The 144,179-nt window shown below is 42.4% G+C and overlaps 6 protein-coding genes and 2 pseudogenes across 7 annotated transcripts; 4 read left to right on the top strand and 4 right to left on the bottom strand.

The window, feature by feature from the left end:
• Positions 1 to 643: 643 nt before the first annotated feature.
• Positions 644 to 6,081, bottom strand: LOC4335013 (probable pectate lyase 8). 2 transcript variants are annotated; one of them, XM_015778627.3, is made up of 7 exons: positions 5,870 to 6,081; positions 5,607 to 5,696; positions 4,482 to 4,580; positions 2,386 to 3,028; positions 1,909 to 2,012; positions 1,594 to 1,732; positions 644 to 1,478 (listed from the first exon to the last, which is right to left on the bottom strand). In XM_015778627.3, the coding sequence occupies exons 1-7, from the start codon at positions 5,992 to 5,994 to the stop codon at positions 1,257 to 1,259; spliced, it is 1,422 nt and encodes a 473-aa protein (XP_015634113.1). In that variant the 5' UTR covers positions 5,995 to 6,081; the 3' UTR covers positions 644 to 1,256. The 2 variants fall into 2 exon arrangements, with proteins under 2 accessions (XP_015634113.1, XP_025880877.1); XM_026025092.2 differs by having other exon boundaries at positions 4,482 to 4,577.
• Positions 6,082 to 38,721: 32,640 nt separating this feature from the next.
• LOC4335012 (uncharacterized) lies at positions 38,722 to 45,057 on the bottom strand. Its single transcript, XM_015778176.3, has 4 exons — positions 44,785 to 45,057; positions 39,995 to 40,946; positions 39,831 to 39,914; positions 38,722 to 39,092 (listed from the first exon to the last, which is right to left on the bottom strand). The coding sequence occupies exons 2-4, from the start codon at positions 40,890 to 40,892 to the stop codon at positions 39,010 to 39,012; spliced, it is 1,065 nt and encodes a 354-aa protein (XP_015633662.2). The 5' UTR covers positions 40,893 to 40,946; positions 44,785 to 45,057; the 3' UTR covers positions 38,722 to 39,009.
• An 11,973-nt stretch (positions 45,058 to 57,030) lies between these two features.
• LOC4335011 (uncharacterized) lies at positions 57,031 to 59,548 on the top strand. Its single transcript, XM_015778379.3, has 5 exons — positions 57,031 to 57,378; positions 57,458 to 57,640; positions 58,522 to 58,591; positions 58,695 to 58,766; positions 59,269 to 59,548. The coding sequence occupies exons 1-5, from the start codon at positions 57,094 to 57,096 to the stop codon at positions 59,319 to 59,321; spliced, it is 663 nt and encodes a 220-aa protein (XP_015633865.1). The 5' UTR covers positions 57,031 to 57,093; the 3' UTR covers positions 59,322 to 59,548.
• Positions 59,549 to 62,737: 3,189 nt separating this feature from the next.
• On the top strand, positions 62,738 to 63,736 carry LOC107280581 (uncharacterized; annotated as a pseudogene).
• A 7,614-nt stretch (positions 63,737 to 71,350) lies between these two features.
• Positions 71,351 to 72,691, bottom strand: LOC4335010 (ornithine decarboxylase 1A, chloroplastic-like). The gene has a single exon (XM_066310206.1). The coding sequence runs from the start codon at positions 72,689 to 72,691 to the stop codon at positions 71,459 to 71,461; it is 1,233 nt and encodes a 410-aa protein (XP_066166303.1). The 3' UTR covers positions 71,351 to 71,458.
• A 6,277-nt stretch (positions 72,692 to 78,968) lies between these two features.
• Positions 78,969 to 99,887, top strand: LOC107276105 (amine oxidase [copper-containing] zeta, peroxisomal). Its single transcript, XM_066309458.1, has 14 exons — positions 78,969 to 79,238; positions 81,907 to 81,994; positions 89,794 to 89,903; positions 90,014 to 90,328; positions 90,662 to 90,774; positions 90,897 to 91,227; positions 91,324 to 91,539; positions 91,851 to 92,087; positions 92,540 to 92,725; positions 93,828 to 93,968; positions 95,342 to 95,610; positions 95,886 to 95,967; positions 96,124 to 96,177; positions 99,870 to 99,887. Exons 1-14 carry the CDS (start codon positions 78,969 to 78,971, stop codon positions 99,885 to 99,887), a joined length of 2,430 nt encoding a protein of 809 aa, XP_066165555.1.
• Positions 99,888 to 106,501: 6,614 nt separating this feature from the next.
• Positions 106,502 to 107,023, top strand: LOC136356045 (uncharacterized). Its single transcript, XM_066309457.1, has one exon. It carries the CDS (start codon positions 106,502 to 106,504, stop codon positions 107,021 to 107,023), a length of 522 nt encoding a protein of 173 aa, XP_066165554.1.
• A 6,908-nt stretch (positions 107,024 to 113,931) lies between these two features.
• On the bottom strand, positions 113,932 to 115,930 carry LOC107277635 (L-type lectin-domain containing receptor kinase IX.1-like; annotated as a pseudogene).
• Positions 115,931 to 144,179: the final 28,249 nt, after the last annotated feature.

Below are 144,179 nucleotides of genomic sequence, written 5' to 3'. Positions count from 1 at the left end.
AACCAGTAGAAGCAGGCAGGAAGGCACTACTGGATGTCGTTTTGGATCTGATCCGGGACCAGATGCTGCACTGCACCGCAGCAATGGTCACTGGCTCACTGCATTCGGGGTCTGTTTGGAGAGTTTTAGATTCTGAGAAATCTAGCTAGTGAGAATCTGAAGAAGTTAGAGAAGTAGGGACGTATTTTTTTTAAGATTCTGCAACTTCTTCAGATTCTGCAACTTCTTCAGATTCTCACTAGCTTTTCAGAATCTAGATAAAAAGTTAGATTGTTTGGAAGAGTTTCTAATTTTAGGAGAAGCTGCAAGTAACAGAAATTCCCCCAAACGGGCCCTTCCTACCTTGAGCTTGTAGAGGACATGTTTCCTTCATCTCTTGAGCTTGTAGAGGGTACATGTTACAGCATCTATTCTATTCCAAGAGGACCATGAGCATCCATGTATCCACTACTTGTTTCCAAGTACCAATTGCATCATCCAATGGTTACACATCTCATGAATGTTTCAGTAGCATTTACCAGAGAAGATACAGGAAACAGCAGCAGCAAGAACCAGGATTCAGGACAGCACAGGGTATTCCATAATTTCAACTCAGACACAGCAGAAGAGATAAAAAGAACATCTGAAAATTGACAGGTGGGAGTAGTATAACATAAATATTAAGCCTGCTCTTTAACTTTCAGTGAAGAAGAGGAAAGGAGGGTAAACTATGCATATTTTCGTCTTTTACAGCAGTAGCACTCACTCCACGCACGGCAAACACATCTGCAACCCAAGGCACAAAACAAAACATTGTGGTAGACTCTTCCTTTTGACAACCAAAGGTATTGTGAGACGTCGAGCGCCCCCTGATCTCGCATTACACTTGCTATGATCAGGGGGGCAGACATCATCATCGATCCGACACAAAACATACACACACTCAACACACTCAGATGTCTAATAGGAGACCGAGCGAACGACGAAATCTCAATCAGCAACGCTTCTCGCCTGCTGCCATTGACAGTGTTCACAGTTGGGAGCAGGGGGAGGTTGAGGAAATGGTGAATCTTCTTGGAGAGGGTCATATATAACCATTGTCAAAAGCTGCAAAAAAGAGAGAGAGAGAGGGAGAAGGGGAGAGAAAAGAAAAGGCTGTAACCCGCGATGTTCCGGTAGTAGCTTTTAGCTTCTTCTATAATTCTTGTGTTTCTTTTGTGTTGTCGTGGCGCGATTGCGGTGTTGCGCAACTCTCTCTTTCTCTTCTCCGGTGTGCACTAGCAGGCTGAGCCCCCGCGGCACGACAAGGCGCCCGCACCGGATGTGATGGTGCCAACCATGGATGATGACTTGGCACCGAGGCTTGAGGCGCGCGAGTAGCTGGCCGAGGCGCCTGCACCTGATGGGGTGAAGAAGGCGCCGTTCAGGAGGAGATCCCCCTCTGATCTCCAGTTCCAGCCCTTCCAGATGGTCTGAGCAGTCTCAACCCTCTTTGTAACCTGCATCAGTTTGTTCATACCAAATGCTAGTTAGTTATTAAGAGACTGAAACGGTTGCTGAATGTGAATCCAGGAACTTGGTGATGGACAGACAATCAGAGAAAGCAAAATGTACCTCCTTGGCAAAGGGATTTGTCGGAGCAAGGTAGCGGTTGCCCTGGCTGTTGATGGTTGGCTCAGCACTTCCACCAATTGCGTACATCTCCCAGTGGGTGTAGTCATTGTTCACCACATGGAAGTAACCATGCCTGCACCTGAATAAAGAGCAATTTTTTTGATGACAACAGTTAGTAAACTGTCAGAAATAAACTGCAGGTTCGCCTATGCAATGCTGAATACAGACAAGCATGTATGTACAATTGCAGAGTTTTAAGTGTCTTGAGGAACATAAGACAAGATTTGGTTCAGTTCATCAGTTTTTAGTTTTTACCTTGGCATTCTCTGAATAAGACCTTCTCCGAAATGGTTGAATGCTATCGTGACCTGCATTGCCTTGTCCTTGACATAGGAATCGCTGTGACCCAGGAGCATCACCTGCATCATGCGTTTATCATCAGTGAAAAATCCAAGCAGGCTGCTTTCATATGACAACAAACGAATCCACGTGAGATGCAAAAAGCAACATACTACACAGCAGCAGTACGGCCAGGCCAACCGACAATCTTGAGGTTAATTAGATTAGATAGATTTGCAAGAATATTTGCCACTGAAAGTTAGACTAAACTACAGTGCTGCTGGTATAAAAACAAACAAGTACTTCACATACGCCAAAACACTAGTGAGTGAGTGATTCCAATGGATTATAAGTTACATGTGTAGAAAACAAAAGATGAATGATCATTGCAAGACAGAAAAATGAAATGGAAGGATCCAACTAGGATGCACAAAAACATGGAAAGATGGATACCTCATTGTGGTGGGTGAAGTAGTTGTTGGACACTGTGATTGCAGTGGAACCCATGATGGCGTCGATGAGGCCGTCGGCGCAGTTGGAGAGCGAGCAATGGTCAACCCAGATGTGGCTGGCGCCGAAGATGGAGACGGCGTCGCCGTCGGCCATGGTGCGCCACCCGTAGTGGCTGGGCGAGCTCCGGACCATGGCATTGCCGGTGGGCCTGCAGTCATGGATGTGCAGGCCATGGATGATGACGTTGGTGACGTACTGGATGGTGATGCAGGCGCCATTGGCGATGTGCACGTTGGCGCCACGGCCGTCGATGGTCTTGAAGCTGTTCATGATCAGCTCCTGCTTGAGCGTGATCACCATGTCGCGCTTGAAGACGATCCACAGCGGCTCGTCGCGGATGACGGCGTACCGGAGCGTGCCCTTCTTGGGGTTCACCGCGTCGTCGTCGCTGGGGTCGGTGACCACGTAGATCTTGCCGTCGCGGCCGCCGATGGCGTTGCGGCCGAAGCCGATGCCGCAGTCGGCGAGCCGCTGGCGATTCTTGTGCCAGTCCGGGTCGCACCTCCAGCAGTCGTCGATCGGATTGCCGGTGCCGCACGACAGGTAGCCCAGCTTCCTCCTCGCCGTGCTGTTCCTGATCGACCTGATGATGAATTCCATTGTTAAAAAAAACTCCATTATCTTTTAATCACATCATGAATCAATCAACCAAGATCGTGTTCAGTTTTCAGTTTTAATTACGAAATGAAGCAATCTGGCATGTTATCTTGTTTCATGAGTGACAAGCTGGGATTTCAATGCAGGCACAGTACAGAGAGTGTGATCATCAATGCGCACAACTCAACAAACGAATTCCATCCATGTCCACTCGTTTTAAGCTCTTCTGGGTGGAGCTGACCTGTCGGCGAGTACTAACTACTAACAAACTGGACTACCAACTAATAAGCTGAATCGGTTCTTGCCACCAAACGAATCCTACTGCTACCTCAAATGTCAGTCACCAGTCGGTTCTTTCTACCAGCAGCAGCTAGATGAAGATGCTACTAGCCTACTAGTATGTATGTTTGCAATGTGAAACAAACCATCGGATTGATTAGTGGTTGGGGATGGGGAATTTTTCTGGTGCGCGCGCCATGAATGCGTCCACGGTGGCGCGTCGCAAATGCAGGAGGTAGGCAGAGACAGGTCCACATGAGTGGGCAGCCACAGAACGTGGTGTGTCACACATATACACTGCTACTCACCTCACTCCACTTCACTATCCCAGTGGGAAGAGCATATGAAGCCTCGTTCTTTTCTGGCTAAGATAACGATCGCGCTTTTAAAACGGTTAAACAGTCTATTTTTCCGCTAAACCATTTTCAACAGAAGTTATTTAAAAAATATCTGATAAATTTACTTTTTTTCAAGTTTAAAATAGTTAAAACCTAATTTATAGAGGACTAGTGGTTTTTCTTCATTTTGTTTGTCCGTACGGGGCCGGAGTTTGGTTGCCGCGGCTTGGCCGGAGTTAATACGCTCCGGCCACATATCCCTCCGAGTTAGTACGTCGCAATAAAGCGTCCTCCCACCCTCCATGCCAGGTGGGGCCCACATGTCAGTGGGTTGAACTAAAGTACAGCACACTGCTGCACCGGCTTCGTCTCGCCGGATCAGATCTGCATGCTCCGGTCAGGTAGGAGTACTCAGCAGAGTCAGGTTCCATTTCTTCACTTTTTCTTTCTCGCCTTTTGTTTCGGAGATCAGTGGTGTGAGTGTGTGTGTCACTGTGCGGGTGGGCCCGGCTTGTCCGGCGGTGGCTGTGCTGCTGTGTGAGTGGGACGGACGATAAAAGTGCGGACAAAAAAAAAGGCCATTACTGATGCTACTAGTGATAGTAGCTTACTTAACTTACTGCTGCTACTCTATCACTACTGCAATTAAACAAGCAGATCTATGCAATGATCCAGTGACAATTGCAAATTAATCTGCAGCGACAGTCACACTAAAGCAAACGATGACGGTAATTAATGCTTAACAACAACAGCTTACGATTAATTAGGATATTAGATGAGAGAGAGGGAACAAGGTCTCTGGAATGGAGGAAAAGGACGTACATGTGCACTTGCGAGACCACCTCCTCCGGGTCGTCCACCGCGCCGGGCACCGTCATCGCCGCCGACGACGCCTCATCGCCATCACCGTCATCTCCTCTGCTGCAAAATCATTTCATTTCATATTTTCATTTTCAGGTGAGAGTGGGATCGACCAACCTAATGGACGTACTGCAATGCACATGCAGCTGATAGCAGCAGTACAAAATGAAATTAACACGGATAAACTAAAAAAGGTTGCGATTTTAATCAGCACAAGAATTTAATTACCTACTCCACCAAAATAGTACTAGTACCAACATTTTGTAAGGCATGAATTGTTTTGAATTAAAAAAAGAACTTTTGCAGTGGGTGGGAAGAGTGGATGGATCCGTGCACCGTGGTGATGATTCGAGCATGCAAAAATGCAATGGATCATTCATGGTCGGTCGGTCTCCAAAACAAAAGGTAAAAATGTTTAAACAAACAGTAACCTACTCCTGCGGTTTGGCTACGCGCACTCGAGGCTGCACCCCAAAAGCAATACCAACGCAATCTAGTATAGTAAATCTTCTCTTTTTTGTTGGGTGCGGTTTCGGGGGACGCGAAGCAGCGTAGGCTAGGGATTTTGCTTCGCTTCTTTTGGGCAGCTTTTGTGTGTTTCCAAAGTCTTTTCACCGCTTGACCATGGCCGGTGCAGCCGCAGGACAACCCGGAGTACACCAAAAAAAAATTAAAATAAAATAATTTCTCCCTTAGGGCGAAATTGGATGGATTATCTATTTACGATATTGCCCCTGACAGCTCTGCCACCGTAACGAACTCGCAACGGAAGCATCTCCCATTTCACACGCTCGCACGCCTCTGATCCCGAATCGAGAGTTCACGGATTTTTCACCGCGCCGGAATCCCCCCAAATTTACGAATTTTCACGAACCGCGAAACCGAAAAGTTTTTGAGGAATCTTTTCGGAATTAAATGAAAATGTTTCCGTTAAAAAAAGGAAAAAGAAACCCACCGCCGCCGCAACGGCAACCTCCCGGATCTGCTTTTCGTTGGCCAACGGCCCAGATCACGCGAGGGTGACGAACCGACGGTCCAGATGCGTCCATCGGGAGAGGAGAGGTGAATTGGACATGAGGAGCTCACCTCGCCGCCGCCGCGGCCGCCGCCGTCGCCGGCCAGGACGAGTCGCGCAGCCACCGCCGCGTGCCGCTCGCCGCCGCCGTGCTCCCGGCCCTGGAACGGGACGGATCAAAAAGGGCTCAAAAATCACAGCAAAAAAAAAAATCAAGCAACTCGAACTCCCAAGACGCAAGCACGAACACGAGCACAAATTTCCATCAAACCAAGAACACACGATCAGAGCATCCCAAGAGAGACGCAGGAGAGGCATTAGAGGATGAGCTCACCGGAGGCCAGCGAGAAGCCGCCGCCCGCCGCTCCCGCCTCCGCCGCCGATGAGCTCGACGGTGCCGGTGAGAAGCACCAGCAGCACCAGCGCCGCCGCCCACCTCCTCGCCGCCGCCTCCGCCATTGCTCCCGCGCCTCGACGCAGCTAGGGCTCGGAAGCAAACACTTGGTGGAGTCGAGAATGGAAGCAGAGGAGGAGGAGATCGAGGTTGAGGAGGAGGGCGTCGAGCGCCGCGCCGATTTATACTAAGCTCGCCTTCTTCATCGGGACACCTCCTCACCGCATTCCCCCTCGAGAACAACTTATTCACAGATAGGCCCTCCGTGTCGCGTGCTCGAGGACCTGGATGTAATTATGTGAAAGTCGAGGGGTGGGTGGGTGTCTGAAATCTCAATGCGTCTCGTACTAAACCTCCCGCCAACTAATTGCGGTGATTAGAGGACGCTAATCGCTGGAAGTAAGTACGATTATAGTAATCAGGTTGAGTGTGCTGCTGCAGTAGTGTAGTGCAAAAAAAAAAGGTCAAACTGTACCGGTGCTTTGCTTTGCAATCCGAATGGTGGGCGTCACAAAGGCTATGCAAACCAAATCTCCCCAAATGTACCATGTCATTTGGTCCTAGTACTTGCATATAAGATTGGAATTTTATAGCACTGTTTTAGTTTGTTCTTCAACGGTGGGGTTATCCGAGTAGCCATACCCAAGTTCAATCCTTTTAGACAAATTTGTTACATTACATTTAAAGTTTACGATCTTTGCTACAAGATACTCAAACAATATGTCTTTGTTAGAGAATACTTGTGAAAACATATTAATTAGCTACGGGATACGGGACACATTATTTTATTATATCCAGTGTCAAATAAACAAGTTTGCTCATTAGAAATGTTTCATTTTAACCCGTATAGATCTAGTTTAAACTGGACCTAGATGAAGGGAGTGAGAATGGACTGAACCAGGGAGAATGACTGAATCACGGAAGTGAGAATGGTCGCTAGACCCAATCGCCTTCCAAGCCGATGAATATAAGGATAAATTGGTATTTTCCATGCTTCTCTCATCGTTTGCACTGAATATAATAAAATATTATATTCGGTGTCCTGCAACTAATTACTGTATTTTTATGGTGTCTTACAACAAATATATGTTTTAGGTGTCCTGTAGCAAAGATAATGAATTTGAGTTCCTTTAGCAAATTTTGCCATCACTTTATTATTGTCTCAAACCATTGAACTATTACCTCCGTTATCAAATGAATGGTAAATATTGTCATAAAACACTTTTATATTGTTATAAAAATTAGTCGATATAGCGGAACGACAACTAACCTTCCCGATCGCTTCAGTCATCGATCACCCAAGACATGCCAGATGACGACACAGGAACACACGATATTCGTTAACGAGGTTCAGCCGAAGCCTACATCCCCAGGGCTCTGATTATGGGCGCTCCTCCCCAACCAATATAGCTCCTAGCCGCTACGAGTCCATGGCATCGCCGCCATCCTCTCCATACGTGTCTACGCTATATTGTAGTTGTCATGGTTACATTGTGGTGCCCCCCTCTCTATTTAAGAGAGATGCCGGGTTACAGAGTCCGACTCTAACTCCACCCCCTAACACCTATTACAACTCTAAGTCCAACTGTAACCAAATAGGACTAGTATATTCGACACCTATTCTAACACATATGGTTATACTTTTTATAGTTTTTATCAATATGTAACTCAGAAACATACATGTGTCGATGTCCAATACGATAAGTAGTTGTTCTGCGCTTGTTCTTCTCCAACAATTCTTTAGATAAGAAATGCAACATCCATTTCAAAATTAAAATGAATAGTAAGATACACAGGCAATACCATAATACCATAATTTAACCATTTATCTTGCATTTTGCTTAAACAAATCACTGCCATCCTGTTTAGGCAGGAGGGGGGGGGGGCGCATATTATTAAACACGTGCCATGTTGGTCTTCACTGCTAAGTTGGACACCATGCTAGTATAACACCACACACTTGTGAGCTACATGGACAAGATAAGCTCAGATGCTTATGTGATTAGATAAGTTACATGTGCAAGCAACAAGATGCAAACTAGTACCGTATTTATATTTATGTGTGACGCTAAATATCATATTTCGATCAACACAACTATTTCAATGCTTAGCAATAAACAACGAGGTTGAAGGCTCCTTTAGAACAAAGGTTTTTCTTTTTGAAATTTTGTAGGAATTCAATCTTGTGGTGTACGGTCCTATTTTATCAAAGGAATAGCTGCTAAAAGTCCTATAAAATTTTCTTGGATTGGCTCAAAACATAAAAAATTTAGAGGAATTTTGACATAAGGTCCAACCTCTCTTTTTTTGGAGGGGGAGGTGTGTGGGGGGGGGGGGGTATTTATATCTATCTCTTTTTTCTAATTCCTGTGTTTTCTTGTACGTTGCATTTAAATGATCATTCCTATAACTTTCTTGTATTTTCTTCAATCCATATGATTTGAGGTATAATCGAATTTTGTTTTTTTAGTCATGTACTTTTCATAATTTCGCATTCCGAAGGAGCCCCCTCACTTTTTTTTTAGATTTACTAGCAAGATGGGATGCTTTATTAAAATGGACTGATATAAAAAGAACTCATCACCATATATAGTTGTAGGCACATAATTATGAGCCATAGGAATTAATCATTATAGATTTTCATCTGTTGGGATGGAAAACAATTAATGGATTGATCTTGTGAGTGCCCCCGCCATCTGCAGAGACTTACAAGATCATGTGCTGATGTGCATGCTGCCAATTGCGATTCCCTTACTGAGTTACACATTGGTCCCACTTTCGACTTCTTTCGAGTTAAAAGACACCACTTATTTAGAGGAATTACATAGAAATTTTGGATGATTTCAATTCTATAGGAAGAAATCCTATTACCTTTGAAACAAATGATTGAATCCTATCTTATCCTTTGAAAATCCTATGTAATGGACAATCCTATATTGATTTTGGAGGAAATTTAGCAAGAGCTTCAACCTCTTAGAAAATTTCCTTTGAGTCTATCTCTTTCATTCGATTCCTGTGTTTTTCCTACGATCCAATCAAACGGTCATTCTTGTCAGAATTATTTGTCTTTTCTATTCCTATATTTTTTTCATTTCTACGATTCAAAGGGGCCCTAATCGTTTTGTGCTATAGCGTACGTACGAGACTTAACCGACCAAATAGACTAATACATGCGCTCGTTTGAAGCATAAGGCGAAGAAAAGTTCCTCATTTTTTTACGCATGCTTCTAAACTTTCCAAACTTCTATACGATATTTTTTTTGAAAAAAAAATCTATTGAAAAGTTGATTTAAAAAATCATATCAACTATTTTTAAAATTTAAATTAATTAATACTTAATTAATCATACACAATGACTCAATTGATTTTACGTATTTTCTCTATCTTCGCTTTTTTTTCCTTTCTCTTAAATACACCCTAAAACAACTTTGTGAAGGCTTTGTTGAAAAGATGTTTTACAAAGAAACGTAGTAGTGTTCAGTGGATAACGAGGTTGCTAGTCAACTTCTACTATTTCTTTAAGACAACTATTATTTTAGAACTATTTACACATGAAACGAAAAAACTCATTAGTATATTATTAATTAAATGTAAAAATGTCATAAATTTGGAATAGATTTATTTTTAAAAAACACTTCTATATAAAAAGTATTTTTCACAAACCACAACATACGTTAGCAGTTCGGAAAGCATGCTAAATGTAAAATCACCGATTGATTTAAAGAGTAGTAAATCTGGATAGGTTACTAGTTAGTTTTGCCTTTCCTTTCTTTACGAAACGCAACACAAACACAGATGTTCATATACACGTGAGTACAAAACATCTCATTAAAATTGAGCACATCAGACAATAAAATTGATTTTTTTAGAATTAATGAAGTAACGACTTATTATTGACGGGTACATCATTTACCACGGAAATAATAATTAGTTGTAAAACGAGAGAGCTATTAACGTACAATTAATTAATTTTAATTATTACAAACTTATAAAATATATTTATTTGATATTTTACAGCAACTTATATATAAAAAGAAAGTTTTCACATGTGAAAAACGCGCTTAGCAGCTTAAAAAGTGTGCTAACGGAAACCACATTATAATCTGATCAAACGAACATGGCCATAAATCATTACAAGAAAATAAACTGTTGTTCGGACCCTCAAAACTCTAGATGACACCGAATTATGCTCGAACAAAATTCGCTAAGCTCAGGAGCAGTATTGTAGTAATTCGAATTCCGAGGAGGTGGCCGGCCGGCCGGGCGGTTGGCTCAAAACCTCGCACAAACGAAAAGCTCGCAGCTGTCCCAAAAAGAAAAAAAGAAAACCCGAGAGAACACAAAATTTGTACAAAATGGAGGGGGCTAAGTGGTTAAACTCCACCGCCGTCTCGTGACGTGCGTGCTGCCGGTGTCGGTCCTCACGTGCCACCCGCTCCGTCTCAATTCTCACCTCTTCTCCTGGGCCCCCACCTCCCTTCACTGCACGCGTACCCGCCTACCACCCGGTGGGCCCCACATGTCAGCGACGGAACCAGGGTAACCCGGGTGGGTTTGTCGGTGCGGCACGTTTTTCACTTTAACCGCGTCGCCGTTGCGCGGTGGGGCCCCCGCCGAAGCATCCCAAGGACCATCGAAGCATCGCTGACAGGTAGGCCCGGATGGGGTGGGGACCACCTGCAAGGTGGCGCTCTCTCGTTTTGTTGTCAGATGGTTGGGACCCACGGTGACGCGAGCCCGTTTCTTTGCGTTCTTTTTTTTTCTTGCTGCAGTTTGGTTTTGTAGGAAGGTTGCGGTTTTGATGCTAGTACCATTTATTTACCATGGCAAATTAAAGGCTTTTCTGGGGCTTATAAGAGCAGGTATAAACATATTTTAAATAGATAAAATAAAAGAGAAAAAAGCAGCGGACTACAGATTTGTAGCCAGCTGTGTATGACAAGTGGGACCAGATAGTAATAGTATAGTAAACAACTATTGTATGAGTTTGCTATTAAATTGGCTCTACATGATTTGGAGCTAGTAGCTGGCTATATTATTAAACTTGCTCTAAGGATGGGAGCCTCATTGCTGCGCTTATGCTTACGCTTGTAAACCAAATTTGAATTTTAAAACGTAGTTTCAAAATTGATTTCACAAATTAATAAATTATTAAAGATACATATATAAAAGTTTTATTCATAAATTATTTTTTTTAAGAAATAAACAGAAGTATAAGTGTAAAGTTAGGGTTGTTCATATGATAGATGCAGAAAAACTAGACAAATCTAACCACATTGAAATTTTCTATAAAAGTTTTATTTTAATTCCTATAATAATATCAAAATTATATGTGTTCGCCAACAAGCATCACTAGTTTCAATTTCCATACGTTTTTTTAACTCGCTGAAAAAAAAGACTAGTTCTTTTTTTTTAAAAAAAATAATCATGCATTCCAAAGAATTTCTGCATTTGGTAAGTCGTAAAAACGAAAATGGAAACCCCAAAAAAAAGGGGATCACATGAAGCCGTAATATGGATGGCCATCTGCACATGGTGACAGCAGACAAGGAAAAGGGATGGAACAAATTATGATCGCTTGCTTACATTACATTGAGAGCTCCACTCAACTTCACCCGGAAGTTATGCAAGCCAGGAGCATAATACTAGCTTAATTAGGCATCTCTCGATCGAGACGAACCAATTTAATTTAACCATCTTCTATGTAATGTAATGTACTCCTGTCCGTACTGGTAATTGTTAAGGTTATCTAATCTCCTAAAGGTAGGGCAATTTCTGTAGCTAGCGATGGACTGTAGTGTACACACCCCAGTGGGAGACAAGAGGAGATTCAGGGGCTTAATTACCCTGCTGCATGAGTACTCTGACGCTGCTGCTGTGTGAGACAGGGACGTAATGATTCCAGTGGAAAAAGGCCGTGGCATTAGCAAGGAACAAACTCAATGATGCTTGTCTCCACTCTCCATTGGCCGTATGCCACTCCATCTCCACCCCAGGTAAAAGTAACATAATAAAAGAAAGATTTAGAGAGAGACGTACCTCCAAACATTAATATATTTTTTTAATTAAAAAGAAATAATGAACATATTGGGGATTGAACACGGGACTTCAGGGTTTAAACCATACACCCCTTTATCACTGCACAGTGCATTAAAAACAAAAGTAAAAAGTATGATTTACCCTCATAAGCTATCGCGGTCGACCGAATTACCCTCTGTACCCAAAAACCAGACATTGCTCACCCTAAACTTTCAATACCGGACGAATTACCCCCGCCGACCTAATCCAAAGCGGTTTTATCCTACGTGGTGTACGCGTGACAATCCAGTCAGCATTTTCCTTTAAAAAAATTGGTGGAACCCACCTGTCATACCTCCTCTTCACCTCTTCCTATTATCTCTCTCTAGCAGGCGCAGGTGCGCATGGCCCACAGCGGCGAGTGCGGCTGAGTGGGCGAGGCGACCGCGCTAGGCGGTGGGGCGTGGCACTGTGGAAGGCAGCGACCGTAGCAACGGTTGCGAGCGTCTTGAGCTCTGCCGCCTCCTCCACAGCCCTAAGCGCTGGCGGCTGCAAGTCCTCCCACCGCCCAGAGATCCGCCCACTGCTGTCCTCGGCTCGCTCCACAGCCCCCTCCACTGACTCAAGCTCTGGCAGCGTGTAAGGGCGGGCTAGCAGTCGGCGCGCACGGTGGCGCGCAGTGCATCCGCCGGTCCTCTAGCCGTCCTCCACTGACGCCTCCAGTTGCCGCCCGTCTCTTCGCCACACCCCCGCCTTGTCAGAATCTCTACCCCTATCTCTCTTCTCCCTCCCATTTTGAAGAACGCGGTGGTGGGGAAGAGGAGGCGACATGGCGGGGCACCTATAGAGGCCGGTGGCGGAGGCGCAATGAGCTCGGGTGGCCAACGACGTAGGCGGAAAGGGCTCGAACAGTCGAGCTTGCTTGGATAAGGCAACAAGCTATGGCATCACCCTATCTTTCTTTCTCGATCTCTCTCGATCTGTCGATGCTCAATGACGGGGGTGGATCCGGTCGTCGGTGGAGGGAGCAGAGGATAGATGAGGTCCAATGACCGGTGGCAACCTGGTGCCGGCGGCGCTGCGCGTGGGCTTCCCCTGCGTAGCCACACGTCATTGATGCAGAAGATGAGGAAGGAGAAGATAGAGCCATAGAGGCTGTCAGGTGGTCCCTACTATCAAGTAGGATTAAATCATGTCAAGTAGGATTAAAACAGAATTTCATTATCATGTTGGATGTCATGTAGGATCAAATCCAGGTGGTATTGAGATAGAGGGTTATTTGTCCGGTTTGAAGAATTAAGGGTGTTAAATGTTCGGTTTTATAGTTTAGGGGGGAGGGGGTAAATCGGACGACCATAATATTTCAGGGGGTAATTCGTACTTTTTCCACAAAGAAATAACATAATGACAGTAGTCGTATCAATTAGCTGCCTATTTGTACATGCGTTGGTGCTATAGTATTTTTATACGAAGATTAACGTCCCCTTTGGAACACAAAATTGCAAAACATGTATTCCCTCCATATCCTTTAACTAAAGGAAAAAGTCAAACGACTTATAATATGAAACGGATAAAGTACCAATTACTAAAGAACCATATATTGAACCAAGATTATGTGTCTAAATAATGTGCATTTAACAAGATCATAGATGGACCGTTTATATATTTACTATATGTTAGTTTTTTTTAAAAAAATGCATTGCACTTCAAAAAAACTCAAAAACAGTTCCAAAAGTAATTTAAAAGTTTAAATTTACGCTATGAGACACGACAACCTTCTTCGTTTAATGAGAACTAGTAAATACAAGAAATAAAATACATGGTTAGTTCTTAAATTCGAGCTGTGGTATAACTTAAATACGTAAACTTAAAAAATTACACATTTACCACACTAATCCAAACCTCGTTTGACCGGAGATAATTGCCAACGTGGGGCTCTACGTAGACAACAATTTCAAATATAATCCTTGTGCAGCATGGTACATCTGTACTTAACCCCTTCAAGCTGCAGTACTATCCAAAATCCCCAAATCCCTCTTCCCCCCCTTCAAGCTGTAGTACTATCCAAAATCCCCAAATCCCTCTTCCCGCTCATTATTTGAATAAAGGCAACCCGATCAACAACCAACTAAACTCTAGATTAAACATATACTATTTCACCAATATCATGTCGCATTGCATAAAGAACCAAACTTTACCGATAAAACTCAGCTAGATGAAAGCTTTAGCTCAAGAAAGAGAGGGCGGTACTCACTATACACATGAGCTGGTTCACCTTCTTTCCTGAAGCTAAGGTTCATCGCCGTCATTGCACCAAAGATAGAACCACGTCCCGCGTCGCCTCTCGTGCAGCACTTGAAGCAAAATGAGAGGGTTGATGATCACCACCGTCGCCCTACTCACTACTCTCCTGAAAAGTATCAAAGTTAGGGGAAAATGCGAGGGGGGGGGGGAGGCTAAGTGTAATTTTACTACCACACTGTTCTGTGGAGGAGGTAGGATATGTGCTGTGGAGGAGGTAGGATACAAACCTGTTCTCTACGTTGGAATGTCACGTCGGCGGTCAGCTTCGGTCAAACAAATTTTGAACCTATTGTGAGGACATTACTTCTTTGGAATAATACTACTCCTCAAGTTATTTTGCAAGGTCCAATCACTAGAGCTTGCGTCCGACAATTAAATTTACAGGTGAGCTCGTTCCTAATTAGCACATCTTTATATGTTCTTAAGGATAGATTGCTACCTATTGATTTAATTATGATTATCAGTTATAATTCATTAAACCAAGATCACGGATCTAAAGGTGTTAATCTACGGAATGTAGGTAACACCATTGCTTAAACTTGGCCATGCATGTATTTCACTCTAAGTACATGTGTGTGTCAACACTCAAACAGTAATACCGGTAGGTAGTGCAGGGTGTGTAAACAGTGAAGAGGATGGCCTTCTACCCCATAATAAAAGGAGTGAGTGAACGAGAGGGAAGAAGCGTGTGAAACACTAATTTACTGATCTGCAACCATCTGGTAGCTTAGCTAAGCCCCTGTTTAGCGTGTAGGTAGGCATGCAAAAGGCTGAAGGACAGACGCAGGATGAAGTCGAGTGCAGCGCACGCGGGGGCAGATTTAACGGCGCAGCACCCGGCCTAGCTTAGCTTGTTCTGGCCTTTGGTTTGGTCCTCTCTCTTAATTAGCTCAACTCTGTTTTTTGGCTATTGCACGCCATCCATGGCCGACCCAGACGCTGCTTCAGACAAAAGAAAGGCTCTGACAATCCAATGCATAAGGCCAGCAACTTGTACTTACCTTATGGAGGAGTATAAGTACTCTTTGCAGAGCCTGCCCGACCTTAACTAACTTTTGATTGAATCTTTTAACCTCGTGAAATCAATTTCTACTGAAATAGTATTCCTCTGCATCTATATCAATCATATATGTGTCTCATTCTTTTCTCCAACAAGAGTTGAATGAAGATTAAGATTTTCGTGGCACGCTTTTCAAACTGTTAAACGGTGCATTTCGTGCGAAAATTTTCTATATGAAAGTTGCTCTAAAATATCATATTAATCTATTTTTTTAAGTTTTAATAATTAAAACTCAATTTATCATACATTAATACCACCTCGTTTTACGTAAAAAACTTAATCTTCATCTTCAGGAGAAAAGAACACCACCATAGTTACAGTATTAATATGGATAAAATCATCAATCCACGACTCTAAAAGCACATGAACCATCGAGTTTACACTGGTTTAATTACTTGCCATCGACTTTCACCCTTTGTGTAATTATTTTATTTTATGATTCCAGAGAAGCCAGATCATGATAGGTATTACATTTCCAGCATTACTCCAAATTTGTACTATATGTAAACTAAAAGGATAGTCTAACGGCTTACACATTCCTTGTCGTCAACTCCCTCCGTCCCGCAATATAAGGGATTTTGAGTTTTTACTTGTAACGTTTGACCACTAGTCTTATTCAAATTTTCTTTAAATATAAAAAATGAAAAATTATGCTTAAATTATTATAGATAATAAAGTAAGTCATGAATAAAATAATTAATAATTTTTTAAAAAATTGAATAAGACGAGTGATCAAACGTTGCAAGCAAAAACTCAAAATCCCTTAGTATTATGTGACGGAGGGAGTACTATATGTATACCCGTTACAAATATGAAATATATTCTCTCTTTTCAGATTAAGAGATCTGAGAAGCAAAGAATGCCCGTACATACCTAACAATACCAGGAGTATTGTCCTCTTTGCAGCTTCTAAAAACCTACTTGATCAAGTGGCCAATTGATAATCAAGCAATATATTCACTACTAATCAAAGAATTATTTGTTGTTAGACTAATATAATTAGGATCCAGCTAGCTTATGGGAGAACAGAGTCAAGTAGCAGTTGGAACCAAACAAAGCAAAGCAGAGCAAAACATAGCAAAAGCTAGTAACGGCATGCAGCAGAAGGTTAGCGATGATGATGAGACAGTTAAAGTCAACATAAGAACAAGCAAGCTCATGCATGTCTCATGGCCAAAGGAATCTCTGACACATGCTCTCAAATCTCTTATCCGGAACACACATGCATTAACGATTTGTTTTGTCACTAGTTTATCTAATCTGAATCGGTGACTCATCATCATTAGTCAGACGGACAGTCACACTGGATGCAGGAGTAATAGATTAATTAATTAATTAGTTAAGTGTATACTACTAGTATAGTACACTACTGCTAATAAAACAAAGACAAGAGTGCGAAAAAGAGAGTGAGGTACGAGGTCATGGCCACTGCCAGCATCATCTGGATCTTAATTGGGGATGGACCTGTGTGTTAGTAATTTGATGCCATGCCCCAGGACAACAGAATCATCTCACATGCATGCTTGCATTGCTTTGCCATTTAATTCCTTCCTTGTCACTGACACTAATCTCCATTTAAGCTGGTCGCTTTTCTCTTTCGTTCCTTGATCTGGATAGCATGTCTTTTGCTAGCTGATGTTTTGCTGTTGTGCATTATGGTTTGATACTCTGATTTATTTTTTTATTTTGCCCCTTTTCTTGAACTAAGTTTTTTTTTCTTCCTCTTTATTGCTTTGGGGTAAGAAAGTGTATTTTTTGGCTATAATTATCGCTCGTGCCTAGTTATGAACAATTAAACTAAAATAAAAGGATCTGTACATAACTAGCTAAGAACTCTCGTGAAACTGAAAATTTAATAATTTACGACTTTCACATAAGTCCGAAACAAAAGAGGTCGAATCCAGAGACGCCATTCAGACCTAAATTACCGGTGATAGCTCGTGTAACATGAAAAACATAATAATTCCTCAGTACAAAATCTCTTGCATTTGTGATTTGTGAATATATAGAGACAGTACTCTGCATGTAGAAATTTCACGACCTCTCTTAATCTGTGAAATGGACCGAAGAAGTTTCTAAAAAGAGTGTCATAATGTTGTAGTATCTGATCTAAAATTAGGTCAAACATTAGTGCTCTTGCAATGGGAACAAGAACAAATTAACCACATACATACAAGATAGAGGTACCCGTATCCAATCCTAGGCTTAGCTAGAGACCCAGAAGTAACAAAATAAGAGAAAAAGGGGTACTTTTAGCTAGCGCATGTAGAGACAGTTGCAGATAATATGATCATGTTGCTGTTCATGCGCAAACAACTTGATTACACATTAATTAATTTGGACTGCAAAATACTACTACTAACTACCGGGAACCTAGGACGCATATATGTACAGTATGCTCCATATGAACAAACAAAGATATTGTAGCAGTTGCAGGTGTACTCACTCTACAAACAAGAGAGAGATTAGATTTTGTGAGCAAATAAACAGCCTGCACTATGTACATATGCCTTTGATATGATTATGTCCCAACACAACATATTATCTCCATGATGCATGTGAGCCCGAGTCATCTGACCGGCCAGCTGATTCAACCATGCTTGTCTCCTTCCTTTTTGCTCTCCTTATCCTGTTATTTTTCTCCTTGATTACAAAAGGCTTGTAGTAGTACTACTTAGGTTGTGTTCATAGGCGAGGGTTCCCAATCCTCACATCGACACGAAAAACAAAGCAATTGATTAATTAATTATTAGCTTTAAAAAGATTTAAAAATAAATTAATATAATTTTTAAAGCAACTTTTCTACAGAAAATTTTTACAAATCATACACCATTTAACAATTTAGGAAGCATGCGTGCGTTTAAACGAGAGAGTGAGGAATTTAAACTGAAGAATGCAGCCTTATATGTCGTAGTTTCGAAGCTTTCTTCGACAACCAAGGTTAATATTATTTGTCTAATTGGTGTGAAGGATAAACATATTGTTCATTAAGTCTTATAAAATTCCTGTAAAGTTCCTATAGTCACAATAGAGATAAGAATATCCCATAAAAATGGTATTTCCTTGATCCCATAAAGGCTGTGTTCGGAGGTGGGTGTTGGGAACCCGTCTCCCATGCACGAAAAACGGAGCGGTTCATTAGCGTGTGATTATTTAAGTATTAGTTAATTTCTTTTTCAAAAATAGATCAATATAATTTTTTAAAGCAACTTTCGTATAGAATCTTTTTGCAAAAAATACACCGTTTAGCAGTTTGAAAAGCGTGCGCGCGGAAAAAAGGGGGAGAGTTGGGAAAACATACTGAACACAGCCAAAGTCTTCATTTGAACGAGGTTATAACTTACTCCCTCCATCTACTTTTGATAGTAATATTTCTAATTCTGAAAAATTTATTTTTGATAGGCATAATTCAATACAACAACCTATCCTCTTAATGAATTTCTCGGATTTAATGCACGAGTCTCCATTCTTCCATGATTAGTTACATGGGCATTGAGAAATGTAAATATTAAAGAATCATTTGTTTACGAGGAATGACTAGTAGCATGTTTAAATGGATGATAAGTAGAATTACTTATCATTGGTCTATGTGACAAGATGAAATATGACTATCAAAAGTAGATGGAGGGTGTATAACCAATTAGGCAAAGTTATGAATATTTAATTAGAGCCTAGGAAAAATAGCCAAGAGTATTAATAAGAGGTGCCATAGTCATTTATTCATAGTAGTAATTTGTCCGAGTGCTTTTAGAAATGAAGTCTCCGTGGGATGGAGGGGGTAATAACTAATGTTATCTAATCAAGACAATTTTTAATAAACTTTATCTGAATTTTATTGGTTTCGGTCGATACATGCTTGGTACTCTTTCTGTCCCAAAAAGAATCAACCTAGTTAGGAGGGAATGTGATCCCTTCTAAAACAATGTATGTGAACATATCCAACAAAATGAATCGGTTTTTGTGATTAATATCAGCTATTTGGTCAATAAAACGACCGGTTAAACTATCAGCGGTGGTTTGTGAAAACTTATTGGTTTTAGCCGTTTTTCGTACAAGATTTTAGAGAGATACCATTTTTTACCATTTTCTCATTGCGAAGCCGTTTTCACTTTGAAAACGGGAAGGCAATGAAATGAAACCGCCGTCCATAGTACCAGCAGGGGGCAGCAGATGCATCGAGGAGAGCGGAGATGGAGGAGTAAATTGCGCGGGGATCGAGAAAACTACCGTGGATGGTGAAGGTGAAGGTGATCGGCAGGTGAAAAGCGGATCCTATGTAGTGTACCGAACCCTACTACGCAACAAACGCAGGAGTGGTAATAGTAGGCATGTGTGGTTGCAGTACACTGCAGAGGAAGAACTAGCTCTAGCCTGCCTCTAGCTGAGCTCAAGCTGCGACTTTGCCACCGACATGTACTGCTCACTCCTCTGCTACTGTTTCTGTTCTGCTGCTGCTGCTGCTCACAAAGGTTCGGAGACTATGCCCTTGGTTAATTAAGGGCAGGTGTGTTATTTATCACATCACTTGCATGTTTCACAAACTATTAAATGGTATATTTTTTAAATAATAGTAAAATAGTTACTTTAAAAACTATACTAATCTATTTTTAAATTTACCTTAATTAATGTTTAATTAATGAATCATTTCATTTTACGTGTGAGAAGGTGAAGTTTCCAAACTCCATAGTTCGTTTCCCCTTGGTCCCAACTCACCATCCTCGTTTTCACGCGCACGTTTTTTAAACTGCTGAACGGTGTATTTTTTTTTTAAAAAAATATATACGAAAGTTGCTTAAAAAAATCACATTGATCCATTTTTGAAATAAAAAAATTAGCTAATACTCCTAATAGACTGCTCCGTTTTTCGTGCGGAGGAGTTTGGTTCCCAGTAATCCAAAACAAACACAGCCGAATGTAGCTAGGTTTACCGAGCTCTTGTCTTAAAACCTTGGCAATTTTAGAGCATGCAAGTTTGGTTTATCAACATGGCATGGTTGATGTTGCAAAAACCACAAAGTAGGGAAGGTGCGGTTTTGTTACACATAGTGCTATGAAAAGAAGTGATTTTCTTTTTGAAACATTCTTTCCTTTCCCCTTTTGGATGAACAAATTAAATTGATGGAAGTTTTTTTTCTTAAAAAGTATACCCGTGTTGCCCCTTTGGGTAAACGACATGTAAAATTAAACAACTAAGGCTTACGGGTCTTGGTTTGCCTAAATCGGCATTACTCGATGAAAAGTGTTGTATATTTTTGAGAAGAGAGGTGCTCATGGTATATTCTCGTAAACAGAATAAAAAAAAGATGTTTTTTTTTCAAAATTAAATTGGAAGAAAAATAGTGTTGCCCATATTTCTCATGCAAATTAGTTAATTAAGACCATATTCTTTTATGCTAATTTACTAAATTATTGAAACATATTATTTACTTCATATTTTAAAAAATACATTCTCTCAAAAGTATTTTTCTTCTACTGCACCGCTTGGACCAATCATTTATAATTATTTGTTAACTTTATTTCTTAAAATATTTAATTTCTTTTATAATTAAATTGATAATCCTCTATAATAATCCATCTATAATAAAAGGGTCTAAAAGGAGTCGAAGTGATTAAGGGTTTGTTCACTTTGCTACCATTTTCAACCTTACCAGGTTTTGACATTGCCAAATTTTGGCAAAGTTGATAAATTTTGGCAAGATTTCATATGTAATTACTAAAATTTGACAATAAACTAAACGTAGCTAAAATTTTAACAACTTTACTTAAAAAATGATATGGTTAAAAATGGCATCAAAGTGCCTTATGCATCTCTAAGAATCTATAAGTACTAGAGATTTCTGACATGATTGATGGCGGGAAATAAACGGGCGGGACGAAAAGTGACGATGATTCATGCATGGCGCGAGTGGAGTCAAACCCATCGATCGGTTTGGACTTTGGTCGGTGCGGTCAAGGAGTTTCACTTTTACTGTTCGACTTTTTTTCTTTTTTTTTTAAGAGAAGAGATCGAGGAGTTGAACGAAAAAAAGAAAAAAGTCGACGTCGTCGTGATGCCTCAATATAGTTTTCGCACAACGTTTGACTGGCCACGTGATGGAGCTCGTCTCATCTCAGATCAGATCAGGCCATGAATTTAATCCAAACTAACAATTAAACTCCTGCGTGCTGAATTTAATCCAAACCAACAATTAAACTCCTGCGCGCTGAATTTAATCCAAACTAACGAACTCTGCAAGATGGATCGATGATGCGATGCGACCTCTCACCGTCCGATAGATCGAATTAAATCGCCTCCATGCATGCATGCCACCCTCGCTCACAGCTGCATGCTTCTGTCTGACAATCTGCTTGCTTACACTGTCAATCTGTCATTGTCATTAGCCTAGCTACTAAGCTGATATGCAGTATATCTCTGCCCCACTGAGTAAGATACGATTATACTTGCATGGTTTTTAAAACTCATATTTCTAATGTATTATAATATTTGTAAGTAATAAATTCAGAATTTCCATAGTAAATTAAAAATCTAAATATCAATTCAATGATATTATTTTCATAAAAAAATAATTTATATTAGAATAGTTGTTGACAAATATTTTTTCCCAGCTTTGCTATTTATCGTGGCCTGTTCTTTTCTTATCTGTCAATCAACTCATTGCACAAATCCTTTATTACCAAACTAGCACAAGTCACCTGCTAAACTTGTACAATTATTAATAAACTGCAACTTTAATAATAATTAAGTGCAACTTTTTGTTTGCTTTTGTCTTTTACCAATTTCTAGATTAAGCTACATGCATTATTATACTTATATAAATTATAATTTCTAGCTAGTTTCATACTGCTATTAAGTTTTACACCCAAGCATACTTTTCTGTAACTTATAGGTTAGAACATTATATACTTGACCACAAGAAAAACAATTTATTGACCTAGCTTTTCAAAAAGTAATTGATGGATAAAAAGAATTCAATCACTTGACATAAAAAAAATTCAATCACTTGACATAAAAAAAAATTCAATCACTTGACAAATAAATAGCCTCTTTTTTTTGCAATAGTAGGATTACTACTATCTAATACTTTAATTTACACTAATGATCTGATATAATTTGATGTCATTACATACACCATATATAGCACAAGCTAGCTACTAGCCGGCATTTAACTATTTGCCACTTTTAATATGTGGCAATTAAGAATTTGTCACTCGCAGTATATGATATATGGGTTCAATGATAAATCATTTAGTACTATCACTTATAAGAGTGGTAAATAGTTAATTATCTCCCAAAATTATTAGGTTAATTACATGCAGCCTTGCTTGCTTAAAACAGTGTGATCCATGCATATATGCACAATGATATGGGGTATAGCTAGCTATCAGAGACGAATCACTTACAAGAGTGGTAAATAGTTAATTATCTCCCAAAATTATTAGGTTAATTACATGCAGCCTTGCTTGCTTACAACAGTGTGATCCATGCATATATGCACAATGATATGGGGTATAGCTAGCTATCAGAGACGATCAGGTTAATTGTTCGATAATTAATTAATTATGCAGCCGACTACTATAGCTAGGACGACTAGTATAATAAAGATGATCTGCAGCAACGGACAAACTGAACCACCGAGAAATTGAAGAAAGCCAAACACGATTGATGTGTATCCTGCACCAGTAGCATTGCATCCGCTACCTCCTCATCGATCGATCGATCTCATTGGTAACTTCAAATTCCTTAATACTCCAGTCGTTATTAGTTGTCGAGCCTGACGACGTTGCAACCGCTACTTGTACTCGATCACACCTTTTTCATAAATTGGTGGCGGTCAAACATGCGACAATATATGTACTACTCGTGTCTATCGACCCAATCGTAATCTTTAAAAATACAATCGCTAATTTTAGGAAAAAAAATTGAAAACAACATGCTTGCTTATTCTTTTTTTCCCCGAACATTAGACGCTCACATAAATACGCAGACACTCACATCTATAAATTAATACGCACACGTATACCCTACCATTACGAGCATCTCTGAAAATTGGGAGGATATATCTTATTCTTTGATCATAAGCCATAACAAATTTTGAATTCTAGAATTAATTTAGGTTATTTTCTTCGTTTCCGTTACTCAGCTTTAGCTTTTCGATCTTATCTCTACTATTATAAAAATTGAAGATGTTTTTGCTGGTTCTTTCGTTCGTCATCCGTGTATGAGTCGGATTTTAAATTCGTTCGCTTTTGAAAATACATATCCGTACTTGAGTCAGGTTTTAAGTTTGTTCGCTTTTGGAAATACAGAAGGAGTCGAATAAGAAATCTCTTTAAAAAAATTTGCATGCTAACTTGATATGATTTTCTAAAAAATATATATCCGAGCGAATTCTCACAGTGAATTGTACATTGAACAATAATAAGAATAAAATAGCATTCACCCGTCGTAACGCACGGATATTTTTCTAGTTAACTATAAATATGTAAAAGTAATATCCTGAAGTTATCTTTCATTATATCGGTCACATTTCTTTAGATAATACTTTTGAAGCCATAGTATGAAAAACACCTTCCACGCATGGCCCAACAAGGTAATACTAACTAATAAATTCATACATATGATTTTCATACATTCAGTCTAAATATTTGAAAATATATTTATGTCCAAAGCTGACTTAAAATAATATCTAAAATAACTTATATATATATAAAGATGGCATTTATGTGCAATCAAAAATTAGATAATACTTTTGAAGGCTTCTACTACATTGTCAATGCATGGGAAAGATCGCAATCAGAATCCTTGATTTAGATAGCTAAAAACCTTAATGATGTGAAATAATAGACGAGAGGTTGTTAAATATTGTGCGGCCGACTAATAGGATAATATTGCATGTAACGATGACGGGCAAACCACTGAGGCACGGCGTGTAGGTCCATAAAAAGCTAGCTCAATTGGGGATGTATATCTGCCACCAAATGCATAACACTGTTTGATTGTCAAAAATCGTTAAAGCAGTTAGTTGATCACTAATTAATTAATTAATTAATTATTAGTGGCGTACTTTGTCATTCTCTGGACATCAAAGTATATTTTTTTTATACAACTTCAAGTTTCTTTAGATTTGAGTACATGAAATTCGGCCACTTATATTTGTCTCAGAATACATGATCTTTGTACTTATATTACAACAGAAATTATTGATCAAATTTGTCTAAAACAATGTCTGTTTAATTTGTTACCAAAGAGGGAGCATGAGAGATGATCAGACTGGTAAGACAAGCACATGCATGGATATACATATAATTGGATCAACAAGATTGAATTAAAACTTTCTCAATTATAATTAATTTATACTAGTAGCTAGCTAGATTATGCTTGATCACTACATGCCAGTAGTGTGGATGCAATCACTACTATTTCAGCTCCGATTTTCTGTTGGGTGCCCTAAGTCCGCGATCATCCAACGGCAGGTAGTAGCTGCTCTCTCTTGTCGTGTGTTGCATGCATATGTAGTACTACGTGTGCTTGGAGTTTGGCATAAAGTCGCTCTCCATGCATATATTGATCTTACCATCCAATATATGCAATGTGAGACCAACAACTAGAGCTAGCTTACATATGCATATATGCATCAAACTTTTGCCTCTCCCATTATTTCAACTTGCATGTCACCATCCATCACTTGCTGCAATGATGTTTTGCTGTGTGCCACTCATTTTCTGCAGCTCTTAATTTGACAACATAAAGTCCAAACTGCCACCAAACAGAGATTCTGATCACTAGCTAGAAAGAAATCTCTGACTTTTTGTGTTCATCAACGGTTAGAGTAACTACTTGTTTAACTATAGATATGCATGGAGCCTTAGAGAAGCAGCAAAGTGACACTAGCTAGTCTTTTTCCAATGCTTGACTATATATGTTAATTAGGGTGTGCTCCTTTTTTTTTTCCTTATTTCATTTTCACCTTCATGCATGTACTACCTAGTAGCTAGGCTTTAGAAAAAAAATGCCATCCTCAATCATAAGGCATATGCATGATCAGCAAAAGGGGGTACTAGTAGATATAGGCATGTTTAGGGGAGTTCTAGATTCTGAGAAACAACCGGTGGAAATCTGACTTGTGAGAATTTGAAGAAGTTGGAAAAGCCAACTTCTGGCTCTTCTAGTTTATTTTCTGGATTCCACAGCTATAATTTCTTAATACTTAGATAAAAAGATAAATTGTTTGGGGAGTTTTTGATTCTGAGAGAAACACGTACCAAACATGCCAATATAGCTAGTACAATGTTATTTAGACCAATTTCTGCCAAAGTGATCCATGCCTTCCTTTTACTGTTTGCTTAGAGGTACTTTCTTGTAGTTGACAGAAAGTTTAAGTCGAGATTGATAGCTACTTGGCTAGCTAGTATACTTTTTTAAAAAGACTTTCAGCATTACTAAATTGGTTAACTTGTCTTCTCACTCCGTACATAGGTACGTATAGTACATACCAACTGCTGGTTGAGCAAGCTAGGATTCATGCAAACATGGATGGAGGTACCCTACCTTGTCTTTGCCTGCATGTTTGCAAGCGTGTACTTTGATCATATTCATATACTGGTCCAAAGTACTGTTTAGTTGTTGGAGTGGGTTTCTAATAAAAATACCACATATATTTCTCACATCTCTATCAACATATTTTCTGTGCTAAAAGAAAGGAGTTGTGATGATGAGTCGTCTGTCACTCTTACCGCCATCTGATCGATCCCCTAAGCTGACATGTGGGACTGGCTTGATAGACATTTTTCATTCAAATATCTTATACCTATAAGGCTAACCTCTCCCTTTAATTCTCCAACAACAATGCTGAAAAGTAAAAACAGAAAAAAAGAGGAAAAAAAGGGATTAAGTCCCTATTAATTTTAAAACTAAAATTATTTTCTTTTCTCCGCCCTAAAATAAGTGCTAATTGCTGTACTTATTTTAGTATGGAGGGAATATTTGTATGTAATTTGTAATAGTGTACGGATATTTTGCTAGTCTTAAAGAATATATAGTTGCCCGTGATTATTTTGTTTTATGAATTTTTTTGGTGGGTTAATTGGACAAAGCCTCAAATTAGTAACATTTCGCATTGACAACAACGAATTTTGCAGCCACACGCTACCTTCGTTTGCGTACGCCTTGTAATCCATGCTTCGATATTTTCGAAGTTTTCGCAATTAATATGTTTTGGACAGTGCAAAATTATTTAAAAAACATATATCACTACATAGAAATATTTTCAAAATTGTTTCCATAATATCATAACACTACTACTCCCACCATTCAAGAATAAGTTTATTTTTAGCTTTTCCCGTCAGTCTCAAAATAAGTTTATTTTTAAGTAATTGCTGCATCTGCATTTGTATAAAAGTAGTGAATAAATACATTGAGACTTTGAGAGCAGATAAAGAGAGGAATAATTGAGATTTGATAAAGTGAGAGTATTCTAGCCTTTTTTTTATTGATATGTGTGGGATGAATGAAAAATAAATTTATTTTGTGACGGATGGAGTATTATATATAAATACAAATTTTTAAAAAAATAACAGTGAAAGCCACATGTTATATGATCATGTATGGCAGAGCTTCCGGCATCTGTAATTTCTTCTACAATCAGAAGCTCAGTTTAGCTTTTTGCTCAGAAGCTTTTCATCCAGCATTGTAGAATCCAGAAAATAAACTAGTAGCCAAAAAACTGAGAAACCTAGTTTTTTCAAACTCTCAGAAATTAGTTACCAATCATTTGCTTCTTAGAATCTTTTTCTAGTAGCTTTTGACAGTTACAGCTATTTTTATAATCTCCCCCTCCCTTCCCCATGAGGCTCTGAAATTTTTTTCATGAGGGGTAGTTATAAAATCTAAAAGATAAATTTAAAAACTGAAGCTATTTCTCAGAATATTAAGCTCTCGCTCTCCAAATATAACCTAAATATCATCATGGAAAATAATTCATACCCCTCGCAATCATTAAATGGAAAAATGGTCAATATAGTACTGTAGGGATCATATCCTACCAAGCTGCATGCGCCATACTACAGAATGGTAGACTTGGTAGTACAAGCCAGTAGCAAAGGTTGAAGCTAGCTCTAGCCAGTATATTATATAGCTTGATTGGTAGTTCAGTACTCCTACCAACTGGTTGGCATCCATGGACGCATGCATGCTCTCCAACTGCATGCATCTACGCTTGATCTGATGGAATGTTCGAAACCACTTTTGACTGAATCTCGTCGTATCGTTGTGTGTACACTCTGCATGCAAACAAACGCATTCAGCTCGATCGATATGTCTGAAGAAATAAAATAATTGGGGGACAGAAGAATTGCTTCTGAAAGGGAGGCTTGAGCTTACATTTTGTTTTTAGATAATGGCTTTACACACTTTGTTACTACTACATGATATATAGCAGATTGTTAAGTTTGCTAATGTAGATATCATATATCCATGCAACTAATTATATAGCGACCGATGTCAAGCTTTCTCTCTTGCCTTTTGTTTTATTAATTGTCTAGTAACTAGAGGATGGTTATGTATGATAGATCAGTTGATGGACCGTACCGTTTGGTGTTGTTGGTTACATGTGTGTGTGTTTTTCAATAATTGCATGTCTTGTCACCTTTGAACTTTTTCGTTTATTTTCCACGAGCTAGTGATGGGCATTGGTCCATATATTTGCAAAATTATAAGTTACAGTTGATATATTTTATTTTATGTTATTAATAAAAGAAACCTAGGTACATGGCTAAGGGTGGATAAAAAAAGGGAATTGCTAAAAAACTATCGCAAGTTTTTTGGCAAAAAACTTTCAAATATAACTATAGTATAGTTACCGTGTAACTACAATGTATTTACACTATAGTTATATTGTAACTACAGTGTAACTGCAATGTAACTACATTCTAATCTCTATATAAGTTAGATATAAAGTTGCATATATTATTTCAATACTTATATACAATTATATTATAGTTGGAATTATATTATAGTTAGATTTGAAAGTTTTTCCCTTAAAAAACTTATGGCAGATTTTTAATAATACCTAAAACAATTTATAGGCGTGACTTGTCTCCTTCTTCCTTCTTCAGCCCCCCTTCTTCTCTTCCTCCCTCTTTTTCCCTTCTCTCATTCTATCAATGGTGATCCAATGAGATAGCGGGGACTTGAGTTCCTCTAGCACCCATGCTGGATCCATCCCGTGTACAATTGTACATTGCTGTTTATGCAGAAAAGTTCTCTCAAACACTATGAATTAGCAGGATGGTTAAAAAAACACCCTCAAACGTCATGAACTGATTGAGATGGTTAATACCTACTGGTTCACGCCAAACCGACAATGATAGTCCGACAGGGATTTCACTTACTGTGGCGCCACTGATTTTATTTTGCGAAGGAGATGTAAATCCGTTTAATTCTTCCATAGTAACCCGAGCAGAGTAAATCATTTCTACCACGGAACAAATTAGAAATTTTTTCTTGTAAAGAACAATCGAGTGGTTTATGGTGACATAAGATCATTTTTTTTCCTCGATCACGTTTGTTCTAAACTAAGTTTGGGCATGTTCAGCTGTCATTTTTGCGGCAGCGCTGCGGCTGCGAAAAATGGCAGCCGAACAGGCTCTTTATTTTTAAATAATCATTGCATTGGAATCTATGAAACTAAAAGATAAATGAATCAAGAGTAGATAAAGAAAGGAATAATTGTATTAAAATTTAATAAAGTTAGTTTTGTATTGATATTTGTGAGATGATTGAAAATAAATTTATTTTAGGACAGATGGAGTATACATTAGCGCATGATCTTTAACTGAAAACATGTAGTGCGCGTGCGGTGCCTGTTGGATTCAGAATAAATTCTGAACTGAATCCTTAACCTGCAGGGCTGCTTGTCTAGTAGATCCTTATGTAAACTGCAGCGGCAGACTCACAGCCATCCAAACGAGAGAGGCAGCATGATGACATTACGCCGCAGCAAGACGAAGAAGCAAAGTTCACCAGCTGCTTTCAGGCGGTGAAATGATGCATGCAGCAGAATGAATGACCGGCAGAATCAAATTAACGACCAATGGACCGAAGCAAAGTCAAGAACCGGAGCACCATGACCAGCCATATGATGCATCATCTCAGAATATGTCTGCAGTAAAATCCATCTTATCTTGCCGTGCATTCCATCCATGTCTGTCCTCCTGTTCTCGCCTTGCATTGCATCAAACAGAGCAGGGCTGTAATTGTCACTGTTCATTTTCCTTTTGTCAGAATAAATAATTTCATAATATTTCACTTTTACAGATTCATGCAAGAGATTTTTTTTTTGGTGAACAAAGATAATTTACAAGGTATAGAACGACACCCCTTTTATGACCAGAGGACAGAATACTACGGTAGCAAGTGCATCTTGAACTTGACAAATTGTATTGTACACCATAATACGTGCATAGTACCATATAAGTAGCGGCAAAAAAGTCATCCAAAGGGTGCACATAAATTTGAGTATGAGTCTATGAGATGAGGGGGTCCATGTATTATAGTGTACACTGTAGTGTTACATAGTGCTTCCTTGTTTCAAAATATAAGGCGTTTATACCAAAAAAAGGTATAAAAGACGTATTCTGTTTTGTTAGGATAAAAGTTTGATCGACATTTACTCTATTGGAACATAATTATTGACACAAAATTGATTTATTTGTTTCGTATTCAAAAGAACTTATGATTATGCTTGTGCTTTTGTTTGATCATACAAATGATATCTTAATAGAACAATTATTGATAAAAGCATTGTTCTAACGAAACAAATTAAATACGACTTATCCTTCAAAGCAGAGGGAGTATTATAGAATTAGTAGCAAATTCATCCAAAGAGCACACAGAATTTTGAGTATGAGATGAGGGGGCCGGTCCAAATCAGGGGGAGCACATTCAGTACTACAATGTGAGACAGGGCATGAGATGCACCTCATAGTGCATTGACAAGGGGGTGTGTGGTTTCAATACTGAGATCCTATTTTTAGTCCTCAACACGCTCACAATTTCTCTCCCTTAAAATCTCGTTTTTTTTTATGAGACAGTTCAGGCTCCATGATCCAGTGCCCCCAGACATGGACGACAATTGAGTTACTGATCCTTACATCTAAGTGAAATTCAAGAGGTGTCTTCAATTATATGTCTAGTTCACTGTCCATTGTGGTTCGTCCAAAATTAAAGGCTAGATGTATAGGAGGCATGGGCTGTTGTCTGCCCGGATTGATCCTTACCGGCCGGATCGGATCTGCTTTTTAATTGATCGATCAGAAGAATGAATGAAGCCTCTACAAGTCATATGCCACTGTACATTTGTAGCATGCTGTTCCACTGCTTAACTTGTCTTTTGACCCACTGTCGTTTCTTCTCCTCTCATATCTTTGGTGAACTCTAGATCTAACTGTACATAGAAATCAGTAGGGATTATCTGCTTGATTAAATGGATAAATTAAATAGTTTAAGAAATAAACTAAACAAATAGCTTCAAACAAGTAATCTGAATAATAAGATAGAAGATTTTTTTTATGCAAAAAACCACTGGAAGCAGAGCAAATAATTCGTTGTAATAATCTGGTGAATAATTTTTTTTAAAAAGTGTTTAATTAAGACAGGAGGTTCACTCTCACCATTTCATCATTTCATCCATATGTGTTGTGTGTGGAGTACAAGTATTTTCTTGCATATGTTGAGGCTAACTGAAGTAGTATACTACTGTTGCAACTATTAGGGAATGTAAAAAAACTCCATAGTCCGAAGAGTAAGACCGCACTGCTTCTTGCATGCAGGATTTATTAGAGACAGAGCACCCTGAGAAACAGAGTCTTTTAAGGGATATGTGCTTCGATAAGATTATTTCTTAATTAATGAACCTCTTCTTATAACAAACGCATAGTAAATCCGAATGACTTAAAAGCTGCGTTCCAATGTCCCTTTTCCGATCTTCCACTTTATCCTTTTTCTAAAACATTTTACAAATATATTAATTTATTTAATATTTTATAGATATATTCCCTCCATAAAAAAACATAGATAAAGATGAGATATAGCCTAATACAACGAATCTGGACATGAGTATGAGTATGTTTAGTTGATTTTTTTTAACGGAAGGAGTACTTGATTAGTCAAGTGTTAATTTGGTCGCTTTATGTGCAAACGGACATGTCTGTTTCAGCTTTGACTTATGGTTGAGTTGGTTTATATATACAGGTAGTACGGCGCCTGTAGCTAGCTGCACGGTGATGTGTAGTCATCACTGTATTGGAATGTGCAGTTCATTAATTAGTTAACAACCCTATAACTAATTGTCAAGTGATAGTCCTCCTCCAAGTCAAATCCATGCACGTGTAGTAGTATATACTTTCAACTCTCCTTTTGACCACTACGAGAAATTCTTTCACACATTATGCTTTTCTTGTTCTAACAAAAATTCAATTGCATATGCTATACTCTATCTCAGTTTCGACTCCATGATCATTTATTTGGAGCTTAGCGCCCACCAATCACGGCATATGTCTTCCATGTTAATCATATATATGTGCAGACTTGCTAATAAAATGCATTTGTGAGCACTAGATTCTTAATTAGATAGCCCCCTGACTTGGCATGATCCAAATCCCATGTGGTTCCCACCTAAATTGGATTCTATGCAACTACTGTCTCCATTATATATTTTTTTTTGCTAATTTATTTTTAGGACGATTGACACACAATCTGCACTTGAGCATTATATTACTTTTCACAACTTTCTATATACTTTATATTTATAAAACTACTAAACTATAACTACATTAATTTTTTTACTGAAAATATATTAATGTTATTTTCAATTAAATCTTAATATTTTCTCATATATTTAGCAATTCAAGATTTTGAGGTTTGACTGCATGCATCTATTCTAAAATGTCATCTAATTTACTTATTTATGAACGAAGAGAATACAATTTTCTTTTTAGATTTTTCTCATAATTATTGGTTCTGGAATAAAGATGTCAGGATCGACTAAATCATTTTCGATGTACCAGTGAGGCCTTTACTAGTGCATGTTTGATAGAGTTTCATTCTCATTAAATGAGATGCCATATAGGTTAAAGTGATGTCATGTTAAAAGAAGATGCCATATAGGTATAATAATAAGTTATCTATGCATTGGGAAAAAAAATGGAACTCCAAGATCAAACTGTTTCATCCTATGCCTTGAAAATGGAAATGAAATCCGACTGCGACGAAATCATTTCACAACATAATTCAACAATTTAAATGTTATGGCTAGCATATGGAACCGTTAAATAAAACTGTGTATTGGATCAGGTACACTTTGTTTCATTCATCAACCCAAATATGTTTGATATGGCATTCTTGAAAACCGCGAAGTGAAAACAACCTGATAAACTGATAACCTTCGGCATGTTTCAATTAGGTTCGCAATTTCCGGCATGTGGATTGCTATATGTGCAAGCTACATCGATCAATCCCAAATGTGCAAGCAATTCGATAAAGTTAAGTTTTTCCAATGTTCTTCCATGTGATGGGATGTGTCCGTTCAAAGGCAATCCATGTGCATAAAACCGGAAGGTAACATGCATCGATATGTCATGTGTATGGATTTCGAACCAACTAATCCGATGAACTACATGCTCACTCGATCGCCAGCTAAAATGTTGGAGAAATTCGATCCGTGCAAGTTTGGTTTTGGTCCATGAAGTGAATGAATTACTCTTTATAGTTTTTTCTTAAAAGAAATATAGTTTAGCAGTTTGGGAGCATGCACATGAGAAATGAGGGAGTTTTCATGTCTTTGTGCTGCTGCCGAACGCAATATACTTTTTCTTGTTAAACTCAGCCAAAATTCAGATTTTCAGATGTGCCCTCTGACCTCTGCCTCTTCGATTCTCTTTCTGGATAATTTGCATTTAGTTGTATTCTTATACGCATACAAACAAATTATGAAAAAGATTGGAAAATAAATACATCATCCCGACCGGATAGAGCTGGTCTGTTAGTCACTGTTTGTGCAAAAAGTAGTAGTTTGGTTCTGATTGGTTAGGAGTTGCTATCTCTTTTGATATCTTAATATTTGTGATATTGAGAAACCATATGTACTACTATAGCAAAAACAAGAATTTTAGCAAAAAACAGTAGAAGTTTAAATTCATAAAGGAAAAAAAAAATCTGAAGCTTTCCGGCGTTCTCGGTTCTCCAGCTATAGGTGGTTCAATTCCCCTATCAACAAAATAAAAATATAGAATACTGTAGTAGATTTTCTTCTTCTTTTTTTTTTCTTTGATTGGTTAGGAGTAGATATCTCATGATTTTGTTTGTTATTATTTTCTTTATATTTCTGATCTCTTGAGAATATCTTTCATGTCATGTATATCCAACAAGCAGCTTCTTCATTGAGTTGCAACCAATGGGGTGCTATCTCTAGATATATTTATTTTTCTTTTTTTCAGCACTTGTTTGAAACGAATTTAGGTTTCGGCACATAGTGTAGTGTGCTATGCCCAAAGATTATTATGGCTTTATGTTCAGAAACGCCATACATAAGCAACTGCTTCAAGCTGTGTGGGATAATATGGCTGCTGCACAACTTGTCAAATAATTCAGGAAAATGATGGTTGATTGTTTTGCATGGCCATTACAACATTAGACACAGAAAGAAGCAAAATGGAGTGCATCTTATTGGTTTCGTCAACTATCTAGTCACTTTCGCCATAAGTTTCATCCCTTGTACAGATTCATCATTGTGCATGTTCTCCATGGACTGTGCATGTTCTTGATGTTTGAGACAACTTCTGCCTTACACCATGAACAAATTAAACTCTGAATCTATGTTCATACAGTATACACACCATGTAAGTAACCAGATTAATTAATATATAATTATAAGGTTGTGATGACTTGCAAGACAAAACTCAGATGGCTTGTCTGACCCATGAAGTCAATGAATTTCTCAACCTATGGGTATATGCTGTTCATATCTATGTGTGTGTGTGTTTGTGGCTTTAATTCCGATCCTTCTGCAACTAGCCCATCTGCCCATGTGGCTGCAATTCACCAGCCTTATCCTGCTATACAAATCTAGGTCAGCAGACATACATGCATGCAATCTGAGTTTGGGATGCCATGCATGTCTACATCCGTTTTTTTGACAAATTGACCCTTTTCAAAAACTTATTTCGAAACTAACCCCTGCCAAAAACTTCAACCAAAACTAGGCTGTCGGCTCAGCGCCAAGCGCATTGGCGCTGAGGTTGGCCGTGTCAGCGCCAACGGGACTGGCGCTGACATTGTGCCACCGTGGCGGCCGGGCCGATCCCCTAGCTGACGTGGCAGCTACCTCAGCGCCAACCGCTTCGGCGCGGAGGTGCCCAACCTTAGCGCCAAGTAAGTTGGCGCTGACCTTGGCTACTTAGAGCCCGGCCGAGGCCGCCCCAGCCAGTTCTTCCTCCGTTTTTTCCCCAGCCGCCGCCTAGGGTTCGGTCGCCACCGAGTTCTCCTCGCCCAATCTCCCCCAAAAACCTCTCTAATCGAAGGTGATTTGTGCGGCATTGAGTTTGGGATCGGAAGAGAAGGTAAACCCCTCTATAAACCCTAAGTTACCCAAAGTTTTATTGGATATTTTGCATTGTTTTGGTTGTAGACGTGGTTTGATAATAGTTGGCTAAGGATGGATTATTAGATGGATAATATGGGTGGGGATGAAGTGTGGAGGTGGCATATCTTTATCCATTTGGTTGTTATTGATACATTTGACAAAATATATTTGGGATGGATGTTTGGTGATGCACTAGGGTTTGATGGGAGATGGATGTGTGGTGATGGCCTAGGATGTGGGATGGATTTGTGGTGATTGAGAGGGTTTGAAAGGGGTTGATGTGTGGTGAAGGGTAGGTAATTTGTAGGAGTAGAGTTTTTTTTTATCAATAATGTGTAGTATTTGAGTAATGTACTTATTTATTGGAAAAATTAGACATGTTGTTAGCTTTTGAAGTATTGGTATTGCAATGGTAATTACATATTATTTTCAAGTAATTAATGTTTATGCATGGGTTAAAAATTGTAGATGGATAGATTGGTCCGGCTTCATTATGGTGGTTGTGTGGTAGATGAAAGTACACATGGAAGCCAATTTGAGGGAATGACAGTTAGACAATTAGTGTTTTTTGCGAAGCCTACCTTTGAGGAGTTAATGTCTCGCATCAAGCATGAATTGAATTGGAATGATGAGTCGGTTGGTATGCAAGGGAGATACGATGTGGGCGGCGGTGTCATGTCACATAAATTTATGTTAGACTTGAATGGAGAGATCGAATGGCAAACATATATAGATATAGTATTGGGGTCACATTTCAAATCTCTTGAGGTGTTTGCATGGAAGAAAGATGGTAGGATAGGGAAGAAAGAACTTATAGACCCTAATGAAAGTCCACTCATAGAATCACCCATTAGCTGTCACGAACTGTCGGAGAGGTGTAGTAGGAAGGAAGAATTGATTGAGGAAGACGTGGAGGGGGGCGAGGGAGTAAATGATATGGCGGATGTGGAGGTCAGGGAAGAGAATGACCCGGTAAGGGAGGAAGTACATGCAGAGGAGAATGTGCCGTTAAGGGAAGAAGTACATGCAGAGGACAATGTGCCGTTAAGGGAGGAAGTCAATGTGGAGGAGAATGTGCCGGTAAGAGAGGAAGGAGATGTTGAGGATGGTCGGGAGGTAGGAGATGATGTGGAGTTGCCTGAGGAAGAAGCGAATGCTAAGAATGTAAGTATGGGCCTAAGGGAGTTGGCTAGGCTGAAATTCTATACCCGAGAGGAGTGTGAGGAGGCTATGATACGCAGTGGATTGAACCCAGGCTGGTTGGAGTATGATACAGAGGATGAATTGGATGAGTCCGCTTCCGACTCCGATGATGATCGTCCAGTGCGTAAGATGTCAGAGCATGAAAGGACTGTGTTTGCGAAACTGGTGGGTAGAAACCCGGAAATAACTCAATTCGAGGATCTTACCAGATCTGGGCTAGCAATTGCTGATGGGGATCCACAATATGACGGTGCCTTCGAACCAATGTGTGATGAACCAAGGAAGGGGTTGGAGTTTCGATCGATGGATGATCTGAAAATATGGCTACAGAGTTATTCTATCCGTGTCCACCGGCCGTACCATGTGAAGGAATCTAACGCGTCAGTAAAGTATACTGTGGCTTGTCTCGATCGCCATTGCAAATGGCAGATTAATGCAAGGAAAAGTGGAGGAGATAGGTGGCGGGTGACTAGGGTGGGCGAAGACCACACATGCTGTAGTGCGGAAGTAACCGGCAAGCATTTGCAACTTACTTCAAGGTTTATTGGAAACAGGTTACAGGCATTTGTGCGAGCTGAACCAACTTTATCTCCAGCAGCGATTGTCGAGGCAGTTGAGCAAATATGGCACTATCGGCCTACGTATGGCAAAGCATGGCGTGCTAAGCAAGTTGCTATGAAGGTCATTTGGGGAGATTGGGACGAGGCGTATGTTCGCTTGCCTACACTGATGCGTGCCATCAAAGCAAAGAACCCTACCATGCATTTCCGTGTTGAGGCTCATCCCGAGAAGTCCAGGATGGTGGATGGAGTACAGAGGCGAGTATTTGGACGTGCATATTGGATATTTGGCCAGTCCATAGAAGCATTCAAGCACTTGAGGCCGGTGCTAGCAATTGATGGCACTTTCTTAACCGGTAAATACCAAGGTACATTGCTCACGGCAATAGGGGTCGACGGCCAAGTCCCACCTCAGCGCCAGATTGGCTGGCGCTGAGTTTCCCACAGTCAGCGCCATTATGGCTGGCGCTGAGGTCCCAGCCCGCAAGCCATCCAGAAGGCTTGCTGGTCTGGGCCTGGGGGTTGCGGCCAAGTCCCACCTCAGCGCCAGTCCGGTTGGCGCTGAGGTTGGGCACCTCCGCGCCGAAGCGGTTGGCGCTGAGGTAGCTGCCACGTCAGCTAGGGGATCGGCCCGGCCGCCACGGTGGCACAATGTCAGCGCCAGTCCCGTTGGCGCTGACACGGCCAACGTCAGCGCCAATGTGTTTGGCGCTGAGGCGACGGCCTATTTTTGGTTGAAGTTTTTGGCAGGGGTTAGTTTCGAAATAAGTTTTCCAAAAGGGTCAATTTGTCAAAAAAACGGTGTCTACATTGCAGAAGCATTTCACATGAAAAAGGAGGGGGGATTAATCATTGATGCTCTTTCTTGTCACAAAATCTAACCAGGTGTGAAGAAGACTGAAGAGCTGGATGGAAGGATGGGCAATTCATTTCTTGAATTTAAGGCAATGTAGCTGCACATGATGGACAATGACAATTGACAAGCGCAGTGGAATGCAAGAGATTATTGTATTTTAGGGGCAGAGGTTTTAGGCTTCACCCAAAAAAAAAAAACTAAGATGGATATTGCACAATCCTTGTCTCCTAAGGGCATGTTTGAACCTCCATATTAGTAGCATGCAAAACGAGACACCTCATTACCATATAATTAATCGAGTATTAATTATTATAAATTTGCAAAATTAATTTATTTGGTTTTAAGAAACTTTTATATTATTTTTTCCCATAAAACACACCATTTAACAATTCGGGAAGCGTGATAATAGAAAGCGAGAAAGTTGTAGTTTGAAGTTGTGGAAAAGAATGCAGCATAATTTCTATAGCAATATATGGTATTCTGATTCCAATGTAATGAAGGACAAAATTAACTTTATTGAATTGAGTTTATTTTTTAGTGCATACTACAAACTTAGCGCTTCCTCCATTCCTAAATACATGTCAACGACACTATTCATGTTTATATATTTACTTCATCTCCCTTTTGCAAAAGAATGTAAATATCTAGAAAGATGCTAAATTATTAAAGTGATTTGCATCATAAACATATGCATTAAAAGCATTAAATTATCATAGCAGACTATCCATTCAAAAATTATTAATGGTCGAAGTTCAAACACTGCCGATTAACTGTGACAATTATAAGGGACCGGCGGGAGTAAAAGCCGTATTTTATATATAAACATGAATAGTGTCGGTGACAATTATAAGTCAGAATAGCCTAATTGGCCTTTCTATTGAACTGAATGGGCCTGTGATATAACCTGCATCAAATCCCATCCAAGTGCACATTTGGCCCATCAAGGTGGCTTGCAGCCTTGCAGATGGTCCATGATTAATTCTTTTACTACTATGCTTTCTTTATAATTTTCATGCCTAATATTGACAAGAATGAAAAGGAGGAAGAACCAAATAAAAAAATAAAGGGAAAATTGTACTGAGTTATATAAGTAAAGAAAAGAAACTATACCAATCTGGTGAGCTAACTCATGTTAATATCATGGAAAACATAAATAAATAAAATAAAAATAACACTGATTGAAATTGTCACGCTTGGCCATTAAGCATGGCAGGTTTATCCATACAAGTTAATTACACCACATTACAGCAATCTCACAGCACATGAGGTTGGTAAGTCGTCGAGAGGTAAAAGCAGAAAGAAATGAAGGAAAATGAGTTACATGGCAAAGGAGGCCCAAGGAAAAATGGAGCTACATGAGTAGACCATAGTCTTTGCTGCGATGGACCTGGAACATTTCAGCTCTTCGAATTACACCATCCATCTCGTTCTTGGTCCTGTCGCTACAAAGGGGCCTGTTTTGAAGGACCGTTTGGCGAAACTTTTCCCAGAACATTCAAAGCCTTCATCCGTTGCAGCTCTTTCCCTGCGAAATGATATTATTGTGTGCTTCATAATGCACATTCTTGATAATGGAAACAAGAAGAAATTATGCCGAATTACTTGACACGTTCTAGTAATGATTACAGATTGAGCAACAATGAAATGAATTAATGGCACGAGCGTCTGTAGCAAAAGTTAACATGCACGCCTCTCAGCATTTCATAGCATTGATATTGACATTTCTAATGTCCATTGCAGTAAATGTTATTGGGATTGAGTGATTATATCATCAGCTATATGTTGATGGGTCTCAAATTCATAACTAGTATTGCAAAGGAAACTAAGGGATCGGGTCAACTTTCAAGGGCAAATAAGGATTTTACCATAGTTCAAATGCATGGGCATCACATAGATGTTAGTTGGATGGCACCATGCATTGTAACTTCGCATCAACTACATAATCCTATGATGATGATGTGTTCCAGCTCAATATGCACTAATTTTGTTTCATAATATAAATACTGTCTTACTAAATGCAACGATTAAGTGTTTCAAGTTCATATGAGATTAGCAGCAAACTCTGTATGATATACTACCATAGATAAAAACTATATAAGAAACAGGGATGCAAGAGATGCAATATATAGCATTAGGGTTCCTTTCCTTCAGATCATCAGATGTGGCAGCAGAGGTATGCTACGCTACAGAACAGTCTAATGATATGATGCAGCCCTAATATTTAAAAGTTACGGGAAACAGGAAATGGCAGGTAGTTTATTACCTTCCTCCACTAATAAGTGAATTGCCCTTTTCTCCAGATCAATTGCATGCATGCTTCGATCAGCCGCCGAGAGGGACCTAAGCACTGGAGATAGGTGAAATGAAGTAAGTACTATATGTGGAAAAAAATCTATGGATTATCACAAGGTTATCCAGATATCTTACTTCGCATATAACCCTCCTGAGTTGACCGATCACAGCTCTCCAAATATGTCTGTAACCGATTAAATCTCGCATTCCAGTATTGATTGCTTGACTTATGGGTATCATCTTGAACGGTAGTACCAGGAGCTACAGGAGGCTCATTTTTCTTGTTCACAATTTGTTCATTTGTTTTTTCAGGAGATTTAGGAGACACTATGCCTCCAGATTCAGCAACAGAAGATGGCAATTCTGGCTTATTGGTCTGATCATGTTGCACAGCAACAGAAGATGGCAATTCTGGCTTATTGGTCTGATCATGTTGCACAGCAACAGAAGATGGCAATTCTGGCTTATTGGTCTGATCATGTTGCACAGCAACAGAAGATGGCAATTCTGGCTTATTGGTCTGATCATGTTGCACAGCAACAGAAGATGACAAATCTGGCTTATTGGACTGATCATGTTGCACAGCAACAGAAGATGACAATTCTGGTTTATTGGTCTGATCATGTTGCACAGCAACAGAAGATGACAAATCTGGCTTATTGGACTGATCATGTTGCACAGCAACAGAAGATGACACTTCTGGTTTATTGGTCTGATCATGTTGCACATTTTGCTGTGTCTCCTGCTCTTTTGTTTTGTCTCTTCCATTACCCTTCACCTCCTGAGAAGAACTCACTTTACTATGGTCATTTTCCACTTTTCTTCGTACATAAACATTATGATACCCAGGACTTGAAGGAGCATCAGACCGTTTGGTGCCCACGGTCTTTCCAGGCTCTGTCGCAGTACCTTTATCCTTTGGCAGCGGTGAAGTGCCCTGAGACATATTTACAATGTCTGCACCTTTCTTTGGCAGCTCACGCGATGTTACTTTCTTCACTGTGGATGCTAGTTGCTTGTCACTAGCTGGCATGGCTATTGGCTCCTGCTACACTTTTCTACATTATATAATCGAAGTTAATGGAACCTGCAATACACAAGATGCTGTCCTCAATAAGATGAACAACCATCACAAAAGATAATTAACTAGAAAGACCCCATCTGCTCAAATATAGCTCCCCCCCCCCCCCCCAAAAAAAAAAAAAAAAGGTGATAGCGAAGCAATGTAGTTTTCTATTGAAGATCGTTGTTTTCTGTTTGATGCAAGTTCATGAATTTGACACAGGCATTACAACTGAGACTCTTCAAAATAAAATTGAAGAGAATGCAACAAATGGTGCAATATTCTAATATTTGTTCTAAAAAGGAAAACATACAATAGAAAATTATTACAGGAAATAATTTAAACGGTAACTAGTGATAAGCTTCATGTGCAACTTAAAGTCTTTGATTTCTGCAGTTTGGTTTTACCAACTGCTAGATATATCCCTGATTACACTAGCCACATAGTCGCACTTTGCGCGACTTAGATCCAGTTTAAGAACTTGTGTATATGGTTTATTAGTTTAGCTTAGCTTTTAAGAAGGTTTTGACATCAGTTAATTTATTTACAAAATATATTGGCCTAACCAACTATAGATTTAGCTAACTTATACTATATGTTTACAAAAGGAATCATTGGAAGCCTCCTGTGTTTTTTTTCCCTTCATAGTCTTTGCCCCCTCTCTATTTGTTTCATGTGTCTAAGAGGAGGCACTAGAAACCTCTGGAAATCCCCATATGTTTAGCCATTTTGTGTTCTTTTATTAATGTGGCCATTCTTTATCCAAACTCTTTATCCGATGGTCAATATGTTTTTTATGGTATGGCATATCCTTATGCAAGAAAGCTTGCTGCTTTCACTATATATATAAGATAAGATGCTTAGAATTCACCCAATGAATTAGGAGAACAGTTTGATTTTTTTAAAAAAAAGCAATGCAAAACTAGATATTTTCATGGCAATAATTTATATAGATCTTGGCTGAGTTCTCTTCTGTTAAGGAAGAGTTAATTAGATATTGAAAGAGGCAGCAAACCATCAATTCCAGAATACTTTCACAAATAAAAAAATGGACTGAATAATCCACGTTTAAAAATGTTTAAACTTGAATACTGTCATAGAGATGAACATATGTTACATATACAGAAAAGGGGTATAATCTACCTATAAACAATGGCCATATGCTAAAAAAAGAATGCACAAGAAAAGGGAGCAACGGTGCATTATTTTTCACAATATCATAAGATCCCATGTCAAGATGGTTTGACATAATTTTTATCTGTGCATCTCTAGTGTCATATGGAAATAATTTGCTAATACAAGGGGAGGCATACTCTTGAATGATCTTCCCATGAAAGGCAAACACTTTTATAAAAAGAATATATTCATTTGGATGGGTAAATGCACATATGCCTCTCAGGTAGATGCCCATGGTTGGGCATGCAATGAACTTCATGCGCCAAGTTCTAACAAATGTTAGTGGAAGCATAATTTTTGGTCACACACAAAACAAGTGTTTTACTTTTATTCATATGTTTGACATGGCTAACTATACTATAAAACTTGGACCACCAATAATCTATTTTTGAAATTGTTCAGATAGGATGAATGGATGTCGTATTATTAGATTTGCCATTCAACTTACTCCAATAATATTGTATAGTTTTAGGTATTTACAAATTTATCAATAAAATAGTAGTGGTCAAAATTTGCATAATTGAGCCAATTGTGTCGAGTATTTGTACACAGAGATAGTATCCCTTTCAGCACAAGTAGAATAGTAAAGAGAATATTCCATTAGGCAAAAGGAGAAGTGGAAAATCAACGAGACTAGCACAGTGAATAGAATTAGTTCTAGTAAAAGTGAACAAACATCCATATGTATCTAGCACAGTGAACCATGCAAGATTGATTATCGTGATTTTAGTAAGCCTGAAAAAATTAACATGTGAAGGTTGATGTTTACGTTGAGATTCCATGGCATATGACAGTAAAATATCAAGCATAGAGCTTATTAATCAAGATATAAGTGAACATCATAACTTCAATCATGGCCTAAGCTATCTTTTATTTCCTAGTTATATCAGGAACAGCAAATAAGGAACAAATGCACCTTTTTTTATTATTATCGTACTGTCATTCAGGATCATGCTACTGTGGAATTCAAAGTCTTTCCATGATCATGCTATTGTCAAATTTTTGGTCCAGAAAATACAAGGCTATCTGGCTATATTGCCATCAATGCATGGACATTGCTTTATGTAAAACAGAAAAATAACATAGCCACAAAAAGAAAGAAAAAATAGTTCTTAAAAAATTGAGCAATTCACGGGCAGATAAGTTTACCCTCTCACTATAAACCACAAAGAAATTGGTCTTGACCAGGAAAAGAGACCTTTGTAAATTCAAATTGTTCATATCTTATCCCTGTCATCCTACAGCAGTTGCAACCAAAGTGGCATATGCATTCACATTCAGATGAAACCAAATTGGACAATCAAAGGGGTTAAAACCGTTGCTGTGGAGTGCAATGACTAGATAAAATTTAAACTGAAGTGGAGGGCACTGTATTTTACAAGAAAACCTGAGATTGCATGTCTAAAATTAAGCCTCCCACAAGACTCGGACACAATTGAATAACTGCATTAACTTTACTTAGAGAAGAAGTAAATGCATGTAATTAAGCTTAGTCCATTATTACAGGGCTTTCATACCATAGGCTCAAAATTTAAACATTAGCTTTGTCCATCTACTGTTCTTTAGTAGCCGATGAGAATCAGCACTTCAGCAGTAATAAATAAGATTCGATCATTTCCTTGTTTTTCACATCTCAAGATTGCATAACTTGCAATATAAACCTAACAAAACTAATTGTTCAGAGCAACCTGGAATTCACAGAACCAGCATAAAATGGCAAGCTAAAAAAAGAATAAAGACTTTGGCGATTGTCTTTTTCTTAATGAAAATTGGCAGAGCTTTCATTTGGGTGAAAAAAAATAATAGCACTAATTGGCCATCTCGACATATACATTATTTGTAAGCAATAAAACGAAAATGTAAGTAAGAGAAAGTAATTCTGCTGCTAATAAAATTTAAATGATTCGAGCACAGGTAAATAACCTCTCACCCCCACCATAGACCACAAATCAAACGGTGATGGGTAGGAACTTGCCATCATTTTTACTATTCAAAATGATGAGATCTCGTCTCATATCATCACAGCTGCTACCTAAAATGGCTTATTCTCACCCTCACACAGAAACAACAGGCTAATCCCAAACGAGGAAAAACATCGCAGTGAAGTCACAAAATCAAATCAGCATGGGGTTCCCTATAAAAAAAAACCAGCTCACTAATAACTATATAAAGCTCACAGCATGTATCACATCGTGATTTAATAGGCAACTAATAACTAAAGCTAAATTCCTCTCTTGCTAATGACACCCCCATATGTCATCATTAGCACAAAATAAACCAAACAAGAAGTAATTGAATTGAACACACAGGGCTAACAGGAATTGATTACAGGCCAAAAAAAACAGCATAATAAACTAAAGATTTTAATTGCTTTCCCTGTTCTGAAGAAGAAGGGCTAAAGCATGAACCTAATCCTAATGCTAGGTCATATCAACGGGATCGAGCGGGGGGGCATTCACAAATCGAAATGCTGAAAGCTGATTTGTTTCCACAAATGGGGGGCAAAGAAAGAAAGAAGCCGCTCCCAATTCCAGGAACAAACTAAAAATCCAATTCCACACTAGGAAAACGGAACGCGTACAATACAAATCGCGTGGGGGGGGGGGAGCTGGTCGGTAGCCTCGAATACAGCTGCTTCGCGACACACGGGTGGGTGGGTGGGTGGGAGGAGGAGGGGAGGACTCACCTGAGATCGGCGGTGGAGGCGCGGGGGTGGTGCCCACGGTGGGGTGGGCGGAGGAGGAGGCGACCCGGCGGTGCGGCGAGGCGAGGCAGGGAGGCGGGACGAGGTAGATGAGGAGGGGGAGATGGTGGAGAGGCGGCGGTGGAGGGGGACGCCGGCGACGAGCGGCGGCGAGAGGCAGAGAAGAGAAGAGAAGAGAGGAGGGAGAGAAAATGGGGATTTGGTGGGGATGGCATCGAATCGAATCCAACGGAAAAAAAACTCTGCAGCAACACTGACCGTCCGATTGCCTTGGTTGTGTCTTGCTGTATTCGTTTGTCACTTTTGGAGTATTTATATTCTCAACTCGCTTCCCAAACAGATTTTTTTATTAAAAAAAATCTGTAGAAAAATTGTTTAAAAATCATATTAATTTATTTTTCAAAAAAAGTTAAACTTAATTAATCATGCGTTAATAAGTCGTTCTTTTTTTCAACTATAACACTTGAACACAGCTTAACAGGGAGACAATCAATCGGTGAAAACGGAAGTCTTTCTTTTTTTTTTCTAATGAGTAATCTGATAATGTTTTTTTCTTAAAAAAAAGTCTTGATTTGATTCTCTTATTGTTGTGTTTTTTTAATTATGGTTATACTTACAAAGCTAGAGATTAGGAGAAACAGCCGACGAAAATATAGAGAATCTAAATTACATATGTATAGACACTTTAGAATATGGTTGAATATAGGTTTATTTTTGGGAGTTGGAGATACTGGGAGTAGTTTATCATAAAACTCTCCTCAATTATGCCCAACTGTTCTTTTATATTGAAACAAATTTCATAAAAAATAAAACCGTAGGAGTTAAAGTACGAAGTTTGTGCCTTACATTTCTATTAGTAATGTCTTTGTGTTTAGAAAGAGTAATGCATTCTAGATTTTTTTTATTAATCTTTACAAACAAACATTTCAATATTTTTTAGCTGACATATAGTAAGGGGATTCAATGCTCCACCTTAGCGAGTGTCTATCTCTACTCTTATAAAAGCGTGGTCATCCTCCTCTCATCTTCACCACATGTAGTGCACCATTTCCATGCCTCCGGGAAAAACCAACACAATTCAAGAGAAAAAAGGGCTCAATTTAATTGCACTTTTTTTTAACAGAAAATGACATCAACATAAAAGCACAAGTTTCATTGGAAACCGTTGGAAGAAAAACAACCTCACATAAAACTGTATAGTTTGATGAAAACCATGTGAATCCACATAAAAACCAATTCACGAGAAAAACTGGATAGAAAACATTGTGAATCAGGATGAACAATCCTAACATTACTTGAACGACAGGTTGTTTTTTTTTTCAAGATAGCTTTAGAACACTTGCAAATGCTCCACCATGGAGGGTGACCCTGCTAGAGTCACACCGCTCATTCATGCATATATGACATATGATGGAGAGGTGATATGGATCGACTCGATGGAGTGTAATGTGGGTGAATTGGATAAAACTACTCTTGGTGATCACTCAACAATATCAACTAGCAGGGAAGATTATTGTACATGTTTCTCAACTAGGATAACTCGGAAATTACTTGATGAGATCAACTAGCATCGGAGGTTACTCTAAGGATTTATCATGACATGTCTATTCATCAACCAATCTCATCACATTAGATATCACCCCCTTTATTTAGAGAGGGAGAGAGACACTTAATACTTGGACTTTTAGGATTACTACAACGATAATGACACCCTAATTAATAACCTTATACTTTAAGATACACATGACTTGAAAACAATCGCATAAATAAAGAAGAAGCTAAAGATCCTTTGAGTTTCGTCCACCTTTCAAACCATAGATAATTTAGCAATGGAAGGTGTTCATACCAACACAGATTTAAAAGCCAATGAGATGGTTTTGGGCTATATGAAGAGGTGAGGCAAGATGGATGTTGGTTTCAAATGGTGTCAGAGTGACTTCTGTAGGAGGCAATAGCTCATGAAAAGGTGTGGTCCAAGAGGGAAAATAAAGAAGGGATGAACTCACCCAGGGGCGGACACAGCTATTGGCAGGGTGGGTCGGCTGACCCATCTACGGTCCCGTATTGCCTCACAACCTTATAACTCATTTCTAGTCTCATGTCTAACACATTAGCCGTCAATCCACTTTCAAACCATTAGATAAATCAAGTACTTCAAGCAGGGTAAAAAATATTTATGGAAATTCACGACCGAATAAATATTATTTCCGTATAAGTGGTATCATTGATCGTTCCCCATTTTTGCCATACATAAAATTCAAGTTTTTTTTCTATTTCTTTAGCACCTAGTCTATACTAAATAGTTAAATTGGTAAATATATTAAAAAAGGTTCATTTTACTTCCCGAACTATTTTGGTGGAGCACTGGTTACCCTAAAAAAATTTTCGGCTTATTTTACACCTGAAATTATTGAAGGTGGTTCACCTTACTCCCTAACAATATTTCTCATTTTTTATATCTTTATATAAGTCATATTTGCACTGAATTTGATAGGATTGGTAGATCCATTATAACCTAATTCTTAAATTTTTTTTATCATTTTTTTGCATAGGTTGGAAGCACTAATTTTGAAAATATTTTAAAACTTTGGTATAAAGAGAAACAAAGAAGAAAAATACAATTAAGCATAAAGCCAACCATTTTTAATAGTTTAAGGGTACAATAAGAAAAAAAATATTTTAGGGGTTAAGTGATCCAATGAAATAGTTTGGTAGAGTAAAATGGACTTTTTTACATATGAAAATTTTGTAAATCGTTTTTAAATTAATAATTTTGGGTTCGACCATTTTCATCCTGAATTTCCAACATGAGGTCTCCATCACTGTCTCATCTTCATGACTGTGGAGATTATGGGTACCCCATACCCACACGGCATGGTTATCCGACTAGTTATAGGGGATAACTTATATATATAAAATATGTAACGGATCATGACTTGGGTATTACGTTTCCCTGTATATTATGGAACGGCCTAAAGTCCTGGTTTGATAAGATTGCAAAGTAGATTTAGGAAACCGATACCGTATTGGTTAAGGTTTCTATCTTGTAATCCTGCCCCCCATCCTATATAAGGTGGGCAGGAGGCCCTCTAGGGGGCATGAGACAACCTGATCGTCAGATCAATACACACCCGGCAGATTCAAATCCCCAAACAGGAGTAGGGTATTACCTCTCATTGAGAGGGCCTGAACCTGTCTAAATCCTTTGTCTCCACATCCATCCACTTTTAGGTCTCGTGCGCTACCCCGTTTTATTATTGCCGAATTCATGTTTCGACAGTTGGCGCGCCAGGTAGGGGCTGCGTCGAATTACCCATCGAAAAGTGTGATGGAATCAACTACAGAAGAAACGGCGAGATTAATCTCGATGGCTCAAATCTTCAGTCGGGTTCGGCGTTTTGATCTAACTGTTATTAGATTAATTTCTAATTGTGATTTGCTCTTCTGGTGTTTTCCTTGCTTTCTATGGGCTGGTCGGCTGAGGTTAAAACGGAGCTGTTGACGGCGATCGCCAGGAGCAGCGCCGACGGATGCGTTGCGGCCACCACGCCACCACGGGCACATGGGAGCAGCCGCCTATAGCTTGCTCGGAGAAATTTCACGCATGCATGAGTTGATTTAGCAGATTAACATACATGCACGATCTACCTAATCATGCATGCATATACTTCTAATTAATCTTCTAGTGTGTACTAACTAGATTAGATTAGATTAATTTTCTAATCTCAGTTTGATCTGTGATTCCTTATTTTGCAAGCGCCATGGTCACCTGAGTCTGATTCCCATCACGTAAAGCCTCCAAGTTGGATTTGATCCGGACTCGGACCCGTGATCTGTACGCACGGATGGCAGCCTGCAATCTGTCTGGTGACGTGCATGTGTGGATGCGTGTACTGTTCATGCTACAGGAGATCAATCGGCCAATCAAAAAATATATGCATGCTTCATATATGCAGACATACGTACACAAGATTAATTTTCTTGATGCTAATTAGAGATTGCTTTTCTCTTTACATGTACTGCTGGAGCCACCGTCACCGACCGGTTAGCCTTCGCCGCCGCCGACTGGTGTTTCCGCCTGCATGGCTGGCCTATTATGCCGCCGCTGTTGGGCGTCTACGACTTCACCACCGGCCTGCCTCCGTCGCCGCCGACTGGTGTCCCCGCCTATACGGTCGGTTGGTCACACCACCGTTCATGGGCGTCCACGTCTTCACCGACCGGCTGGCCTTCGCCGACTGGTGTTTTCGCCTGCACGGCTGGCCTATTATGCCGCCGTTGTTGGACGTCTACATCTTCACCGTTGGCTCACCTTCGTTGCCGTCGACTGGTGTTTCCGCTTACACGGCTGGCCTATTATGCCGCCATTAGTGGGCATCTTCACTTTCACCGTCGACCGCCTTCGTCGCCGCCGACTGGTGTCTTCATTGTTATTGATGGACGACTTTGTTCCCACATTGGCCACTTCTGCCATCACCAAGGGGAATATTACAAAGCTATGTCATCATTTGTTTTATTCTTTATATGATATTTTGCCTTTTCCTCTGCCTCACTACACCAATTGGTCTTCCATTGAGTAGTGAGTCGGGGGCTACAGATGTTATATCATATTTTTTAAACAATTTTCATAATATTTATCTTGATTGCTTGCGACATATTCTGAGTACAAAAGTGCCTATCGAGTTATGGAGTTCCATCTTCCTATGCTTTCCGTTTGGTTTGCCAATGGATAGTTGCCTTTAGGCCGATTCCTAGCACCTGGGGGCTCGTTGGATGGACCGAGTAACGCAAGGTGCTAAGTATTATTCGGAATAAATCAAAAGCATAGAGATAAGATAATTTATTTTCTGCTCTTAATAATTGCAAAAGTACCCGAGTAGTAAACTCCGATCCGTGAAACTTTGTTCCATTAATGATGAACTCATGTCACTCATATGCATGTTTGGGAAGTGCTTAGGCCGACTCCCAGTGCTTGGTGGCTATGACTAGTCGGGCAGAGTGTTTAAACGTAATGAGTCATCTGCTCGGGGAAATCAAAATTAACAAGAGAAGAAATAAATATTTTAAAATACTTGATTTTTTCTCGAGTATTATATTTATATCAGATACTACTCATCCTATATGTTTGTTCTGCAGGATCCAGATCCAGATATGCATAAAAGGGATTCATGGCTTTAAGCTTATCTCTTACGCTCCAGGAATGGATCAGTCAGAACATCACCACCGGCTCGCCTCGACCGCCGCCGACTGGTGTTTCCGCCTGCACGGCTGGCCTATTATGCCGCCGTTGTTGGGCGTCTACGTCTTCACCGACCGGCTTGCCTTCGCCGCCGCCGACTGGTGTTTCCGCCTGCACGGCTGGCCTATTATGCCGCCGTTGTTGGGCGTCTACGTCTTCACCGACCGGCTTGCCTTCGCCGCCGCCGACTGGTGTTTCCGCCTGCACGGCTGGCCTTTATGCCGCCGTTGTTGGGCGTCTACGTCTTCACCGACCGGCTTGCCTTCGCCGCTGCCGACTGGTGTTTCCGCCTGCACGGCTGGCCTTTATGCCGCCGTTGTTGGGCGTCTACGTCTTCACCGACCGGCCGCCTCGTCCGCCGCCGACTGGTGCTTCCGCCTGCACGGCAGACTTATTATGCCGCCGTTGTTGGGCGTCTACGTCTTCACCGACCGGCCGCCTCGACCGCCGCCGACTGGTGTTTCCGCCTGCACGGCTGGCCTATTATGCTGCCGTTGTTGGGCGTCTACGTCTTCACCGACCGGCCGCCTCGTCCGCTGCCGACTGGTGTTTCCGCCTGCACGGCTGGCCTTTATGCCGCCGTTGTTGGGCGTCTACGTCTTCACCGACCGGCCGCCTCGACCGCCGCCGACTGGTGTTTCCGCCTGCACGGCTGGCCTATTATGCTGCCGTTGTTGGGCGTCTACGTCTTCACCGACCGGCCGCCTCGTCCGCTGCCGACTGGTGTTTCCGCCTGCACGGCTGGCCTTTATGCCGCCGTTGTTGGGCGTCTACGTCTTCACCGACCGGCCGCCTCGACCGCCGCCGACTGGTGTTTCCGCCTGCACGGCTGGCCTATTATGCTGCCGTTGTTGGGCGTCTACGTCTTCACCGACCGGCCGCCGCATCCGCCGCTGACTGGTGTCACTGCCTGCACGGCTGGCCTGTTATAACGCCAACTGATGCTACCTTCTTCACGGCTGGCTACATCGCTGTCACTACTAATAGGCATCAGTATCTTCAACACAAGCTGCCTACGTTTGCCATGGCTGCCGACTGGTTTCTTCACTTCCATGGCTGCATGATTCTGCCAGTGTTGATTGGCCTTATCTTCTTCACCGCCGGTCGTCTCGTCTGCTGCTGACTAGTGCCCTCACCTCTACGTCTGGTTTATACAGCTACCACTACTGATGGACATCATCGTCTTCCGTTGCCGACTGGTTATGCCGCCGCCGACTAGTGCTTTTATCTTCACAACTGCGCGTCTTCGCTACCAGTTTGCTTCTGTTGCCGCCGACTCGTGTTCACTTCATCACGGCGATGCAACTTCGTCATCATGGTGGAGCGACTTCATCTTTATTATCTTCGGCACTGGCAAACTCTATTGCTGCTACTTCGCAAGTTTTACTACTTCACCAACCACGACGTCTTTGTGAACCTCGACATCTCGGCATGCAATGCCATGATATTTTACTACAACAAGTGACTCTCCAATATTCAGGATTTCTACTTGGACACCTTCAACACATATCTTCAATCAAGCAATGACTACTCGACGACAAGAAGCTATAATTCTCGACTCTATGTTCAGTTGTTTCCCAACTAACCAAAGAGTCGGGGGCTACACAAATATAAGGCTCAAAATTTGACAAATTTTATGTCAAGCTGAAGAAATCAATTAATCAGCCAATGAGTCAACTCCAGGAGTCATTATCTTCATCTTTGCTTCGGAACGGACATTCTACTTCAACAACTTCAAATATTTCGGTTTAGACGAGTTGGGCAACAACATCAACTCTCCTCCAATTATTTGTCTTCACGGTTGGCCTACTACGCAACTGCCGATAGAGGATCTCATCGTTATCATCGGCTGCTACATCGCTATTGACTGGATCACCGACATCGTCATCTTCATCAACATCTTGTCAAGCCTCATCAACATAGCCTACTCTGCTGCCGTTGATGGGAAACTTCATCATCATAGTCGGCTATCTCTGTTGCCGCTAATCATCATTACCGTCGGATGCGTTTGTCGCCGCCGATTATTTTCTTCATCTTCATGATTGGTGGATTTCGCCATCACCGTTGATGCGCGTCTACGTCTTCATCGTCGGTTTGCTTTTGTCACCACCGACTGTTCTTTCGTTGTTGTTAGGCGCCTACATCTTCACTGCTAGCTGACCTGACTGTTGCCGACTGGTTTCTTCGCCTCCATGGTTATGCAACTTCATTACATTTGATTGGTGGCATCTTTACTACCACTGACATCTTCCGTTACTTCTGATGAGCAATTTCGTCTTCATGTTGGTCATTTCATCTCCATGCCGACTGCGTCAGCTATTGCCAATAGACAATTTTGACTATGACAGAAGGACAAGCTATATGCTCAGGGGCTCATCAACTCAAGCGTGAGGATTATATCTCCAATTTGGACTTGTTCCGGATACATTCCACATGGATTCATAGTCATGAGTCTATTTTCTATGCTCAAAGACTGGACTATTTATTATTCCCCGTAAAGGTTATCAACCGAATACTTGCGCCAGTCGGGATTCAATTTTTATATCTATTTTGGAGTATCCCATAAGGGATAATCACTCAGATCACATGGTCTATATCACCCGGGAGCATGTTACATGCGTCATCCTTTAAAGGGTATCGAAGACATATTTTTTGGCCTAGGCCTAATATGTCTGCAGCCCATATTTTCAGGTGTGGCCTGTCACGTTCTTTTAGGGACTTAGGCACTTTTTGCTTAGGCCAAAGTGCGCGTGATCAAGTGCTCAATACCTTAAAATCCTTTTATACCGCAGTTACTCAACTTTTTAGGAGTTGGTACAATGCATCTTAAAAGGTGTCAAACAGTAAAGCTTTATATAGCTGCCCCGCTGACTTTTTAATATAGTCATGGTGCTGTTTGGGTTTTTAAGCAATTGATTGGATACAATATCGTTGCTTTTTGCCACGTAAGTGTGTATTTTTATTGACCAATATTATGGCTTAGGCTGATTATATATTGTGGTCATTTTTCAGGCGGTTGGTAAATCCTTTATGAGTTTATTTACTCGGATTTTATACCACATATGCCATATATTTCCAGGTGTGGTGGAACCATGTGTCTTCTAGGGACTTAAGCACATCTGTTAAAGCAGTGTGCGCATGGCGTATGCCCAATACTTTGGAAATTTCTTTATTCACAACATACAAGCTTCTTTATAGCTATTTTGCTATGTGAATTTTCAATAATGTAGCCAACTTTAGGTTACACTCATCATATTTTACAAAGCAGTCGGTATATCACTTGGATCATATTATTCAGGGATTCACACCGCATATGCTACATATTAATATTAAGTCGCTTGGTTGACTACAATTATCGAAACCACTCGGTGCATCTAGTCGATGCACCTGACTTTATTTTTTCAGCCCTCCACAGTCTTCTGATTTGGAAAAAGTACTCGGGAGATCATGGCGAAGATGATTGAAGCACTCGGCTTTGGAGTAATCTAGTTCGAGAGAAGATTATCTTTCCGACTGTGAAGGTCTTAGGGGCTACTGTGGAGATTATGGGTACCCCATACCCACACGGCATGGTTATCCGACTAGTTATAGGGGATAACTTATATATATAAAATATGTAACGGATCATGACTTGGGTATTACGTTTCCCTGTATATTATGGAACGGCCTAAAGTCCTAGTTTGATAAGATTGCAAAGTAGATTTAGGAAACCGATACCGTATTGGTTAAGGTTTCTATCTTGTAATCCTGCCCCCCATCCTATATAAGGTGGGCAGGAGGCCCTCTAGGGGGCATGAGACAACCTGATCGTCAGATCAATACACACTCGGCGGATTCAAATCCCCAAACAGGAGTAGGGTATTACCTCTCATTGAGAGGGCCTGAACCTGTCTAAATCCTTTGTCTCCACATCCATCCACTTTTAGGTCTCGTGCGCTACCCCGTTTTATTATTGCCGAATTCATGTTTCGACAATGACTATGCTCACTGTCTCACCTATCTAACTCCGACGTTTGTTCGCCGGTTAATTTCGTTGTTAACTTGCTTGATGTTCATGCGGTGCGCCACCGTGATGGTGCCATGAGCCGGTGATTATAGTTTATGTCATTATGTGCAATGTGCCATCATCAAATCAGGGCTAGCCTTTTACTTAATGTCGTTCTATCTATATTTTAAAAGTTGCACCTGTCACTTAACTCACCTCTCTCACACATGGTCTTTCACACATCTTCTAGGGCATTGTTGGCTGATTGGTGGAGAGGCAGACATCCAAGCCATCGCAATCAGCAGAGAACGTGAGCTTCCAAGCAATGGCATTGATGACAAAAACAAGTGCTAACAAATTGCTGAACCCCAACATGATTATTATTTATTTATTTTCAGCCTACTGATGGGAGGCCTGAATGTGAGAGAATTGATGCATGGTGTCGTTTCGTAGATGCAATTGGCAATGCATATGTAGTTTTATTATGTTTTCTTTCCTATTTCTCTATCATCCGATTAAAATAATTAGTATGCCAGTGGTGCTCCTGAAGAATAAGGATGATCAACATGGTTTTGACACCAAAATAGCATGTCCAGATGTTGTTATCCATCAGGACCACAACAAGCCATCTGATGGTTTTTGATTATACCTTGGTTCCATCCATTAAGGCCACAAGCTTCTCATGCCACCATTCTAAATTGTCTAGTGTGAGGAAGCAACCATTCTAAATTGATGCACCATCCTACTGTGGTGATGACCAAACCATTATATTTCTTATCTAGAAACATTTGGTTATGTTTAATGTTAGAGGCAAATAGGCTGTAGAAAGGAAATTACCTTAGTGATGTCAAACATTTTTAACGTTTAACCTTCTTTCTCCTGTTAGCACACCTGAACGAGAGCCAATTGATACACCTTGGTCATTCATGAATGCAATTGACAGTGGATATTTTGCCTTGATGTCCTTTCCCAATTACATAAAATAAATTAATATACCATAGATGAATATAAAGAAGAGCTCAGGAAACAGTAACGGCAAAGTATGAAGATGATTGGAATGGTTTTGGCATTAACATGCCCAAATGTTGGGCATGTTTGGATTGATGCCCTACTAAAATTTTGGTTGTGCCAAATTTTAGGCAAGTTTTGGTACTACCAAAATTTTGGTAGGGTAGAATTGTAAATGTTTATTTGGATTGAAGCCAAAATTTGTCCATAGGAGACAAGTTCATAGACAAAACTAAATTTATGGCATAGGTACAGTTTTAGTAGAGGTGTTTGGTTTGCTACAAAGTCACTGGGTAGCTTGGTTCTACTCTCATTCCTTGCCCTCGTGTTACAAGTATTTTTTCTATTCTACAGGAACTAAGTGGCCGCTGCATAATCTTTTTTTCTTCATAAAGATTGTTTTCCTATTATCATGTCTAAAGAGTAGAAATTTACTCATGAGAAATAGCAATTTATCATTAAGTTCTCATGCATGATAGAAATAATTTTCTTTAAAATGCCTATGGGTCGGAAAATTAAAACGCATGCACAAGGAAACTATATATAGTTTTTAAAAAGGATTATATAGGTCGAAAACATCAATCACCGAAGACAGTTTACGGAATACATTGTAATATTGAGCATAACCCTAGGTTTGGACATATAGTAGTAATTTTTATTTGTTTTGCTCGGGGCATACCAGTTGCTGACACCTATGAACTTCAACATAAATTTAGGGACGGTTTAGATCCCACCCCAAATTTTTACACCCTGTCACATCGAACGTTTGAACAATTGTATGAAGTATTAAATAGAGGCTTAAAAAAAACTAATTGCACAGATTGCGACTACTTTGCGAAACGAATCTTTTAAACCTAATTGCTTCATGATTTGACACAGTAAATATGTTCGAATGACGGATTAATTAGGCTTAATAAATTTGTGTTTACCGAAGGAAACTGTAATTAGTTTTTTTATTAGTGCCCGAACACCCCACGCGACACCTTATATAATATCCGATGTGACACGCCAAACCTTTACACCCCTGGATCTAAACACCCCCTTAAACTATAACTTATAATCTAATGGGAACTGATTTAAAGATTGAGAATGTTACTACAATGCATTAAGACAATATGTTCATCATTTTTCATTTACAAAGACATTTCTTGTTTTTCTCTGTAAAAATATCATCTGATTTCACTGTAGATGACAAGATGTATATGTAATTTTATGAAAAACACTAGACAAGTGGGAACTAGTTGCTTTCAAACTTATTTCCTGATATCTATGTCATAAAAACTAGTTATAGATGTCAAGATAAACTTGTGTTGTTACACAAAAGTATCATATGCAAATATGGGTACCACTCATTTCGGTTGTTCTTGAACATAGTTTCTTGCATTGTTTTTCTAAGATCATCTTCTACAATTTATAGGGTAATGGTGAGTTTCACACAACATAATTATACTATTAAACCCGTAAAAAACAATAATAAAAGTTATCAGAAGGTATATTTTAAAGCTTACCTACAATTATTAATAGAACTATACTATTTGAGTTAAGCATGCCACCCTCCTGTATTCTCAGCGTCTTTATAAGATAATGATGAGTTTCACACAATCTATTTCTACTATTAAACCCGTAGAAAAACTTATCAGAAGGTATATTTTAAAACTTAACTGAAATTATTAATGAAACTTTACAAGAGAAAAACTCGGGGAAAACAAGAAGCGGCAGTGTTTATACAGCAAGAGAACAGAAACATCAAAAACCTCTCGCTGCCACGCCCCATGACATGAGAAAGGAGCAGCGTCTGCCTGTATGCCCACCAACAACCAACCCCCCACTAAACGCCACGCAGGACAGCGACCCAACCGCACGCCGTCCGTCCGTCCCTCTGCAGGTGGGCCCCACCCTCCCCACACCCTTCCAGAAATTTCCACACCACTCTCCACGCTCCCACTCCCACTCCACTCCAACGCTCTTCTAGTGGGCGCCGCGAGCGAGAACGAACGACGAACAGACGCTACCCACGCCAGCGTCGAGTCGAGTCGTGCACCTCGTCTCGTGCTGCTCCATGGCGTCCTCGCCTTTCGCCGCCGCCGTCCAGGGCGGCCTCGCGCTCCGGCCCGTCGCGCCGCGGCGGTTGTCGTCGACGTCGAGCGACGTGGCGCGGAGCGGCGGCGTGGCGGCGTGGCGTGCTCCGCGGCGGCGGAGGGTGGCGGCGGTGGGTGACCTGCGCCCGGCCATCGACGAGTACCCGGAGGGGATCCTCTCCGGCGAGTGGCCGGAGAACTTCTCCCTCCTCAGCTACGCCGACCTCCGCGCCTACCTCGAGTCGCAGATCGTCACCACCGACCAGGTTTCGTTTGATCTGCGCGCGCGCCACCTCGATCGCTTCTTGAGGAGTTCTTGTTGGATCTGATGGTTTTCTTGAGCAGATGAGCCCGACGGCGAAGCTCGGGGAGGTCATGTCGCGGCTCGTGCAGGTGGCCATGGCGGACCAGAGGCTGGCGGACATCGACGCCTTCTTCGCCGCGCAGTCCGGCCTGCCGGTGCTCGACGAGGAGGGGAGGTGCATCGGCGTCATCTCCAAGAAGGACAAGGCCAAGGCATCCAATGGGGTCGGTGCTCTTCTTCCTCCTTGCAATTGTTAATTTGTTAAACTGCTAATTGTGGAATTAAATCATATCTTATTATACATATATTGGGAAAATATGTAGTGAAAGCCACATATATTATGGAACGAATTGAATTTGCTATATATTTGTTGACAAATTTTACTGCAAAAATTTGACAGATGTAATTATAGTATAATCGTAGTGTAATTACACTGTAACTACAATGTAACATGTTTGTAACTTTCAAAAATCTCTCCATAACATTTATTTCGGTAAAATGGAGGTTGTGAGAATAAATTCTTTCACATATGTGTATGATGTGATTTTTTTTTCTTCCTCACTAGAACAAATTTTGTAATAGATCTAACGATTTAAAATTACGTGAAACTTATATACAAGTTACACTGTAGTTACATGCAAGTTACAGTGTAATTACATACAAGTTACAGTATAATTACACTACGATTATACTATAATTACATCTGTCAAATTTTTAGAAGAAAATTTGTCGACAAATGTATAGGTGGTCCCGGCACACACTTCTTCAGAGAGTGGATCTTTCTCGATTTGATTCGCTAAACTACAAACTGGATTTTTCCTAAAATAACAAAGACAATTGTTTCACACTGTTATTCCCAAGGCCTTGGAAAAAAAAGAAATGTTATCAGAACTTGTTAAATGCAATATGGTTGTTTGGTAGGTATAATAAATAGTGAACGTTTAGTGACCCAAGATCTTCAGCATTAAACGTCGTTCAAAACTTCAAGATTGCATTGGCTTCTTAAGGATTCCTGATAATTATGATCATTATTCCCCATTCCTATTCTGTAAGGATTCCTGATGATTCTGATCATTATTCCCCATGCTTTCTGCTCATGATGCAGTTGGACTCAACTGTTGGAGAAGTCATGTCATCTCCTGCTATAACTCTGACACCCGAGAAGACTGTATTGGGTAACTTATGACTCCCTTTGTTTACAGTTACTAGAGAAATATCAATATGAACTGGTTCTGACCCTTTGCTAATTTTCTTCCTGTTGACTGACTATATGAGCAGAAGCTGCTGCTCTTATGCTCAAGGAGAAGGTTCACAGGATACCAGTCGTGAATGAACAACAGCAAGTGATCGGTACGACGACCTTTCTCTTTTTGGTATTGCTATGATATTTTAGTAAAAATGGGTAGCCATTTACCTGTACTTTTTTTATTTGACGTAATTGATACATGCTGCAATTTAGCTTTGCTAAGATTATATCTCTACCATGAGTCCCTACTGCCACTGTGAAGCAGTCTTCTCTCCCTGGTGGGGTGATTTGAGTTTGATCATCCTCAACGGCCTTCTGAAATGCGTTTAAGTCCATTTTCTTGACCTTTGTGGTTCTCAAACATTCTACAACCAGAAAATTTTAGGTCCCCTCATCATGATTCCGCCGAAAGACAGCGATAAACTGGTCGTACGGCCCATAACTGTTGCCATCACTAATAATGCCAGATTTTCGTATGTTTTCACTTTTCAGAATCCTGGTTTTCGTTATGGTGCGAATGCATGAATTCCAAATGATTCCTGCCCTTCATTATAAATGTAAAAACATGACTTACCTGGACCTTTTTTTTTACTCACTTACAAGCAGGGATCGTCACTCGCACGGACGTATTCAAGGCTTTGGAGGCCAGCAAGGTGTAGTAAGATCCCAGTTAATAATAATCAGTAAATAAACATGCTCCTTGTGTAGATATCGATGCCTTCGTAGGCTGTCGGGGCGTTGCTCTTGTACATTAATTCTAGCTGTAAAATCTGGAAGTGCTCAAGCCTTTCTATGTACTACTCATGTGTCATGTTTCTGAACAAGTACCTTAGGGTGCTGGGGTTTGTGATCTTCGTTAGTTGGTTGCTGAACGCTCAATTTGTCACTCTTTTGTCTGCACTTCTGTTCTGGGCCTTCGGGAGTAGAGGATATCTTCAGAGTTCTGAAGTCTGAACAGATCCGTCAGGCTTTAGCCGAAGGCACAGTAGTGCAAAAGTTCAGGGAACAAGTTCACAATAGGGTCCCTCAATTTGTTGTCGATTTTCTTCCTTTCAGATACAACCGTCCCTTAAGTTATAAAATCAGTGCAAACGAGGTCGCTCAGTACTCAATTTGTTGTCGATTTTCGTCCTTTCAGATACAACCGTCCCTTAAGTTATAAAATCAGTGCAAACGAGGTCGCTCAGTAGTATTGTCGTTGGTTTTGGCTAACGTGGGCCCTTTGAGTAGGTCTTTGTTTAACGTGGTGTTGACGTGACGCTTGCATGGTAGTTTGATAAAAAAAGGGAGTAAAATTGAAAGCTAAAAAACTAAAACAAAATGTGGGACCCACATGTAAGTGCGCCACCCGAAACTCCAAATCGTGCCCCCTCCTAGATTGATGCTGACTACGGCCATCTCCACCACCTTGCTGCCGGGGGGATTGGACCATCGTCCTTGTCGCTGGTGGCCCCGCATACTCCACCGTCTCTGCCCCCAAGCTGCTTCACCAGGTGAGCGGGGCGGCTAAAGACACGTCCTCATTGTTGGTGGCCCCGCGCTCTTCGGGTGCTCCGGCCACCGTCGCCACCCGTCGAGCCGGTGTTGCAAGGCTGCTATATCGTCTCTCGCCCCTGCTTCAACGCCAGTCCCCCAGCCCCCTCTTTGATACCAGTGGCTACCTCTACCGCTCTACCCAACACCATCACCCTTCCGCCGCCACACTGCCACTGAGAGGAAATATAAGGGTGGGAGTAGAGGAAGGATTCACTTACATGCAGGCCCCACAAGATCATTCAGTAGGTTGGACCAAGCCAAAACATCACATCAGCGAAACCAGTAGATAGTTGGGGGATCGAGATATCCGGTATTGCGATTTAAAAATATGAATCAGATTTGAGCAATACTTGAGGGAGTCAAAGTGGACTTATTCCCTAGATGGGAACACAAGAGGTGACAATACTTCCCGATGGCTTGTTTGGATGGGCCTATCCATGTGGTCACCGCCTACACGGGGATGGGCCAAAATTGAGTCCATCCAAACAGGCCGTCGACACGTTTTAGTATAAGATGAGTGGAATAGGTATTGACTAGGAGTGAGGGCTGGTTGTTATAGTAGAAAAAAAAAACCCGGACCGACAAGTGAACCAGTCGGCCTCCTGGTCACCGATCTTATTGGTGAGCTGGCAGGTTGAACCACGGTTCATTATGTGTAGTTATGCTATATGGGTGTGTTTGGTTGCTGGCCTGGAGAAGAGTTGCCTAGCCTGAGTAGGAGGGTAGTTAGAGGTAAGACGGAAAAAAATAATTGAGATGATTAATGGGACAAGTAGGACTCTTAGGTGGTTATTTGGAACAAAATTATAATCCAAAGTGATCGTTTATTTTTGAAACGGTGGGTGTAAGTTGCTATAGAAGTTAGGAGGCATTTTAAATAGATGATCGGTTGGATTATGGATAAATGGCTGTGTTCTTTGCTCATTTTTCCAACCCATCTCCCTCGTGTTCCGCGTGCACGTTTTTCAAACTGCTAAACAGTGTGTGTTTTTTAAAAGTTTCTATACGGAAGTTGTTTAAAAAAATCATATTGATCCATTTTTGAATTTTTTTTTTCAAAAATAGTTAATACTTATTAATCACGCGTTAATGGATAGCTCCGTTTTTAACTATGTACTTCCTTTCGTCCCTAGACTATCTTTTAGAAGCCTGGCTCTTGGGATTTAGTTGAAGCGACGTATGGGCGCTTGGAGTGGGTGGTCAGGGAGTGTTTTACCTAGGGATATGGATGACGGTCTAGCCTGAAGATTGGTGCTACCTAATTTTTACTGCTATTCTTCTCTTGTTACAAACTCTTTTGTGGGCGTGTGTGTTTTGGCTGTGTGCGTCCTAATTATGCAGAGGCTGGAAGTTTCTTAATATAGTTTTATCAACTTGATGTAATTGTCTGAGATTAATAAAAGCTTTCTTTATAAAAAAAATATATATTATGGTTTAATTCCAGTTTTGGCTGTTTTGACCAAGTTAGTAGAGGCATAAAATGAGTTGATAAAATTGTGCCAATTTAACTGAGATTCACAACATATTTTTGTGAATTTGCATACACGGAATAATTGTGAAAATTAATCTAGGTCACTATAAATTAATATAATGCATAAGCATTTAATTTCAAGTAAAACAAGTTCAACACACGTACAGGCCGGGCACACATGACAGTGTTTAAAATATTAACTTAAAGTTTTACAATATGTTACAACGATTATATAAAAGGAAACAAGCCCGACCAGCCCCGGACCCCCTCCCCTTGCTGGCGAGTGGCGACCAACGGCGCATGCCATGGGGGACGGAGAGGAGAGGGGATCTGATGAGGAGAAAAGGAACACCTGGAAGTCGCTTTTCAGGAAAAACAGAGAGAGAGAGGGGAGCAGCGAAAGTCCTATTGAGATCTACACCGATCCACCTACACAACACACTTTCCCCTTCTATCGTTCCCCTCCTCCTTCTACAGTTCTCTCCCCAAAATCTCACCTCACCGGCCGCTCTTCCCCTTCGATTCCGGCGGCTTTCCGCCGGTGAGGGTTGGAGGAGGGGTCCGACCACCTCCCCTCTACTAGTATTAGGTTGTTGGGTCTGTTTTTAGGTCGTCAGGTGTCTCCTGTAGTTAGAGCATCACCAACAGATTATCTATAATTTTCTCCTATAAATTTGTTTTTGGGTTTTCTAAACTGAAAATAGGAAGTGAAAAAACTCCTTCCTCCAACAGATAGCCTAAATTCAATCCCTAAAACTTAAAAGTGGGCCCTTCTGTTAAACTACCAAGAGAAAATTCCGTTTTTTTTCTTTCACGCGCAGAAAGATCGCTATCTCCCACGTGCGGGAACGAAGGACAAAGGCGGGATTGCGTGATTGGGAGCGACTTTTGCGCCCGCATATAAACGGAGCGAGGAACCGGGGGAAGGGAACTCCAAAACTCGGGTAGGAGACTAGGGGATCTGTTAGAGCTGATTTTTAGACTAAAATCCCTCAAAATTAGTTTTGGGAATCATATAGGTAGACTGTTGGTGATGCTCTTAGGGTTTGTCCCTAGTTGGTCTTTTGCCGGCGAGCTCCATGGGTGCCAGTGTGGTCGGAGGCGGCGGCGGTTGGTGGCGGCGGAGGTGCGAGATCCGAAGACCAGTGGACGAATCGACGGAAAAGGCTGGTTCCTTGCGGCGGCGGCGGCTACATCGGTCGGCGACCGGGAGAAGCCGGCTCCTTGCAGCGGCGCCAGTTGCTTCGTCGTCAGCGTCCGGGATGTCGCCGTCCCGACGAAACGACGGAAAAAGCTGGCTCCTTGCGGCGGCGTCAATGGCTTTGTTGTCGTCGTCTGGGAGGTTGCCGCCCCATTCCTAGCGACGGCGGCAACAGCTTCTTGAGGCCTGCTTCGCCCGGATCTGCTGTCGCCCGGAGCTTGCTGCTCGTGGTGCTTGACAGCCCGTTGGCGAGGTGGCGGCGATTCTGCTGGTGCATGCTTGAGAGCTTCCTTTGCCAAGGCTCCATCAGTCAAGTCTCGCAGGATTTCTCTCCCCCATTCCCGCATGTCGATCCAAGAAGACAGCAGTTCGTTTGCCACCATTCGAGTTCTTCAGTGGGTTTGGGGATCTGGATGTGGGTTTCTTCTTCATCTGTGTTTTCCACCAGCTCGTTCCATGCAGGGTTTGTTGTTCGGGTTGAGCTCACGCTCCTCAGATTTAACGACGAACTCCGTGGACTTCTCTTGCTGAGTCCGGTGATGCTCCCTCAAAATCTACGGCTCAGCAGCAGACCTCCGTTTTGTGCAGTCTTCGTGGAGGCAACCGGATGGGGATTACCGGTTTGTCAAGCGTGCTGCACGCCAAAGGAGGCCCAAGGTTGCATTGGTCACGGCATTGCCGCAGCTCCCTATCGATGTGCACCTTCTCTGCTATGTGGTTTCATCATGAAGTTTGTAGCCTTAATGCAGTTTCCCCGTTCTTTCGAAACGGATGGTTTTATGCTTCCTTTTTATCTGTTTGGCAATGTACTGGGATTTATTCTCGTGAACTCTGTCGCTTTATATTAATGGATGTTTAAGTTTCAAAAAAAAACAGAGAGAGGGGTTCAACGTGAGGAACAGTGTTCGAGGGGCAAAGTTCTATGGGCCTTCCAGGGTGCTTGATAAGATTGAGAGTGTGGCTTACAGACCGAGGCTCCCATCGTTTGGCTTATTCACGGAATAAGCCTACGGCATATTTGCAAACGAAAAGTAATTTGTAAATAAAACTTTTATATACGCGTTCTTGATGATCTAAAAGCAAAGGCTGAAAAATAAACTTTGATGAAAAAAAATCTTAAAATCAAATTTAAAATTAAGGTTAAAAAATTTAAATTTTGACTGATAAGTATAATCATAAGTGTAAAGATAGGGATGTGAAACTCTCTGAGGGTGTAGGGTTCCATCCTGTTTTCCTACCTATGTGAGTCAGCTTAAGAAACATTTCCACTTCCACATTTACCTCTGGTTGGTCCTAATGGAAACGTGAAGACAAGAATGCTTGCTATATGTTGGAAATTTGGTCATAATTCGGCATATTTTAATCCAAACTATTAAGACAATAAACATGACATTTGTAATTTGAGTAGATCTAGTGACTGTGCTAGATGTGTACAACATGAGCATGCTTAATATAGAATAAGCATCAACATAGATAAGAGAACGCAATAATATTGCGACAGACAGTTGTAGGAAATGAAGAACGAACGGTAATAGTGAAACGTTATACCCTGAGAATATCCCTCCGCTGGAGTTTGAGGCAGTATTGCCTCCGTTGGTGTTGACGAGAGGCTCCTTCTCCTTGTCTCCAGTGTTGTTGTTGTTGCCGTTTGTCGACATGTTGGTGAAGATGATGCAGAGCATTCGCGCTTGAAGCGCTACCCAAAAACTTGATCGCCCACCTACCCGTGCAGGTTCTCAAACGGACGGAGTTTCGGAGACACCTCCTTGTTCCGATCACCCGTGCGCGCGGGATGAACAGAACCGGGGAAATAGAGAGACAGCGCAGGAACAGAAGGAGAGTATCGCCAAGGAACAATAATAGGAGGAAGACACACTTTGAGAGCCTCCACCTTGCGTTATATATATAGAGAGAGATCTCCATTAGCACATAAATAAATCTTATTTATTGTGAAGGTTACCACAAAATAAATCTCATTTGTTGTGAAGGTTACCACATAATGAATCTTTCATTTGTTGTGAAGGTTACAACAAATAAATCTCTCATTTGTTGTGGATGTTACAACACAATGAATCTCTCATTTGTTGTGGAGGTTACAACACAATAAATTTCATTTGTTAATGGTGACCTTATTCTCGTCTATTACAAAACGGAAGAGCAGCAGGCAGGCTCGGCTCGGTCGGCCACCTCGCCTCGCTACGTCCACGGCCGAGGCCGACTCGACGCGCGTGCATGCGTGTGGCAGTCCAACCATCACCTCAACCGGTCAACAGGGAATCTCCAATATCACCCTATTTAAGTTGAGGTTCTTCCACCTAATTTTTCAAGGCAATATTATTCTCTCTAACATTACTTGTGGGCTCTTGAGATTTTAATTGAATTAAATTGGGCCTAGCCCATTTATTCCAACAATCCCCACCAAATTTCATGACTCACAAGAAATGTTCTCAAAACTGAACCTGTTAGTTATACCAGTGTTTCGATGGAGACTATTAAGTTGAACTTCCACCTAGGAAAAGAGCTACACCAGATGACAACTGAACAATGGACTATGCCTTGAATTGTCAGTCTTGTGCGATTCAGGTTTCACTCAAACCCTTAACTGGTATTGGGCTGTCGTTTGCATCCCCTCTGTTTGGAGCGTATAAGTCATACTCCTGGGCTTTTCATGAGTATCTAGAGATCACCCAGATCTCATAGACTGTGACTAGTAGTCGGACTCATATAGGTGTGTTCCTTCTAAGATGTTCTATAGGCCAACATCTCTGCTTTATGAAAAGCCACTCGGATCACATTAAGGTGTATACCATCCTACCATACAGATTAGAAGAGAAGTGCATCATGAAGATAAGCCCATTTTAGGGTCTCTTCTCTCAGTTACCCAATAGTTTGTTTCGCCATCCAAATTCACGGGATCTCCGATCACAATGGACAGGTTTCCACCATTGTGCAACTCTAATTGGGTCTCAAGCCCATCTCCCTCGATGCACAGTCTATCACATTACGTGGTAGCCCCTTGGTAAACTAATCTGCCAGATTTTTAGCCGTCTGTACATAGTTCAATGCTATCCCTCCGGAGTTTTTCTGCTTTCTGACAGACTTCAGTCTTCTTTTAACATGCCTGGATGACTTCACGTTGTCCTTCGAACTGTTCACTTTAATAATCACTGTTTGATTATCACAGTTCATCAGGATTGCTGGTACTGGTTTTTCAACCACCGGCAAGTCCATCAGGAGCTCACGAAGCCATTCGGCCTCAACTGTGGAAGTATCTAAAGCTGTGAGTTCTGCTTCCATTGTTGACCTCGTTAAGATGATCTGCTTGCAAGACTTCCAGGAAACAGCAACCCCCCCAAGTGTGAACACATACCCACTTGTGGCCTTTATCTCATCAGCATCAGATATCTAGTTTGAATCACTATAGCCCTCCAGTACTTTTGGGTACCCGGCGTAGTGAATTCCATAGCTCATTGTCCCTTTTAGATAGCGCATTCCTCTTTCAAGAGCATGCCAATGATCATTTCCCGGATTTGAAACAAACCGGCTCAACTTGCTCACAGCAAATGAGATGTCAGGCCTCGTTGCACTAGCTAAGTACATCAATGAACCAATGATCTGAGAGTATCTCAATTGATCCCTTGTTATTCTTCGGTTTTTCCTTAATAGCACACTGGGATCATAAGGAGTAGGAGTTGCCTTGCAGTCACTATAACCAAAGCGACTCAAGACCTTGTCGACATAGTGAGATTGCACAAGTGTAATCCCACCCTCCTCTCAGTAGTTTAATGTTAAGAATAATATCAGCCACTCCCAAATCCTTCATTTCAAAGCTTTTGGACAGAAAGTCCTTGACCTCCTCAATCACATTGAGGCTGGTCCCAAAGATCAATATGTCATCGACATATAAACATAAGATCACTCCCTCTCCCCCACCATAGCGATAGTACACACATTTGTCAGCTTCGTTCACAACAAAGCCAACAGATGTAAGTGTATTGTCAAACTTCTCATGCCATTGCTTAGGCGCTTGTTTGGGACCATACAAGGACTTCAATAGCTTGTACACCATTTCCTCCTGACCTTCTAGTACATACCCATCTGGTTGATCCATATAGATCTCCTCCTCCAACTCTCCATTAAGGAAAGCTGTCTTAACATCCATCTGATGGATGAGTAGACCATGAGAGGTCGCCAGAGCGAGTAGTACTCGAATCGTGGTCAAGCGAGCAACCAGTGAATAAGTGTCGAAAAAGTCCTCGCCTTCTTTTTGGGTATAACCCTTGGCCACAAGCCTTGCCTTGTACTTTTCAATTGTACCATCAGGCCTAAGCTTTTTCTTGAAAACCCATTTGCATCCTACAGGCTTGCACCCATATGGATGCTCGACGACTTCCCAAGTACCATTAGACATAATTGAGTCCATCTCACTACGTACCGCTTCCTTCCAATAGTCAGCGTCAGGAGATGAATGTGCCTCTTCAATGGTTCTTGGAGTATCATCCACAAGATATACAATGTAGTCATCTCCAAAATACTTTGCAGTCCTTTGTCTCTTGCTTTTTCGAGTTGCTACAATGTTATCCTCCTCAAGATTTTCCTCAAGCGTTTGATCAATATGTTCTATCGGCACAAAGTGCTCAGGGGATAAAATAGGTTCTTGACTAGAAGTGCTAGGTGCATTTTTCATAAGAAATTCATTCCCAAAAAATGTGGCATCTCTGGACTCAGTAATTGTACCAACACGCATGTCGGGTACTCCAGAATTTACTATTAAGAACCTATATCCCACACTGTGGATAGCATAACCAAGGAACACACAATCTACGGTCTTTGGTCCAAGTTTATGCTTTTTGGCTATAGGTACATTTACCTTGGCCAAACAGCCCCATGTGCGCAGGTGAGAGAGATTTAATTTCTTCCTTTCCCATTCCTCGAATGGTGTTACTTTCTTATACTTAGTAGGAATTCTATTCAGGACATGACACACAGTCAATATTGCCTCACCCCACCATTCCTTGGAATGTCCTGCAGTATCTAACATGGTATTTACCATCTCAGTTAGAGTGCGGTTCTTTCTTTCGGCTACCCCGTTTGACTGGGGTGAATAGGGAGGCGTCCTCTCATGAATAATTCCATACTCTTCACAGAAAGAAATAAACTCATTAGAAAAATACTCTCCACCCCTATCAGATCTCAACCGTTTGATTTTCCTTTCCAGTTAGTTTTCTACCTCAGCCTTATAAAGTAATGTAATGCTTCATCCTTTGTTTTCAATAGGTACACATAGCAGAATCTAGTGCAATCATCTATCAGTGTCACGAAATATTTCTTTCCCCCTTTAGTCAACACGCCGTTCATTTCGCACAGATCGGAATGAACAAGTTCTAGTGGTGCCAAATTCCTCGCCTCAGATGCCTTGTGAGGCTTGCGAGGTTGTTTCGATTGAACACAAGTATGGCACTTAGAGCCTTTGACTAAAGTGAATTTTGGAATTAAACTCATGTTGGCTAAGCGTGTCATACAACCAAAATTCACATGACAGAGTCGTGAATGCCACACATTAGACTCATCAACATCATTACTTACATGGTTCACAACTTTATTACACATATCATCCAAGGAAAAACGGAACAAGCCTCCGCTGTCATAACCTTTTCCAATAAAGGTTCCATATTTAGGTACGACACATTTATTGGATTCAAACACAAGTCTAAAACCATCTCTACACAATAGAAAGCCGCTAACTAGATTCTTCTTTATTGAAGGGACATGCTGCACGTTCTTCAGCTGCACGATCTTTCCCGAAGTAAACTTCAGATCGACCATACCAACACCATGAACAGCCGCAAGCGATCCGTTTCCCATCAACAAGGAGGAACCTCTCCCGACCTGATAAGAAGAAAACAGGGAAATGTCGGCACACACATGAATATTAGCACCAGTATCAACCGACCAATCAGGTGAGTGACAGACAGAGAGAACTGTAGGTAAATATTTACCATACCTCGATGTTCCTCCGCCCTCACTAATAACCGTGTTTGCATACTTCTTGTCCTTGCGCTCAGGACAATGCTTGGCCCAATGCCCAGACTTGCCACACACAAAGCAACCTCCTTTTGTCTTTCCCTTGCCTTTCTTTTTAAAATTGGTTGTAGCCTTGGGTTTGACGTTAGGTTTGACTTTCTTGTTGTTGTGGGATGCGTGAAGGTTCTTCTTCTGCACCAAATTGGCGCTAGAACCTCCCTTGATCTTTTTGGCCCGGTTGTCCTTTGCCCCCGCCTTCTCCTCAACACCCAAAGAGCCAATAAGATCAGTAACACTGAACTCTTGCCTCTTGTGTTTTAGAGAAGTAGCAAAGTCTGTCCAAGAAGGTGGCAATTTGGCAATAATGCCACCTGCCACAAACTTGTCCGGCAACTCACAGTTGTTGTTCTCAAGTTCCTTTGCCAACATCTGAATCTCATGAGCCTGTTCCACTACAGAACGATCATCGACCATCTTGTAGTCATAAAACTGCTCCATGACATACAGCTTGCTGCCGGCATCGGAAACCTCGAACTTGGCCTCAAGAGCATCCCACATGTCCTTCCCTGAAGGCATGTGCATATACACGTCCACAATATTGTCGGCGAGCACACTGATCAATGCTCCACGGAATAAGCAATCCGCAGCCTCGAACTTAGCCTCCTCCTCAGGTGAGAGAGGCAGTTCACTTGGTTTGCCCCGTGAGACAAAGAAACAATGCATCGCCGTCAACCACAAAAGTGCACGTGCTTTCCATCTTTTATAATTTGAACCATCGAAAGCATGTGGTTTTAGTGATGCAGCAAAGCCAACTACCGAAAAAGACCTATCAAGTTTTTGGATTGTTGGAAATTTGGTCATAATTCGGCATATTTTAATCCAAAATATTAAGACAATAAACATGACATTTGTAATTTGAGTAGATATAGTGACTGTGCTAGATGTGTACAACATGAGCATGCTTAATATAGAATAAGCATCAACATAGATAAGAGAACACAATAATATTGCGACAGACATGTGTAGGAAACGAAGAACTAACGGTAATAGTGAAACGTTATACCCTGAGAATGGCCCTCCGCTGGAGTTTGAGACAGTATCGCCTCTGTTGGTGTTGACGAGAGGCTCCTTCTCCTTGTCTCCAGTGTTGTTGTTGTCGCCGGTTGTCGACATATTGGTGAAGATGATGCAGAGCAGTCGCGCTTGAAGCGCTACCCAAAAACTTGATCGCCCGCCTACCCGTGCAGGTTCTCAAGCGGACGGAGTTTCGGAGGCACCTGCTCATTCCGATCACCCGTGCGCGCGGGATGAACAGAACCGGGGAAACAGAGAGACAGCGCAGGAACAGAAGGAAAGTATCGCCAAGGAACAATAATAGGAGGAAGACACACTTTGAGAGCCTCCGCCTTGTGTTATATATATAGAGAGAGATCTCCATTAGCACACAAATAAATCTTATTTGTTGTGAAGGTTACCACAAAATAAATCTCATTTGTTGTGAAGGTTACCACATAATGAATCTTTCATTTGTTGTGAAGGTTACAACAAATAAATCTCTCATTTGTTGTGGATGTTACAACACAATGAATCTCTCATTTGTTGTGGAGGTTACAACACAATGAATTTCATTTGTTAATGGTGACCTTATTCTTGTCTGTTACAAAACGGAAGAGCAGGAGGCAGGCTCGGCTCGGTCGGTCGCCTCGCCTCGCTACGTCCACGGCCGAGGCCGACTCGGCGCGCGCGCATGCATGTGGCAGTCCAACCATCACCTCAACCGGTCAACAGGGAATCTCCAATATCACTCTATTTAAATTGAGGTTCTTCCACCTAATTTTTCAAGGCAATATTATTCTCTCTAACATTACTTGTGGGCACTTGAGATTTTAATTGAATTAAATTGGGCCTAGCCCATTTAACACTATATTGTTCAGGAGGTTGCTGCCACGTAGGAATGAGGCTGTGATTCAATGGCTGTGGTTTATACTGAAGAGGGTTAAGTATTATGGTTTAATTCCAGTTTTGACTGTTTTGACGAAAAGTTAGTAGAGGCATGAAATGAGTTGATAAAATTGTGCCAATTTAACTGAGATTCACAACATCTAGCTAGTATTTTTTTGAATTTGCATACACAGAAGAATTATGAAAATTATTCTAGGTCACTATAAATTAATATAATGCATAAGCATGCAATTTCAAGTAAAAACAAGTTCAACACGCGTACAGGCCGGGCACCCATGACATTGTTTAAAATATTAACTTAAAGTTTTACAATCTGTTACAAGGATTTATATAAAAGGAAATGATCTAGAAATGCAATATGTTGATCTTACATTTCCTTGGATTAATTTTCCAAAGCAGAATTTTTCACTCACTTAATTTGTTCAGACGACACACAAAGGAATTAAAAACAAAGGGTTGACTTCGTGTTTTATCGCCTGCTCAAGATGATAATCAAGAATAATTATTGTATCATTTGTATATTATAAAATGGATAAACCCATCAGTATATTATATTATAAAATGCAGATTATATATATAGATATTGTTGCCGACGTGGCCGCCTAGCTGGAGTATGCCAGGTAGGTGTTTATGGCTGACGTGGCAAAGCCGTTGAAGCTGGAGCCGGCCGCAGTGGTGTAGGCGCCCATGTCGTCGAACACAAGCCAGTCGTCGACGCTCATCTCCGGCAGCTGGTACCCGGTCACCACCGTGTCGATGGAGTCGCACGTCGGCCCGAACACCGTCGAGGCGTGCGTCTCCTCGCCGGGGCGCGCGCCGGCGAGCGGCCTCGGGCGCGGCACGTAGCTGTCCAGGAGGATGCAGTTGAGCGAGCCGTAGACGCCGTCGTCGATCCAGTACTCGCGCACGTCGCCGCGCCTGCGCTTCCCGATGACGCGCGCGGCGAGCGTGAAGGCGGTCTCGGCGAAGTACCGGCCGGGCTCGCCGATCAACTCGACGGTGGGGAGGAGGTCGCCAAAGTAGCGCCCGAGCGCGCGGTTGATTACCGCCGCCGCGTCGCCGAACGCGGCGCCGGCGACGAACCCGCCGCCGATGTCCAGGACGCGCATCGGCGGCATCCCGAGCCCCGCGGCCGCGTCGAACGCCGCGCGCGCGGCCTCGATGGCGCCGCGGTAGACGGCCGCGCGGGACGCGCCGCTGCCGACGTGGAACGACACGCCGGCCACGCCGAGGCCCGCGCGGCGCGCGGCGCGCAGCAGCGGCAGCACCTCGTCCGGGTTGGCGCCGTACTTGAGGCCGAGGTCGACCTTGACGCCGCCGCAGTCCGGCGCCTTGATGCGGAGCAGCAGCTCGCAGCTGGGGTGGCAGCGCTTCACCTTGGCCACCTCCTCCTCGGAATCGTACGTGGTGACGTTGACGCCGGCCTCGGCGGCGAACGCGACGTGCGCGCCGGGCTTGCACGGGTTAGCGTAGACGATGGCGGCGGGCGGGACGCCGAGCGCGAGGACGGCCTCGATCTCGGCGCGGCTGGCGCAGTCGAAGCCGGCGCCGAGCGCGGCGAGCGCGCCGAGCAGCGCCGTGTCCGGGTTGCACTTGACGGCGTAGAAGGGCCTCACGCCGGGGAGCGCGCGGCGCCATCCCGCGTAGAGGTCGACCACCTTGGCGAGGTCCAGGACGTGGAACGCGCTCCTGGCGCTGGAGCTGGCGACGATGTCGTGGATGAGGCCCGTCACTGCCTCGTTTTTCTTGAGCCCGTCGCGCTTGAATGCGAGTACCTTCTTTCCCTTCACCCCGGGGGCCACGAGCACCGACTCCAAGGGTCTTCCTCCAGCCATGGTGGTGTACGTGTGTGCTTCTACTTAGCTTAATTAGCCTCTCGATCCAACTGCTGTGTTAAACAGGTATATTGGTTTTTTTCTTCTTTTAAAGAAAGGCAACATACCTGCGTTTTTATAGAACGCAAAATCTAAATCGAGACACATCTCATTTTAGTGCTAAGGAGCGATGGCACATCACAGATTGGAAGAACCTACTTCAAGTAAGTATAAAATATATTCATGCCATCTATGCTTTTAATAAAAATTTCTATTAAATTACTAAGTCATCTACGATCCGATTACAACATTGTGTTTGTAACAATTAAATCTTTATAATAATATCTCACATGATTATACTTTTTATGAAAAATTACAAATTACTTTTACAGTATATCTAAATTATATTTAGATTTCATTAAATTACTTCTTAGACATAAAAATAAATTTAATAAAGCCTAAAAATAATTTAATCTCACTACTAGAATTCACAAATATCCCTAGAGCCAAAAACCCTAGGGAACAGCCAAAAAACTCTAGGGATCGGGTTTCCCTACAGTGAACCCTAAGGAATGGCCCCTAGAGAAGCATTCTACGGGAATAAACTGGTTCCCTTGGGTTTTCTTGGTAGAATCTAGGGAAAGAAGCTTTCCACGTGTTCCAAAATGTAGGGATTGAATGCCACCTGGACAGAAAAAATCCAACGTGGAAAGTGGTACAGCACCCTAGGGAACATTTTTATTGGAGTAGTCCATTTAGAAATTAATGCAGATTAATTTAGCTCTTAATTAATCGTTGATTAGTTTTATTTGTTTTGCAAACAAGCCAGTAAGCATTCCAATCATATTTTCGTCAACTTGCTTGAACAAAAAATATATATACTGCATTATAAAGTTAATCTCAACAGTAAAAATTGGGAGTACATGCAGAGTTGCCTATCGAAAAACAAAAGAAAAAAACACACACGCAGAGGGAGAGTACATCCAGAGTTGAAAATTGACGAACACTTAATAGATTGTGGCTTTGCTCTCTCAAAAGACAAAATAAAACACAAATATAGCCTTCTGCAGTAGTTGTATCCAATGCGAATGGTACGTAATAGCACTTCCAGAAGTCATCAAGCTGCAAAATGAGTAGGAAGGTTGAAGAAAATAAGAACTTAGGGAAATCTGCAGCTACATATATATATGCGTGGGATTCTCTATTTGTTCAATATAATAATCACATGATTTCTAGCTTTGATTACTAACCGCAGTAATAAGTTCTTGACTTCTCGGCCTTACCGATCTGCATCAAGCACCGAATCCATCAAAAATCAAAACTTCAAAATATGCACAGGAAAATATCTGCTCGAGTACCTTTGCTAAATGCTAACTAGAGAGCAGCTCGGCAACACCACGCTGCACAGGTCGCTGTGGCCTTGATTCACCCCTGTCCCGGTGTCGCCTCTCAGCCGCAAACAAATGCAATCAGCCCACGCCCACCACGGCCTTCAGGAGTGCTGCTGCAACCACCCTCGAAGGTCGAAGCTCCTGTCGATCTCTACTACTTGAGAGTAGATTTGGTGGTGGAGACTGGAGAGGGAGTTGATTTGGGGAGGAAGAGATGAAAGAACATGTTAAAGGAAGAACAAAGGGGAAAGTTTAGCAACTTGGGGTACTTTATTACTTTCCAATGGAAAGCGAATATGGTGCACAATCCAAATTTTGGATTCACAAGGCGGGAGAAACTATTACAACCTTTCCACATGGTTGGTTTCTGAAAAAGTCAGTGGACCCTGCCACCGTGGTTCTCCTATCAGTGCCAACTGTACTAGTTTCCCTAGGAGCAAGCAAAAACTCTAGGGATCATCTCAGTTCCCTTGAGTTTTAGTTTCGGCTCTAGGGAACTTATTATCCCCTTGGGTTCTAATTAGGGCTCTAGGGAACATTTGAAAACCCTAGGGACCCCGTGGAATTCCAGTAGTGTCTATTATGCAAGTAACTTAAAAAAATAAAAATAAAATAACTTGCTATAGCATTAAAAAAAGGGTTAATTGGATCTATGCCACTGCAAATGTGGCAAATAAAAAATATGCCACTACTATTCAAGTTATCTACTAAAGTATATCTTATGCTAAAGTTAACCAGAAAGATATTCTATCTAATACACCTTTTGCTCTTTAGTTTGCGCTTTCGGTTTTATATTGAGTTTGATATTTCGCGAGCGAATTCAGCAATGAGCTTAGATGGTTACCGTTTTATTTGGATTTTATTAAGACATCATCCAACAAAATATTTTGCTTTGTCACGCTTAATAGCCGATACAATATCTAGCCCGCTTGTTCGTACACTTCACCATTTTTTTAATCACAAAATAATAATAATAAAATATTTATTTCATACAAAGTATATGTCCAATATGTTTTTATATATGTGCGAAGTACACTATGACACTTCCGTTGTAATGCATGAACCCTAGGTCCTGATCCACATTAATGCATTGTATTGTTCCTTCATGGTTGCCGAATTTTGACGTACAATGATGTTCTTTTCTGTACCGTTCAAGGTTGATACCAAGGTTGCTAAACCATACTGTGGGTGTTTTGGATGGTTTTGAAAAACAGCTTAACCTATGGGCGTATTATATAACAATTAACAAAGTCGTTGGTATATTGTAAAAAGAGACAATGTCAGTGGTAAATCGTTGAACTGAAAGAAACGCAGTGGCATAGAGTACATTCTCTCCTATCTTTGTATCTTTGTCCAACAATACAAATGATACGATTATGTATCTAGATAATCCATGTATTTTGGGATGCAAGTACTATGTAAAGAGTGTTATTTGATTAAAAAATTTAAAAAATGGCTGAGCACGCAGATCACCCGTGCAGATTAGCTTGCAAATAAATTTAGTCTGTTTAATTATATATCCGTGATAAAATTTTCCAACCTACCCTTTCATTTATACTTCTACATATGCTTATCCGTATGGTTTATTCTCACCTGAAAAATAATTTTTGAGTAAACCTTCTATGTGTGTGTTATTGGTGATTCAAATGCGAATGCTTTAAAATAAACTGTAATGAAAAAACACAAAATTAACTTCAAAACTAAGCTTCAAAATCCAATTTTTGCCTTATAAGCATAAGTATATCTTATGCTAAAGTTAACTAGAAAGCTATTCTATCTAATACACCCTTTGCTATTTAGTCCGCGCTTTCAGTTTTATATTGAGTTTGATATTTCGCGAGCGAATTCAGCAATGAGCTTAGATAGTTACCGTTTTATTTGGATTCTATTAAGACATCATCCAACAAAATATTTTGCTTTGTCACGCTTAATAGCCGATATAATATTTAGCCCGCTTGTTCGTACACTTCACCATTTTTTTATCACAAAATAATAATAATAAAATATTTATTTCATACAAAGTATATGTCCAATATGTTTTTATATATGTGCGAAGTACACTATGACACTTCCGTTGTAATGCATGAACCCTAGGTCCTGATCCACATTAATGCATTGTATTGTTCCTTCATGGTTGCCGAATTTTGACTTACAATGATGTTCTTTTCTGTACTGTTCAAGGTTGATACCAAGGTTGCTAAACCATAATGTCTGGTGTTTTGGATAGTTTTGAAAAACAGCTAAACCTATAGGCGTATTGTATAACAATTAACAAAGTCGTCGGTATATTGTAAAAAGAGGCAATGTCAGTGGTAAATCGTTGAACTAAAAGAAACGCAGTGGCATAGAGTACATTCTCTCCTATCTTTGTATCTTTGTCCAACAATACAAATGATACGATTATGTATCTAGATAATCCATGTATTTTGGGATGCAAGTACTATGTAAAGTGTGTTATTTGATTAAAAAATTTTAAAAAATGGCTAAACCCAAGAGCGTATTGTATAACAAAGTCGTCAGTACATTGTAAAGGAGATAATGTCAGTGGTAAATCATTGAAATGAGACAAACACAGTGGCATAGAGTACATTCTCTCCTATCTTTGTATCTTCATCCAACAATACAAGGGATACGATTATGTATCTAGATAGGCCCTGTATTTTGGGACGCAGGTACTATGTAAAGTGCGTTATGTGATTAAAAAATTAAAAACTGGCTGAGCACCCAGATCACCCATGCAGATTAGCTTGCAGATAAATTAACTCAGTTTAATTGTATAAGTGCGATAAAATTTTCTGACCTATTGGTTTATTTATGCTTATGCTTATGCTTATCCCTATGGTTTATTCACAACTGAGAAAGAATTTTTGAGTAAACCTTTTATATGTGTGTTGTTGGTGATTCAAATGTGAATGATTGAAAATAAAAGATGATGAAAAAAGCACAAAATTAACTTCAAAACTAAGTTTCGAAATTTAAATTTTGGCTTATAAACTTAAGCATATCTTATGCTAAAGTTAACCAACAAGCTATTCTATCTAATACCCCCTTTGCTCTTCTGTCTGCACTTTCGGTTCATATTGAGTTTGATATTTCACGTGTGAATTCAGCAATGAGATTAGATGGTTACTGTTTTATTTGAATTTTATTAACACATCATCGAACAAAATATTTTGCTTTGTCATGCTTAATAGCCGATACGATATATCTAGCCCTACCGTTTCTACACTTCGCCATTTGATTTCACAAAAAGTATATGTGCTATATATTTTTATATTTGGGTGAAGTACATCCCGAAACATCTGCTGTAATGCACGAATCCTAGGACATTACGTATATTTGTGTAGTACTGTACCTGCATGGCTGCCAAATTACATTGAATAGTGTTGATATTTTCTGTACTGTCCGAGGATGATACTGCGGTTGCTTAGAGCACCCGCAATGGTAAAGTAAGGTGCTATCTATAAAACATGTACATCTCAGCAATAGATTCGATTAATAGTAAACCACCTTAATAGTATGTCTACATTGGTATCTATAGCTCTCTCATGCATTGTCTCGTTTTTCTCTATAGACTATCTCTAAGTTAGTAGATAGCTTTGCTCTCTCTCTTCATTTAATACATTCCAAGTAAGAAAATATGCTGACATGGATCTTTTGTAGAGAGCCTATAGATAACCATTGTGGGTGCCCTTAGGCTGTGTTTGACATCCCCTTTTCCCAACCCCTCTCCCTCGTTTTCCGTGCACACGCTTTTTAAACTGCTAAACGGTGTGTTTTTTACAAATATATATATATATATATATATATATATATATATATATATATGTATATATATATGTATATATATACATACGATAGTTGCTTAAAAAATCAAATTAATCCATTTTTAAAAACCATTTAGCTAATACTTAATTAATCACGCGCTAATGACCGCTTCATTTTCCGCGCGTACTGTTCCGGTTGGGAACATGGACTGGCGAACACAGCCTTAATCTTCTTAATCTTGTTTGTATTTAGGAAAAGGTACGAAATACCCCCCCGAACTATCGCGGTCGTCTGAATTACCCCCCTGAACCACAAAACCGGATATTCTTCACCCCCAACTATACAAACCGGACGAATTACCCCCCTCGACCTAATCCGCGGTGGTTTTAATCTACGTGGCGCACACGTGGCAGTCCAGTCAGCATTCTATTTTAAAAAACAAAGTGGGAGCCCCCGTCATACGCTCTTCTATCTCTCACTCTCCTCACTCTTCCTCTCTCTCTCTCACGGTGAGCGCCAGGCGGGCGTAGCGGCTGAGGGCGGGGGCCTCGGCGCGGAGGCAGCGGCAGCGGGGGCGGCGGCTGAGGGCGGGGGCGGCGGCGCCGGTGGTGGACTGGTGGTGCTGCCGCCGCATCGCCACTTGGCCTAGACGGCGGCTGAGGACGGCGGCCTCGGCGTGGAGGCGGCGGCAGCGTGGCGGCGGCCTCGCGCGGAGCTGCGGCGACGTCGGACGGTAATGTGGAGGCGGCGGCTGAGGGCGGCGGGGCCGGCGGAGGTGCCGCCGGTGGTGGTGCTGCCGCCGCGTTGCCGCTCGGCCTAGACGGCGGCCTTGGCGTGGAGCTGCGGCGGCGTCGGCGCGGAGCTGAGGGCGGCGGCCTCGACGCGGAGCTGCGGCGGCGTCGGATGGTGATGCGGAGGCGGAGCTCGCGGTTGCAGCGCTTCCTGCCGTTGCCCCCCTCACCGTCTCTTCCAGGATCCCGCCGCCCTCGCCGCCGCCGGCCGCCGTCCTCGGCTCCTCGCCCGTATACTCAAAACTTGGAACTCACCAGTGCATGCACTTGTTCGATCTGCTTGATTCACATGCTCCTTGCTCAATTTGGGTTCCATTAGTTGATCAAACACCTGAGAAATCGAGATGGATGAAGCTGACATGGGCCATTCTTGGTGGCGTGCAGATGTCGGCGTTCATGGGCCGCAGCCCCCGCCGCCCTCAGCCGCCGCCTCCGCATCACCATCCGACGCCGCCGCAGCTCCGCGCTGAGGCCGCCGCCCGCCGCTGCCGCCTCCTCGCCGAGGCCGCCGTCCTTAGTCGCCGTCTAGGCCGAGTGGCGATGCGGTGGCAGCACCACCAGTCCACCACCGGCGACGCCTCTGCCGCCCTCAGCCACTGCCCCCGCTTGGCGCTCACCGTGAGTGAGAGAGAGAGAGGAAGAGTGAGGAGAGTGAGAGAGAGAGAAGAGAGATAGAAGAGCGGATGACAAGAGGGTCCCACTTTTTTTATATATAGAATGCTGACTGGACTGCCACGTGTGCGCCACGTAGATCAAAACCACCGCGGATTGGGTCGAGGGGGGTAATTCGTCCGGTTTGTATAGTTGGGGGTGAAGAATATCCGGTTTTGTGGTTCAGGGGGGTAATTCAGACGACCACGATAGTTCGGGGGGTATTTCATACTTTTTCCTTGTATTTAAGGGTATTCTGGGTTTTTTTGAAAAAAAGTTCAACCCAACGGCGCATTATTGATAGTTGATAAAGTCATCGGTATATTATACAGACGGACAATAATCAGTGTTAAATCGTTGAACATGAAAAACTCAATATTGAGTACATTCTCTCGTATCTTTGTATCTATATCCCAAAATACAAGGGACGGACGCAGTATGTAAAGGGTGTTAGGTGATTAAAAAATTTAAAATGATGGTTGAGCACCCATATCACCCATGCAGATTAACTTCAGATAAATTAAGTCCGTTCAATTGTATAAACACGACAATTTGTTTCAGCTATATCGTCTCATTTATACTTATGCTTATGTTTACCCGTATGGTTTATTCGTAACTGGAAATTAATTTTTGAGTAGAACTTGTATATATGTGTTATTGGTAATTCAAATGTAAAGGTTGTAAAATAAACTACGATGAAAAAACACAAATTTAATCCCAAAATTAAGTTTTAAAATTCAAATATAGGTTTATAAGTATAAGCATAAGCGAAATGATGGCTCTCTTTGTCCGATTTTTAGCTTGGGGAAGCACCTTTTAGAGCAGGTACAATAGCAGGCTATAAGCCAGCTGCAAACATATTTTAAAGAGATAAATAAGGAGATATAAGGGCAGCGGGCTACAGATTTATAGCCAGCTGTAGCACAGACTCCAAGACACTGTGTGTATAACAAGTGGGACCAGGTATTAATACTTTAGTATGTAACTATTGTATGAATGAGCTATTAGATTGGCTATAGATAAATTGGAGCTAGTAGTTGGCTATACTATTGAACTTGCTCTTAGAAAATCCTTCGTATCCTCAGAACAATTGTTAGCTGTTAATTAATGAGTCTTGCATCAAATTGCTCATATAATTAAACAGTAGATTGTATCAGTCCCATCAATCATTACACTTAGAAGTTTGATGTGAAATTATTGAGTATTGGATAAAATAAAGTAAACCAAATATAACAACAAAGTTATAGTTATAATGATGCAAAGTTGCAGATTACATAACACTGTGGGTTTAAGTTTGGCAAAGTGCAGTCTTTTCCAAAAGCATAATATATTCGATTCTCAATGATGTGAAAACTACAAGGGAACATGTCACCTGTGATTGTTCATAAGCTTCATTTCTGTCGGATAAGCGACTCGTCAGTGATCAGAAATCCTCATATATACTGACTCATCACAAATGAGTCATCTTCCACTGATTACTCGACGGTCCCTAACTTACCGCTTGTAAATGGTAACAATTCACAATGTACAGTCACTAGTAACAAAAAAAAAAAAGAATCGATGGAACATCTTGATTTTCGTATTTTAAATGCACAAAAAAGAGCAAAATAATATTTTGAATTTTATTAGCCATCTATCTATGGTCAGGCATCACTAGCCACAAAACTATGATTTTTTCCTTTAAAATATAAATGCATGTGGATCAGAACCCGAAACCTCTGTGTCTCCATGAAGAGCATCTTTACTAACTTTTACATAGGGAAAGCCTCCATTCAAGGTCATTTGAAGAATTCCCCTTTCTGTATTTGAAAGACCTTGTAAATAAATTCAAATGAAAATGTTATCAATTATAAACTTCTAGAACTCATTGTTCTATACAACTCTGATATAGGCACTGTTAGATCCCACATAAAAATTTTACACCCTGTCATATCGAACACCTGCATAAAATATTAAATATAGTCTTAAAAAAATAACCAATTGGACAGATTGTGACTAATTTGCGAGACGAATCTTTTGAGCCTAATTGCTCCATGATTTAACAATGTGGTGCTACAGTAAACATTTGCTAATAACGGCTTAACTAGGCTTAATAAATTCGTCTCGCGGTTTACTGACGGATTCTGTAATTAGTTTTTTTTATTAGTGCCCAAATACCCCATGCGACACTCTATATAATATCCGATATGACATGCCAAAACTTTACATCCATGGATCTAAACACCCCCATAGGAGCAGGTACAATAGCACACTATTAGCCAGCTATAAACATATTTTAATGAGATAAACGATGAGAGAGAAGAGCAGCGGGCTACAGATCTGTAGCCAGCTGCAGCACGGACTCCAAGACACATCACAATGTGTGTATGACAGGTGGGACCATATATTATATGAATTGGCTATTAGATTAGCTACAGATGAATTGGAGTTAGCAGTGGGCTATACTACTATTAAACTTGCTCTAGTGCATCTCTAGATCAGAGGTGGTTTAAAGTATTCAAAATTTTGTCTAACAAAACAGATCCCATCACCAATCGTGTGGTATGATCAATTGTATTATAAAAAGGGCTGGAGTGGCGAGCGGAACACACGGTATAGGTAGGTGTGACCCTACTTTTAGATGGCTGCGGTACAGGAAACGTCGAAGGGGTGCTGCGGCGGCTGTGCTCCCTGGCCAGCAGTCACCACCGCTGCCTCTGGCGTCATCAAGGTCCCGTTTGAAGGTACGCAGCTTTTTCCTCGTCTCCTTGAACGTCCTTGCGTGCTTTGCTTACCAAAAACTCTTTCCCATGCACTGATGGATTGATGATACCACATATGGCGACTCTTAGGCCCTGTTGGTTTTTGGATTAAAATGGCACATTTTTTAAATTGCTAAACGGTACATTTCGTGTGAAAATTTTTTATATAAAAGTTGTTCTAAAATATCATATTAATCTATTTTTCAAGTTTGTAATAATTAAAATTCAATTAATCACATGTTATTACCACCTTGTTTTGCGTGAAAAACTTAATCTTCATCTTCAGAAGATTCAAACACCACCTACTTTACTTTTTATGCAAATTTTAGGCCGTGTTTAGTTGCTTTGGCAAAAAAAGTTTTACGTATACGAACACACATTTGAAACGTAGACTAATAATAAAACAAATTATAGATTCCGCTTGTAAACTGCGAGACAAATTTATTAAGCCTAATTAATCCATCATTAGCAAATGTTTACTGTATCACCACATTGTCAAATCATGGCATAATTAGGCTCAAAAGATTCGTTTCGCAATTTACATGCAAACTGTGCAATTGGTTTTTTTTCATCCATATTTAATGCTCTATATATATGTCCAAACTTTTGCACATGCATAGAGCATTAAATGTGGACGAAAAAAAACCAATTGCACATTTTGTTTGTAAATTACAAGACGAATATTTTAAGTCTAATTACGCCATGATTTGATAATGTGATGCTACAGTAAATATTTACTAATGTAGGATTAATTAGGCTTAATAGAATTGTCTCGCAGTTTACAGGTGAAATCTATAATTTGTTTTGTTATTAGTCTATATTTAATATTTCAAATATGTGTCCTTATACTTCAATTTCTTTTTTGAAAAGTAACTAAACACCGCTATAATAGGATGCTCGCTCTGTACACATACTCTACGACAAATAAATAAGCATTTTTATATTTTTGTGGGACTGACATGTACTATACCTCCTTGATATGGGTCCAAGCTGTCAGCACTCAGCACGTCTAGGCGCTCGCGCCTAGCGGGCGGCTGCAGAAGCACTGGCTTCCTTCTCTCACATTGCCTTTTCTATTCCACATCAGATCGAGACATCATCTGCTGGATAATCGTCTACTTCCTCTGTTTTAAAATATAAACATCCTAAAATATAAGCATTTTTAATCTCGTGACGGTCTTCGAGATACTATTTTGATCAACAATATCTATAAAAATAAAATATTTTAAATAAAAAAACTTGCATATTATAATAGTTTGATTAATGATAAATCTAGTAACGTTAATTTTATATGATTGATCTTTTTTATTTTATTGATATTAATAGTTAAAGTTAAAAATGGTTGACCTGGCACTATGCAAAAAATCTTATATTTTGGGATGGAGGGAGTACTTATTAGACAGGACTAGCTATCCATCACACGACATATTTTTGGGTCCAAATCACACAGATTTTAGATTAGTTGGATTAGGCTCATTTGATCACTTGATTAGAAGAGTCTATTCATGTATCAACATATATTAATTATATATATTGCATATATTTTATTTGTTAGATCTTTACATTGAAAAAAATATTTCACCAACTCATCTACTAAAAGTTACAGTGTAATTATACTATAGTTACACTGTAACTATAGTGTATTTACAGTGTAACTATAGTGTAATTATAGTACACTTCCATGTCATATCAACTAAACTTACAAATATAATCTTAGTTATATAGGATTGTAATTTTATATTTTAAAGGAAATAACAAGTACATATTTACTTACACAATATTTGTACCAAAATTACAGTTCACTTACATGTCATATCAACCGAATTTACGAATGTAATTTTAGTTATATAGTACTGTAACTTTATATTTATTTCTTCAATCTTTTCACCTAGCCGCAACGACGTGCAATGTATGTACTCATCAATTATGTGCCAAGCTAGATGTTGCTGGCTCATGCGTGCGTGGGAAGGAAACGCATCACAGCCGCTAATTAAATCATGCACAGACTAATCCAAGGGAAGTAAATCCGAGTGATTTCGAGCCAAAAATTTATCGCCAGATTTTTAGCAAAATCGTATTAGACTTGCTCTAACGGGTGGAGGCCCGTGCGTTGTATACGTTATTTTTAATGATACTATAAATATTAATATTTTATGATTATTTAAATCACTAATATTAATTAGGATATACTAAGCGTTACGCACGTATTAGTGCTACCGAAGTAAAACTCATATAGAGGTTTTATGGTATCCTTGGGTAGGTATGTTCCTCTCTATTGTTTTAGTAGTAAAGAAATTATTTGTTTGAACTGATTATAAGTATGATTGGTAATGACGGAGCTTTTCTTATTCTCGGGAAGTATATAGAAGTGTATAGGGGTATATATACTAAAATTGTAAGTTATGAGGTATATACCTCCTGACTAACACATGTACTTGTATATATCTATATATATTAAAAAACAAAATAAAATTTTAAAAATATTTTTTTTACCATGAATACTGCCAGGGCTTTGTCCAGCAGTTTAATTTTATAAATAAATTTCAAAAATATTTACAAAGATAAAGTCCACACATGCTGCAACTTGGTAATTATTAATCTCGAAATAATAAATCGATTTAAGAAAGGGCTAAGCTAAGAACTCAGTACGTGAATAATCCCATATTCTAGAAAAAAAATATTTGTAAAGAGTCCATGCATGCTGTCACCCACGGCATGTTTTATTAACAAAGGCCCTGTTTAGTTTCTAAAACAAAAATTTTCACGCAATTACATCGAATGTTTGGATACATGCATGGAGCATTTAATGTAGGAAAAAACCAATTACACAAATTGTGAGGCAAATCTTTTAAGTCTAATTGCGTCATAATTTGATAATGTGGTGCTACAGTAAACATTTGCTAATGACAGACTAATTAAGCTTAATAAATTCATCTCGTAATTTTCTGGTAAAATCTGTAATTTGTTTTGTTATTAGACCACATTTAATGTTTTAAATGTATATCCGTATATCTGATGTGATAACCAAACACAACAAATTTTCCCCAACTAGGCAAGGCCAAACTCTCGAGATGATCTGTGATAATGGTATTACAATCCACACCTTGAATCATTCTGACTAACGTACATGAAGTACACAAAAAGCTCTTTCGGTAGGCAAGTTTAAGAGCAGGTATAGTAGTAGGCTATATAAGTCAGCTATAAACATATTTTAAAGAGATAAAAAAAGAGAGAGAAAAACAGCGGGCTACAGATCTATAGCCAGCTGCAGCACAGACTCTAATACGTAATATGTGTATGATAGATGTGGTCAGGTATTAATAGTATATTAAGCAACTATTGTATAAAATGGCTATTATATTGTCTATAGATTATTTGTAGCTAATAGTGGGCTATTTTATTAAACTTGCTCTAATAAATAATTTCGAGTGTTCTTGATTAACGCTAAAAAAGATGGAAAAGCTATACCAGACTTGTGGGGTTGTGCGCGTGCGGCGTGCATCGACGTGTCGTTGGCCTCCAGCTAGCTACTCCGTACTTGGCAGCACGCTTGCCGATGTTGGTCCAGTGCCGCTTCCAAGTGTGAAGTTAGAGCAGGTATATAAGCTAGCTATAAACATATTTTAAATAGATAAAGTAAGAGAGAGACGAACAGCTACAGTACGGACTATAAAACGTAATGTGTGTGTGATAGGTGAGACTAGGTATTAATAGTATAATAAGTAACTATTGTATAAATTGACTATTACATTGACTATAGATAATTTGGAGCTAGTAGTGGGATATACTGTTAAACTTGCTCTTAGAACATCTCAATCCTCAAGTTTAAGGTTGTGTTCTTCTCATAGTTGATTCAACTCACATCTTTTCAAACCGCTAAACGGTGTATTTTTTTTAAAAAAGTTATATATGGAAGTTGTTTTTACAAAAAAATCATATTAATCTATTTTTTTAAAAAATAGTTTATACTTAATTAATCATGTAATAATAAATATTTCGTTTTGCATGCTAGAGAGAGGGCACTTAGTTTTGGTGGAGTTAAGAAATAAAGTTTACTTCTGGTTGTAATTCACCACGGCACGATTGTAGTAGTTGTGTTGCCAATTTTTCCTTTTCTTTATAATATTTATAGCCTATGTGCATCCTAATTATAAAGAGGCCGAGGGTGGTCTTAGAAAAATTATATCCTTTCGTTGTGTTTGTTTAAGATCAATAAAACACTTTTTATTAAATTAGAAAGGTGCCGCTTTGAATTCCCCTAATTATTTCCGATAGAGTTATAAGCAAACAGTCTTTTGACTGAGAAAAAATAGCAAGCAAGAGATGTCTCAACGGAGTAATGGAGATGCGGCGTGGATGTTCGTCGCATTAATCACTCTGCTCGATCGTGTTGGTTGAGTGCAGATTGTACTCGATCCACATGATGGACTAGGACGACCGGACGTAGAATTGATGGGATTTGGAAGGAAGGTTAGCCCGTCCGTCTTATTTGAAAAAATTATAAAAAAATTAAAAAGACAAGTCACGCATGTTTTATCATCTAACAACAATGAAAATATAAATTATAAAAAAATTCAGATAAGACGGACAGTCAAAGTTAGACACGGAAACAAACAGTTTGCCTTTTTTTAGGACGGAGAAAATAGATCATTATTGCCAACTACTATGTCAAATCATTGTAGATTTCTTTCCCCGCAAAAAAAAATCATTGTAGATTTCTGGTTTTGATTTTACGATCCGTCCGATCAATGGTCAGTTTTTTTTTAAACGTGAGCTACTAAAAAGTTCAATTAATATAAGTTAGTATATAGATAGATACATCGGATATTTTGCAGAACACACGTTAGAATATGGTGCAATTACAATGAGTAGCTTGAATAGGTTAAAGAAATATATGCCAGGATTGATAGGAACGAGAGGGAGGAGGCGGCGGCGCGTGGCGGCGACGGCGGGAGAGGGGAAGGGAGAGGCTGAGGGAGAGAAGGGGGCGGCGGCGGCTAGGGTTTGGGGGTAGTAAGGGTTAGTGCGCGTCGTTTTGCGAAAAAGCCCATCGGCTTTCAAATTTTACAGCGCCATCCTTATTCGCGATTTTTCCCTCGTTCGAATGTAATATCCAACTTTTATAAGGTCCTATACGTAAAATAACTTCTCGAAGGTACTGTTCTGTAGGGACCTACTTCGAATTACGAACAAACCGGACAGCTTTTTAGCAAAAATCCACCCCGCACACTGTAGCAATCCGACGTGGCGTAGCTCAGCGGCCGCCCCTTCCGCCACACTTAATAGTTTCTAATGATTAGCGGTCATGACGTCCAAGTTGCAGGACTCTCTATTCTTCCGCATGTCATCGTGATATAAAGTACGTTGGCCTCTATTCTTCCACATGTCATTGCTGAACTCCATATACTATCTATACAGCTATCAGCCCGCAATGCCCATCTATGTTACCCAGATATGGGGATACGGATACGGAGACGCGATACGTTGATACGGGGATACACCATTTTCCAGAAAATATGGATACGGGGATACGCCCATATATATATATTTATATATAAGAAAATTATTAATTCTTGAAAGAAAATAGCCGATTACAATGTAGCAATCTTTTGTAATGATCTCTTGTAGTTGATTCAGGTGGAGACTAGTTGAGAAATAGCACCAGTAGTAAACAGATATCCATCGATTAAAAAAACTCTGTATTTCAGCATACTCTGACTTTTCTTCTTCTTCTCTAACACTTAAACATATCACCACATCCCACAACGGCTTCTTCTCACTATCATTTGGATGAATGATGAATTTGCTGCTAGATTAGCAGCCGCGCTAGCTCTAGATGCATTGACACTTCTAGTCACAATAATCATCAGATCTATAATATTATATATATATATACTCAAGCATCGAAGAGGCCAACAAGAAAACAGGAAAGGGGAACAAGAATAGATAAAATCACAAGCAGACTCAAGCATCGAAGAGGCCAACAAGTCAATCGTTGAATGGAACTTGCCTAACTGGGGAATGAAGGAATCAAGTCAGTGGCTGCGACGGCGGCGATGTTGTGCCATGTTGGCGTTGCGTCCGGTGGTGGAGGCGATGAATACACCCAGACACAGATATGCATTCAGCGCCTGAAGGCCCGACATGCAGCTACGGTGCTGGCGGCGTTGCGCTCGGCGTTTGGTGGCGGTGCTGAGTTCAGCCTTCGGCATGGTGGACGGCGGCGCCGACGATGGGAAAGTGCCGCGAGGTGGTCGGCCTCGGGCGAGAAAAGTGGAGGCAGCGCATTCATCCTTACTAGGGATGAAGCCATACGGACGTATCGAGAACGTATCTGATTTATTTTAATTATTCGAAAATTGTGAAAATCACTGATACGTACGGGATACGTATCGGACCGTATCCGATACTTATCCGTATCCCTTCACGCATCCGATACGGATACGACGCTTTCTGGACGTATCCAGGTAACGTAGATGCCCATTAAAGCGAATACATTTGTAGGACCAAATACAATAACCAAACCTACCAAATAGGTAGAATAACCAAAATCAAATCTTTTTGGGAAACTAAAAGATTACCCTCAAACTTGATGAAGTTCCAATGGTTCAACCGCCAGATAAACCTCGATCAGACAGGATCTAAGCCGCCGGTCTGACAGGTTTGATATTGTCTGTCAGACCGCTGCCTTGCCACCGGTTAGACCGTCAGTCGATCATCTTGCCTTCTTGGGGCCGCCACCACCACCGCCGGTCTAACCACACGTTGTATTCCGGTTAGACCGTCGGGATCCAGCAAAACACAAACATATGAAACTCTTGAAAGTAGATCAAATTTATTGCAATAATATATATTTATAAAGTGCATCGAAAGCACACATCTCTCAACTCACAAACTATAATCGAAATCTCGAAGCAAACCTTAACTTTTGTCTCCCTAAAAAGTCAATATCTTCTAGCCTCAACCCCTCATCTATTTACGCCCACAATGTGGCTACCCCTAGCCACGAATCCAACTAGAATTAGGACTCCTAATCAAATAGGAAACCTACCAAATTAGGGAAACAACATCGCCATACAACTCCACATTCAAATCTTTCCAAATATGGACTTCAATCCAAATTTGACTACTCTTTCCATGCGTACACGACACCACGTGTATGCCATATTACATGCATTGTTGCCTAGCCTAAGCATCCAGCGTGATATCCTTGACCATCTGGACCTCATCTTCTCCCAAGCCTAGTCCTGATTCATCATTGGGATATCGAAAGCCTTCCGATATACTCGTTGATAGTCGTATCCATCACAGATGAGATCATCGTGATGAAGCACTTTGGCCTGTTATAGGTGGGCTAGCGTGGTGCAACGAACTACGGAGGGCTTGCCTAAACTGCAATCAATTTAAAAAGTTAGACTTAGAAAAAAGTCAAGCATCATTATAATATAAAACAGAGGAAGTGTCTATCAACGAGATCTGCATCCACCTCCTCAAGCTTCATCTCAGTTTGGTTTCGTGTATAATTTATCGCATTTCCATAAAACCCTGATCTTCCCGCATATCAGGATAGTTTACGAACCCTACACAATCAAAATTGGGACTACTTTTCGGGCTAGTCAAGAGCATTATAAGTTTTGCTGGTCCTTAACCACGAGCCTAGCTGTTTGAATACATTATTTTCTCGCAACTCGGTAACGCACCAAACACATAAGACTATTGCACAGGGAGAGAAATTTATTGCTGGCCTTTAAAGTTCTACATAGGGGGAGAAACAATTTCAGGCGTCGAGATCATCGCGAGGACACAGAGAAGCCACCCCTTAGACCCACTATCGGCTGCTGAAATTGCTGTGGCTGTAACAACTGTCAAAGCTGCTGCAAGTACTCCTGAGGTCTGTCCACCTACTTCTACTGTTGGCTAGTACTACCCCTTAATTTTATACAAATATGCTATATATTCTTTGAATAAATAATTTACAAGTAACTTACAACATATATATAGGTCCGAGATGGCATGCGTTTTGTTGAAGTTGCGCTCCTGGAACCAGAAAAGAATGTTGTGGCATTAGCTGATGCATACTTTTTCCCACCATTCCAACCATCACTGCTTCCTGGAAACAGAAATGCTCCTATCATTCCAACCAAGCTGCCACCAAGCAGGGCCAAGCTTGTTGTCTACAACAGACAGACAAATGAGACTAGTATTTGGATTGTAGAATTCTCTGAAGTGCATGCTGATAGTGATACTAGGGGTGGATATGAGAGAGGAGGCAAGCTCGTATCATCAGAGGTTGTTCCCGATGTTCAGCCTGCGATGGTATGTTTCCACTTTCTGTATATTTGTTAGGCACAATTCTATTGATTTTGATCATTTTATTCAATCCATTTGACACTTAATTACTGCTGATTTGAAAGGCCATAATTAATCCAAATTTATTGTCTAATGAACATGTAGTTGAATCCTGATATTTACCTGATCACCTCTTATAAATTATGTCTGGTTTGCTGTGCTATTTTCCTCAAAAACTATTACCCGAATGACAGAATCTTAGCTGGAAGCATTGAGAAAATTTCGCAATACATTTTTATATTTGGTCAAGTACTAGATTTATTTGAATTTTTCTAGTTCTCATGTGTATAAATTTTTCAGGATGCCATGGAATTTGTTGAGTGTGAAGCTACTGTAAAAAGCCACCCCCCTTTCATTGAAGCCATGAGAAAAAGAGGAATTGATGACATGGATCTTGTCACAGTAGATCCATGGTAAGCTAGCTAATTTGTTTCATTTATGTTGTTAATAAACGTTGTATACAACATTATCGTTCAGCTCTTGTTGCAGGAACAATAGAGCCTTTAAACATAATTCCTTTTCTGCTTGAATACAGGTGTGCAGGATATTACAGTGATGCTGATGCTCCCAGTAGAAGAATCGCCAAACCTCTGGTGTTCTGTAGAACTGAAAGTGATAACCCTATCGAGAATGGCTATGCACGACCTGTTGAAGGGGTTCATATTATCGTTGATATGCAGAACAATACGGTGATAGAGTTCGAAGATAGGAAGCTTGTCCCTCTTCCCCCATCAGATCATTTGAGGAACTACACTTCAGGGGAAACACGAGGTGGTGTTGATAGAACTGATGTGAAGCCTCTAGTTATCAATCAACCTCAAGGCCCAAGTTTCCATGTCAATGGTTACCTTGTGGAATGGCAGAAGGTTAACTGGCTATCTATAGTGTTTACTGTTTTAATTTAATTATTGGCGTAGTAGTATCTAATAAAAATGATTAAAAAAACATTTTCTGTTGAACAGTGGAACTTTCGTATTGGCTTCACCCCTAAAGAAGGTTTAGTTCTTCATTCTGTTGCATATGTTGATGGAAACCGTGGCCGTCGACCTATCGCTCACAGGCTGAGTTTTGTTGAGATGGTTGTTCCTTATGGTGATCCAAATGAACCACATTATCGGAAGAATGCATTTGATGCTGGAGAAGATGGGCTTGGAAAGAACGCAAACTCTCTTAAAAAGGTTCTTATTTTGATGTTCCATATTAGCACCTCAGTGTAATATACTTGCCATAAATTTTAATATTAGATAATTTGATCTGATTGAGTGAACACAAAAGAGTGATTTACTAGGAACAATAGCTTCTTCCATTTATTTATTCTTTTTCTTATCATCTTTATGGAATTTCTCATTTCATTTTTTTTTAAAAAAGTTAAGGATTGAAATTGTGTTGATTATGCTTGGTGATGAATTAGTTTTACCGGGCCGATGACAAGAATGTATTTTATGGTTGCACCTATAGGCTGATTGGACTTAACTTTGTTATAATGTAGGGATGTGACTGCTTGGGTGTCATAAAATACTTTGATGCACATTTTACAAATTTTACTGGTGGCGTAGAGACCATAGAGAATGCTGTTTGCTTACATGAAGAGGACCATGGGATCCTCTGGAAACATCGAGATTGGAGAACAGGATTAGCTGAAGTTAGAAGATCAAGGAGGCTTACTGTGTCATTTATCTGCACGATTGCCAATTATGAATATGGGTTCTATTGGCATTTTTACCAAGTGAGTAATTAGTGAAATGTCTACACCTACAATCTATACTTACTTTAAAATTAGAATCCACTAACAATTATTAATTTCTAAAGCTCAACATTTAAATGTACCATGTGAACATTCACTCACTAGCAATTATTTTCTATTAAAGCTTAACATTTAAATATACCATATCATCGCCCCACTATTGAACTTGTGAAAACATCATCCTCCATATCATCTCCACAATCTTTTTAGCGTAGATCCCATTCCTATGATACCACTCAATGTATACATATTCCGCATTAAAGCACGATATATCAATTGTACTGAATAAGGGAGTAAACTATAGGTCTCCGGTTCCTTTTTTGTTTTTAACTTTTTATTTGGGTGGTGTTGATTCTGTTTGGGGGGTGGAGGCTCCTTAAATTGTGAAGTGATTGCCTCTTTTATGCGGATCATTTTTTTTTTCCTGGATGCAGGATGGTAAGATAGAAGCAGAAGTTAAGCTTACTGGAATTCTTAGTGTAGGAGCTCTAATGCCCGGGGAGCAGAGGAAATATGGTACTACTATTGCCCCTAGTTTGTATGCACCGGTGCACCAGCATTTCTTTGTCACCCGTATGGACATGGCAGTTGATTGCAAACCAAATGAGGCCTATAATCAGGTATGTTTGCCCATCATCCATGCATCTTAGTTGTCCACATGCATCGGCTACTTCCAGTATGATATTGTTCCATGCCCTATTATCTTGTTTATTTTTCGTGTAAATTCATCGTGAGTAGTGAATTTTCCATGCAATTTTGAGTGGAGCTATAATTTTAAATAATTGGGTTTGGGTCTGTTGGATATAACTCTAACTCTAGATCCACTTCTTCTAAAGCTAGAGCTCAGCCAAATAGTTTCAGCCTCACCTAGAGCTGGGGCAGAGCTGGGTTAAGTGTTCTCACAAAATGAGCTTGAGAGGTGGAGCTAGGTTTAGACTGCTCACAACTTTACTCCAGACCTAACTCCCAAAGCTAAATTTAGGAATTGGAGCTCTATCAAACACACCCTTGATATACACATACGACTATTAATCTATAACTTCTGTATATTTGGTACGCACGAACATGGAAGTATGCCACATCATCACCCACTAGCAATTAATATTCTAGCCCATTTTAAATTCAATGCAAGTCTTCTATATTATTACCCACTAGTAATTACACATCATCTATAATATTATATTATAGAGATCAATATACAAGTATGTCAAATCACCTTCCTCACATTATTTTTTCAATATTTTAAATTTCATCATTTCTACAATATTTAACATATACTCATTCGGCAAAGGGCGGAATATCTTCTAATTCTTTATGTTTTCACATACAACTCTTAGCTTATTCTCTCTACAATACTTTTTGAAAGAAGACTTGAATTTCTTATACAACTTTCAACATATCTTTAAATTGATCTACACTATTGTAGTCTAGGCCTACTACGAAAGGCCGATCAAAGTATTTTGTCTTACTCCGATTAATGCGAATAAGCATCCAGAAGGGACGTGGTGGTTTTGTTTTCCTTTAAAAAAACTAGTATCTTAATAAATACAAAAGATTACCTGTCTATATTATGCATAAACATGCTCTAAGCCGTTTTTTTTTGTTTCCTCAAAAGTATTCTAGTCTACTAGTACAAGTCTTGGAGACTTGAAGGCCTGCATTTCTTTGCATTATCGTGGTACGATTTTCATAACAATGTTGGCTTCCCTTTTCATCTCACAGGTGGTTGAGGTAAACGTCAACACGGAATGTGCTGGTCCAAATAATATGCATAATAATGCATTTTACGCGGAAGAAAAACTTTTGAAATCTGAACTCCAGGCCATGCGTGATTGTCACCCTTCATCTGCACGTTATTGGATTGTAAGAATTTGTGAGAGAAGCACTGTATCGTTCTTTTATAATTCACTAGCTACTGTGCATTGTAATTAGTGGATTTCCCGTGCAATTTTGTGTGGAGCTATATTTTTAAATAATTGGATTTGATTTTTTTATTTTTCCATATGCAACTCTTAGCTTATTATATGTACAATACTTTTTAAAAGAAGATCCGAATTTCATATACAACTTTCAACGTATCTTTAAATCGGTCTACATCATTCTAGTCTGGGCCTACTAGAAAGGCCGATCAAAGTATTTTGTCTTACTCCGTTTAATGTGAATATTTCTAAGCTTCTAGAAGGGACGTGGTTTTTCTTTAAAAAAACTAGTATCTAAATAACTACAGGAAATACAGGAATAGTATTATGTTCTACAATAAGCATTGGAGACTTCGTGAAGGCCTCGTGCTTTCCTCGGTTCGCTCGTCGACGGCGCCATGGACTAGTGGTGGGTGGACAGGAGAGAGAGGAAGGATGAGGCTAGGAGTGGTGGTGGGACCCATCTTTAGCCAGTTGAGGAGGCTGGCTATATTTGGCCAGCCGGAGGAGCAATTTAGCCATCCGGATGGCTGGAGAGTCTGTTGGAGCTTGTTTCTTTCCTGTGTTGGCTAAATTTTAACTTGGTGAGCTGAATAGAGAGTCTTTTGGAGATGCTCTAGGACCCTGTTTTAGTTGGGACTAAAACTTTTAAGTCCCTATCACATCAAATGTTTGGATATTAATTATAAATATTAAATGTAGACTATTAATAAAACCCATCCATAATCTCGGACTAATTCGCGAGACGAATCTATTGAGCCTAATTAATCCATGATTAGCCTATGTGATGCTACAGTAAACATTCTCTAATTATAGATTAATTAGGCTTAAAAATTGTCTCGCAAATTAGCTTTTATTTATGTAATTAGTTTTGTAAGTAGTCTATATTTAATACTCTAAATTAGTGTCTAAATACAGAGACTAAAGTTAAGTCACTGAATCCAAACACCACCTAACTTGCATCAAGCATTCAAGCTTGTGGATCTCAAGCTTTCTGTGTGGCCCTCTTGCATTGATGCATGCGGATGTCAGACTTTATGGGGCACTGTTTTATACGCCCTCCAATATGTTCTATAATATATGATTCGGTTGGTTTTTATGTGTGGTTTGACTATTCTTCTTATTAAAGAACAACTCTATAAATGTGATTTGTTTTGTTCTTACTTATTTTATTATAAAAAAACTATTACATATTTACACGAAATCTTTAAGTAAAACATATGATCAAATATTGCGAAAATGTCAACGGCATCGTACATAATGAAACTGAGGTAGTATACATGCACGTTGATACACTGTTTTATGCACGTTGATCAGGTACGGAACACAAGGACTGTAAATCGTACTGGACAACCAACAGGCTACAAGCTCATACCTGGTTCAAACTGTCTTCCGTTGGCCCTGCCTGAGGCGAAATTCCTGAGAAGAGCTGGATTCTTAAAGCATAATCTTTGGGTTACATCATACAAAAACGATGAGATGTACCCTGGAGGAGAGTTTCCTAATCAGAACCCACGAATTAATGAAGGTTTAGCAACATGGGTAAAACAGGATAGATCCCTAGAGGAAACCAACATAGTTCTCTGGTAAGTTGTCACCTCCTAATAATTGCTATAATAGAAAAATATGTAGTGTAAACTCCATGTACAATGTAAACCTGAAAATAAATGTCTAAGATTTGTCCATGTTATCTTTGGTAACTTTTTTACTTCCAAGTTTAACCATTGAGTAAACATTTGTACTAGGAATAAAAAAACTTACTTATGGTGATGTGAATAAATGTCCATTTGTGTATCCTAAGTATACATATTTTTCCATCTATAATGGCATGACTAATAAAACACATGTTTTGCAACTGCAGGTACGTTTTCGGGGTTACCCATGTCCCAAGGCTCGAAGACTGGCCTGTAATGCCAGTGGAACACATCGGCTTCATGCTGAAGGTACAAGTTCAGCCTAATTGGTTTCTTTTCTGCTTTATTCACTGCATGATTTCGATTAGCTTCTGTTTCGAATAGATAGTTTTCTTGTCGTACATTGCTCCAGATAACATTACAACTCTGAACAATGGAACCCATATTGTTTTGGTTATACTCCAGCCAGATGGATTCTTCGACTGCTCACCTGCGATCGACGTGCCTCTTGGATCTGAAGTACACACAAAGAATGGGTGGATAAATTATTGAGAGATCATTGAATGGGCGAATGATATAGTTTATATCAATGAGCTACTACAAAATAACTTAGCACTTATTTATGCAATGCTAATAAGAAAGTTTGTTGTTATAAATCATACTTTTAAAGGCGTGCTATTGATAATCCATATCACCGTATGTTGATCACAGCTGTTAGTAATATGTCCTAACAATTATAGACACGATTATATCACATACCATGTAATGAATTTATGAACAAATTGATATTCTGTTCCTTATAATAGATAATGTAATTTTAGTCGATAAGTATGTGACTTATTCATAAGGCTTTTAAGTGATATGTTACTATCTTTAAATAATCTATGATTATATATTATGTACGAAACAAAGATGATTATGAGATTTTCATGGACCATTGTAGACCCAACTTGAAACACCACAAGAATGGCTTGTTTACATTGTGTTAAGAATTAGCCTATCTGTTCCCATGTGATCCCACTATCCTCACCACTAAACGTAGTAAACTCAGGGATTCTAAAACCACGGGGATATGGGATATTGTAAAAATAATCATGATATATTTTCAGTAAATCCTAGCCCAATTGCTTGGTACAATTCTAAACGCTTTTCTAATGATATTTCTCACATGGTATTCCATTATCTGAGGCCTTGGTTGTAGATTTTGTGACCTAGGAATTGGTGGTTGCAGCGCAATATGATTATATTGGCCATAAACATCATTAAGACCATTGTAAAAATTCGGAATGGGTAGAGGAATAGCCAAATAGGTGGAATACCATTAGTAACAGAGCCTACTTGTTGATTAGGTGATGTATAATGGTGCAAAACATAATTATTGGTAATGGGATCAATCTCCTTGTCGATACTAGGAATCGGCAATATGAAAAGGCGGTAGCTCACGAGAGCTAACATAGATGGGTTGTGAGACAAGGGTTTAGATAGGTCTTCTCGAAGAGAAGTAATTCCCGACCTCTGTTTAGGGAGTAGAAATCGTCAAGCGTTGTATTGATCTAACAATCTTGGTGTTGGTTGTGCCCTTGAGGGGCCTCTTACCCGCCTTATATAGATCAAGGGGCAGGATTATAGATAAAAACCTAACCGAATACATTATCTACTTTACAATATTACCGAACTAAGACTTTCGGCCGTTTCCTTAATACACAAGGAAATGTAATACCCAACTCATAATCTGCTACATACTCCAGAGATATAACCTATACTCTACAGATATAAGTATATAACCTATCCTCTATAACCAGTCGGATAGACCAATCGTGTTGGTATATGGTACGTACCGATAATATCCAAAGTCGCCTCTGAGACCTTCACTGTTGTAAAGATAATCTAATCTTACACCTAATAAATCCAAAGTTGTGTGCTTCAATAACCTTCGCAATAGTGTCACGAAGGGCTGAAAAAAAATAAGAACTAAAACAATATACCTAGGTGCATTCATTGAATAGATGCGCCTAATTAGGTCTAGCCCCGACTATGTGGTTAGTCAAACAAACTAAGTATATAGAAAAAAGAATTTAACCAACCTAGTAGTTTCTAATAATTATAGTCAGCCGAGTGACTAAGCATAGCATATGCAATACAAAGACCCAGATAATATTATCAGAGTTACAATACAGACTACTAAATATAAATTATATTGCATAAAGCATAAAACCGACTATATAACAAAATGTCTCAAACAATAAAACCTATGTATAGAAAGTTAAATATATGGCATAAAATCCGAATAAAGTAATACTCATAAATAGATTTACCAACCTCCATAAAAATGGCCAAAATATATAATTAGCACAAAGCCATAATATTGGTCTTTTTTTAGAAAATGCACACATATGTGGCCCAAAGCAATGATATTGTATCCAATCATCTGCTTGATATATAAATCCAAACTATGTCATTAACTTATATAAAAAAGTTACAAACAGCTATATATAAAGTTTCGTTGTTTGACACCTTTAAAATTGCATTGTACCAACTCCAAAAAGTTATATAACAGCGTTACAAAAGAAATTTTAAGGTATTGGGAAACTGAGCACATGTATTTTGCTAAAAGCAAAAATGCCATAGGTCCCACCTGAAAAGATATGGGTTGTGAACTCTTAATGGCCCACGACATTGTACATCGTCTTCTCCACCTCTTTGACTCCAAAAATTTCATATTCCGCGCTCCTATTCACCACTGTCGCCGCCGAAGCTAGGGCTTGCGATTTCCATGCATCCATCCTCTAAAACCAAGAACCAATCCACTCCCAGAGCAGATGTGCTTCACCACATTCAGTTTCCCCTCAAATCTTATGCCAAAAACCCTAGTCCGGAGCTTTTCGAACCCATCCATGGCGGGAGGGAAGGAAATCCCTTTCGAGTAGTGGGCGACTTATGATGTGAAGGAATCGACGCTAAGGGTGATGGTGAAGGAAGGAGTGTTGTCGGAGAAGGAGATCATCAAGTGGCAACCGGCACACAACGAGGAATTCCCTAAGCCAAATACCGGAGAAATTGTGTATTCGGTCCTTTTTTTACAGTGCTTTTAATCTTCCAACTTCCACATTCTTCTGTGGTATTTTTGATATTTACAGAATTAGGATTTATTATCTGAACCTTAACTCTATTCTCCACATTGCCGTCTTTATTCATATGTGTGAAGCCTTTTTGGGCATTCGACCCCATTTCAGCCTCTTTTGCCGAATATTCTCTCTCAAAGCCCACCATTGCAAAGAAAACCCATGCCTAGTTGGTAGTTCTAATTTCCAATTGCATGGAAACCTCCAGAAACACTACTTCTCTCTTCCTTTGAAATCTTCAGACAAGGGCTGGAATTCCAATTGGTTTTACATCTCAAATCTAGTTCCTTGCCTTCCCGCCATTGTCGGCCTTCCTCCAGTCCATTTTAGCCAGGAGTCATTTACTTGATTCAGGCTAAGACCTTGCTAAAGAATATCATGGAAATCAAGGAATCTGGCTTACTCGGGGAACAAGTCACTCGACATCTTATAAAGTGTCGGCTGACCCCAATCAAGGAGAGATCAAAGCCAACCTTCAAGTATGAGGGCTAGACTAAACCCAAACGAGAAGATGAAGATTCTATTGCTTTTGACATCATGTGCTCCTGGATGTACCAGGTCTTCTCTTCTTGGATTGTTGTCGACTATGGCCACAAGCTGCCAGTCGCCCCATATAGCTTAAGGAGACCTCTATCTTCTCTTGTATATTCTCAATCTTTAATAAATGAATAGCCAAGTGATTATTGTCTTTAAACCTTTTGTAGGAAAATACCACTTTCATGTCCAACCTTTGACTATGGCTCGAGCATCCCCTTGAAGATGCTACAATCAAACCAACTCAAAGGAGAAAGAGTCAAGCCGAGGAACCACCAACCGATAAAGTTGGGAAGAAAGTTAGGTAACTCCGCATTGAAGAATCTGATGAAGATGAAGATCAAGCTGCGGGTACAAATCCTAGCCGGGAACCATGTGCTGACACTACTGAAACACAAAACAAAACCTAAAAGGGCAATCCCAAAATTTAGGACGTCTTGCAGGTATGCACAGAAAAACTTGACTTCAAAGATCCTGATTTGACATGTCGAACAAGTGCTACGTGCAACCCCTTTGTGTTAATGTTTCTACGTTCTGTATTTGTTTTGTGAGCAGGGAATAGCAGAACATTGACCCATCTGGTCAATCTAAAGCTGCTAGCCACTCGCAGCCGAAAAAGAGCTCGGCCATTAATGAAGAGCCCCCAATTGGAAACCAGTCGAATCCAACAGGCGAGCCAGCGGCTAATGAAGCATCTTTAGAAAGTGGACCTGGAACAGCTGGTAATGACCAAACCCACCAAGAGCCGTCATCCGAAGACCAGCCGGAACAAGGGCCCTAGAGCCAGGAACCCTCGACTAAAGGTGGCCCCCAAAATAAAGGAGGTGACGATGAAGAAATCCCACTAGTAGGTCAGACCACTGGGGCCGAGGAAGAGCCTCAAACTGGAACAACTTCTGAGGTGGCTGCCAGTGAAGAACAAGCCGAAAAGGTCCAGGGGCCTCCTCGCAAACGACCAGCAATCGTCCTAGGTAGGCTTATCGCATCTTGACATCTCTGAACCACACAATTTTCTTGAATTTGACGATGTTTGATCCCAAATCCATGATTGGAGAAAATAAGGAAACCCTTCGCTTAAAATCGACTGAGGACTCACGTTCCTCGATGAAGCTACAATGGAGGGACTTAGAGGGCAAAGCACACGGAATCGTGCTATACAAGCAGAAGGAGGAAGAAGAAGAAGAACTCCTTCTCATGATCAAGAACCTCAACAAGCAGTAGGAGTGATTCGATGCGAGGTGTTGGTTGTTCGTTTAGTTGATGTGCAGCCCATAACTCACCAACCTACCTCCTCATCCACTTACCATTGTTCGTTAGTTTATGTGTGCAGCCCAGAACTTCTTGGTCCCATAGGGTAGTTATGAACTCTCAGGCCCATCAAGCCCACATATATAAATCATATAAACATAAACCATATCATCTTGCTTCACACACTTGAAAGCTAATGGCCAATACACTGAAAGCCCTGCAGAAGTTTAATCAACTGAAGCAATATACGGCCAGATTCAATAAATCGATCGTGTGGAGGGGTGAAACTATGTCATTCTTATTGACACAAGGGGGTTAACACAAATTTAAATAAACGAAAACCATAAATATATCCATATGTCTAACTCGACCATAAACAGGTTCATAAAACCAACCACATGCAGTCCATCATGTGTAACCAACCGCTCACATGCGGTGTCAACAATTCTCGGCATACAGCCATAAACAGTTCTATAACCATGCATTCACATGCTATTAACAATATCCATATTAAGTCAATAGCATGCTAAATAATTAACAATTCTTTTAGGTGTTTCTCAAATTTTATCATAAGCTTGTTAGACTTTAAGGCTCATTAAGATGTCGTCCATAACAACAACAGAAAAATAAGCAATAATAGTAAAATAATAAATTTAAAACAACTCATGCGGTTAATGGGATTAAATTATTCAATTGCGGGTGCATGTCTTGCAACCTTCAGGCTCGATGTAGTCGTACAACCCGTCTCCTCCTAGCTCGGAGATTTCACTCGCTCCAACTACGGGACCAATATTGGCGTTTTCTATTTATGAAACAATCATCATGACCTTAAATAAAAGCTAAATAAAAATAAAAAAATTAAATAATAACACAATGTGCAAGGATGGGTTAAAAAGATTTAAACAAATAACTTTAGAGATCTTTGTGATTTCGGTGAACGGCGAACCCTAGGCCAAAACTAGGGTCACGTCAACGGGTGCTTGGATTGCAATGAAACGGCACAGATGGGTTCAGAATAATTCTAGGAGTTTGGAATATGTCTTGGATTTCGATTTTTAGGTCAAACGGATGGTCAACTTGATCAGAGAAGAAAAATGGAATTTTCTGATTTATTTTTCATTAGGAAAATCAAAGTGTTGGCGGATGGCATGAGGCCCTTCGACCAAATCTGCCGAAACCCGTGGCGAAGACTATGGAGCGAGAACGGCGAGAGGCGAGGGGTCGTGCGAGTACCTTGTCAAGCCAGAGGCGTCCCGGGCGAAGGGTGTAAGGCGAAGAGTACCTGCCGAAGGAAGACGACTTCGCCATGGCAAGTTCGCCCCCGCGAGGGCCGAAGAAGCCTTTTCGGCCCTTCAAGCCTAGGGGCCATAGGGCCGGCGATCGCTCGACGGCCCATCAGGGGCCCATGAGCCTCCATAACATTATGTACCCCTGTAAATGTCCCTTTCGTAAGGGCAACCATGTAAATTCCCCTGTATAACCTAAACCCTAGTGGTAAGAACCTATAGCGGGGCTATAAATAGTCCCCTAGGGCCATGTAATGGGGGATCCGGAGTAAAAAACTCTAAAACTTAATACACTTCATTTCTTTCCAACCACTGTTGAGTAACCATGTCTTTCGACGTATGCGGTTATCGTTTCGACAACAGCTGGTGCCGACCGTGGGGACCTCCGAGCGAAACCACTGAGAGCGAATGCTACCGAGGAAGGTCATGAAGGAGAAGGTTACAAAGCGAAAGGAAAGCGACGCCGGAGCGGACATGGCCGCCGAGGAGGGAGCAGAGCCTTCGGCGCCCGTGGCCGAAGATGGAGGAGGACCATCTGCTTCCACATCTGCGCCATCACTATTGCCTTCGGCCCCTGCCACCTCAGTGCAGGTGCCGAACGCGGCCGACGTGGCGAAGGCGGCTGTGGCGGCGAGGGCACTCCAGACCAGGGCGGAGATCCTTTCGACAAGCCAACAATTGGTGCCCCAAGCCGCTCCATCGCAGCCGGCAGCGGCCCCAACCGCGCTCGCCGTTGCGCAGGCTCAAGTCAGCCCTGACCCCGAAACACAAGCCGAAGCCGAAACACAAGCCGAAGCCGACATGGAAGCTATGCGACAGAACATGACACGACTCCAAGGCATGCTTCGCCAGATGCAAGAATAACAACAAGCATATGAGGCGGGAAGGCGGGCCAAGGTCACGTCGGCTCTAATCCTCCAGTATTCGGCGGGTTATGTCCCACCCCAAGTCCATCCGCAAGTGACGACCTAGCCCTTTCCACCACAAGTCATGCAAGCACCAATGTACTTCGCCAGGCAGCCATCGACTGCAGCAGCGTACCCGGCCCCATGACCTAGAGGAAGTTCAGAACCGACCATGCGAGCAAGGCTGTGATGGCTGTCGAAGAGGTGCAAGCCCTCCGCAAGGAGTTCGACGCCCAGCAAGCAAGCAACCATCAGCAGCCAGTCCGCAAGAAGGTCCGAAAAGACCTCTACTGCGCCTTCCACGGCCGCTCTTCGCACACCACGGAGCAATGCCAAAACATTAGGCAATGTGGCAACGTGCAAGATCCAAGGCCGCAGCAGGGAGCAACGGTCGAAGCACCTCGTGAAGCAGTTCAGGAGCAAACACCCCCAGCCGAACAAAGCCAAGATACACAGCGAAGGGTAATCCAAGTGATTACAAGGGCTGACCCGCCAAGCCAGTTGTCCAAACGGCAGAAGAAGATGCAGATCCGAATGGTCCACAGCATCACTTCGGCGGGTGAAGGGGCACCGCAATATCTGAACCAGCTAATTTCTTTTGGGCCGAAAGACGCTGTAGGAGTTATGTTCCCATATCAAGATCCTCTGGTGATCTCAGCCGAGATAGCTGGCTTCGAAGTCTGACGAATCCTGGTTGACGGAGGGAGTTCGGCCGATGTTATCTTCGTCGAAGCATACACCAAGATGGGGTTGCTCACCCAAGCCCTTACCCCGGCACCAGCATCTCTCCGCGGTTTCGGCGGAGAAGCAGTTCAAGTTCTTGGCCAAGCACTTTTGCTGGTAGCTTTTGGCTCGAGAGAGAACAGACGCGAAGAGCAAGTACTGTTCGACGTTGTCGACATCCCGTACAACTACAACGCCATCTTCGGCCGTGCGACCCTGAACAAATTCGACGCCATTTCCCATCACAATTATCTCAAGCTCAAGATGCCCGGCCCGACAGGGGTGATAGTAGTCAAGGGGCTTCTGACTTCGGCCGGTTCAAAAGGCGATCTAGCCATAATCAACAGAGCAGTGCACAGTGTTGAGGCCGAACCGCATGACCGGCCGAAGCACTCGCCAAAGCCCACCCCTCACGGCAAGATAATAATGGTGCAGATTGATGATGCCGACCCCGCAAAGCTCGTATCACTGGGGGGCGACATGGGCGAAGAAGAAGCTGAGAGCATCCTAGAGGTGCTCAAGAAGAACATTGATATCTTCGCCTGGAGCCCCGATGAGGTGGGAGGTGTTTCGACAGATCTCATCATGCATCACCTGGTAGTCAAACCGAATACCAAGCCAAAAAAACAGAAGCTACGCAAGATGTCCGCCGATCGCCAAGAAGCGGCAAAAGCCGAAGTCCAGAAACAGCTCAGAGCCGGGGTCATTCAAGAGATTGACCATCCGGAGTGGCTGGCGAATCTAGTGCTGGTGCGGAAGTCAAACGGCAAATGGCGCATGTGTGTCGACTTCACGGACCTGAACAAGGCATGTCCGAAAGACGATTTTCCCTTTGCCGCGGATCGACCAGCTCATGGATTCAACAGCTGGCTGCGAACTCATGAGTTTCCTGGATGCATATTCGGGCTACCACCAGATCCACATGAACCCGCTCGACATCCCCAAAACATCCTTTATCACTCCGTTCGGCACATTTTGTCACCTCAGGATGCCTTTCGGCCTGAGGAATGTAGGAGCAACCTTCGCCAGGCTGGTGTATAAGGTCCTTTGCAAGCAGTTGGGGCGAAACGTGGAAGCCTATGTCGATGACATCGTCGTAAAAAGCCGCAAGGCTTTTGACCATGCGTCCGACCTACAGGAGACCTTCGATAACTTGCGTGCAGCGGGCATAAAACTGAATCCTGAGAAGTGCATTTTCGGCGTTCGCGCAGGTAAGCTATTAGGCTTCCTTGTTTCTGAAAGAGGCATCGAGGCGAATCCCGAGAAAATCGATGCCATTCAGCAAATGAAGCCTCCGTCGAGCGTACATGAAGTAAAAAAGCTCGTGGGCCGAATTGCGGCACTCAGTCGATTCCTCTCAAAGGCAGCCAAAAGAGGTTTGCCCTTTTTCAAGACCCTCCGGGGCGCGGGAAAGTTTAATTGGACACCAGAGTGCCAAGAAGCGTTCGACGAGCTAAAGCAATACCTGCAAAGTCCGCCAGCTCTGATAAGCCCAACACCAGGAAGCGAACTGCTACTATACTTAGCAGCTTCGCCGGTGGCAGTTAGCGCTGCCCTCGTCCAGGAAACAAAGTTCGGCCAAAAACCGGTCTATTTCATCTCCGAAGCATTGCAAGGAGCGAAGACAAGATACATTGAAATGGAAAAGCTCGCTTATGCCCTGGTGATGGCTTCGCGCAAGCTTAAGCACTACTTCCAGGCCCACAAAGTCATAGTGCCACCACAGTACCCTTTGGGCGAAATACTCCGAGGCAAGGAAGTCACCGGCCGGCTCAGCAAGTGGGCGGCAGAGTTATCCCCGTTCGACTTGCATTTTGTTGCACGCACTGCTATCAAGTCTCAAGTGCTAGCTGACTTCGTAGCTGAATGGACACTGGTATTCGCCCCTGAGACCGAGCTCGTCGAACAATTATGGGTGATGTCCTCCGACGGTTCGTGGTCGCACAAGGGGGCAGGCATTGCGGCAGTGCTCATTTCACCGAATGGTGTGCCGATTCGGTACGCTGCAAGGCTGCAGTTCAACACAACCAACAACGCAGCGGAATACGAAGCTATTCTCCTGGGCCTAAGAAGGGCGAAAGCACTGGGGGTCCGGCGCTTGCTAATCCGAACCGACTCCAAGTTGGTGGCAGGCCATGTTGACAAATCCTTCGAGGCAAAAGAAGAAGGGATGAAGAGGTATTTGGAGGCCGTTCGGTCCACGGAAAAGTGCTTCACCGGCATAACGGTCGAACACTTACCTAGAGGCCAGAACGAGGAAGCAGACGCCTTGGCGAAATCTGCTGCTTGTGGTGGCCCACATTCGCCTGGCATCTTTTTCGAAGTCCTGCATGCACCAAGTGTGCCCATGGATAGCTTGGAGATCATGGCAATCGACCAGGTGAAACTGGGCGAAGACCCATACGACTGGCGAACCCCGTTTGTAAAACACCTTGAAACTGGCTAGCTTCCGGAAGACGAAGCAGAAGCAAAGCGCTTGCAACTCGGAGCCACGAAGTATAAGATGGTCTCGGGCCAGCTCTATCGCTCCGGGGTACTTCAACCCTTACTTCGTTGCATCTCTTTCGCCGAAGGCAAGGAAATGGCAAAGGAGATACACCAGGGGCTATGTGGCGTGCACCAGGCCGCAAGAACAGTGGCCTCCAAAGTGTTTAGACAAGGAGTTTATTGGCCCACTGTGTTGAAAGTCTGTGTTGAGCAAATCAAGAAGTGCGAAAGTTGCCAGCGTCATGGTCGAAGCCAAACCGCGCCCCAGTATGATTTGCAGCCCATTGCGCCAGTCTGGCTCTTCGCCAGTTGGGGACTAGACATCATTGGGCCATTCCCAGTGGCGCGAAACGGGTATAAGTTCACAATTGTGGCGGTGGAATATTTCTCTCGATGGATTGAAGCCGAACCTCTCGGGGCAATCACTTCGGCAACAGTACAGAAGTTTGTGTGGAAAAACATTGTCTGCCGTTTCGGAGTACCAAAAGAGTTCATCACCGACAACGGCAAGCAGTTCGACTCTGACAAGTTCAGAGAAATGTGCGAAGGACTGAACCTGGAAATCAGGTTCGCGTCGGTCGCGCACCCGCAGTCAAATGGGGCGGCCGAACGTACAAATGGTAAGATCCTAGAAGCACTAAAGAAAAGGCTCGAGGGGGCAGCGAAGGGCAAATGGCCAGAGGAAATGCTATCTGTTCTCTGGGCCCTTCGGACTACCCCCACAAGACCAACCAAGTTTAGCCCGTTCATGCTTTTTTATGGCGACGAAGCAATGACCCCAGCAGAGCTAGGGGCTAACTCACCAAGGGTGATGTTCTCTAGACGCGAAGAGGGGCGCGAAGTGTCGCTCGAACTCTTGGAGGGGGTAAGAGTCGAAGCACTTGAGCACATGCGCAAGTATGCCACAAGCACTTCGGCAACTTACAACAAAAAAGTTCGACCGACGGAACTGATGCCTGGTCATCTTGTCCTAAGGAATAAAGCGAACCCGATTGCTGTTGGCAAGCTTGAATCAAAGTGGGAAGGACCATACCTCATCAAGCACAAGTCTAGGACGTGATCTTTTCGATTGGCGACACTAGAAGGTGACGAGTTCGGCCATTCCTGGAACGCCGCCTCTCTCAAGCGCTTCTATGTCTAAGAATGGGTGGCACCCAAATCGCCAGCTTGTAAAAATGTACATATTGTCGTGCAAGCCATTCGGCACTATGTAAGCCCCTCGGCACTATGTAAGCCTTTCGGCAGAAAAAAAAAGAAAAAAAAAAGGAAAAAAAACTGGATGTAGGGCTATTATCCACCACGAAGGCCCGAACCAGTATAAAACCTTTGTGTCCTCCACCTTCTTTTTATTTTTTGTGTGATTGATAATTTGTGGAAAAGCCCCAAGGCAAATGCCTGATCAGCGAAAAAGGCCAGGGGGGTGAAACGAATCGGCCGAAGCATCGCTCGCCGAACGTTGAAACCACAACAGCTTATTTCGGAAAATAACTAGCCGAACGCCGTTATGTTTGATCAACATAGAAACAAAAGCGTTTCTTTCAGCACAGAACGCTACGGATCGAAAACAAGTGACAAAAAGCTGAAAAGTCAGTACACCTATTTCGCTAATATACGCAAAGGGGCCGACATGTTCCGACCTAACAAAAAGCACAAAATGTGACAATGCGAAAAATAGCGAAAAGGAAATAAAACACATCTTTATTAACTTCGAAAAAATAATCGAAGGATAGAAGGTTTACAATACAATACAACCCAGCTTACAGGTAAATTAGATCTTCGCCCCCATAATTACTATCTCTCCCTAAGGAATAGTTAGGCGAACTAGGTTCTTCATCACTACTAATATCATACACAACCCTAAAAGGAGTAGGGGGCGAAACACAGACTAAACTGTAACGACACTGAGAGATCGCTTCCTGACGATTAGTCTTTTGATGGTTTCGCCAAAAGCGAGCCATATCCTCCAAACGCCTTGAATGAACAAGGTTGTAGTCTTCTAAGGTTCGCCCGGGGTGCGCCCGCAGCCAGCCGGCAACCTTAAAAACCTTATAGCTGCGACCGTTTATCTCCATTTCGTGATAAACGGGCCGAAATGGACATCGCACCTTCGGCAGACCCTTCAATGCCACAAATTTCTCGTTTTGACCTCGCCAACTCCCAAAAGGGGGCCGAATGCACGATTTTCGGCTAACACCCTGGTAGACAGTGCAGAAAGGGAAAAACACAATTTACATAATAAGAATAGGCGAAAGAAAAGAAAGGTATGGCATAATGCGAAATGAGCAAAATAATAATACGCCAAAGACTTCGACCATCAAAAGGTGGCTAAGATTGTGTCGTGCATTCCAAATATACAAAAGGCCTTTTTCGGCTACAATAAGGAGGGTTAGCGGCAGCCTGCCGAATGTACATCGTTTGCCTCTCAAGGCAAACGCAAAAAGGAGGAAAACTACAAAAATCTAAGGAAAGGGCGGAGGGCCTCACACCTCTGGGTGATCCTGGGCATCGCCTCCAACCTCTTCGCCTGCTGCGTCCTCTTCTTCGCACCGGTCTGCCGCCTCCGCCTTCGCTAGTTGCTCCAAAAGGCGCGCCTTGGCAGCGGACCGACCATCCTTCTGCCAGAACTGTTTTCGCCACGCGCAAAGAGCGGGCGAAATGTTCTGCGCACTAATCTCCCAGTCCCCCTTCGCATAGTTAGGGAACTCGGCGACGTGCTCGCAGCCGAACTATTGCAAAGGGCCCGAGGTGAAGGCCGCCGATACACACGCGCAGCAATCGCCGTACGCGGTGGCGTAGTCCGAAACCGAACCACCAGCCTGCTGGGTCCACTCAGAGAAGTCGAAAGCTGAGGCATCTTCGGCAGGGACCTCTCGCACCTTCGCGCCCATGTCAGTAAGGGCGAGGCGGAGCGTTTGACAAGCCGTTCTCACGGATTCGGTGGTTTTCGCCATCTCCCGCGAAAACCGCTGCGACTCCTCCATAGCGCTCGCTTCGGCCTTGCTAACCTTCAGGCGAAGAGCCTCCATCTTCGGCTCAGTGAGGTTATAGTAATCAGTCAGCACGGCGGAATGGGCCTTCTCCTCCTTCAATTCGGTTTGCAAGCGATCAACCTCTGCTATGGCCTCTCTCCCCTTCTCCAGTTCGGCCTTGAGGCGATCGACCTCGGCCCTGGCCTCTTTCCCTTTCTCCAACTCGGATTGAAGGCGCTTGACTTTAGCTTTCACCTCTTTGAGGGTGTTGGCGAGGGCCTCCACCTCCAAGTTCTTGCAGCTTATTTCATCGTCCTTGGCCCGAAGACGGTTCTTAAATCGGGTCAAGACGGGCCCGCACGGTTCGCTCTGTCGAACAGTGAGCCGCAAGGATCTGGATGCAAGATAAGATCGGGCGAAGAGAACAAAATGTTAATTGTGAGATGTAAAAAAAAGGGGGGAGAGGAAAACGAAGAAGGGAGAAAAAGCATACCCGAACCGCCAAGCTTTTAATAGCAGAACACCCCTCATCGAACTCATTTAGTTCGGTGAGCAGGCTCGGGGTGCCGGCGGGTAGGACAAGATTGCTTACTCCCTCCACAAAAGAAATATGGTCCGCCCGGGTCTCGAAATCACCAGGGGCGAAGTGGGGCGCCGCAAGGGAATATTCCGAGGCAGATGCTTCGGCGGCCGCACCCTTCCCCTTCGTCTTGACCAACGGCGAAACAGCTGGTTCACGCAGAGGGCTCCCAAAGACCCTCGCTGCAGCCGTCACAATCCGTTCGGCAGAGGCTGAAGCTCCGGCGGCGGCGCTACCACCTGTCCCAGCAACGCCGAGTGGAAGAAGGGGAGCGGTCGAAAGGTCCAGACTGCGGCCAGCGGGCGAAGTCGGAGTCTCATCAGAAGACTCGTCGTCGCTGAAAACGCGAGCGATGTCGACGAGTCCTTTAGTTTTAGAGATCTTCTTGACCGGACCTCCCTTCGCCACCTTGCCCGACGAGAACGCAACTAGGGCCTTCGCCCCTTCCAAATCCTTTCGTCGAAGGGGGAAGCTGTTTGACTCCACCCCGGTCTCGTTGTGACCTGGACTTGGAGTAGGAGTGTAGCCAGGGGTGTCGACGCGGTCTTCGATCGCCACGTTCGCGGCCTTTTCGGCCACGACCTCCACCTCCTCTTCCTCCTCTCCTTCCTCCTCGCCGTCATGCTCTTCGGCATCGCCTTCGTCGTCGGTGTCGGAGTCCGACGAAGCATGAACCCATCGCTTCCTAGGGGCAAGCTTCACTTGTCCGCGCATTCGCTTTCGCAAAGGTCCTGCATCGTCGTCGGCTTTGTGGGGGTTCGCCCGGGGAGGCAATTCGCCGTTGTAAACCCAGTTCACCCGCCTAGCCGCTTGTCGTGTCAGCAGCTGGCTATACTCGACGACCGACACGTCGCCGATCATCCTGCGGGCTTCGGCTTCAGCCTGGTCGAGAGTCAACACTGCAAAAGTAAAGGGATTAAAGGTCAGACAAGGCAAAATAACAAAGCACAGGAGTGTATAGCAAAAGAACAGTCTTAGTGTTCGTTCCCTCAGGGAGAACCAAGTTCGGCAAACCGTCAACTTCTTCGCCTTGATCAACCGTGACTTGCCATGACTGGGAGAGGGGAAAGATGCGGAGCATACAGAATTCCTCCACCAAGTCGCGGCAGCTAAGGCGGGAGCAAACCTTGCGCAGCAGAACGAACTGCGCCTCCATAGCGCCGTCCACGACGATCTTGGGTTTCCGTTTCGGCGCAATCGCCCTTCGCCAGCACCGGAGGGCTTTCGCCGAGTCGGAACCAGCCTCGAAGGGGATGGTGTGATAGAACCACCTCGCCATCCAATGGCGGTCCCACTACGACATGGCAGCATTCACTGGCCAAAGATCGGACCGCTCGGGGGGAACGTTAAAGTTCACGCTCCCGAACACTGTCTTCTTTGTTCCAGCTGGGGTAATCACCGTCTTCGAGTTCACGGTGGCGAAAAATATGGCACCGAAGAGCTCGGCGCTAGGCTAAAACCCGGAGGTCCGGCACGCCCAATCGAAGATGGAGATCTGGACTAGCGCCGACGGGCTCAACTCTGGAAGCTCCACCTGGAATAGGCGAAGGATCTCCGGCAACAACACGTTGCATGGAAGCCGTAGCCCCGCCTCAAAAAAGACGGCGAACACCACCGTCTGATTGTCGATAGGCTTCGGCACCATGGCTTTCCCTGGGGCGAAAGCATGGCCCTCAACCAACGTCCCAGAGCTAACCAACTTCGCCAGCTCGACGTCATCCACGAGAGAAACCCCCAAGAAGGCGGTGCTGTCGTCATCGACCCGGCCGGGATCCGGCCCTTTTGCCGAAGCAGGGTTTGGCTTGCGAGGGGCCATGGCGAACGGCGTGTATGCGGTGGCGAAGGAAGAGAATGGGCGAAACACCTGAGGGTTCAAGAAATGCTGTGGAAGAAAGGAACGGAGGAAGAGAGCGCACGCGGTAAAAATGGCAAGTATGGCGGTGAAAAGGAAAGAGGGGTAGGAATATATAGCTCACCCGGGCGACAGTTCACCTACCCACCAGTAATAAAGCACCACGTGTCGCAAGGGTAGGCGAAACGGTAAATTCCCACTGACCGGGCAGCACAGTAAAAAAGCCCATGAAGGGAAAGCCCAATACTGTTCTTTTCGGCCCGGGAAAAGTAAAAAATATATATGTATGCCACCGACTGCAGGAGGCGAAGAGTGGTAAAATAATACTGGCCACGCAAATAACAAACTTTATTCGCAGGAACATTGTAGGTTTCGGCAGGAGCATCGGTCAAAAGGGGGCGCTGCATACCATACCACATGGTTTGCACAGTTTCGGCCGAAGCTCCAATCTCACCCTTGCCCGTGAGGGGCTTGTTGGCGGATGGCATGAGGCCCTTCGACCAAATCTGCCGAAACCCGTGGCGAAGACTATGGAGCGAGAACGGCGAGAGCCGAGGGGTCGTGCGAGTACCTTGTCAAGCCAGAGGCGTCCCGGGCGAAGGGTGTAAGGCGAAGAGTACCTGCCGAAGGAAGACGACTTCGCCATGGCAAGTTCGCCCCCGCGAGGGCCGAAGAAGCCTTTCCGGCCCTTCAAGCCTAGGGGCCATACGGCCGGCGATCGCTTGACGGCCCATCAGGGGCCCATGAGCCTCCATAACATTATGTACCCCTGTAAATGTCCCTTTCGTAAGGCAACCATGTAAATTCTCCTGTATAACCTAAACCCTAGTGGTAAGAACCTATAGCGGGGCTATAAATAGTCCCCTAGGGTCATGTAATGGGGGATCCGGAGTAAAAAACTCTAAAACTTAATACACTTCGTTTCTTTCCAACCACTGTTGAGTAACCATGTATTTCGATGTATGCAGTTGTCGTTTCGACAACACAAAGTTTCTTTTCTTCTCTCTGCATAGGAGCCGACGCCGGCGGAGGAGGAGGCCGGTTTTCATCAGAATGGCGCCGGTTTTGGGGTCCCCAGGGTGCGGCGACCCTAATCTCGTGGCCAGCGGAGGCATGGTGCGCCGGCGGTGATGTTGGCGGCGCGGGCACGAGCAGGAGGCGGAGGCGGCCATGGCGGTGGCGATTCTGGCGATCTTAGGTAAGGGTGGCGGACTTGGTGGGCTTCAGTGTGGCAAGGGGAGTCCACGGGTGGCGGCGGCTGAACTGGCAGGGGGCTGTGCGGCTGGCGGTAGATGAACAGAGCATTGGCGGTGGGAGGCAGCGCGCGCAGATAATGTTCTGACGACAGATTGGAAGGGAAAAGAGAAGGGAAAGGGACTACTTGGCATGGAGAATCTATTTTTACCTTCAATTTCAGACGATTGGCGATGTGTGCGACGAATTTTAGAGCTCTGTGAGTAGCGCTGGAATATGGTTTTGGGGATTTTTCCGGTGGTGGTGGCGATTAAGTCAGTGAAGGCTCGGCCTGGCTGAGAAATGGGGCATGAGAAACTGGGAAGCAGAAAGATAGAGGGAAGAAAGAAAGAAAGAAGAAAGAGAGAAAAGAAAAGAAAAAAAAGGTAGAAATAGACAAAGAAATATAGAGAAAATTAAAATGGATGAGATTTGAATTGATTTGAAATTTAGGTGGTTTGATATTCGGGATAGAATTGAATTTGGATCAAAGGAATTATTTGAAGGGTGAAATGCACTTTGCGACAAAATTAAATAAGAAAAGAAACACCGGAAATGATATTTTAAATAAATGACTAACTCGAAGGTTATATTCTTAGAGAACCAAAGCAAACAAAAATCAGTTTTAAAAATTTGTCAAAATTTAGGGCTGTTACACTGCACATGGCATTCGAGAAATATGACAAATCATGCTAAAAATTAACGTTAAGGATTATATCACCTTAACATGTAAGGTCCTGTCTATTCGTACCATGTTTGGGATAACCTAAAATATCAATTCTAAATATGGTGTATAAGTTGTACGTTTTGTAGACTACACCTTAAATAATAGGTAAAAATAATGGAGGGAGTACACTTCATGTTTTTTCCTATTTGATTTCTATTAAATACGTATGGTATGTGAGTTTTAATATCTAGTAAGTTTGGTCATTTAGGAAACATAAATCACACATAATGGTTCCATATGAACCAACTCTATTGTTGACCCAATATTTTTTCATAAATTAAAAACTATGCGGTTTAAATAATTTTAGTTTAGAATTTACATGTTGAAGGGTAATTAGATGAAAAATCAAAACCAACGTTCAAATCAATCTCAAACAAATTATTTACAAAAACATATTCATAATATAGTAAAAAAATATTTTAAGAAACGGTTACACACCCATAAGTATTCATAATAAAAACTCAGACCATATTAAATACACGTGCATGTGCACGACCTGACTTCGTAGTATAACTTTGATGCTGAATAATAAGATAGTTCGGAAAAAATAATATCACTTAAAGCTTGGTAGGTTAAAGCCAAAACTAACAGTACTGTTTCTCACTAGCTATGCAGAAGAACCGCTTGAATACAGTGGTGCCTCCTCGTAGCTATTGGCAACAGAAGCGCTGGAGGCATCATGGTCTGATGAGGCAAAAGCAGAGTCGGTGATGAAATTATAATGGCCAGGCAACGGTGCATTACGCTCCAGGACATCCATTGCTTGCTGCATGGTCGGCCGATCTTTAGTCTCAAAGGCAGAGCACCAGAGCCCTAAGATGATGACACGCTCCATCTCCCTCCTTTCAAAGTCACCACCAATCTCTAGCTTTGTGTTTGCTGCCTCAACGACATCACCTTTGCTTCAGTACAAGCCGCAGATCTGCTCCCTGGACTTGCCTGTGCACGTGATCTCTAGCAGAACAATGCCGAAGCTGTACACATCTGAGGGGCAGTTGAACCTGACCGTGCCATCTTTCTTGCACTGTGGATCTATGTACCCTTCCGTGCCTACGGCAATTGTCTGTACACCTACATACTCTTCTGCATTGCCTACCATAGTTGTTTGCAACATTGCATTGTTGTCCGGGTTCGCAATTCTTGACAAACCAAAATCAGCAAGCTTGGCATTAAAATTCTCATCTAAGAGTATATTGCCTGGCTTAATATCTCTGTGCAGGATATATGGCTTGCAGTCGTGATGTAGGTAGAATAGAGCCGAGCCAATATTCTTGGCTATTTTGTACCTGATCATCGATCGGATATAATTAATTAGCTAGATATATTGAAAATAGTAACATATTTGTCAATAGAGTCTCACTACGTTGCTCTCTACAGTTATTAGAAAGCAATCAGAACCGTTTATCTCATTTGATTGAATTAGTAATGAATTGTCAATAATGTGTTGCATACCTCGTAGGCCATGATCATACTGCTGCTACCTCGCTCTCGTGCAAGTACTCGTAGAGGTTGCCATTTTTCATCAATTCGTAGACAAGAAAAAGCTCCTTGTTCTCCATGTTACAGCACCAGCCGCACATGAATTGAAGGATGTTCCAGCTATGTCTCAGCCGGATGCACCAACCGAAGAATTTAACAAGATTCTTGTGCCTGGTTTCGCTCATGGTGATCACTTCGCTGAAGAAGTCCTTGTGTCCTACGTTGAACTCCCTCACTATTTTCTTCACAGCAACCTCACGCTCCAGCTGCTTCAGGAAACCACTATAGACTACCCTAAATGCGCCTTCCCCGAGCTTGCGATCGTCGGAGAAATTCTCTGTTGCGGTGGCCAGCTCATGGTACTCGAACCGCCTGGCGCTGGCTGTTCCCTTGTGAAAGACTTTTAGAATCCTTATCCACTTCCATATAAACGAGTAGAAAAGAAATACTCCTACAAGGAGTCTGCAAGGACCAAATTTGCAATAAGGCCTGTGTGATCGATATCTGCAAGCAAATAGTCATCATATATAATTCATCCACCACCAATTTCATAAATAAAACATTCGATTAGCTAGTCTCGATCCTTCCAAAGAAAGAGCTCATGTTGCACCCCAAAGCTAAAGCTGGCGGCCGGCCTACACCAATAAGGAAAGTCTTTCCATGGCAATTGTCACTGTCAAGAATATCTAACTTCCTTACAAAATTTCATGGCGGTTCGACACCACCCAACATAAGTTGTATTCTTGTCGGTCTAGACCGCCACGGTTATATTTCTTGGCGCTTTCGAAAGTTTGTTATCTCCATAGTTTTCTTGGCGGTCAGACCGCCAAGAAAACTTTCCCTTATGATTAGGAGCCAAGAAATCTGGATTTCTTTGGTTCTCTAGACTTGGCGGTTATTACTTGACATGTGGTCTTGAAAACTTATTGCCTTCACGGTTTTTGGCCACCAAAAAAATTTTGAATTCTTGTAATTGCATGTACAACAACAATAAATGAAGTGTCTCTTAATTAGCGCTATAAGGACATGTACAACCATCGTTAACAGGTGGTTTTTGGACTTACCAGGTAGACAAATTTAACTTCTGGAAAAGACAGAAGATAAGAGGAGAGCAATGGTGTTTGCATTGAAGATACGGAGGCATTACTTATATAAGGAAACTTATATGCTATGAACCTCAACTATGTATATATCTTTACACCGAAGGAGTTAAATTTGGGGCAGAGAAGATATATAAGGAAATGCAAATGTCTTTGCCAATGCACTAAGCAAGAGAGAGTCCCAAATACTCTTAATTCCTTATGGAATGTCATAGGTCAAATATATCATTATTTTTTGTGGGAACCGCACAGAAGGAGGCAAACTTGATCATTAATTGAGGCTACCATTCATGGGCGAGGGAAGCACAACACAATCATCATGTTCCACAAGTTAGGAGCGACAAACTAAAGAAGGCGAACATGGTGGTTTCACCATGGTTTAACAAGGAAAATTGTATTTCATTTCAGAGGGTGTCTTTGTTGTCCTCATAAGTCTGAGGTGAAGATGGATATTATGAGAGAAGCTTATGGAAGCCCATATACATTTCTCCTAGTGGAAACAAAGACGCATGGAGACTTAAGACAAATATTTTGGTGGAAGAGAGAATGGAAGTGGACATACCAAAGTATGTTGCGTCCTGTGGAGTGTGCCAATAAGTCAAAGCACATAGAAGTCATGCCAGAAAATTGCATTCGTTGTAAATTATAGAGTGGACACGGAATAAAATTAGTATGGATTTTGTAGTTGGTTTACCTCACACCCCACATGGTATGGGTGCCATTTTGATTGTAGTTGACACAGGTTAACAAATTTAGTGCATTTTGTTCCTATCGAAACCACGGGCCATTGATTTGGCACCTATCTTGGTACTACAGGTTGTTGTGATGTTGCACGGTGTGCCAAGCTTTAATATTTCAGATCAGGATGCCAAGTTTGTATGCAAATTTTGGTTGAGTTTGCGTATAGTTACTAACCTCAAAAGTTGTCAGGTTGCACCACAGTGGGAATTGTAAAATCATTATCATGATTAATATTTGTGATAAACAATTGGTTTTGCAAATGATTTATTCGATGAATTGATTTGGAATTGTGTGTGGATGTTGGTGTGAGTGCGTATGACTAATGTGGGTTAGGTTGTGATATATGTACATAAAAACGGTTGTTTTGTCTGATTGTGTGCAGGTGACTTGAGGTCAGCCTTAGTCAATGGTGAGGACCGAGACTATGCTCAGGAGGAGCAGAAAGTCTAGTACGGTCATGATACCATGTAAGAACGTGACTAGAGTCAAGATTCTTGGAGGACAACTTCGGTCAACGGTGAGGATCAGGATTTTAGATACGGTTTCATGCGAAGCTTGTGAGGGGTGTTGTGGCTGCACCTTGTGAACAATATACTTGAGTAATAAAGATCATATTCAATCATGAAGGCATCAACGATCTCTTCCGGTTTCGTAAGTTTTACGTTTATGTTTGGTTTTGGCATTAACTTGTGATTGTTCGTTCTACTGCGATTTTGTTCAAGTTAATCTAGGGGCGAAGCCAGAATAAATGATCATCGGGGTTCATACTAATTAACGAGAGTAACAGCTAGCTATATCTCATAACTACTATTACAAAAATTGAAGATGTTTTTGCTGGTACTTTGTTAAGTCATTCGTGTATGAGTCAGTTTTTAAGTTCGTTCGTTTTTAGAAATACAGATCCGTATTTGAGTTGGTTTTTAAGTTCGTTCGCTTTTGGAAATATAGAAAGAGTTGTATAAGAAATCCCTTTAAAAAACCCGCATTCTAACTTGAGATGATCAAACACTTAATTGCAACTCATGATTTTCTATATATATATATATATATATATATATATATATATATATATATATCAAAGCAAATTCCAACAATAAATTTCACTCTAATTAAACCGTATAACAATAATTTGATTAAAATAGTCTTCACCCGTTGCAAAGAACAGGCATTTTTTCTAGTCTTATAATAATTTTCAGATTGTGTTCAATAGAAGGTTCAAAACATATCTTCCATGAACGGAAAATGTGGTAGCTTATTAGTGCATGATTAATTAATTAATAGCTAAAATACTTGAAAATGGATTGTCACGACCGGAAATAACCCAACGGGCGTTCCTTACGTGCGTGCATTAATCCTTGTCCCAGGAGGCAAGGTACACCAAAAGTTGATACAATTCAGAGTTTAACAAGCGGAAGCGTAAATAGTTAACTTATTACATGGGCAACGAAGGCCCAGCACACACAGAGATAAACGAGAAACAGCGGAAGACTAGGGCGACGACCACAGGCGCTTGACGGCAGGCACGAGCTAGACACCAAAGCCTTCATCCTCCAGGAACTCCTCTTCTGGGGTTTGGGAAAAATTGAGCAAGACTGAGTACAACCACCGTACTCAACAAGACACACCCACAAGTGCAGAATAAATGCAAGGGAGTACAAAGGAGTTATACTATAAAGGGTTAGGGTTGCAGTAAACAGCATTTAAAGATATTCAGTTGCTCAAAGCTATTTTGTAAACACGATTCTAGAACTATACAATGTTATTAATCAAGGCCGTGAACCCACACGAACCTGCCTTAACCCAAGGCCTATGATGATTCAGACCGAACTGGCAACCCGACCCTGGGTCCCAGCTCGTCCTAAGCCAACCCAGGCCAACCGTTCCACATTTTAGTTGTTAAGCAGGTTTTAAGAATTAAAACACTAACTTGGGTACATTGCTCGGCTTGCCCATAACCGAGGGCGCGGCTATTCGAATAGATTTTACTCTGATCAGAGGTGTACATCTTTACCCACAAGACACATCTTCCTCACGTGCAACCACGTGCCACATACCACCACGGTATACAGACGGAAGACGTGACATAGTTTCCAACCCATCTTAGCCATAGACAAGAGTACCGACCCAATCCCACCTACGGCCGGAACCCCCGGGACAGGCAGGCAGGACTGAGCCCCTAGCAGCAGGACACCGGCCCTGTGCCATGACATCTCGACTACCGGGCCGCAGCTCGTGTAGCCTTCATTTGCCCTGGAGATGTCCATCGACCCCCGACTTCTTCCATCTCCATCCGTGTACTTTTGTTTATAACCAGACTGAGCCACAAACTAAGCCTTACCCACTAGACATGTGGAAGTACGGTAGTGCTTTGCAACAGAGGCCCGAAGACCGGTCCTTATATGGCCGAGGTGCTACTATCAAAACCATGCACCTCGAGCCCAGCCTAAAACCAATTTGGGGATTTTGAATAGAAGGAGCGGTATGAAGCCAATTCCACCACAACCAAACCATTCCAAAGTGTCCAGGTGATATAAATATTCCCAAAGTCTAGAGTTGAAAAACCACCTAATGTTACCCAATTAAAAACGAAGCATCTACCTAAAATCATACTAGTGATACCATGAGTAGAGTGTCCACTAGTTGGGGTTTTGTTTATTCTAGGGTGAACAAGGTAATAATAACAATAACAATAATAATAAGGTCATAACAAAGGTAAATAGGCATGGCTAAATAAAACAGTGATAACGCGGGAATTTAAATAAAGCGATAATGCAATAATTTAAATCAACATAATTTTATAAACTGGGATTCAATATGTTCAAAGATGATGTGACTTGCCTTGCTCGCTTTCCCAAACGTCGTGTCACGCCCGGAATTTCTATCCAAAATTCCAAACGCTTACATGTGTGTAAACCCTCGTCCAGGAATCAGCCGAGGCACACAATAACAAATTGATAATAGAGTACAATTATTACTCTAATTATTAAACGTATAAAATGTTATTACAGAGGTGGATAGTTCCTCTCAATCAATAAAGATCTAAGCAGCGGAAAATAAAAACGGCGCAGACGGCTCCACTCCACAGGCAGCTTGACCAAGGCTACACCTAATCCTCCACACCATCAGCTTCACTGAAGAACTCTTCCTCTGATGAATGATTGCAAGGTGAGTATATGACATACTCAGCAAGCCACGCAGCAAATATGCAAGTGCACAGGATAACAAAGGATGGCATAATAGGGTTCCATTTGCAAAAGCAGCATTTAGCAAACATTTGAGAATTTAAAACAGTTAAGTATTAATTAAGCAATATTAATCCAACGCTATACAACACACCCTGTTGCATAGGCCCAACCAATCTGAACAACCATCCCGGCTGCACAGTTCTATTTTCCAAACCAGGAATATTCCATTCCAAACCAGGAGCTAATCAAATCATTACCAGTTTTAGCATCATTATTATTATGATGAGAAGGGTGAGACTAATCACGAAAGACATTGTTAGACCCGCCCATAACCGCGGGCACGGCTATTCGAATAGTTTTACTCTGATCAGAGGTGTACCACTGTACCCACAAGACACAACCCCACATCATGTCACCATGTGCCTCAATATCACCACGATACCTCGGAAAGGAGTTGTGACAATACCCCTCATACAACACAATCCACTGCAGCGCACCTTCCTGGATCATAATCACCCCCTTATAAACAAGGCATGGACTCCCCAGCGACCCCCGTGGGCTTATCTCCGCCACTTCTCAGTCTGGTGCTCCGCAATGAACTATGCTATACAAAAGATAAAGCCGTTGCCCATGCTGGCTTGTGGTTGGCACGGTTAATGTTTCACAACCGAAACTCGTGAACCGGTCCTTAATTGTCATGAGCACGACCTTCAAAACCATGTGCTCACAACCCACCATTACCAGGTTTTAGTTGGCACATTAATTAATTAACTAATCACGATTGACCATCGTGAACTATCATTAAGCCATCATGAAATTATAGTGAATCATTAGTTATCCCAAAAGTGAGCTAGTGTTTCTAAGCAGGGCTAAGCAATTATATCTAATTTCTAGTTGAACCAATATAAAGCTCAACTAGTCAAATTATAATAACCCAAGGTATCAAGGAATAAGGTAAACAAGAACAAAAGGGCTATAACAAAGAATAGGTTAATTCCACCCAATGACATTCGAAAATAAATGCAATATTTGAATAAAAACAATAGCTTTAAATAGGATCAACATGCTCAAAGGGTTGTTTGGGATCTGTGTGACTTGCCTTGCTGGCCTTGGAACTCTTCAAACTCTTCTCCGGCGAAAACGGACTCTCCGGAAACGACGGAATCTAAGCAGAAAAGAGCAAAATCACCAAAACAGCACATAAACAAGCATGAACAGTACATGTGGATATTTTTAATGTGTAGATCTCTATTTTAGAAAAATTTAGAGACTTGAACCAACTAAATTGGAGCTAAGATGAATTAGTTATGAATTTTTAAAGATTAAATCGGATTAAAACACTTAAATCGGCTTAAAATTGAATTATGACGCAATAATGAATTATTTTTGAAAAGGAAAAGGGATTTATTGCGTCAGCGGCGCTAGGGTTTGGTGGACCGGGCGCACGGGCGACGGTTCACGCGAACGGACGGCCGAGATCTAACCGATCCAAATCGGACGGCCGAGATCGATCGGGTCCACGGCGGCTCACGGCGGGCGGCCTTGATGACGCCAGGGCTGACGTCACCGACGGCGGCAGCGGCTCGGCGGGCGGGGACGGCTCGGGCGGCGCATGCTCGCCGGCGAACGGCGGCGCGAGGACGCACACGAAGGGCACCAGCACGTAGAGGACAACGCGGCGAACACACCGGTGACCAAAACGGCGGCGGAGGAGGAACGGACGACGGCGGCGACGAGGAAAGAGCGGCGGCTACCTTCGGGTTGTCGACGGCGACGGTGCTCCGGCGGGTTCCGACGGCAACGAAGAGGCGGACGAGGACGGCGACGCGACGGCGACCACGACGGCGGTCTCCCCGAGCGACGGCGACGGCTGGAGCGACGGCGGAGCTCGGCTGGAGCGGCGGCGGCGACGGCGAAGCTAGGGCGCACGGCGCTAGGGTTCTTCCGACGACGAGAGGCGAAGGCGAAGGTGGCGGCGGAAAGAGGAGAGCACGGGGAAGCTTTTAAAGGGGCTCGGAGGCGACGGCGGAGGCCCACGGCGACCGGCGACGAGGAAGGAAAGCTCGAGAGGAATGAATCCGAGACGAACTCGAATCCGACGCTTTCCAAAGCGATTTGACAAAGATTCCAAAGAGGAAAAGGTAGAGGAGATCCCGGAGAACATTTCCCCTCAACCAATTCGGCCGGAAAAGGAAGGAGGCGGCCGGATTGGAAGGAAACAGCGGCGGCGGCTCGGCGGCGGCGCGCTAGGGTTTCGGCCCGAGGAGGACGACGATCCTGACAGGTGGGACCCACCTGTCAGCGGCTGCGAGGGCGCGCGCGCGCGGCTGCGGCTGCGGACTGGGCCGACCTGGGCCGGGAGGAGAGAGAGAGGGTTTTGGGCCGACTTTCGGCCCAAAGCCAAAAGAAGACTTTTTAAAACTTTTTCAATTTAAATTATTTCTTAAATGCAATTCCATTTATTAAAAATACTTTCTTAGCTCAAATAAATCCTAGAAAAATCTAGGAATTATAGAATTAAGCAAAGTATTTAATAAAATTTTATCTAGCCACTTTTTATATTGGAATTTATTAATTAAACTTAGATTTTCTTTTCAAGACTTTTAAAATAAATTCTAGAAATTCCATTTAAACAACAATTTATATAATTTGAATTTTTAGGGTGTGACAAACCTACCCCCCTTAAACAGAATCTCGTCCTCGAGATTCGGAAGAACTGGGAAACAGATACGGATGAGCTGACTTCAATTCATCTTCTCGTTCCCAAGTTGACTCTTCTTCCGAGTGATTACTCCACTGGACTTTGCAAAAACGGATAACTCGATTCCTGGTTCTTCTCTCGCTTGTTTCCAAGATACGGATTGGCTTCTCAACATAGGTCAGATCCTCTTGGACTTCTATTTGTTCAATATTAGCTTCTTCGGTAGGTACTCTTAAACATTTCTTCAATTGCGACACATGGAACACATTATGGACTCCTGCCAAAGATTGAGGTAACTCCAACTGATAGGCAACCTCTCCTCTTCTACTGACAATCTTATAAGGTCCCACAAAACGCGGTGCCAATTTTCCTTTGGTATGAAAACGATGAACTCCTCGTAGAGGCGTGACACGAAGATACACATAATCTCCTTCTTCAAAACTCAAATCTCTGCGGCGATTGTCGGCATAACTCTTATGACGAGACTGAGCCACACGCAATCTTTCTTGAATGATCTTTACCTTTTCTTTTGCTTCCCTTAGGATATCTGTCCCGAACACCTGACGCTCTCCTGTTTGATCCCACAAGAGCGGAGTGCGGCACTTCCGACCATACAGTGCTTCGTACGGAGCCATTTGAAGACTAGCTTGATAACTGTTGTTGTACGAAAATTCTGCATAAGGTAGATTCTTATCCCAACTTCCACCGAAATCTAAAGCACAAGCTCTCAACATGTCTTCCAAAATCTGATTCACCCTTTCAGTTTGTCCATCTGTCTGCGGATGATAAGCAGTACTAAAGTTCAACTTAGAACCCATCTCTTCCTGTAGTTTCTTCCAAAAATTTGAAGTAAACTGACTGCCTCGATCAGACACTATCTTCTTAGGGACGCCATGCAAACACACAATCCTGGCCATATACAATTCCGCCAACCGACTTCCGGAATAAGTTGTCTTTACCGGAATGAAATGAGCCACTTTGGTAAGTCTGTCGACTATCACCCATATAGAGTCATGGCCCGATGACGTTCTGGGCAAACCAGTGATAAAATCCATACCAATTTCTTCCCATTTCCATTCAGGAATCTTCAAAGGCTGCAACAAACCGGCAGGTTTCTGATGTTCTGCCTTGACTCGCTGACAAACATCACATACTGCTACGTATTCTGCAATTTCACGCTTCATACTTGCCCACCAAAACTTTTCCTTGAGATCCTGGTACATCTTAGTACTACCAGGGTGAATAGAGTATAAAGTATCATGAGCTTCTTTCAGAATTGCATCTTTCAAATCTTTATTGTCGGGGACACAAATTCTTTCACCCAACCATACAGTTCCTTGCTCATCCTCCAAGAAACCGATAGCTTTTCCTCTTCTCATATTCTTCTTGATCTCTTGAATATCACAATCATTAACCTGGGCCTCTCTAACTTGATCAATTAGAGTGGGCTTCGCTTCTAAGGCGGCAACGAAACCTCTACTGACAATTCCCAAATTTAATCTTTCAAATTCCTTGCATAATTCCAATGGCAACTGTCGTCCTTCTGTAGCATTGCAGTAGCCTTTCCTGCTAAGAGCGTCTGCCACTACATTAGCCTTTCCTGGGTGATAATGAATTCCCATGTCATAATCCTTAATTAATTCCAACCATCTCCTTTGTCTCATGTTCAAATCCGGCTGAGTAAAGATATACTTTAAACTCTTGTGATCGGTATATACCTCTGTACGAGTACCGAAAAGATAATGACGCCAGATTTTCAATGCATGAACTACTGCAGCTAACTCAAGGTCATGAGTAGGGTAATTCTTTTCATGCGGACGTAACTGACGAGATGCATAGGCAACCACCTTCCCATCTTGCATCAGAACACACCCTAACCCAAGTTTGGATGCATCGCAATATACTTGGAAACCCTTCTTTGGATCAGGCAAAATCAAAATAGGAGCTGATACTAAGCGATTCTTCAACTCTTGAAAACTCTGCTCACATTCTTCTGACCACTTGTACTTTACATCTTTCTGAAGCAGTCGTGTCATGGGCTTAGCAATCTTGGAAAAATTCTCTATAAACCTCCGGTAATATCCGGCGAGGCCTAGAAAACTGCGAATCTCTGAAACTGTCTTTGGTTGTTTCCAGTTGGTTACGGATTCCACATTACTAGGATCGACGGCAACTCCTCCTGCTGAGATGACGTGTCCAAGGAACTTCACTTCAGACAACCAAAATTCACACTTGCTAAACTTAGCATATAGTTGATGTTCTCGTAGCTTCTCTAACGCAAGGCGAAGATGTTCTTCATGCTCTTCTTTGGTTCGAGAGTAGATAAGAATGTCGTCAATAAAGACCACCACAAACTTATCTAGGTATTCCATAAACACCTTATTCATCAAGTTCATGAAGAAAGCAGGGGCATTCGTAAGTCCAAAAGACATAACAGTGCATTCGAACAACCCATACCTAGTGGTAAAAGCTGTCTTAGGTATATCTTCCTCTTTGATTCTCAACTGATGATACCCTGATCGAAGATCTATCTTGGAGAAAACAGTGGCACCTTTAAGCTGATCAAACAAATCATCAATTCTGGGCAGCGGATACTTATTCTTGATAGTCACATCATTTAGAGCACGATAATCCACACACATCCTCTGGGTATGGTCTTTCTTTTCCACAAAAATAACTGGAGCTCCCCATGGTGACGAACTCGGTCTGATGTATCCTTTCTGAAGCAAATCGTCGACCTGCCTCTTAACTTCTGCCAACTCATTTGCTGCCATTCTATATGGTCTCTTGTGGATCGGAGTTGTTCCTGGTACCAAATCTATTCTGAACTCTATATCCCTTTTAGGCGGCATACCTGGTAAATCATCTGGGAACACATCAGGATACTCTCGGACTATAGGAATCTCTTCCAAAGTTATCTGGTTCAGTCTTGACCTTAAAGACTCAGAAGACATTGCATGAACAGTCACAACTCGACCATCCTTGCTGATGAGAGTTACTTTTCTGTTAGCACAGTCTATCACACCTTTATGTCTGGCTAACCAGTCCATCCCTAGGATGACATCAAGGTCTTTGGATTCTAACAAGATAAGATTGGCCAAAAATGGTACTCCTTGAATTTCTATTCTGACAGAGGGGCTACGTTGCAAAGAAAGTGCTTGATTACTTGGGGTACTAACCATCAAAGGACGTCTAAGATCTTCTACTTCCATCCCATGATTTAACAGGAATGAATGTGTAGCACCAGAATCGAAAAGTACTGTTGCAGGAACTGAGTTAACAGGAAACGTACCCAAAATCACATCTGGAGCATCTTGAGCTTCTGCAGCTGCGACATGATTGACACGGGCCTTTGATACTGGTACAGCAGAGTTGCTCTGGACAGGGACAACCTTCACGCGTCGGGGCTTCGGACACTTGTCAGCATAATGTCCTGGGTCTCCACAGTTGAAACACACCACGGGCTTGCTGCCTTGCTCCCTCTTGGCAGGCTGTTGCTGTGTTGGGGCTACAACAGGGCGTGGAGCTTGATTGCGAATGTTGTTGCCAGCATTGTTGTTGAAGAACTGACGCTGCGGACGAACAGCAGACGAGGAACCTCCATGTGGCATAGACTGGGGTCCTAAAGTAAGACGCGGCTTCTGATTACTCCCCTGTTGTGCTTTGAAGTGAGCAATCCGGCGTTTCTTCTGCTCCATGAAATTGTACTTGTCCTCCTGACGAATAGCCTTATCCACTAACTTCTGGAAATCAGGATAATCTCCAACCATAAGTGGGTAAGAAAGCTCATCATTGAGTCCTCCCAAAAACTTCTCCTGGCGCTCTTCATCATTGCGCACATCTTCCGGAGCATAACGTGCAAGACGATTGAACTCATGTAAATATTCCGTGACAGAGCGAGATCCCTGAGTAAGCGATCTGAATTCCTTCTTCTTTAGAGATACCACTCCCGATGGTATATGTGTCTTTCGGAAAGCAGCGGTGAATTCAAGCCAAGTGATAGGTTCAGCATTAATCCTATTCAGGCGAAAGTGATCCCACCATTCAGAGGCAGGGCCATGCAACTGATGTGATGCAAATGAGACCTTCTCCTGATCAGTGCACTGAAGCAAATCCAATTTCTTCTCTATGGCATGCAGCCAATCACCAGCTTCAACAGGATTAGTGGTACTAGAGAAAACAGGCGGCCTTACACGAAGAAATTCTGCTAACTTATTCTGAGGAGGTGCATGGTTATTTCCTTGGTTCTGCTGATTCTGAAGCTGCTGCATCATCATGTGCATTAGCTGAGTCTGTTGGGCAAGAACTTGAGCAAGGGTTGGATTCTCTCCATTGTTATTGTTATTGGGGTTGTTGAGATTGGGACCATTCCCGTTGCTGCGAGTATTCACCATCTGGTATGGACAGGATAAGAAAAGAAACCGGGGAAAACTACTTAGGACAGAGAATTACTTTAACTTTTATTGATCTTAACTGAGTTTTATTATTACAAACTGAAAACTCTCACACCACTAAACTCACCAACTTCCTAGCACTCGAAAGCAAACAAACGCATGCACTTACATCCCACCACTGATGTAAATCACATGCAGGACCCACACACACACAAGCAAACTTAACAAGCAAACTAACACAACGATCTAAGACAACGACTTAACAAGCTACTCTAGTTCTTCCGAACACAGGAGGTCGATTGAAGGCTCGTTCGGGTCATCTTCCTCTTCTTTGACAGCTACCCACTCGAACTTGGAATTGTTGCGCCTGGGTTCTTCTTCTTCATCACTACTTATGATGATGACGGGAGGATTTGCTTGAGCTGGGGCAACTTCTTTTTCTACCACGCGAATCTTTGGCGCCAATTGATAACGAGGGACAAACAAAGCTCTCTTCCTTGCGGTAAGACGAATCCTGGCCTTCTGCGGCGGTGCTTCTCCCTTCAATGCAGCTAATTCCTTCTCCAAACGATCCACCTTGTCTTCCAGCTTACAAATCTTACCACGATTCCGGTCTTCACGATCCTGAGCTGCTAACACAGTCTCCGCACGACTTTCATCCATAGCCCATAGCATCTCAACCAAATGCCTTGTGGTAGCATCATTCTCAATTCCTTCAGTCTCAAGGTAACTGCCACGGTCACTTCCCTGGGGTTGACGAGGATGGTAGCGATACTCAGTATCGGCCAACTGATCACTGTAGCGGTCACGGAGCTCTCCTATGGCGATCCTTGCCACTTCCTGACACGCATGGATATAATTTCTTCCTCCAGCTTCGAATATCACCGAGGGGACCTCTTCACTATTGCTGTTCAAGGTGACTTTGACTCTGCACTTCTCTTCATGACGATCATGACGGATCTGGGCATAAAAAGGGGCAGTCCCAAATCCAATGACAAAGGACATCGTACGCAACTCCTGGACAAACCCTTCAACACCAAACAGGTACTCAGGCTTGTAGCACGGCATCTAAAGACAAGTGAAAGGAGGGAGTTAAAATGTCTATCCAATTAATAGCACAAGTTTTTGGATTAATTTGAATAAAGTTTGGAAAGTCAAAGTAAAAAGGTAAACCAAACTTGCAAAATAATTTGAAATAGTTGGAAACGAATTTTGTACTTTTGAATAACAGGTTTCAAAAGAAATAAAAAGAAAAGTTATAAAATCAACTTGCTAAATTCATTTTATTGCTATAAGATTAAATAAAACAATAAAAACTTCTGCTGGTAAATGAGCCATCAGTACAGTAATAGATGTACAGTACTAACAACCTTGGAATAAAATTTGAATGAGAACCATTAAAAGAGATTATAAAATGCATGTGCCATTAGTTTGGTTTAATTAAAAGAGAAAGAGAGGAGAACAGTTCTACTTTTCCAATATTTTTAGAGGGCTTCTATGGGTAACCATTAGGCATAACCTAGGGTCAAAGGGGCTCTGATACCAACTTGTCACGCCCGGAATTTCTATCCAAAATTCCAAACGCTTACATGTGTGTAAACCCTCGTCCAGGAATCAGCCGAGGCACACAATAACAAATTGATAATAGAGTACAATTATTACTCTAATTATTAAACGTATAAAATGTTATTACAGAGGTGGATAGTTCCTCTCAATCAATAAAGATCTAAGCAGCGGAAAATAAAAACGGCGCAGACGGCTCCACTCCACAGGCAGCTTGACCAAGGCTACACCTAATCCTCCACACCATCAGCTTCACTGAAGAACTCTTCCTCTGATGAATGATTGCAAGGTGAGTATATGACATACTCAGCAAGCCACGCAGCAAATATGCAAGTGCACAGGATAACAAAGGATGGCATAATAGGGTTCCATTTGCAAAAGCAGCATTTAGCAAACATTTGAGAATTTAAAACAGTTAAGTATTAATTAAGCAATATTAATCCAACGCTATACAACACACCCTGTTGCATAGGCCCAACCAATCTGAACAACCATCCCGGCTGCACAGTTCTATTTTCCAAACCAGGAATATTCCATTCCAAACCAGGAGCTAATCAAATCATTACCAGTTTTAGCATCATTATTATTATGATGAGAAGGGTGAGACTAATCACGAAAGACATTGTTAGACCCGCCCATAACCGCGGGCACGGCTATTCGAATAGTTTTACTCTGATCAGAGGTGTACCACTGTACCCACAAGACACAACCCCACATCATGTCACCATGTGCCTCAATATCACCACGATACCTCGGAAAGGAGTTGTGACAATACCCCTCATACAACACAATCCACTGCAGCGCACCTTCCTGGATCATAATCACCCCCTTATAAACAAGGCATGGACTCCCCAGCGACCCCCGTGGGCTTATCTCCGCCACTTCTTAGTCTGGTGCTCCGCAATGAACTATGCTATACAAAAGATAAAGCCGTTGCCCATGCTGGCTTGTGGTTGGCACGGTTAATGTTTCACAACCGAAACTCATGAACCGGTCCTTAATTGTCATGAGCACGACCTTCAAAACCATGTGCTCACAACCCACCATTACCAGGTTTTAGTTGGCACATTAATTAATTAACTAATCACGATTGACCATCGTGAACTATCATTAAGCCATCATGAAATTATAGTGAATCATTAGTTATCCCAAAAGTGAGCTAGTGTTTCTAAGCAGGGCTAAGCAATTATATCTAATTTCTAGTTGAACCAATATAAAGCTCAACTAGTCAAATTATAATAACCCAAGGTATCAAGGAATAAGGTAAACAAGAACAAAAGGGCTATAACAAAGAATAGGTTAATTCCACCCAATGACATTCGAAAATAAATGCAATATTTGAATAAAAACAATAGCTTTAAATAGGATCAACATGCTCAAAGGGTTGTTTGGGATCTGTGTGACTTGCCTTGCTGGCCTTGGAACTCTTCAAACTCTTCTCCGGCGAAAACGGACTCTCCGGAAACGACGGAATCTAAGCAGAAAAGAGCAAAATCACCAAAACAGCACATAAACAAGCATGAACAGTACATGTGGATATTTTTAATGTGTAGATCTCTATTTTAGAAAAATTTAGAGACTTGAACCAACTAAATTGGAGCTAAGATGAATTAGTTATGAATTTTTAAAGATTAAATCGGATTAAAACACTTAAATCGGCTTAAAATTGAATTATGACGCAATAATGAATTATTTTTGAAAAGGAAAAGGGATTTATTGCGTCAGCGGCGCTAGGGTTTGGTGGACCGGGCGCACGGGCGACGGTTCACGCGAACGGACGGCCGAGATCTAACCGATCCAAATCGGACGGCCGAGATCGATCGGGTCCACGGCGGCTCACGGCGGGCGGCCTTGATGACGCCAGGGCTGACGTCACCGACGGCGGCAGCGGCTCGGCGGGCGGGGACGGCTCGGGCGGCGCATGCTCGCCGGCGAACGGCGGCGCGAGGACGCACACGAAGGGCACCAGCACGTAGAGGACAACGCGGCGAACACACCGGTGACCAAAACGGCGGCGGAGGAGGAACGGACGACGGCGGCGACGAGGAAAGAGCGGCGGCTACCTTCGGGTTGTCGACGGCGACGGTGCTCCGGCGGGTTCCGACGGCAACGAAGAGGCGGACGAGGACGGCGACGCGACGGCGACCACGACGGCGGTCTCCCCGAGCGACGGCGACGGCTGGAGCGACGGCGGAGCTCGGCTGGAGCGGCGGCGGCGACGGCGAAGCTAGGGCGCACGGCGCTAGGGTTCTTCCGACGACGAGAGGCGAAGGCGAAGGTGGCGGCGGAAAGAGGAGAGCACGGGGAAGCTTTTAAAGGGGCTCGGAGGCGACGGCGGAGGCCCACGGCGACCGGCGACGAGGAAGGAAAGCTCGAGAGGAATGAATCCGAGACGAACTCGAATCCGACGCTTTCCAAAGCGATTTGACAAAGATTCCAAAGAGGAAAAGGTAGAGGAGATCCCGGAGAACATTTCCCCTCAACCAATTCGGCCGGAAAAGGAAGGAGGCGGCCGGATTGGAAGGAAACAGCGGCGGCGGCTCGGCGGCGGCGCGCTAGGGTTTCGGCCCGAGGAGGACGACGATCCTGACAGGTGGGACCCACCTGTCAGCGGCTGCGAGGGCGCGCGCGCGCGGCTGCGGCTGCGGACTGGGCCGACCTGGGCCGGGAGGAGAGAGAGAGGGTTTTGGGCCGACTTTCGGCCCAAAGCCAAAAGAAGACTTTTTAAAACTTTTTCAATTTAAATTATTTCTTAAATGCAATTCCATTTATTAAAAATACTTTCTTAGCTCAAATAAATCCTAGAAAAATCTAGGAATTATAGAATTAAGCAAAGTATTTAATAAAATTTTATCTAGCCACTTTTTATATTGGAATTTATTAATTAAACTTAGATTTTCTTTTCAAGACTTTTAAAATAAATTCTAGAAATTCCATTTAAACAACAATTTATATAATTTGAATTTTTAGGGTGTGACAAACCTACCCCCCTTAAACAGAATCTCGTCCTCGAGATTCGGAAGAACTGGGAAACAGATACGGATGAGCTGACTTCAATTCATCTTCTCGTTCCCAAGTTGACTCTTCTTCCGAGTGATTACTCCACTGGACTTTGCAAAAACGGATAACTCGATTCCTGGTTCTTCTCTCGCTTGTTTCCAAGATACGGATTGGCTTCTCAACATAGGTCAGATCCTCTTGGACTTCTATTTGTTCAATATTAGCTTCTTCGGTAGGTACTCTTAAACATTTCTTCAATTGCGACACATGGAACACATTATGGACTCCTGCCAAAGATTGAGGTAACTCCAACTGATAGGCAACCTCTCCTCTTCTACTGACAATCTTATAAGGTCCCACAAAACGCGGTGCCAATTTTCCTTTGGTATGAAAACGATGAACTCCTCGTAGAGGCGTGACACGAAGATACACATAATCTCCTTCTTCAAAACTCAAATCTCTGCGGCGATTGTCGGCATAACTCTTATGACGAGACTGAGCCACACGCAATCTTTCTTGAATGATCTTTACCTTTTCTTCTGCTTCCCTTAGGATATCTGTCCCGAACACCTGACGCTCTCCTGTTTGATCCCACAAGAGCGGAGTGCGGCACTTCCGACCATACAGTGCTTCGTACGGAGCCATTTGAAGACTAGCTTGATAACTGTTGTTGTACGAAAATTCTGCATAAGGTAGATTCTTATCCCAACTTCCACCGAAATCTAAAGCACAAGCTCTCAACATGTCTTCCAAAATCTGATTCACCCTTTCAGTTTGTCAATCTGTCTGCGGATGATAAGCAGTACTAAAGTTCAACTTAGAACCCATCTCTTCCTGTAGTTTCTTCCAAAAATTTGAAGTAAACTGACTGCCTCGATCAGACACTATCTTCTTAGGGACGCCATGCAAACACACAATCCTGGCCATATACAATTCCGCCAACCGACTTCCGGAATAAGTTGTCTTTACCGGAATGAAATGAGCCACTTTGGTAAGTCTGTCGACTATCACCCATATAGAGTCATGGCCCGATGACGTTCTGGGCAAACCAGTGATAAAATCCATACCAATTTCTTCCCATTTCCATTCAGGAATCTTCAAAGGCTGCAACAAACCGGCAGGTTTCTGATGTTCTGCCTTGACTCGCTGACAAACATCACATACTGCTACGTATTCTGCAATTTCACGCTTCATACTTGCCCACCAAAACTTTTCCTTGAGATCCTGGTACATCTTAGTACTACCAGGGTGAATAGAGTATAAAGTATCATGAGCTTCTTTCAGAATTGCATCTTTCAAATCTTTATTGTCGGGGACACAAATTCTTTCACCCAACCATACAGTTCCTTGCTCATCCTCCAAGAAACCGATAGCTTTTCCTCTTCTCATATTCTTCTTGATCTCTTGAATATCAGAATCATTAACCTGGGCCTCTCTAACTTGATCAATTAGAGTGGGCTTCGCTTCTAAGGCGGCAACGAAACCTCTACTGACAATTCCCAAATTTAATCTTTCAAATTCCTTGCATAATTCCAATGGCAACTGTCGTCCTTCTGTAGCATTGCAGTAGCCTTTCCTGCTAAGAGCGTCTGCCACTACATTAGCCTTTCCTGGGTGATAATGAATTCCCATGTCATAATCCTTAATTAATTCCAACCATCTCCTTTGTCTCATGTTCAAATCCGGCTGAGTAAAGATATACTTTAAACTCTTGTGATCGGTATATACCTCTGTACGAGTACCGAAAAGATAATGACGCCAGATTTTCAATGCATGAACTACTGCAGCTAACTCAAGGTCATGAGTAGGGTAATTCTTTTCATGCGGACGTAACTGACGAGATGCATAGGCAACCACCTTCCCATCTTGCATCAGAACACACCCTAACCCAAGTTTGGATGCATCGCAATATACTTGGAAACCCTTCTTTGGATCAGGCAAAATCAAAATAGGAGCTGATACTAAGCGATTCTTCAACTCTTGAAAACTCTGCTCACATTCTTCTGACCACTTGTACTTTACATCTTTCTGAAGCAGTCGTGTCATGGGCTTAGCAATCTTGGAAAAATTCTCTATAAACCTCCGGTAATATCCGGCGAGGCCTAGAAAACTGCGAATCTCTGAAACTGTCTTTGGTTGTTTCCAGTTGGTTACGGATTCCACATTACTAGGATCGACGGCAACTCCTCCTGCTGAGATGACGTGTCCAAGGAACTTCACTTCAGACAACCAAAATTCACACTTGCTAAACTTAGCATATAGTTGATGTTCTCGTAGCTTCTCTAACGCAAGGCGAAGATGTTCTTCATGCTCTTCTTTGGTTCGAGAGTAGATAAGAATGTCGTCAATAAAGACCACCACAAACTTATCTAGGTATTCCATAAACACCTTATTCATCAAGTTCATGAAGAAAGCAGGGGCATTCGTAAGTCCAAAAGACATAACAGTGCATTCGAACAACCCATACCTAGTGGTAAAAGCTGTCTTAGGTATATCTTCCTCTTTGATTCTCAACTGATGATACCCTGATCGAAGATCTATCTTGGAGAAAACAGTGGCACCTTTAAGCTGATCAAACAAATCATCAATTCTGGGCAGCGGATACTTATTCTTGATAGTCACATCATTTAGAGCACGATAATCCACACACATCCTCTGGGTATGGTCTTTCTTTTCCACAAAAATAACTGGAGCTCCCCATGGTGACGAACTCGGTCTGATGTATCCTTTCTGAAGCAAATCGTCGACCTGCCTCTTAACTTCTGCCAACTCATTTGCTGCCATTCTATATGGTCTCTTGTGGATCGGAGTTGTTCCTGGTACCAAATCTATTCTGAACTCTATATCCCTTTTAGGCGGCATACCTGGTAAATCATCTGGGAACACATCAGGATACTCTCGGACTATAGGAATCTCTTCCAAAGTTATCTGGTTCAGTCTTGACCTTAAAGACTCAGAAGACATTGCATGAACAGTCACAACTCGACCATCCTTGCTGATGAGAGTTACTTTTCTGTTAGCACAGTCTATCACACCTTTATGTCTGGCTAACCAGTCCATCCCTAGGATGACATCAAGGTCTTTGGATTCTAACAAGATAAGATTGGCCAAAAATGGTACTCCTTGAATTTCTATTCTGACAGAGGGGCTACGTTGCAAAGAAAGTGCTTGATTACTTGGGGTACTAACCATCAAAGGACGTCTAAGATCTTCTACTTCCATCCCATGATTTAACAGGAATGAATGTGTAGCACCAGAATCGAAAAGTACTGTTGCAGGAACTGAGTTAACAGGAAACGTACCCAAAATCACATCTGGAGCATCTTGAGCTTCTGCAGCTGCGACATGATTGACACGGGCCTTTGATACTGGTACAGCAGAGTTGCTCTGGACAGGGACAACCTTCACGCGTCGGGGCTTCGGACACTTGTCAGCATAATGTCCTGGGTCTCCACAGTTGAAACACACCACGGGCTTGCTGCCTTGCTCCCTCTTGGCAGGCTGTTGCTGTGTTGGGGCTACAACAGGGCGTGGAGCTTGATTGCGAATGTTGTTGCCAGCATTGTTGTTGAAGAACTGACGCTGCGGACGAACAGCAGACGAGGAACCTCCATGTGGCATAGACTGGGGTCCTAAAGTAAGACGCGGCTTCTGATTACTCCCCTGTTGTGCTTTGAAGTGAGCAATCCGGCGTTTCTTCTGCTCCATGAAATTGTACTTGTCCTCCTGACGAATAGCCTTATCCACTAACTTCTGGAAATCAGGATAATCTCCAACCATAAGTGGGTAAGAAAGCTCATCATTGAGTCCTCCCAAAAACTTCTCCTGGCGCTCTTCATCATTGCGCACATCTTCCGGAGCATAACGTGCAAGACGATTGAACTCATGTAAATATTCCGTGACAGAGCGAGATCCCTGAGTAAGCGATCTGAATTCCTTCTTCTTTAGAGATACCACTCCCGATGGTATATGTGTCTTTCGGAAAGCAGCGGTGAATTCAAGCCAAGTGATAGGTTCAGCATTAATCCTATTCAGGCGAAAGTGATCCCACCATTCAGAGGCAGGGCCATGCAACTGATGTGATGCAAATGAGACCTTCTCCTGATCAGTGCACTGAAGCAAATCCAATTTCTTCTCTATGGCATGCAGCCAATCACCAGCTTCAACAGGATTAGTGGTACTAGAGAAAACAGGCGGCCTTACACGAAGAAATTCTGCTAACTTATTCTGAGGAGGTGCATGGTTATTTCCTTGGTTCTGCTGATTCTGAAGCTGCTGCATCATCATGTGCATTAGCTGAGTCTGTTGGGCAAGAACTTGAGCAAGGGTTGGATTCTCTCCATTGTTATTGTTATTGGGGTTGTTGAGATTGGGACCATTCCCGTTGCTGCGAGTATTCACCATCTGGTATGGACAGGATAAGAAAAGAAACCGGGGAAAACTACTTAGGACAGAGAATTACTTTAACTTTTATTGATCTTAACTGAGTTTTATTATTACAAACTGAAAACTCTCACACCACTAAACTCACCAACTTCCTAGCACTCGAAAGCAAACAAACGCATGCACTTACATCCCACCACTGATGTAAATCACATGCAGGACCCACACACACACAAGCAAACTTAACAAGCAAACTAACACAACGATCTAAGACAACGACTTAACAAGCTACTCTAGTTCTTCCGAACACAGGAGGTCGATTGAAGGCTCGTTCGGGTCATCTTCCTCTTCTTTGACAGCTACCCACTCGAACTTGGAATTGTTGCGCCTGGGTTCTTCTTCTTCATCACTACTTATGATGATGACGGGAGGATTTGCTTGAGCTGGGGCAACTTCTTTTTCTACCACGCGAATCTTTGGCGCCAATTGATAACGAGGGACAAACAAAGCTCTCTTCCTTGCGGTAAGACGAATCCTGGCCTTCTGCGGCGGTGCTTCTCCCTTCAATGCAGCTAATTCCTTCTCCAAACGATCCACCTTGTCTTCCAGCTTACAAATCTTACCACGATTCCGGTCTTCACGATCCTGAGCTGCTAACACAGTCTCCGCACGACTTTCATCCATAGCCCATAGCATCTCAACCAAATGCCTTGTGGTAGCATCATTCTCAATTCCTTCAGTCTCAAGGTAACTGCCACGGTCACTTCCCTGGGGTTGACGAGGATGGTAGCGATACTCAGTATCGGCCAACTGATCACTGTAGCGGTCACGGAGCTCTCCTATGGCGATCCTTGCCACTTCCTGACACGCATGGATATAATTTCTTCCTCCAGCTTCGAATATCACCGAGGGGACCTCTTCACTATTGCTGTTCAAGGTGACTTTGACTCTGCACTTCTCTTCATGACGATCATGACGGATCTGGGCATAAAAAGGGGCAGTCCCAAATCCAATGACAAAGGACATCGTACGCAACTCCTGGACAAACCCTTCAACACCAAACAGGTACTCAGGCTTGTAGCACGGCATCTAAAGACAAGTGAAAGGAGGGAGTTAAAATGTCTATCCAATTAATAGCACAAGTTTTTGGATTAATTTGAATAAAGTTTGGAAAGTCAAAGTAAAAAGGTAAACCAAACTTGCAAAATAATTTGAAATAGTTGGAAACGAATTTTGTACTTTTGAATAACAGGTTTCAAAAGAAATAAAAAGAAAAGTTATAAAATCAACTTGCTAAATTCATTTTATTGCTATAAGATTAAATAAAACAATAAAAACTTCTGCTGGTAAATGAGCCATCAGTACAGTAATAGATGTACAGTACTAACAACCTTGGAATAAAATTTGAATGAGAACCATTAAAAGAGATTATAAAATGCATGTGCCATTAGTTTGGTTTAATTAAAAGAGAAAGAGAGGAGAACAGTTCTACTTTTCCAATATTTTTAGAGGGCTTCTATGGGTAACCATTAGGCATAACCTAGGGTCAAAGGGGCTCTGATACCAACTTGTCACGCCCGGAATTTCTATCCAAAATTCCAAACGCTTACATGTGTGTAAACCCTCGTCCAGGAATCAGCCGAGGCACACAATAACAAATTGATAATAGAGTACAATTATTACTCTAATTATTAAACGTATAAAATGTTATTACAGAGGTGGATAGTTCCTCTCAATCAATAAAGATCTAAGCAGCGGAAAATAAAAACGGCGCAGACGGCTCCACTCCACAGGCAGCTTGACCAAGGCTACACCTAATCCTCCACACCATCAGCTTCACTGAAGAACTCTTCCTCTGATGAATGATTGCAAGGTGAGTATATGACATACTCAGCAAGCCACGCAGCAAATATGCAAGTGCACAGGATAACAAAGGATGGCATAATAGGGTTCCATTTGCAAAAGCAGCATTTAGCAAACATTTGAGAATTTAAAACAGTTAAGTATTAATTAAGCAATATTAATCCAACGCTATACAACACACCCTGTTGCATAGGCCCAACCAATCTGAACAACCATCCCGGCTGCACAGTTCTATTTTCCAAACCAGGAATATTCCATTCCAAACCAGGAGCTAATCAAATCATTACCAGTTTTAGCATCATTATTATTATGATGAGAAGGGTGAGACTAATCACGAAAGACATTGTTAGACCCGCCCATAACCGCGGGCACGGCTATTCGAATAGTTTTACTCTGATCAGAGGTGTACCACTGTACCCACAAGACACAACCCCACATCATGTCACCATGTGCCTCAATATCACCACGATACCTCGGAAAGGAGTTGTGACAATACCCCTCATACAACACAATCCACTGCAGCGCACCTTCCTGGATCATAATCACCCCCTTATAAACAAGGCATGGACTCCCCAGCGACCCCCGTGGGCTTATCTCCGCCACTTCTCAGTCTGGTGCTCCGCAATGAACTATGCTATACAAAAGATAAAGCCGTTGCCCATGCTGGCTTGTGGTTGGCACGGTTAATGTTTCACAACCGAAACTCATGAACCGGTCCTTAATTGTCATGAGCACGACCTTCAAAACCATGTGCTCACAACCCACCATTACCAGGTTTTAGTTGGCACATTAATTAATTAACTAATCACGATTGACCATCGTGAACTATCATTAAGCCATCATGAAATTATAGTGAATCATTAGTTATCCCAAAAGTGAGCTAGTGTTTCTAAGCAGGGCTAAGCAATTATATCTAATTTCTAGTTGAACCAATATAAAGCTCAACTAGTCAAATTATAATAACCCAAGGTATCAAGGAATAAGGTAAACAAGAACAAAAGGGCTATAACAAAGAATAGGTTAATTCCACCCAATGACATTCGAAAATAAATGCAATATTTGAATAAAAACAATAGCTTTAAATAGGATCAACATGCTCAAAGGGTTGTTTGGGATCTGTGTGACTTGCCTTGCTGGCCTTGGAACTCTTCAAACTCTTCTCCGGCGAAAACGGACTCTCCGGAAACGACGGAATCTAAGCAGAAAAGAGCAAAATCACCAAAACAGCACATAAACAAGCATGAACAGTACATGTGGATATTTTTAATGTGTAGATCTCTATTTTAGAAAAATTTAGAGACTTGAACCAACTAAATTGGAGCTAAGATGAATTAGTTATGAATTTTTAAAGATTAAATCGGATTAAAACACTTAAATCGGCTTAAAATTGAATTATGACGCAATAATGAATTATTTTTGAAAAGGAAAAGGGATTTATTGCGTCAGCGGCGCTAGGGTTTGGTGGACCGGGCGCACGGGCGACGGTTCACGCGAACGGACGGCCGAGATCTAACCGATCCAAATCGGACGGCCGAGATCGATCGGGTCCACGGCGGCTCACGGCGGGCGGCCTTGATGACGCCAGGGCTGACGTCACCGACGGCGGCAGCGGCTCGGCGGGCGGGGACGGCTCGGGCGGCGCATGCTCGCCGGCGAACGGCGGCGCGAGGACGCACACGAAGGGCACCAGCACGTAGAGGACAACGCGGCGAACACACCGGTGACCAAAACGGCGGCGGAGGAGGAACGGACGACGGCGGCGACGAGGAAAGAGCGGCGGCTACCTTCGGGTTGTCGACGGCGACGGTGCTCCGGCGGGTTCCGACGGCAACGAAGAGGCGGACGAGGACGGCGACGCGACGGCGACCACGACGGCGGTCTCCCCGAGCGACGGCGACGGCTGGAGCGACGGCGGAGCTCGGCTGGAGCGGCGGCGGCGACGGCGAAGCTAGGGCGCACGGCGCTAGGGTTCTTCCGACGACGAGAGCACGGGGAAGCTTTTAAAGGGGCTCGGAGGCGACGGCGGAGGCCCACGGCGACCGGCGACGAGGAAGGAAAGCTCGAGAGGAATGAATCCGAGACGAACTCGAATCTGACGCTTTCCAAAGCGATTTGACAAAGATTCCAAAGAGGAAAAGGTAGAGGAGATCCCGGAGAACATTTCCCCTCAACCAATTCGGCCGGAAAAGGAAGGAGGCGGCCGGATTGGAAGGAAACAGCGGCGGCGGCTCGGCGGCGGCGCGCTAGGGTTTCGGCCCGAGGAGGACGACGATCCTGACAGGTGGGACCCACCTGTCAGCGGCTGCGAGGGCGCGCGCGCGCGGCTGCGGCTGCGGATTGGGCCGACCTGGGCCGGGAGGAGAGAGAGAGGGTTTTGGGCCGACTTTCGGCCCAAAGCCAAAAGAAGACTTTTTAAAACTTTTTCAATTTAAATTATTTCTTAAATGCAATTCCATTTATTAAAAATACTTTCTTAGCTCAAATAAATCCCAGAAAAATCTAGGAATTATAGAATTAAGCAAAGTATTTAATAAAATTTTATCTAGCCACTTTTTATATTGGAATTTATTAATTAAACTTAGATTTTCTTTTCAAGACGTTTAAAATAAATTCTAGAAATTCCATTTAAACAACAATTTATATAATTTGAATTTTTAGGGTGTGACACGTCGGCTTCAACTTCCACGAAGAGCGGATCTTCCGAAGCTGCAGCGTCTACACGACCAACGGAAAAGAAAAGGCTTTTACTCTAATAAACTCCATATAACAAGCAGAAACAAAACACAAAAATGGGTTCTTGACTTCTTAAGGAAAAATTAGAGACTTGAACGGTCCAATTCCGAGTTGAAATGGCCAAGTTATGGCCATTTGAAGTTTATATGCTCTTTAAATGGATATTTGCGAATTTCCTCATTTAAATTTTAATTTAAAATCGGATTTATTGCGTCAGCCGAGGGGAGGGGCGCGCGGACCGGGTCCACGGGAGTGGGGCCCACGCGGTATCCTCACGGTCCACGGTGGACCGGGTGCACGCGGCTTACGCCGGCCGGCACCGTGGGTCCCACGCGTCAGCCGCACCCGAGGGCGCGGGCGGCTGACGGCCGGGCCCCACCTGGCAGCCGCGGGGCGCGCCCGAAGGCGGCCTCGCCGGCACAGCCGACGGGAGGCGGCGCACCCGCGCCCCGATGGTCGCCACCGGCGACCACCGGCGCGGCGGAGCGGCGCCCGAGAGAGGGGAGGGAAGGGGGAAGTGAAACGACGGTCCACGGCTCACCCCGGGTCGACGGCGACGACGGGAACGGCGACCGGAGCGGAGGAAGGCGGCGGCGCGGCTCGGGTCGACGAGGACGGCGGTGTTCCGGCGGTCAGCGGGCGAAACGGAGGAGTGGACGAGGTCGGCGAGGACGCGGCGAAGCCGAAGGAGGCGATGCCGAAGCGGGAGGAGGTCCGGGGCGACGACGGCGGCGGACCGGAGCTCGGCGGCGACGGCGGAGAGAGAGGGCGACGGTGCGAGCTCGAATCCGACGGGGAGAGAGAGCGGCGAGTGGCGGAAACGGAGGAGGGAGGCACGGGGAGTGTTTATATAGTGTTGGGAGGGGGAGAGAGCGGCCGGATGAGGGGGAATCGGCTGCGGAAGATCCGGCCGCCATTGATGCGCCGGCGAAGTTTGCGGGAGCGATTCCAAACGAATCCGAGGGAGAGAGAGAGGGAAAAGTGGGGGGAAAGGGAGAGGGAATCACGGGGAGTGATTTCCCCCTCTTTATTGCGCGCGGGGACGGCGGGATGCGGCGGAATCCGCGGCGGCAGCGGCGCTAGGGCACGAGCGAGGCGGCGGGTGCGGCGGGAGGTAGGGGATGACGGGTGGGCCCCACCCGTCAGCGAGGGTGGCGGGCGGGCCCGCCCGTCAGCGGCGCGCGCGCGGGGAGGGGGCCGATTGGGCCGCGGGGGAGAGGAGAGAGAGGGAGGGAGCTGGGCCGAGCTGGCCCAAGAAGGGAAGGGGGGGGAAAGAAGACTTTTTAGGGTTTTTCTTTTTATAAAACCTTTTTAACTTTGTTTATTTCTTCTTAATTATTATTTGTGCTCTGAAAATTCCACTAAAATTTATTTACACATTTTAGGCTTTTTAGGAAATATACAAAAATCCTCCAAGCCTTATTTGACTTTTATCTTTGCACGTTTTAATTGTTGGAGGCTTTCACATAGATTTTACTTATTCTATGCATAATTTTGAGGATGTATTTTAGAGTCTTTTTGGGACGCGGCAAACCTACCCCCCTTAAACGGAATCTCGACCCCGAGATTCGGAGGAACTGGCGAAGAGATCGGGATGGGCTGCCTTCAGCTCGTCTTCACGCTCCCAAGTAGCTTCTTCCTCGGCGTGGTTGCTCCATTGGACCTTGCAAAAACGGATTACCCGGTTCCTGGTCCTGCGCTCCATGGTGTCCAGGATTTTCACTGGCCTCTCCGCGTAGGTCAAGTCTTCGCGAACTTCAATTTGCTCTGAGTCGGCCTGCTCGGATGGCACTCGGAGACATTTCTTGAGTTGCGACACATGGAACACATCATGCACGTTGCCCAAGGAGGCGGGCAGCTCCAACTGATAAGCGACTTCTCCGCGCCGAGCAATGATACGGAAAGGACCCACATACCGAGGTGCGAGCTTCCCTTTTGTCTGAAACCTGTGTACACCTCGCAATGGCGTGACCCGAAGATACACAAAGTCACCCACTGCGAATTCCAGGTCACGGCGACGGTTATCTGCATAACTTTTCTGCCGGGACTGTGCCACCTTTAGATTATCCCGAATGATTCTGACTTTAGCTTCAGCTTCTCTCAGGATATCAGGCCCGAACACTTGGCTTTCTCCAACTTGGTCCCACAATAGCGGTGTCCGGCATTTGCGCCCATACAACGCTTCATAAGGTGCCATTTGTATACTGGCTTGGTAGCTGTTATTGTAGGAGAACTCGGCATAGGGGAGACTCTTATCCCAGGTTTTCCCGAAATCTAGGACACATGCGCGAAGCATATCTTCTAGGATCTGATTTAGACGCTCGGTCTGTCCATCTGTCTGCGGGTGATACGCGGTGCTGAAATTTAATCGGGTACCCAGCTCTTCTTGGAGCTTCTTCCAAAAGTGAGAGGTGAATTGGCTTCCCCTATCAGATACGATTTTCTTGGGAACGCCATGGAGACTCACGATCCTAGCGAAGTAGAGCTCGGCTAGTTTGTTCCCTCGATAGGTGGTCTTCACAGGAATAAACCGAGCTACCTTGGTTAATCGATCCACAACTACCCATATAGAATCATATCCACCTTGGGTTTTTGGAAGTCCGGTGATGAAATCCATCCCAATTTCATCCCATTTCCATTCTGGTACTTGGAGAGGTTGGAGAAGTCCGGCCGGTCGTTGGTGCTCTGCCTTGACACGCTGGCACACATCACACAGGGCCACGAACTCTGCAATTTCCCGCTTCATACTAACCCACCAGTATTTCTCCTTCAAGTCTAAGTACATCTTCGTACTGCCAGGGTGGATGGAATAAGGACTTTCGTGAGCTTCCTGAAGTATCATCTGTTTAAGTTCTCTATTATCTGGAACGCATACCCGATTTCCGTTCCATAGGGTTCCGTGTTCATCCTCTGTGAAACCAGCGGCTTTACCCTGTTTCATATTCTTGAGGAGTCCATACATGTCCGGATCATTCTTCTGAGCCTCGCGGATTTGATCGAGCAAGGTGGGCTTGGCTTCCAACGTAGCCAAGAATCCATCTGTTGATTAAGTTCGGGTGGGATGCCACGGACGTTAAGAGTGTTGCAATGGCTTTTTCGACTTAGAGCGTCGGCGACCACGTTGGCCTTACCAGGATGATAGTGAATTCCCACATCATAATCCTTGATGAGTTCTAACCATCTCCTTTGCCGAAGATTCAGATCCGACTGGGTGAAGATGTATTTCAAACTCTTATGATCAGTATATATTTCACAGCGATTCCCAATGAGATAGTGCCGCTAGATTTTTAGAGCGTGCACCACCGCGGCTAACTCCAAATCATGTGTAGGGTAATTGCCTTCATGAGGCCGTAGCTGGCGTGAGGCATAGGCCACCACATGACCGTCCTGCATGAGCACGCACCCCAATCCTTGGCGCGAAGCGTCACAATACACCATGAAATCCTTGCGAGTATCTGGCAAGATTAACACTGGCGAGGAAACCAGCTTTTCTTTGAGAGTTTTGAACGCCTTCTCGCATTGCGGGCTCCACACAAATTTCTCTTCTTTCATCAACAACTGTGTCATGGGTCGAGCGATTTTGGAGAAGTTTTCGATGAACCTCCGGTAGTATCCTGCCAAACCTAAGAAACTGCGAATTTGAGTGACTGTCTTGGGTTGCTTCCAATCAGTGACGGCGGTCACTGTTTCGGGGTCCACAGCAACTCCTTTGG

Source organism: Oryza sativa, chromosome 4 (genome assembly GCF_034140825.1).
Source record: "Oryza sativa Japonica Group chromosome 4, ASM3414082v1".
NCBI lineage: Eukaryota > Viridiplantae > Streptophyta > Magnoliopsida > Poales > Poaceae > Oryza > Oryza sativa.
Note: the sequence above shows the minus strand (reverse complement) of the source record. Positions and strands in the feature narration are given on the sequence as shown.

What these genes read in the sequence shown, in the direction of transcription:
- LOC4335013 (XM_015778627.3), bottom strand. Translation starts at nt 5,994, where the DNA reads ATGGCGGAGGCGGCGGCGAGGAGGTGGGCGGCGGCGCTGGTGCTGCTG. An exon ending in GCGGCCGCGGCGGCGGCGAG is followed by an intron (nt 4,581 to 5,606) that starts GTGAGCTCCTCA and finishes ATGATTTTGCAG; the next exon opens with CAGAGGAGATGACGGTGATG. An exon ending in CAAATCCCTTTGCCAAGGAG is followed by an intron (nt 1,479 to 1,593) that starts GTACATTTTGCT and finishes AAACTGATGCAG; the next exon opens with GTTACAAAGAGGGTTGAGAC.
- LOC4335012 (XM_015778176.3), bottom strand. Translation starts at nt 40,892, where the DNA reads ATGCCAGCTAGTGACAAGCAACTAGCATCCACAGTGAAGAAAGTAACA. An exon ending in TCAGGAGGGTTATATGCGAA is followed by an intron (nt 39,915 to 39,994) that starts GTAAGATATCTG and finishes ACCTATCTCCAG; the next exon opens with TGCTTAGGTCCCTCTCGGCG. An exon ending in TCACTTATTAGTGGAGGAAG is followed by an intron (nt 39,093 to 39,830) that starts GTAATAAACTAC and finishes ATCATTTCGCAG; the next exon opens with GGAAAGAGCTGCAACGGATG.
- LOC4335011 (XM_015778379.3), top strand. Translation starts at nt 57,094, where the DNA reads ATGGCGTCCTCGCCTTTCGCCGCCGCCGTCCAGGGCGGCCTCGCGCTC. An exon ending in AGGCCAAGGCATCCAATGGG is followed by an intron (nt 57,641 to 58,521) that starts GTCGGTGCTCTT and finishes CTCATGATGCAG; the next exon opens with TTGGACTCAACTGTTGGAGA. An exon ending in ACCCGAGAAGACTGTATTGG is followed by an intron (nt 58,592 to 58,694) that starts GTAACTTATGAC and finishes CTATATGAGCAG; the next exon opens with AAGCTGCTGCTCTTATGCTC.
- LOC4335010 (XM_066310206.1), bottom strand. Translation starts at nt 72,691, where the DNA reads ATGGCTGGAGGAAGACCCTTGGAGTCGGTGCTCGTGGCCCCCGGGGTG.
- LOC107276105 (XM_066309458.1), top strand. Translation starts at nt 78,969, where the DNA reads ATGAAGCTGACATGGGCCATTCTTGGTGGCGTGCAGATGTCGGCGTTC. An exon ending in CAAATGAGGCCTATAATCAG is followed by an intron (nt 92,726 to 93,827) that starts GTATGTTTGCCC and finishes TTCATCTCACAG; the next exon opens with GTGGTTGAGGTAAACGTCAA. An exon ending in ACATCGGCTTCATGCTGAAG is followed by an intron (nt 95,968 to 96,123) that starts GTACAAGTTCAG and finishes GTTATACTCCAG; the next exon opens with CCAGATGGATTCTTCGACTG.
- LOC136356045 (XM_066309457.1), top strand. Translation starts at nt 106,502, where the DNA reads ATGTGCGAAGGACTGAACCTGGAAATCAGGTTCGCGTCGGTCGCGCAC.